The 144,179-nt window shown below is 43.1% G+C and overlaps 6 protein-coding genes across 7 annotated transcripts in view; 4 read left to right on the forward strand and 2 right to left on the reverse strand.

Annotated features, from left to right (window-relative positions):
• Positions 1 to 15,947: 15,947 nt before the first annotated feature.
• Positions 15,948 to 43,618, forward strand: LOC311136238 (E3 ubiquitin-protein ligase RNF34-like). 2 transcript variants are annotated; one of them, XM_084170365.1, is made up of 9 exons: positions 15,948 to 16,050; positions 16,252 to 16,287; positions 32,483 to 32,701; positions 35,276 to 35,776; positions 39,527 to 39,592; positions 39,794 to 39,995; positions 40,211 to 40,246; positions 40,509 to 40,550; positions 41,270 to 43,618. In XM_084170365.1, the coding sequence occupies exons 2-9, from the start codon at positions 16,279 to 16,281 to the stop codon at positions 41,452 to 41,454; spliced, it is 1,260 nt and encodes a 419-aa protein (XP_084026491.1). In that variant the 5' UTR covers positions 15,948 to 16,050; positions 16,252 to 16,278; the 3' UTR covers positions 41,455 to 43,618. The 2 variants fall into 2 exon arrangements, with proteins under 2 accessions (XP_084026491.1, XP_084026492.1); XM_084170366.1 differs by lacking the exon at positions 40,509 to 40,550.
• A 4,030-nt stretch (positions 43,619 to 47,648) lies between these two features.
• On the reverse strand, positions 47,649 to 96,870 carry LOC311136473 (lysine-specific demethylase 2B-like). Its single transcript, XM_084170609.1, has 21 exons — positions 96,739 to 96,870; positions 95,987 to 96,131; positions 94,978 to 95,056; positions 94,780 to 94,826; positions 94,147 to 94,325; positions 93,951 to 94,057; positions 90,179 to 90,272; positions 89,581 to 89,734; positions 89,264 to 89,379; positions 77,975 to 78,101; positions 77,237 to 77,646; positions 77,030 to 77,116; positions 61,154 to 61,390; positions 60,707 to 60,850; positions 54,349 to 54,435; positions 53,853 to 54,176; positions 52,451 to 53,511; positions 51,559 to 51,722; positions 50,666 to 50,827; positions 50,174 to 50,392; positions 47,649 to 48,672 (listed from the first exon to the last, which is right to left on the reverse strand). Exons 1-21 carry the CDS (start codon positions 96,769 to 96,771, stop codon positions 48,491 to 48,493), a joined length of 4,158 nt encoding a protein of 1,385 aa, XP_084026735.1. The 5' UTR covers positions 96,772 to 96,870; the 3' UTR covers positions 47,649 to 48,490.
• Positions 96,871 to 97,562: 692 nt separating this feature from the next.
• Positions 97,563 to 99,481, forward strand: orai1b (ORAI calcium release-activated calcium modulator 1b). The gene is made up of 2 exons (XM_084170610.1): positions 97,563 to 97,974; positions 98,290 to 99,481. The coding sequence occupies exons 1-2, from the start codon at positions 97,861 to 97,863 to the stop codon at positions 98,848 to 98,850; spliced, it is 675 nt and encodes a 224-aa protein (XP_084026736.1). The 5' UTR covers positions 97,563 to 97,860; the 3' UTR covers positions 98,851 to 99,481.
• Positions 99,482 to 119,973: 20,492 nt separating this feature from the next.
• LOC311136475 (transmembrane protein 120B) lies at positions 119,974 to 128,377 on the forward strand. Its single transcript, XM_084170611.1, has 12 exons — positions 119,974 to 120,211; positions 122,204 to 122,322; positions 122,423 to 122,539; positions 122,626 to 122,685; positions 122,784 to 122,879; positions 122,979 to 123,068; positions 123,185 to 123,250; positions 123,413 to 123,474; positions 125,958 to 126,050; positions 126,652 to 126,716; positions 127,196 to 127,264; positions 127,501 to 128,377. Exons 1-12 carry the CDS (start codon positions 120,149 to 120,151, stop codon positions 127,615 to 127,617), a joined length of 1,017 nt encoding a protein of 338 aa, XP_084026737.1. The 5' UTR covers positions 119,974 to 120,148; the 3' UTR covers positions 127,618 to 128,377.
• A 1,911-nt stretch (positions 128,378 to 130,288) lies between these two features.
• LOC311136476 (rho-related GTP-binding protein RhoF-like) lies at positions 130,289 to 135,973 on the reverse strand. The gene is made up of 5 exons (XM_084170612.1): positions 135,455 to 135,973; positions 134,360 to 134,447; positions 132,364 to 132,473; positions 131,381 to 131,515; positions 130,289 to 131,169 (listed from the first exon to the last, which is right to left on the reverse strand). Exons 1-5 carry the CDS (start codon positions 135,587 to 135,589, stop codon positions 131,005 to 131,007), a joined length of 633 nt encoding a protein of 210 aa, XP_084026738.1. The 5' UTR covers positions 135,590 to 135,973; the 3' UTR covers positions 130,289 to 131,004.
• Positions 135,974 to 143,054: 7,081 nt separating this feature from the next.
• The window catches only part of LOC311136477 (histone-lysine N-methyltransferase SETD1B-A-like), a 28,019-nt gene continuing 26,894 nt past the window's right edge, over positions 143,055 to 144,179 (forward strand). The window contains 2 exon segments of the mRNA XM_084170613.1: positions 143,055 to 143,738; positions 143,912 to 144,066. Coding sequence (XP_084026739.1) covers positions 143,678 to 143,738; positions 143,912 to 144,066 — 216 coding nt within the window. The 5' untranslated portion in view covers positions 143,055 to 143,677.

The raw sequence follows: 144,179 nt of genomic DNA on the forward strand, positions 1-144,179 counted from the left end.
TTACTATGGTATACTGAAGTATAATTACAAGCATTCCATAAGTGTCAAAGGCTTTTATTGACAATTACATTAAGTTTATGCAAAGAGTCAATATTTGCAGTGTTGACCCTTCTTTTTCAAGACCTCTGCAATCCGCCCTGGCATGCTGTCAATTAGCTTCTGGGCCACATCCTGACTGATGGCAGCCCATTCTTGCATAATCAATGCTTGGAGTTTGTCAGAATTTGTGGGTTTTTGTTTGTCCACCCGCCTCTTGAGGATCGACCACAAGTTCTCAATGGGATTAAGGTCTGGGGAGTTTCCTGGCCATGGACCCAAAATGTCGATGTTTTGTTCCCCGAGCCACTTAGTTATCACTTTTGCCTTATGGCAAGGTGCTCCATCATGCTGGAAAAGGCATTGGTGATCACCAAACTGTTCTTGGATGGTTGGGAGAAGTTGCTCTCGGAGGATGTGTTGGTGCCATTATATATTCATGGCTGTGTTCTTAGGCAAAATTGTGAGTGAGCCCACTCCCTTGGCTGTGAAGCAACCCCACACATGAATGGTCTCAGGATGCTTTACTGTTGGCATGACACAGGACTGATGGTAGCGCTCAACTTGTCTTCTCCGGACAAGGTGTTTTCCGGATGCCCCAAACAATCGGAAAGGGAATTCATCAGAGAAAATGACTTTACCCCAGTCCTCAGCAGTCCAATCCCTGTACCTTTTGCAGAATATCAGTCTGTCCCTGATGTTTTTCCTGAAGAGAAGTGGCTTCTTTGCTGCCCTTCTTGACACCAGGCCATCCTCCAAAAGTATTCGCCTGACTGTGCGTGCAGATGCACTCACACCTGCCTGCTGCCAATCCTGAGCAAGCTCTGCACTGGTGGTGCCCCGATCCTGCAGCTGAATCAACTTTAGGAGACGGTCCTGGCGCTTGCTGGACTTTCTTGGGCCCTGAAGCCTTCTTCACAACAATTGAACCTCTCTCCTTGAAGTTCTAAATGGTTGATTTAGGTGCAATCTTACTAGCAGCAATATCCTTGCCTGTGAAGCCCTTTTTGTGCAAAGCAATGATGACGGCACATGTTTCCTTGCAGGTAACCATGGTTAACAGAGGAAGAACAATGATTTCAAGCACCACCCTCTTTTTAAAGCTTCCAGTCTGTTATTCTAACTCAATCAGCATGACAGAGTGATCTCCAGCCTTGTCCTCGTCAACACTCTCACCTGTGTTAACGAGAGAATCACTGACATGATGGCACCTGGTCCTTTTGTGGCAGGGCTGAAATGCAGTGGAAATGTTTTTTTGGGGATTAAGTTCATTTTCATGGCAAAGAGGGACTGTAAGTCGCTCTGGATAAGAGCGTCTGCTAAATGACTCAAATGTAAAAATGTAAAATCTGATCACTCTTCATGACATTCTGGAGTATATGCAAATTGCCATCATCAAAACTGAGGCAGAAGACTTTGTTAAAATTAGTATTTGTGTCATTCTTAAAACTTTTGACCACGACTGTATACACACAAATCTAGTAAGGAATGGAATTTAAGAATATATACAGTGGGGAGAACAAGTATTATTATCATAGGTACACTTCAAATGTGAGAGACGGAATCTAAAACAAAAATCCAGAAAATCACATTGTATGATTTTAAAGTAATGAATTTGCATTTTATTGCATGACATAAGTATTTGATCACCTACCAACCAGTAAGTATTCCGGCTCTCACAGACCTGTTAGTTTTTCTTTAAGAAGCCCTCCTGTTCTCCACTCATTACCTGTATTAACTGCACCTGTTTGAACTCGTTACCTGTATAAAAGACACCTGTCCACACACTCAATCAAACAGACTCCAACCTCTCCACAATGGCCAAGACCAGAGAGCTGTGTAAGGACATCAGGGGTAAAATTGTAGACCTGCACAAGGCTGGGATGGGCTACAGGACAATAGGCAAGCAGCTTGGTGAGAAGGCAACAACTGTTGGCGCAATTATTAGAAAATGGAAGAAGTTCAAGATGACGGTCAATCACCCTCGGTCTGGGGCTCCATGCAAGATCTCACCTCGTGGGGCATCAATGATCATGAGGAAGGTGAGGGATCAGCCCAGAACTACACAGCAGGACCTGGTCAATGGCCTGAAGAGAGCTGGGAACACAGTCTCAAAGAAAACCATTAGTAACACACTACGCCGTCATGGATTAAAATCCTGCAACGCACGCAAGGTCCCCCTGCTCAAGCCAGCGCATGTCCAGGCCCGTCTGAAGTTTGCCAGTGACCATCTGGATGATCCAGAGGAGGAGTGGGAGAAGGTCATGTGGTCTGATTAGACAAAAATAGAGCTTTTTGGTCTAAACTCCACTCGCCGTGTTTGGAGGAAGAAGAAGGATGAGTACAACCCCAAGAACACCATCCCAACCGTGAAGCATGGAGGTGGAAACATCATTCTTTGGGGATGATTTTCTGCAAAGGGGACAGGACGACTGCACCGTATTGAGGGGAGGATGGATGGGGCCATGTATCGCGAGATCTTGGCCAACAACCTCCTTCCCTCAGTACGAGCATTGAAGATGGGTCGTGGCTGGGTCTTCCAGCATGACAACGACCCGAAACACACAGCCAGGACAACTAAGGAGTGGCTCCGTAAGAAGCATCTCAAGGTCCTGGAGTGGCCTAGTCTCCAGACCTGAACCCAATAGAACATCTTTGGAGGGAGCTGAAAGTCCGTATTGCCCAGCGACAGCCTCGAAACCTGAAGGATCTCGAGAAGGTCTGTATGGAGGAGTGGGCCAAAATCCCTGCTGCAGTGTGTGCAAACCTGGTCAAGACCTACAGGAAATGTATGATCTCTGTAATTGCAAACAAAGGTTTCTGTACCAAATATTAAGTTCTGCTTTTCTGATGTATCAAATACTTATGTCATGCAATAAAATGCAAATTAATTACTAAAAAATCATACAATGTGATTTTCAGGATTTTTGTTTTAGATTCCATCTCTCACAGTTGAAGTGTACCTATGATAAAAATTACAGACGTCTACATGCTTTGTAAGTAGGAAAACCTGCAAAATCGGCAGTGTATCAAATACTTGTTCTCCCCACTGTACATATATGGACAAGCAATGACAGAGCGGCATGGACTAAGATACAGTAGAATATTATAGAATAGAATACAGTATATACATATGAGATGAGTAGTGCAAGATATGTAAACATTATTAAAGTGACTGGTGTTCCATTTCTTAAAGTGGCCAGTGTGGGAAATTATTCTCTTATATTTCAGATGTGCTGTTAGCTTAGAAAGAATACATTAATGATTAAACATAATAGGTTTGTGCTGTACTGATATAGACTGTTTAATATAACAAGCTGTGATTAATGTGAGGAATGTTAGGGAGTAGGGGGAGATAAGGCTTATGACTCACACTGCCTCTTTGTTGAACCGTCCAAGGACATAGGTACAAAGAGTATAGTTAGGGTGGGAAAGTACAGGGAAACTGTGTCTATGGGTGCTGACTCTCGGGACAAGTTGTGATGATAACAACTTATACCTGGCAACAGTGAAGCGCCAAGGGTCTGGGACCAGCCTGTGCGCCAATGATAGGCTGAGTAAGTCTAAACCACGCTCAGTCTCTACTCTGATAGGCCAGCAGGGAGCGGGAACTATCTCTGTCAGAGTATTTAGGGAAGAACTTATAACAATGGACCAGTTCTCTGACTGCCCTGTGTGGTATTTCAGTGGACCCGTATGTACGAACATCATATTTACCATTGAAGTGTTTTGCATTAATTAAAATACTAGTCTATTTTAGAAGACGTGTATTGACCTCTTTTTGTTCCAATACCAGATTTGAATTGACGCAACTTATCACCAGTGATTTCAATAGGCAGCAGCAGCCTCTAATGTGCTAGTGATGGCTATTTAACAGTCTGATGGCCTTGAGATAGAAGCTGTTTTTCAGTCCCTCGGTTCCAGCTTTGATGAACCTGTACTGACCTCGCCTTCTGGATGATAGCGGGGTGAACAGGCAGTGGCTCGGGTGGCTGATGTCCTTGTTGATCTTTTTGGCCTTCCTGTGACATCGGTTTCTGTAGGTGTCTTGGAGGGCGGGTAGTTTTCCCCCGGTAATGCGTTCTCCAGTCCTGGGATGTGTACAGATGCTGCTTTTCGACTGTGACACCAGTGTTACACTAGTGTATACACCCTTATGTTATACTTGGGAAATTGTGTTTCCATAGTTAGGGCTGGCAGTGAGGACTTGTGAAGAGCAGAATTAACAACCTCATCGTTATCAAAACAGTTGCTTTGTGAGAAGGTGTTAAAGTTCACAGCTAACCATTGTTATGTATTGGCTCATTCATCCCCCCTCCTCTCCCCTGTAACTTTTTTTTTTTTTTTTTCCGCCTTTATTTAACCAGGTAAGCCAGTTGAGAACAAGTTCTCATTTACAACTGCGACCTGGCCAAGATAAAGCAAAGCAGTGCGATAAAAACAACAACACAGAGTAACATATGGGGTAAAACAAAACATAAAGTCAATAATACAACAGAAAATATATATACAGTGTGTGCAAATGTAGCAAGTTATGGAGGTAAGGTAATAAATAGGCTATAGTGCAAAATAATTACAATTAGTATTAACACTGGAATGATAGATGTGCAAGAGATGATGTGCAAATAGAGATACTGGGGTGCAAATGAGCAAAATAAATAACAATATGGGGATGAGGTAGTTGGGTGGGCTAATTTCAGATGGGCAGTGATCGGTAAGGTGCTCTGACAACTGATGCTTAAAGTTAGTGAGGGAGATAAGAGTCTCCAGCTTCAGAGATTTTTGCAATTCGTTCCAGTCATTGGCAGCAGAGAACTGGAAGGAATGGCGGCCAAAGGAGGTGTTGGCTTTGGGGATGACCAGTGAGATATACCTGCTGGAGCGCATACTACGGGTGAGTGTTGCTATGGTGACCAATGAGCTAAGATAAGGCTGGGATTTGCCTAGCAGTGATTTATAGATGGCCTGGAGCCAGTGGGTTTGGCGACGAATATGTAGTGAGGACCAGCCAACAAGAGTGTACAGGTCACAGTGGTGGGTAGTACATGAGGCTTTGGTGACAAAACGGATGGCACTGTGATAGACTACATCCAATTTGCTGAGTAGAGTGTTGGAGGCTATTTTGTAAATGACATCGCCGAAGTCAAGGATCGGTAGGATAGTCAGTTTTACGAGGGCATGTTTGGCAGCATGAGTGAAGGAGGCTTTGTTACGAAATAGGAAGCCGATTCTAGATTTAACTTTGGATTGGAGATTCTTAATGTGAGTCTGGAAGGAGAGTTTACAGTCTAACCAGACACCTAGGTATTTGTAGTTGTCCACATACTCTAGGTCAGACCCATCGAGAGTAGTGATTCTAGTCGGGTGGGCGGGTGCCAGCAGCGTTCGATTGAAGAGCATGCATTTAGTTTTACTAGTGTTTAAGAGCAGTTGGAGGCTACTGAAGGAGTGTTGTATGGCATTGAAGCTCGTTTGGAGGTTTGTTAACACAGTGTCCAATGAAGGGCCAGATGTATACAAAATGGTGTCGTCTGCGTAGAGGTGGATCTGACAGTGGAACTATTCCCCAGGTTGTTGCTGTAAATGAGAATGTGTTCTCAGTCAACTGACCTGGTAAAATAAGGGTAAAAAAATACAATGTAAATTCCAGCTGAAAAGTACAAGTGGCCTGGCTTTGGCCCCAAGTGAGAGCCGGTCCGCCGGAGCCATAGTCCAGTGAGACACAGGTGCCGGCCCACGTAGATGGAAACAGAAAAGTCTGAGCTTTTGGGTAAAACAGCGGGGTAAATCCTATTTAAAAAATGTGCCATTAGAGATCAGAGGTTAGTGAACAGAATAGGCTGTGCAGGACAGAGTGTACCAGCTTTTGACAGGTCAACCTCACACTGATTGTACCCATACTCCCTCAATTACCAGTGGACATAGTATGACAGGGGTATTCTCCCTGTCAAGGAAGACTTACTGGAACTAGCAGTTCATGGAATTCTAGGCCGGCAGTCTAAGAAGCCCTTCAATACAATGCAATTACACTCAGCTTTAACTGTGGATATGCAAAGGGTACTAGCTTGTAATGTCAAGAGGTAATCTCAATGTAATTAGCACTTTATCCATGTCTGGTGGTATAAATAAAACATTGTATTGTCTCACATTATTCCTGTGTGTTTGTGTTATATTTGGTCTGATGTTGCAATGTAATGTCATCATTGTGACTCTTGTTTCGTTTTCTGGGGAATTTCTTTCTTTTTCTTATTCTCATGTATTCAAAAATGATCAAGCGCTATTACTGTAGCTTTTTCACAGAATCTATACTCCACCTAGTGGTGGTATTGGTCCCATGGCAGCTCATATGGACCACGGCCAGAAACCATCGCTACAGTGTGACTCCTCACAGACCTGGTTCACTATTAACAGTACAGGATATGTCTGTTGAGCTCAATCTGTTTTTCGAATCTCACAAACACAAACGGCTCCACAGTATTTAATGAGCCATGACACAGTGACAAGGTAAACATTACCAGTAAAATAAGTTAGAGACAAACACAGTTATTTATGGGATGTACGCATAATATACACATTTGAGTGCCTGCAAGTGTATGTATTTATGTGTATTTATGTCTGTGTATGTGAGAGTGTAATGTTAGTTACACCTCTTTACTCAATCCCAGTTTTCCCATGGCTCCAGTTTAACAATGCTGACAGGAACAAGAGAGAGAGATGATGGGGTTGTTCCCCAGTGTCTCCCTCCACAGCTTCTAAATAGAGCCCTGCACAGGCATGAATTTTAAGCCCGAGCCCACCCATGCCCGCGACGTTCAGGCCCTACCCTATCCAGGCCCGATTTTCTCTACCAAATTTAAGGCCCGGCCCTGCCCGAAACCCGAAATCAGAAATAACTTCCTCCGTTAGTAAATCCATTAGCTGCTCCTCTCTGTCTGTCACTCACTCCCTGTGCGCAGCTCACTCTGCATGCACTCTGATCATGATGCCTCTGAGTCTGTGAGTATCCATAGCAACGGCTCCACTTGGGCGGCTCTGCTCAATGAAGAGACATGAGAGAGCAGTTAGCTGGTTGATACTTTTTGTCACCCTAAACTCCAACAAGGAACATTTTAATTTTTCCTGTCTTATATTTGACGAGGTTGAAGCACTTCTGACACCATGTTATGATCTTAGTCAGATATGACTGTACTGCGCAGCAGAGCACGAGCAAATGGCTCAGCTTCAAAATGTTAGTGATTAATTTAGTGATACCTGAGCCCTGCCTGTACCCTAGTTATTGATGAAAAACAAGCCCTACCCGGCCCTAACCTGATGTATAATGTCGGGGCCGTCGGGCTCAGGTCAGGTAGCAGAGCTTTACTTCAGAATGCTGTTTGATTGAAGCCGATCTGGTTCAAATTGGGGAAGAAGTCCCTAATCTGGAACCCATCAAGGGATAAAACACAGCCAAAAAGGCTTGAACAAGGTGAAATTCCAAGATCCTATAAAATTCATTCATCTCTGTTTTGATTTTGTTTTCCCTTCAAGGATTTCAAAACTTTGGAAAGTTTTAGTGATAACCCCTGTATCATTTCCTGGTAACAGTGTTTTTCCAGTAAACTGTGACATAGTGGTGTCCTGCCCTTGATATGTGTGTGCAGGGTTCTGGTTCAAATGTGAGGTGGTCCTACTCAGCAGACTTCTTTCCCATCTTCAAAATATTCAAATCCAAGAGTTTTCCATATTGGGGAAGGATAATAACACAGAAACATCCCAATGACATCTTAAAGGGACAATCTGCAGTTGCTACATACATTTTTGGGCTTATACATTAATGATATGTACCCATTGATTCAATGTTTGTAAACAAAGTAATGTAGCCTCAAAACATGGTTAAAACTATAATTTTAATATCATGGATGGTCAGTCCTTGCATCCATAGCTCTGTCTATGAATTTGAGAGTGGTTACATTTTCCATCCCATCCCTTAGAACAGAAAAAACACACTCAAATTTGATTTGTGTTTGCTAGCAGACATTTTGGCCTACTACAGTGTCGCTATACTCTGGACTTGGGAGACGGTGGACTTGGGAGGCAGTGAGGGAGAGTAGTAGAGTATTTATTTGCAGGGGGTCTGACCTTTGGCTGAGATTTGAACGTTTTGGTCCAAAACAGCCCCAAAGGAACCCACACTCAACAAACACTCAACAAATTGCTACTAACACACTACTGATACGAGTGCCAAAGGTATTCTCACAACATTATGGCTGTTGGAGTGTATTGTATTGTGAGCATTACTTTACATGGCTCTTTTCCTCAGGATTCCCATTCACTGAGTGTAATATCTGAGTTTAGGATTAGGGTTAGGGTGCAATGTATTACCAATCTATGTTTAAGGTTAGGATTAGGGTTTCTGCTGTAATTGCAATGTATTAAATAAAATAAAATAAATTGTCACATGCGCCGAATACAACCTTACCATGAAATGATTTTATTTTTACTTTTTATTTAACCTTTATTTAACTAGGCAAGTCAGTTAAGAACAAATTCTTATTTACAATGACGGCCTACCAAAAGGCCTCCTGTGGGGACGGGGGCTGGGATTAAAAAATATAGGACCAAACACACATCACAACAAGAGAGACACCACAACACTACATAAAGAGAGACAACACAACACTACATAAAGAGAGACAACACAACACTACATAAAGAGAGACAACACAACACTACATAAAGAGAGACAACACAACACTACAACAAGAGAGACAACACAACACTACATAAAGAGAGACAACACAACACTACATAAAGAGAGACAACACAACACTAAATAAAGAGAGACACCACAACACTACATAAAGAGAGACAACACAACACTACATAAAGAGAGACCTAAGACAACAACATAGCATGGCAGCAACACATGACAACACAGCATGGTAGAAACACCACATGACAACAACATGGTAGCAACACAACATGGCAGCAGCACAACATGGTAGCAGCACAAAACATGGTACAAACATTATTGGGCACAGACAACAGAACAAAGGGCAAGAAGGTAGAACCAATAATACATCACACGAAGCAGCCACAACTGTCAGTAAGAGTGTCCATGATTGAGTCTTTGAATGAAGAGTTGGAGATAAAACTGTCCAGTTTGAGTCTTTTTTGCAGCTCGTTCCAGTCGCTAGCTGCAGCGAACTGGAAAGAGGAGCGACCCAGGGATGTGTGTGCTTTGGGGACCTTTAACAGAGTGTGACTGGCAGAACGGGTATTGTATGTGGAGGATGAGGGCTGCAGTAGGTATCTCAGATAGGAGGGAGTGAGGCCTAAGAGGGTTTTATAAATAAGCATCAACCAGTGGGTCTTGCGATGGGTATACAAAGATGACCAGTTTATAGAGGAGTATTGAGTGCAGTGATGTGTCCTATAAGGAGCATTGGTGGCAAATCTGATGGCCGAATGGTAAATAACATCTAGCCGCTCGAGAGCACCCTTACCTGCCAATCTATAAATGATGTCTCTGTATTCTAGCATGGTTAGGATGGTCATCTGAATCAGGGTTAGTTTGGCAGCTGGGGTGACCTTAGCCTGCAGCTTTGATATGTGCTGAGAGAAGGACAGTGTACTGTCTGGCCATACTCCCAAGTACTTGTATGAGGTGACTACTTCAAGCTCTAAACCCTCAGAGGTAGTAATCACACCGGTGGGGAGAGGGGCATTCTTCTTACCAAACCACATTACCTTTGTTTTGGAGGTTTTCAGTACAAGGTTAAGGGCAGAGAAAGCTTGTTGGACACTAAAAAAGTTTTGTTGTAGAGCGTTTAACACAAAATCCGGGGAGGGGCCAGAGTATAAGACTGTCTCATCTGCATATAAATGGATGAGAGATCTTCCTACTGCCGGAGCTATATTGTTGATGTAAATTGAGAAGAGCGTAGGGCATAGGATCAAGCCTTGGGGTACTCCCTTGGTGACAGGCAGTGGCTGAGATAGCAGATATTCTAACTTTATACACTGCTCTCTTTGAGAGAGGTAGTTAGCAAACCAGGCCAAAGACCCCTCAGAGACACCAGTACTCCTTAGCCGGCCGACAAGGATGGAATGGTCTACCGTATCAAAAGCTTTGGCCAAGTCAATAGAAATAGCAGCACAACATTGCTTAGAATCAAGGGCAATGGTGACATCAAATGCTTACTTACAAGCCCTTAACCAACAATGCAGTTCTAAGAAAATAGAGTTTAGAAAATATTTACTAAATAAACTAACGTTTAAAAATAACAATAAAATAACAAGAACGAGGCTATATACAAGGGGTACCGGTACCGAGTCAATGTGCAGGGGTACAGGTTAGTCGAGGTAATTGAGGTAATATGTACATGTAGGTAGGGGTAAAGTGACTATGCATAGATAATAAACAGCGAGTAGCAGCAGTGTAAAAACAAAGGGGGTGGGGGGGTCAATGCAAATTGTCCGGATGGCCATTTGATTAATTGTTGAGCAGTCTTATGGCTTGGGGGTAGAAGCTGTTAAGGTGCCAATTAAGGGTAAGGGTTGGGATTGGGGTTTCTGATGTAAGTGCAATGTATTACCAATTAAGGGTAAGACTTGGTTTTGGGGTTTCTGCTGTAAATGCAACAATATATTACCAATCTGGGGTTAGGGTTGTGGTTGTGGATAACGGTTAAGGATAGGGATAAACCGGGATGTGGATATGAAGCTAGGGTTAGTGTTCTATGTCCGCACCCGCATGGAAATCTAATTAGAAAATCAGTTAATTTAAGATAGAGATTTCCGGGTTCTTGCAAGAGAGATGGATGATGGGTTTGTTCCCCAGGGTCTCCCTCCACAGCTTCAGAATGCTGTTTGATTAAAGACGATCTGACTCACATTGGGGGAGAAGAAAGTCCCTCATCTGGACCCCATCAAGGGGTCCCATGCTGTTAAACCAACAGGCTATAAAACACAGCTGAAAGGGATTGAACGAGGGGAAATTCCAAGACCTAACAAATCCATCCATCAATTTAATTAGTCTCTGCAATGATTTCATTTTCCCTTCCAGCTTAAAGGATTTCAAAACTTCTGAGATGTTTGAGTGATAAACACTATCATTTCCTGTCAACAGTGTTTTTCCAGTAAACTCTGTGAAACCCTTGATATGTGTGTGGGGGGTTCTGGTTCAGACATGAGGTGGTGATCCTACTCAGCATACTTCTGTCCCATCTTCAAGATGTTCAAATCCAAGAGTTTTCCATATTGGGGAAGGATAATAACACAGAAACATCCCAATTACATCTTAAAGGGACAATCTGTGGTTGCTACATCCATGTTGTTATACTCAGCATGGATAGCAGGATCCGCTTTCCCAGAAACTGTAGTGGGATTTGTTTCTCGCTTCTCGGTAAACCTCAAAGAGGGTCAGGACCTAAAAAAACATACTCAAGTTTGATTTGTGTTTGCTAGCAGACGTTTTGGCCTACTACAGTGTTGCTTTATTCTTTACAGACCCATCAGGAGGTCAGAGCGGTGGACTTGGAAGACAGTGAGGGAGAGTAGTAATTTATTTACCAGGGGTCGGACCTTTGGCCCATAGGACCCACTCAACAAACACTCAACAAACTACTACTCACACGTGTTTTCAGTATACTTTATTAGAGCCAAAGGCATTCTCACAACATTTACCATGCATACAGTGCCACCTTATGGCCATTAGAGTGTATTGTATTGTGAGACATCCTTAATCTTACATGGCTCTTTTCCTCAACATTCCCATTCACTGAGTGTAGGGTTAGGGTTGTGTTTGAGGCTAGGGTTAGGGTTACGGTTAAACCAGGATGTGGATATGAAGCTAGGGTTAGGGTTAGGGTTAGAGTAAGGGGTTAAGGTTGAGGGTTGGGGTTGAACCAGGATGTGGACATGAAGCTACTAAAAACACGGCTGATGGTTCGGGGCTGTGTGTGTGTGTGTGTGTGTGTGTGTGTGTGTGTGTGTGTGTGTGTGTGTGTGTGTGTGTGTGTGTGTGTGTGTGTGTGTGTGTGTGTGTGTGTGTGTGTGTGTGTGTGTGTGTGTGTGTGTGTGTGTGTGTGTGTGTGTGTGTGTGTGTGTGTGTGTGTGGGTGTGTGTGTGTGTGTGTGTGTGTGTGTGAGGGGGAATGTTGGGGCCTTACCTATTCTAGTTATTTGTCCACCTCCAACCATTGGAAACACTGCAGTATTGAATGTCATTTGATCCCACTCACCTCATCATCTACAAGCCTGTAATCAAATGTCTGCCGCTCCGAAGCGGATTCTGCAACATTTACAGGCCACGTTGTTCACCTCGACTGCCATCACTTAATGTGATTAGGTGGGAATAAATGTATCTGGAAGCACTGATAAGCAGGAGGCAATAGACTGCAGGCAATGCTGCGCTGATGGTGTCTGTGTGATGTACAGTAGGCCTATTATTATGTAATACTGTGATGGTAATGTATACAAACTAGAAATAGCTTTTTTTTGTACGGACATTTATGGTACAAATGTCCCTAGCATTTGGAGCAGGCTAGAGATTGATTTGGAAAGACTAACTATTTACCCTTGAGGCTAACTATTTAGCCTCTACTGAAGTATATGAAAAACATAGATTTTTTGCAGGTTGTGGGTTATACTGTACATATGCACTGTTCTGTGTATGTAGTATTATTTGTATGGTTAGTGCTGTCACCATAGTCTGTTATACACTGAGTGTACAAAACATTAGGAACACCTGCTCTTTCCATGACATAGACTGACCAGGTGAATCCAGATGAAAGCTATGATCCCTTATTGATGTCACTTGTTAAATCCACTTCAATCAGTGTAGATGAAGGGGAGGAGACAAGTGTCACACCCTGGCTCTGGGACTCTATTTGTTGAGCCAGGGTGTGTTCATTCTATGTGTTTATTTTCTATGTTGGGGGTTCTAGTTCTTCATTTTCTATGTTTGCCTGAGTGACTCCCAATCAGAGGCAACGAGTTCAGCTGTTGGCTGGTTGTCTCTGATTGGGAGCCATATTTAAACTGTCTGTTTTTCACTTTGTGTTTGTGGGTTTTTGTTCCGTGTTGGTCATTGTTACCAAGGACGTTACGAGTCGTTTGTTGTTTTGTTTTGTTTCGTTTCGTGCTTTAATTAAATAAAGTAACATGTTCGTTCATCACGCTGCGCATTGGTCTACTTCTCTCCCTGACGATCTGACAGAAAAACCCACCAAAACTGGATCAAGCAGCGTGACGAGGAGAGAGGATGGACTTGGGAGGAGATGAGTGCGAGTCTGGCAAGAGGGATGGAGGCCTTGGCCACGGGTAGGAGTGAAGCCCATAAAATTTTTAGGGGGGGGCTAACGCCGTGGACGACGGGGCAGCAGGAGGCCGCCAGGTTACGGGAGTCACTGGTCACCAGGGGGAAGGAGGTTGTAGAGGCACGGCGAGAGGTACTGGCGTGTGTTGCCAGTCCGGTCCGGCCTGTTCCTGATCCCCACGTAGGGCCAGTGGTGTGTGTTCCCAGTACGGTCCGGCCTGTTCCTGCCACTAGCACCAAGCCTACGGTGTGCGTCGCCAGCCCAGCCCGGCCTGTCCCTGCTCCACGCACCAAGCCTACGGTGTGCGTCGCCAGCCCAGTCCGGCCTGTCCCTGCTCCACGCACCAAGCCTACGGTGCGAGTCGTCAGCCTGGTCCAGCCTGTTCCTGCCACTCGCACCAAGTCTACGGTGCGCGTCGCCAGCCCGGCCCGGCCTGTTCCTGCCACTCGCACCAAGTCTACGGTGCGCGTCGCCAGCCCGGCCCGGCCTGTTCCTGCCACTCGCACCAAGCCAGGGGTGCGAGTCGTCAGCCTGGTCCAGCCCGTTCCTGCTACTCGCACCAAGCCAGGGGTGCGAGTCGTCAGTCCGGTGAGGCCCGTTCCGGCTCCACGCACCAAGCCAGGGGTGCGCATCGTCAGCCCGGTCCGGCCCGTTGCTGATCCACGCACCAAGCCAGGGGTGCGCATCGTCAGCCAGGTCCGGTCCTTTCCTGCCTCACGCACCAAGCCAGGGGTGCGCGTCGTCTGTCCGGCACAACCCGTGCCTGGGTCACCGGTGCCTAACCAGGTACCGGTCAACGGCTCCACTAAGGAGTTGAAGCTAACCGTTCCTGCTACGTCCAGTCCAGCTCCAGTCAGCGGGACCAGACCAGGGGCGCTATGGGGGGTTTGTTGGAGGGTGGTGGGCAAGCCCGGAGCCAGAACCGCCGCCGAGGAGGAATGCCCACCCAGCCCTCCCCTGTTTTTGCTCGTATTGAGGCGCGGTCGCAGTCCGCGCCTTTGGGGGGGGGGTACTGTCACACCCTGGCTCTGGGACTCTATTTGTTGAGCCAGGGTGTGTTCATTCTATGTGTTTATTTTCTATGTTGGGGGTTCTAGTTCTTCATTTTCTATGTTTGCCTGAGTGACTCCCAATCAGAGGCAACGAGTTCAGCTGTTGGCTGGTTGTCTCTGATTGGGAGCCATATTTAAACTGTCTGTTTTTCATTTTGTGTTTGTGGGTTTTTGTTCCGTGTTGGTCATTGTTACCAAGGACGTTACGAGTCGTTTGTTGTTTTGTTTCGTTTCGTGCTTTAATTAAATAAAGTAACATGTTCGTTCATCACGCTGCGCATTGGTCTACTTCTCTCCCTGACGATCGTGACAACAAGTTAAAGAAGGATCTTTAAGCCTTGAGACAATTGAGACATGAATTGTGTATGTGTGCCATTCAGAGGGTGAATGGGCAAAACAAAATATTTAAGTGCCTTTGAACGGGGTATGGTAGTAGGTGCCAGGCGTACCGGTTTGAGTATGTCAAGAACTGCAACGCTGCTGGGTTTTTCACACTCAACAGTTTCCCGTGTGTATCAAGAATGATCCACCACCCAAAGGACATCCAGCTAACTTGACACAACTGGGAAGCATTGGAGTCAACATGGGCCAGCATCCCTGTGGAACACTTTTGACACCTTGTAGAGTCCATGCCCCGACGAATTGAGGCTGTTCTGAGGGCAAAAGGGGGTGCATCTCAATATTAGAAAGGTGTTTGTGCACTCAGTGTATCTTCTTGTTCTCTTTTGTGTAGGCCTATCTCAATGTTTTTTGCATTGGTCACTGTGATGCTGAGTGGGACAGTGTGGCAGAGTGGGTCCTGGTGGTGTGAACTCCTGTAATCTCTCCCTAGCTCGCTCTCTCTCTCTCAGCATCTGCAGGCCTAGGGGCCATTTGCAGTTCTGACCACTCTGACACACACACACACACTTGTTTCCCTCACGCTTTGAAGTTTGTAGAGCCAGATGGATAGCCTCTTATTGATCTCAGAGATTAGGTGTTCTGATTCTGTATTTTGTGAAATTATTATTATTCAAGCCATCAGATGAAAATCATGCGAAATATAGTAGATACTGTATTTGTTTCCATAAGAAGTATGTTTTTTGTGCATTACTGATAATCATAGGCTAATCAAATGAACATTCAGAGGTAGCTAGGCTCTATAATTAGTTATAGTGCAGTGAAGTGATGGATGGGCAGATATGAAGCCACAGGTGTGTTCGGTGGCTTGCTCGACTAAGATTACATCATAGTCTACAAGGCTACAACTCACCTGTGCACTATGCAGTGATTTAACTTTCACCCCAAAACATGCGGCAACAAAATCAAGTCAACATCTTAATAAAAAAGTTGCAGCAGCAGTATTTCATAAATATACAATATCTAAATGAAATATCGATAGTGCACGGCGGGTTGCCCGTATCAAGACATGCGCGTGCCTACGCATAGCTCAGAACGCCCACTATGCGGCAATTGAAAAGGCGATTGGCTGCTAAAGATAACGGTACCTCCGGTTATTTCGTGATTGGTCGAGGGTGACTTGAACATTACGTTATGCCTATTCTACGAATACACTGGGAGCTTCTGAAAAGGAAGACGTAATGGTGTGATTCCTTGTGTCCTTGCAATGGTCATCATTCTAATATTACACGACAAATTCCACAACCGGGAGTCAGAATGAAGGTATGGTAGGCCTATTGCAATGTCAATGTATCTATGTTGTGAAATTTTGTACAGCCGGCTTGCATTCGATCTATATTACAACTTTGAAATCCGGTGCGTCGACAAATAGTAACAAAATGTCAATTTGGCATCCAGTCAAACCTATTAATTGTTATGCAATTACAATACATTCATTATGTTGTTTGTCTGTTTGCTTTAAAGGGTTTCAAACTCTGATTTTACGGATACATGTATAAGGTGAGTGACAGTAGTGTTTTTGCCGGTTGGAATATCTTCTCAGGGCTGAAATGTTTATATTGCGTTGTATTTACAATGGCATGGATACAGTAAATGTTGATGGTCACGAGCTCTTTCTGACCCTCAGTCTGACACTAGTTTGCATCTCCCTCGCAGTGAACTGTATACCACAGTGCAATGTCCATTCATTTCCCCATCGTTAATCTGCCGAATGAGAACAGTATACTGCAGTCAATGAGTGATGGAATATTTTGAGATGTCTGGTCTATTGATAATCACCATCCCTAGTATTTGGACTCACTAATCACTGACCAGGAGTGCTAGAACAGGCGAGAACAACAACAATGGTGGAGGTGATGGTGATGATGATGAAGAGGAGGGTGAGGATGGATGATTATGATAAATTACCCCCTTGCATTTTTTTCAGTGTGAGTATCCAAAGTATGGGAAAGTTGTTTACCTAATTTTAATTAACAAAGCCTAACCCTTTAAGTCCTGTTTCTTGCAACACTGTAGTAATGAGTATCAGAGTGTAGAATTGTGTTTATAGTAGGTGATAGATAAGATCTTCTAAATTGAGCAATTATTTCCACTGGCAATGTTTGGCTCCGATCCAGCATATCAGTGTTATGTTGTACAGCAGGCAGTAGTCTTTCAAATTGCTATAGTATCACAAGGTGCCATGCAAAGTCAACATAAGGAGTCTCTCCCCACCCCGTGTAGAGAGCTAAATACTTTGCAGTGAAGACATATCTTCCTTGATTTTGCAATGAAGGAACACATTTATATCAGATAATTGTGGATACATACAGTGCATTCAGAAAGTATTCAGATCCCTTCACTTTTTCCAAATGTTATGTTACAGCCTTATTCTAAAATGGGTTAAATTAATTTGTTCCTCATCAATCTATATACCGCACCCCATAATGACAAAGCAAAAACAGGTTATTTGAATTTTTTGCAAATGTATTACAAAATAAAAAACAGAAATACTGTATTTACATAAGTATTCAAACCCTTTGCGATGAGACTTGAAATTGAGCTCAGGTGCATCCTGTTTCTGTTGATCATCCTTGAGATGTTTCTACAACTTGATTGGAGTCCACCTGTGGTAAATTCAATTGATTGGACATAATTTGGAAAGGCACACACATGTCTATATAAGGTCCCACAGTTGACAGTGCATGTCAGAGCAAAAACCAAGCCATGAGGTTGAAGGAATTGTCCGTAGAGCTCCAAGACAGGATTGTTGTCAAGGCACAGATCTGGTGAAGGGTACCAAAAAATGTCTGCAGCATTGAAAGGCCCCAAGAACACAGTGGCCTCCATCATTCTTAAATGGAAGAAGTTTGGAACCACCAAGACTCTTCCTAGAGCTGGCCGCCCGACCAAACTGAGCAATCGGGGGAGAAGGGCCTTGGTCAGGGAGGTGACCAAGAACCCGATGGTCACGCTGACAGAGCTCCAGAGTTCCTCTGTGGAGACGGGAGAACCTTCCAGAAGGACATCCATCTCTGCAGCACTCCACCAATCAGGCCTTAATGGTAGAGTGGCCAGACGGAAGCCACTCCTCAGTAAAAGGCACATGACAGCCTGCTTGGAGTTTGCCAAAAGGCACCTAAAGGACTCTCAGACCATGTCTCAGACCATGTTTCTGGAGGAAACCTGGCACCATCCCTTCAGTGAAGCATGGTGATGGCAGCATCATGCTGTGGGGATGTTTTTCAGTGGCAGGGACTGGGAGACTAGTCAGGATCGAGGGGAAAGATGAACGGAGCAAAGTACAGAGTGATCCTTGTTGAAAACCTGCTTCAGAGCGCTCAAGACCTCAGACTGGGGCGAAGGTTCACCTTCCAACAGGACAATGGCCCTAAGCACACAGCCAAGACACCGCAGGAGTGGCTTCGGGACAAGTCTCTGAATGTCCTTGAATGGCCCAGCTAGAGCCCGGACTTGAACCCGATCGAACATCTCTGGAGAGACCTGAAAATAGCTGTGCAGCGACGCTCCTCATCCAACCTGACAGAGCTTGAGAAGATCTGTAGAAAATAAATGGGAGAAACTCCCCAAATACAGGTGTGCCAAGCTTTTAGCGTCATACCCGAGAAGACTCTAGGCTGTAATCGCTGCCAAAGGTGCTTCAACAAAGTACTGAGTAAAGGGTCTGAATACTTATGTAAATGTAATATTTCATGGGGGGGTTTGTATACATTTGCAAAAATGTCTTACAACCTGTTATGGGGTATTGTGTGTAGATTGATGAGGGGAAAAAAACTATTTAATCAATTTTAGAATAAGGCTGTAACGTATGTTTGTGTAACATCTATATCTTCAAGTTCTCAATATTGTCCTTTATCTGCTTCCCTAGTCTTTGAATAGTGATGTATTTTAGGGGCCTAAATCAGTTTGTTGTCTCAGTGCAGGTGAAAGGTCATCTGGTCTCTGTCTGATCATGACAAACAATCATCTGCCCCAGAGAGATGGCTGTGATGTTTTATTGACTAATCTAGTTTATATTGAAAAGCAGCTTTTCAGCTCATGAGAAATGGAGGATGATAGCTGTAATACATTTAGAAACACACATTAAACATTTTTGTTGCAGTCAGTGTATCATATGTTTTTAATCTAATTCATTGATACTGCATTGTCATAAGGATTCTGTTATTCGACATGACTTCTCTTGAGTTCCACTGATTTGTCAATCATGGGTAGTTGTTAGAGACAGGTCTGTTGCTCATTGGGGCATATTGTTTTGTTGTGCAAGAGAATTCACTCAGGATAGGTTGACTGGCATGACCCAGTTCTGAATTCTAAAATGGATTTGGAACTCTGAGATTAGGAGCTATGGTCTGTTGTAATTAAATGTGATAGAGACTCAGAAAGGTAGCAGTTTCCCTGGCGGTCATTATTAAATATGCCAGTCATATTTTAATCTCAGGATTATCTCCTGAGCAGACACACCATTTTGGTTTTATTGCCTGCAACCCAAAGTCCAAATCACTCTTTTTTATTAGTAGGAGCTGTCCTCTTCCACCCCGAAGGTAAGGCTTTAAAGGTACAAATTTATGATGCACAGGAAATTCGCGCCATCCGTTATCATTGACATGTTTGAATGCAGTCTTTTGAATAGCACATATTCATACATTGTGATTAGCTGTGCCTTCCCTGACAAAAGCAGCAAGAGATTGATTGAATCAGCTAGATTTTTCCGTCAGTCTTACTTCCTGATCTCAATGGAGATGAAGTCTAGTGCAGGCTGCCAGCTGACTGCACGCTTCACTATGTGAATGGCATCTCCCCCTGATGGGGACGGGGAAAGAGAAGAGAGAGAGGGAAGAGAGGATAATCAAACTAAATTGATCATCAAATCACACGCAGGTGTAAACTTTACTGTGAAATGCGTATTTACGAGCCCTTTCCCAACGCAGAGTAAAAAATAAATAAATAATAGTAACACAATAAAATAACATTAACAAGGCTATATACAAGGAGCATCGGTACCGAGTCAATGTGCAGGGGTACGAGATAGTTGAGGTAATATGTACATGTCATGTAGGTAGGGGTCAAAGTGACTAGACTATCAGGATAGATAATGAACAGAGTAGCAGCAGTGTATATGAAGAGTGTGAAAGTGTGTCTATGTGTGTGTGTGTGTGTGTGTGTATGTGTGGGTAGCCATTTGATTAACTGTTCAGCAGTCTTATGGCTTGGGGGTAGAAGTTGTTCAGGAGCCTTTTGGTCCCAGACCTGGTGCTCCAGTATCGCTTGCCATGCGGTAGCAGAGAGAACAGTCTATGACGGGTGGCTGGAGTCTTTGACAAGTTTTAGGACCTTCCTCTGACACCACCTGGTATAGAGGTCCTGGATGGCAGGGAGCTCGGTCCCAGTGATGTACTGGGCCGTACGCACTATCCTCTGTTGCGCCTTACGGTCGGATGCCAAGCAGTTTCCATACCAAACTGTGATGCAGCCAGTTAAGATGCTCTCAATGGTGCAGCTGTATAACTTTTTGAGGATCTGAGGGCCCATGCCAAATCTTTTCCGTTTCCTGAGGGGGAAGAGGCGTTGTCGTGCCCTCTTCACGACCATGATAGGTCCTTAGTGATGTGGAAACCGAGGAACTTGAAGCTCTAGACCCGGTCCACTACAGCCCCGACGATGTGAATTAGGGCGTGCTCGGCCCTCCGTTTCCTGTAGTCCACAATCAGCTCCTTTGTCTTGCTGACGTTGTAGGAAAGGTTGTTGTCCTAGCACCACACTGCCAGGTCTCTGACCTCCTTCCTATAGGCAGTTTCAATGTTGTCGGTGATCAGCCCTAACACCATTGAGACGTGTGATGGTATTGGAGTCGTGTGTGGATAAGTGGCTGGAAGCGTGAAGGCTAGGGACACTGGGACAGGGTCTATTGTTTTGGTGGGGCGGCAGGTAGGCTAGCGGTTAAATGCATTGAGCCCAAGAGTGTTGGGCCAGTAACCAAAGGTCGCTGGTTTGAGTCCCCTAGGTGAAAAATCTGTTGATGTGCCCTCGAGCAAGGCACTTAACCCTAATTGTGCCTGTAATTCCCTCTGGATAAGAGTGTCTGCTAAATGGCAAAATACATTTAATAAAAAATAAACATGTGGTGTGTCAACAGTAATATCTGTAATTATTGTCACAGTTTGTCTACGTTGTCTGGTCTTTGTTCTTTACAAAATGTCTTAAGCCCTATTTATACCTGGTTCTAACATGCATCAATTGTCCTGATCTTGTCCACATTCTGATTGTGCTCACATTTTCAGACAGGTGTTCCGATTAAAAAACGCAGGAGGTAGTCAGGCACGCATTGTGTATGGATATCTTACAAGTGTAGACGGATCTGGACAGTGAAACCATTTAAATCATAATTATCCCGCCTACTTAAATCATTGACAGGTGGCACCATTGACTTATGGCATCAATGTCTTAAAATAAATACATAAATATGATTTTGAAAGTATAGCTGTTAAATAATTGGCATACAGTGAGGGACCAGGAAATCTGGTCACAATGCGTACAAAGTAGATAGATATGAGACATCTTAATACCATGTGTAGACATATTTCTGAAAATGTGGGCACAATTAGAATGTGGACAAGATCAGGACAAAGAACGCATGTTAGAGCCAGGTATAAACAAGGCTTTGCACTATAGTCTGCCAAAAATAATGATAGAAGTCAAAGTTTAAAAACTTCTAAAAAAGCACAGCGCTCCTCAGCAGGTCCAGCGCATCAGCAGATTGACTGTTTGCTTCACTGTCAAAATGTCTGATATGACAAGTGCAAGTTAGGGGCCCTAATCCCCTTTTCAGATAAAACTGCCTACAACCAGGCGTGTTATAGTAAGACTTAATCTTTAATCTTCATGTAGATGAGATATTAATAAGCGCAAAGAAGTGTATATATTGGTAACAGAGTAGTGCATTTTACTGTAACTCTTGTTTGCAGTTATCGGTTGTATGCTTTGTCGGTCCCTCCCTTCAGAGCTTACTGGGTGCTAATTGAGGTGACAGGGGAAAGCTCTTCCTCTGGCGCAGCGCCAGATACGAGTGATTTCATGACCAGACCACAGTGCCACCTCCTGCTAAATCTAGCAGAAGAGAGTAGGAAGGGTGTAGTAATGGCCCACTGAGTAACTGTCCAAAGGGAGAGGGAGCATCTGAGTCATGGTGGATCTTTTACCACTCTTTCTGTGTGCCTGGTTTATGCCCCATTGCCTGCTTGAAGGTCAGATGTACGAGTAGGACACTCATCTTTTCCCATTGACTGCAGTGTATTGAGAAAAACGTCAACCCTGTGACAATCATCTTTTCGCATTGATTACAATGTATTCAGAAAAACATCAGCTCCTGTGACATTTTACCTTCATTCAAAAACATGCCAGGATGACGTTTTCTTATGATATTATGTTTCACAACCAGCTTATTGCTGTAGTGTATTTCTGGGAAGACCATCTCAGTGCAGTCAGTTCCAGATATAGCATTTAGCTCCTGGATTATGTAACTGCAGGCTGGCTAAGCAGGCAGGCGAAGAGAGGTGAGATGTTGTGGCAGGTCATGGCTGAGCAGAACTTCATTTGTGGACAGCAGCGGCCTCATCTCGTAAAATATAGCCTACACTCACTGTCTCCTGTACTGAACTCAGACAGAGCCACATACTGTATGTTCATGTCAGCTATTGATTCCCCAGACCCTGTAACAGGAGACATATTCTCTCCCTGCCCTCTTCCACTCCTCCCCTCATCAGTATGCTCCAAGGAGCTGCGTCGGGGAACACGCCATTTCGGGTCTCAGGCTCTGGAGTGGACAGTCTTGCAGTCAGTAAACATTGATCAGGCAAACATGTCACATCCATTGTATGGTCCTTTTATGGACCACATGAATATCGCTAAGTGCACCTACTCTACTAGGTCATAAGGCTTCCATATCTGAGAAATTACCCCACTGCTCCCATATTAACCATTCAAGTTAACATAGAGAGGATGTTTTCAATGAGAACCATAGCATACTCTCATCAGGGGATTTGATGACTGTAGCGTTGAGTGGGACCAGGCATTCCTACTTCAGTGTTGTTATTCAATAGGTAATGGACAGAAACTTAAAGTGGCAATCTGCAGTTGTTACATCCATTTTTGGACTTATAAATTAATGATGTGATACTATACGCATTGAGTCTAGAAAAATATAACTTAGAAATGCCCCATGAGCTTAGTTCAACTGTCGAACCCCATCAGAACCGAAAATAAGCTGGTTTTAAACAAAGTAAATGTAAGCAAACACTATATAGTAGGGGTATTAAACTCTTACCCTATGAGGTCCAGAGCCTGCTGGTTCTCTGTTCTACCTGATAATTTATTGCACACACCTGGTGTCCCAGGTCTAAATCAGTCCCTGATTAGAGGGGAACAATGAAAAACTGCAGTGGAACTGGCTTTGAGGTCCAGAGTTGTGTTTGAGGGTTATAAAACCTCAAAACATGGTTAAAACTATAATTTTGATATCATGGATGGGTCAGGCCTTGCATCCATAGCGCAAAACTAAAACGGAAGGTCAGATAAAGGATTGTTTGCCTAGACCACAAATGGGGCGCGTCAACTAAAGGTGTTAACCCTCCACATCTCTCAAGACAACTGGAGCACTGGGCCAGCTACTCTTAAATAGCACCTGGGACAGCACAGGTGAAACACCTTCCCACTAACGAGATGACAAACCAGCACAGGTGTAACACATACTGACTAATGAGGTGACACCAATCGGATCACCCCACATGCTAACGTCTAATCTCAAAATATAAATGGAAAAAACTAAGCCTGTAACAGCAGCAGCAACACAGGTAGTCTACTAGACTCTAACTAACCACCATATACTAAAATATACACACAAGCCACTAGCCAGCCAGTGATATATCATGAGTTAGAAGTTTATGAATATTATATTAAGAAGTTATTATTTAAGAGCATTGAAGATAAATCACAATCATAAAGAATATATATACAGTGAGGGAAAAAAGTATTTGATCCCCTGCTGATTTTGTACGTTTGCCCACTGACAAAGAAATGATCAGTCTATAATTTTAATGGTAGGTTTATTTGAACAGTGAGAGACAGAATAACAACAAAGAAATCCAGAAAAACGCATGTCAAAAATGTTATACATTGATTTACATTTTAATGAGGGAAATAAGTATTTGACCCCTCTGCAAAACATGACTTAGTACTTCAAAACATGACTTAGTACTTGGTGGCAAAACCCTTGTTGGCAATAACAGAGGTCAGACGTTTCTTGTAGTTGTCCACCAGGTTATCACACATCTCAGGAGGGATTTTGTCCCACTCCTCTTTGCAGATCTTCTCCAAGTCATTAAGGTTTCAAGGCTGACGTTTGGCAACTCGAACCTTCAGCTCCCTCCACAGATTTTCTATGGGATTAAGGTCTGGAGACTGGCTAGGCCTCTCCAGGACCTTAATGTGCTTCTTCTTAAGCCACTCCTCTGTTGCCTTGGCCGTGTGTTTTGGGTCATTGTCATGCTGGAATACCCATCCACGACCTATTTTCAATGACCTGGCTGAGGGAAGGAGGTTCTCTCCCAAGATTTGACGGTACACGGCCCCGTCCATCGTCCCTTTGATGCGGTGAAGTTGTCCTGTCCCCTTAGCAGAAAAACACCCCCAAAGCATAATGTTTCCACCTCCATGTTTGACGGTGGGGATGGGGTTCAATCAATCAATCAATCAATTTTATTTTATATAGCCCTTCTTACATCAGCTAATATCTCGAAGTGCTGTACAGAAACCCAGCCTAAAACCCCAAACAGCTAGTAATGCAGGTGTAGAAGCACGGTGGCTAGGAAAAACTCCCTAGAAAGGCAAAACCTAGGAAGAAACCTAGAGAGGAACCAGGCTATGAGGGGTGGCCAGTCCTCTTCTGGCTGTGCCGGGTGGAGATTATAACAGAACCATGCCAAGATGTTCAAAAATGTTCATAAGTGACAAGCATGGTCAAATAATAATCAGGAATAAATCTCAGTTGGCTTTTCATAGCCGATCATTAAGAGTTGAAAACAGCAGGTCTGGGACAGGTAGGGGTTCCATAACCGCAGGCAGAACAGTTGAAACTGGAATAGCAGCAAGGCCAGGCGGACTGGGGACAGCAAGGAGTCACCACGGCCGGTAGTCCCGACGTATGGTCCTAGGGCTCAGGTCTCTCAGTTGGCTTTTCATAGCCGGTCATTAAGAGTTGAAAACAGCAGGTCTGGGACAGGTAGGGGTTTCGTAGCCGCAGGCAGAACAGTTGAAACTGGAATAGCAGCAAGGCCAGGCGGACTGGGGACAGCAAGGTGTCATCATGCCCGGTAGTCCTGACGTATGGTCCTAGGGCTCAGGTTCTCAGAGAGAAAGAGAGAACGAGAGAATTAGAGAGAGCATACTTAAATTCACACAGGACACTGGATAAGACAGGAGAAGTACTCCAGGTATAACCAACTAACCCCAGCCCCCCGACACATAAACTACTGCAGCATAAATACTGGAGGCTGAGACAGGAGCGGTCCGGAGACACTGTGGCCCCATCCGAAGAAACCCCCGGACAGGGCCAAACAGGAAGGATATAACCCCACCCACTCCGCCAAAGCACAGCCCCCGCACCACTAGAGGGATATCCCCAACCACCAACTTACAATCCTGAGACAAGGCCGAGTATAGCCCACAGAGGTCTCCACCACAGCACAAACCAAGGGGGGGGCGCCAACCCAGACAGGAAGATCACGTCAGTAACTCAACCCACTCAAGTGACGCACCCCTCCCAGGGACGGCATGAAAGAGCACCAGCAAGCCAGTGACTCAGCCCCTGCAACAGGGTTAGAGGCAGAGAACCCCAGTGGAGAGGGGAACCGGCCTGGCAGAGACAGCAAGGGCTGTTCGTTGCTCCAGCCTTTCCGTTCACCTTCACACTCCTGGGCCAGACTACACTCAATCATATGACCTACTGAAGAGATAAGTCTTCAGTAAAGACTTAAAGGTTGAGACCGAGTCTGCGTCTCTCACATGGGTAGGCAGACTGTTCCATAAAAATGGAGATCTATAGGAGAAAGCCCTGCCTCCCGCTGTTTGCTTAGAAATTCTAGGGACAATTAGGAGGCCTGCGTCTTGTGACCGTAGCGTACGTATTGGTATGTACGGCAGGACCAACTCGGAAAGATAGGTAGGAGCAAGCCCATGTAACGCTTTATAGGTTAACAGTAAAACCTTGAAATCAGCCCTTGCCTTAACAGGAAGCCAGTGTAGGGAAGCTAGCACTGGAGTAATATGATCAAATTTCTTGGTTCTAGTCAGGATTCTAGCAGCCGTATTTAGCACTAACTGAAGTTTATTTAGTGCTTTATCCGGGTAGCCGGAAAATAGAGCATTGCAGTAGTCTAACCTAGAAGTAACAAATGCATGGATTAATTTTTCTGCATCATTTTTGGACAGAAAATTTCTGATTTTTGCAATGTTACGTAGATGGAAAAAAGCTGTCCTTGAAACAGTCTTGATATTTTCGTCAAAAGAGAGATCAGGGTCAAGAGTAACGCCTAGGTCCTTCACAGTTTTATTTGAGACGACTTTACAACCATCAAGATTCATTGTCAGATTTAACAGAAGATCTCTTTGTTTCTTGGGACCTAGAACAAGCATCTCTGTTTTGTCCGAGTTTAAAAGTAAAACGTTTTCAGCCATCCACTTCCTTATGTCTGAAACACAGGCTTCTAGCGAGGGCAATTTTGGGGCTTCACCATGCTTCATTGAAATGTACAGCTGTGTGTCATCCGCATAGCAGTGAAAGTTAACATTATGTTTTCGAATAATATCCCCAAGAGGTAAAATATATAGTGAAAACAATAGTGGTCCTAAAACGGAACCTTGAGGAACACCGAAATGTACAGTTGATTTGTCGGAGGACAGACCATTCACAGAGACAAACTGATATCTTTCCGACAGGTAGGATCTAAACCAGGCCAGAACTTGTCCGTGTAGACCAATTTGGGTTTCCAGTCTCTCCAAAAGAATGTGGTGATCGATGGTGTCAAAGGCAGCACTAAGGTCTAGTAGCACGAGGACAGATGCAGAGCCTCGGTCTGACGCCATTAAAAGGTCATTTACCACCTTCACAAGTGCAGTCTCAGTGCTATGATGGGGTCTAAAACCAGACTGAAGCATTTCGTATATATTGTTTGTCTTCAGAAAGGCAGTGAGTTGCTGCGCAACAGCTTTTTCTAAAATTTTTGAGAGGAATGGAAGATTCGATATAGGCCGATAGTTTTTTATATTTTCCGGGTCAAGGTTTGGCTTTTTCAAGAGAGGCTTTATCACTGCCACTTTTAGTGAGTTTGGTACACATCCGGTGGATAGAGAGCTGTTTATTATGTTCAACATAGGAGGGCCAAGCACAGGAAGCAGCTCCTTCAGCAGTTTAGTAGGAATAGGATCCAGTATGCAGCTTGAAGGTTTAGAGGCCATGATTATTTTCATCATTGTGTCAAGAGATATAGTACTAAAACACTTAAGTGTCTCTCCCGATCCCAGGCCCTCGCAGAGCTGTGCAGATCCAGGACAGCTAAGCCCTGGAGAAATACGCAGATTCAAAGAGGAGTCCGTAATTTGCTTTCTAATGGTCATGATCTTTTCCTCAAAGAAGTTCATGAATTTATCACTGCTGAAGTGAAAGCCATCCTCTCTTGGGGAATGCTGCTTTTTAGTTAGCTTTGCAACAGTATCAAAAATAAATTTTGGATTGTTCTTATTTTCCTCGATTAAGTTGGAAAAGTAGGATGATCGAGCAGCAGTGAGGGCTCTTCGGTACTGCACGGTACTGTCTTTCCAAGCTAGTCGGAAGACTTCCAGTTTGGTGTGGCGCCATTTCCGTTCCAATTTCCTGGAAGCTTGCTTCAAAGCTCGGGTATTTTCTGTATACCAGGGAGCTAGTTTCTTATGACAAATGTTTTTCGTTTTTAGGGGTGCAACTGCATCTAGGGTATTGCGCAAGGTTAAATTGAGTTCCTCAGTTAAGTGGTTAACTGATTTTTGTCCTCTGACGTCCTTGGGTAGGCAGAAGGAGTCTGGAAGGGCATCAATGAATTTTTGTGTTGTCTGAGAATTTATAGCACGACTTTTGATGCTCCTTGGTTGGGGTCTGAGCAGATTATTTGTTGCGATTGCAAACGTAATAAAATGGTGGTCCGATAGTCCAGGATTTTGTGGAAAAACATTAAGATCTACAACATTTATTCCATGGGACAAAACTAGGTCCAGTGTATGACTGTGGCAGTGAGTAGGTCCAGAGACATGTTGGACAAAACCCACTGAGTCGATAATGGCTCCGAAAGACTTTTGGAGTGGGTCTGTGGACTTCTCCATGTGAATATTAAAATCACCAAAAATTAGAATATGATCTGCTATGACTACAAGGTCTGATAGGAATTCAGGAAACTCAGAGAGGAACGCTGTATATGGCCCAGGAGGCCTGTAAACAGTAGCTATAAAAAGTGATTGAGTAGGCTGCATAGATTTCATGACTAGAAGCTCAAAAGATGAAAACGCCATTTTTTTTTTTGTAAATTGAAATTTGCTATCGTAAATGTTAGCAACACCTCCGCCTTTGCGGGATGCACGGGGAATATGGTCACTAGTGTAACCAGGAGGTGAGGCCTCATTTAACACAGCAAATTCATCAGGCTTAAGCCATGTTTCAGTCAGGCCAATCACATCAAGATTATGATCAGTGATTAGTTCATTGACTATGACTGCCTTTGAAGTGAGGGATCTAACATTAAGTAACCCTATTTTGAGATGTGAGGTATCACGATCTCTTTCAATAATGGCAGGAATGGAGGAGGTCTTTATCCTAATAAGATTGCTAGGGTGAACACCGCCATGTTTAGTTTTGCCCAACCTAGATCGAGGCACAGACACAGTCTCAATGGGTATGGCTGAGCTGACTACACTGACTGTGCTATTGGCAGACTCCACTAAGCTGGCAGGTTGGCTAACAGCCTGCTGCCTGGCCTGCACCCTATTTCACTGTGGGGCTAGAGGAGTTAGAGCCCTATCTATGTTGGTAGATAAGAGGAGAGCACCCCTCCAGCTAGGATGGAGTCCGTCACTCCTCAGCAGGTCAGGCTTGGTCCTGTTTGTGGGTGAGTCCCAGAAAGAGGGCCAATTATCCACAAATGTTATCTTTTGGGAGGGGCAGAAAACAGTTTTCAACCAGCGATTAAGTGCTGAGACTCTGCTGTAGAGCTCGTCACTTCCCCTAACTGGGAGGGGGCCAGAGACAATTACTCGATGCCGACACATCTTTCTAGCTGATTTACACGCTGAAGCTATGTTGCACTTGGTGACCTCTGACTGTTTCATCCTAACATCGTTGGTGCCGACGTGGATAACAATATCTCTATACTCTCTACACTCGCCAGTTTTAGCTTTAGCCAGCACCATCTTTAGATTAGCCTTAACGTCGGTAGCCCTGCCCCCTGGTAAACAATGTATGATCGCTGGGTGATTCGTTTTAAGTCTAATACTGCGGGTAATGGAGTCGCCAATGACTAGGGTTTTCAATTTGTCAGAGCTAATGGTGGGAGCCTTCGGAGTCTCAGACCCCGTAACGGGAGGAGTAGAGACTAGAGAAGACTCAGACTCAGACTCCGACTCGCTACATAATGGGGAAAACCGGTTGAAGGTTTCTGTCGGCTGAATGAGCGACACCGGTTGAGCATTCCAACAGTATTTCCCTCCAGAAGCCATGAGAAAGTTGTCCGGCTGCGGGGACTGTGCGGGGGGATTTATACTAACGTTACTGTCTGTACTTACTGGTGGCACAGACGCTGTTTCTTCCTTTCCTACACTGATATTACCCTTGCCTAACGATTGCGTCTGAAGCTGGGCTTGTAGCACAGCTATTCTCGCCGTAAGGCGAGAATTCTCCTGTATATTATGAGTACAGCGACTGCAATTAGAAGACATCATGTTAATGTTACTACTTAGCTTCGGCTGTTGAAGATGTTGATGAACCATGTCCAGATAAAGCGTCCGGAGTGAAAAAGTTGAATAAGGGAAAAAAGTTGCGATGGAAAAAAGGAAAATAACGTAAAGTTGGCAGCTAAAACGCACAGGAAAATGACTCTTCTGTCTCGGGATAAACGTCCGGGGTGAAAAAGTTTAACGAAAAAAGATGAGTGAGGACAAAACTAAAAAGTTGGTAAATTTGTTGAACACAGAGATTGATTAAACGTTTATTAAAAGTAAAACGTGAATAGTTTGGCAGGTAGCCAAGTAGCAACAAACAGCACAGCAGTACGGAGACAATGCGGAAGCGAGACGGAAGTCACGTGATATCGGGTTCTTCGGGTCATAGGCAGCATTCCTCCTCCTCCAAACATGACGAGTTGAGTTGATGCCAAAGAGCTCCATTTTGGTCTCATCTGCCACAACACTTTCACCCAGTTCTCCTCTGAATCATTTAGATGTTCATTGGCAAACTTCAGACGGGCATGTATATGTGCTTTCTTGAGCAGGGGGACCTTGCTGGCGCTGCAGGATTTCAGTCCTTCACGGCGTAGTGTGTTACCAATTGTTTTCTTGGTGACTATGGTCCCAGCTGCCTTGAGATCATTGACAAGATCCTCCCATGTAGTTCTGGGCTGATTCCTCACCGTTCTCATGATCATTGCAACTCCACGACATGAGATCTTGCATGGAGCCCCAGGCCGAGGAAGATTGACAGTTGTTTTGTGTTTCTTCCATTTGCAAATAATGTCACCAACTGTTGTCAGCCCATTCCAGCCTTGTGTAGGTCTACAATCTTGTCCCTGACATCCTTGGAGAGCTCTTTGGTCTTGGCCATGGTGGAGAGTTTGCAATCTGATTGATTGCTTCTGTGCACAGGTGTCTTTTATACAGGTAACAAGCTGAGATTAGGAGCACTCCCTTTAAGAGTGTGCTCCTAATCTCAGCTCGTTACCTGTATAACAGACACCTGGGAGCCAGAAATCTTTCTGATTGAGAGGGGGTCAAATACTTATTTCCCTCATTAAAATGCAAATCAATTTATACAATTTTTGACATGCGTTTTTCTGGATTTTTTTTTTGTTATTCTGTCTCTCACTGTTCAAATAAACCTACCATTGAAATTATAGACTGATCATTTATTTGTCAGTGGGCAAACGTACAAAATCAGCAGGGGATCAAATACTTTTTTCCCTCACTGTATATAGAGCTAGCTAACTAGCAGATGGGTGCCCTTTTTTAATTTTGAGCACCTGCACCATGAAAGGTCTGTGCACGGCCCTGATTTGCAGTCCACATTCACTGTCTTTTTTGTGTGTCTTTCACTCTGTTACTTTTGGATTTATTAAGTTCCTTCCTCTGAAGCTCTATAGGCTGTATAACATTCACCTCTGCACCGCCACACATTGTTCACAGGCCTCTGTTCTGAATATGCCAGCTGCCGTCAGGCACTGCTACACATTTTCTTTATGTGCTAGCACCACAGAGACTGTATTATAATACTTCAATGCCTTTTGTAGAGGAACTCAGGAGCTACAAAGGCATGTACAGTCGTGGTCAAAAGTTTAGAGAATGACACAAGTATTGGTCTTCACAAAGTTTGCTGCTTCAGTGTTTTTAGATATTTTTGTCAGATCTTACTATGGTATACTGAAGTATAATTACAAGCATTCCATAAGTGTCAAAGGCTTTTATTGATAATTACATTGACATTAAGAGTCAATATTTGCAGTGTTGACCCTTCTTTTTCAAGACCTCTGCATTCCGCCCTGGCATGCTGTCAATTAACTTCTGGGCCACATCCTGACTGATGGCAGCCCATTCTTGCAAAATCAATGCTTGGATTTTGTCCGAATTTGTGGGTTTTTGTTTGTCCACCCACCTCTTGAGGATTGACCAAGTTCTCAATGGGTTTCCTTGCAGGTAACCATGGTTAACAGAGGAAGAACAATGATTTCAAGCACCACCCTCCTTTTAAAGCTTCCAGTCTTTTATTCTAACTCAATCAGCATGACAGAGTGATCTCTAGCCTTGTCCTCGTCAACACTCTCACCTGTGTTAACGAGAGAATCACTGACATGATGTCAGCTGGTGCTTTTGTGGCAGGGCTGAAATGCAGTGGAAATGTTTTTGGGGGATTAAGTTCATTTTCATGGCAAAGAGGGACTTTGCTATTAATTGCAATTCATCTGATCACTCTTCATAACATTCTGGAGTACATGCAAATTGACATCATAAAAACTGAGGCAGCAGACTTTGTGAAAATTAATATTTGTGTAATTCTCAAAACGTTTGACCACGACTGTAGTTCATCAGATGGGGGAGGTGGTTGAGCAGCTGAAGATCTCAATGAGGCATTGTGGGATTCCGGGACAAATTACAAATGACATGAGAAGTCTGAGATACCATTCCCTTAGTGATGCGACCTGCAACAAAAGTTGTACTTTTCTCTAGTATAGTGTTAGAGGTGAAATTGGGGCACTGTATTGATTGCATTGTAGGCTACTATGATTTCAGTACTGCCAAAGGCATATTGTTTATGAAGCTACTGGGATGGATAATAGGACTCTAAACTATGCATTCAAATTTGGAGAAATTAATTTAAAAAGAACAGACGTGCATGCTGTGTGTGTTTGTGTCGTAGGCAGGAGCATCGTCCATGTGGGCTTCATGCTGCGGGCTGCTGAATGAGGTGATGGGCACAGGGACGGTGCGCGGGCAGCAGCCAGGGTTCGGGGCTGGGGCGGGGCCCTTCCGCTTTGCCCCCAGCGCTGGGTACTCCACATACCCCCCCACCAGCTCAGGGAGTGCAGGTCAGCTCTGCAAGGCCTGTGGACTGGCCTTCTCTGTCTTCAGGCGCAAGGTAGGTGGTGATGAGGTTGATGACGATAGCGTGTAAAAAGATGATGGTGATGATGAGGAGTAGGAAGAACACTGTGCCCCTTATAAATAAACTAATAAAACTCTAACTTCCATATGAAATACTCAATCATACTGGCCACACCAGGGCACCATCTTAGACTGCAGACAGGTAAATGGCAGAGTGTATCTAGGCTTTGACTGACAGTGTGGCATGCTGGGACAGCGATGAAAGCCCCTGGAAGGTTCAGCGTTCTCCCAGCTTCCAGACTCAGAATGCTCTATCAGCCCGCTCATACCTGTTGCCATGCCGATGGTAGGTTAAATCCCGGGATATATTGTACCCACACGTGTGTGTGTGTGTGTGTGTGTGTGTGTGTGTGTGTGTGTGTGTGTGTGTGGCTCAGGTCGATATCTGTGTCAAGAAAGGAGAGGTTCTGGGGGACTAGCACAGATGATTGATGAATGGATCTGTCAGAGTGTGAATGTCCTCTTTCTGGTTCGCAGCTCATTTGCAATGCACACCAATGATATGGAAATAATTTCTGGCCATATCCCACCTTTTCTGTCTCCATTCAGACTACCTGTCAGTCAATTCATCTGAATTTCCTCAGTAAACCAAGATAAGCTTGTAAAGGTCAGGAATAGCTGGACAATATTCCATATAGTATTATTTAGCTTGTCTGTGCCAAATGGGATAAGGTCATCGTCTTTCCTAGGACATAGTGACATCATCGGGAATGAGTCCTTGTTTTGGAAAGCTGTTGTCTGGTAGATTTGGCAGAGCCCTCTCATTAGTTGTAATTAAGAGTTCTAAAACCAGGATAGTTAATTGACTCCATGATGCCAATAATTAATTAAATCTAGTAAGGAATTGATCAGGAGGAATGGACATGACAGGCTGATGGGATCGCCTCTCTTCTAAATGTGTGTGGTGAGTGTCTCTCTCTACAGTGCCTTGCAAAAGTATTCATCCCCCTTGGCGTTTTTCCTATTTTGTTGCTTTACAACCTGTATTTAAATGGATTTTTATTTGGATTTCATGTAATGGACATACACAAAATAGTGAAATTAAAAAAAATCTAAAATATTAATCACAGAAAAGTGGTGCGTGCATATGTATTCACCCCCTTTGCTATGAAGCCCCTAAATAATATCTGGTGCAACCAATTACCTTCAGAAGTCACATAATTAGTTAAATAAAGTCCACCTGTGTGCAATCGAAGTGTCACATGATCTGTCACATGATCTCAGTATATATACACCTGTTCTGAAAGGCCCCAGAGTCTGCAACACCACTAAGCAAGGGGCACCACCAAGCAAGCTGCACCATGAAGACCAAGGAGCTCTCCAAACAGGTCAGGGACAAAGTTGTGGAGAAGTATAAATCAGGTTTGGGTTAAAAAAAAAAATATCAGAAACTTTGAACATCCCATGGAGCACCATTAAATCCATTATTAAAACATTTAAAGAATATGGCACCACAACAAACCTGCCAAGAGAGGGCTGCCCACCAAAACTCACGGACCAGGCAAGGAGGGCATTAATCAGAGAGGCAACAAAGAGACCTCTGTAGCTCAATTGGTAGAGCATGGCGCTTGTAACGCCAGGGTAGTGTGTTCGATCCCTGGGACCACCCATACGTAAAAATTTATGCACACATGACTGTAAGTCGCTTTGGATAAAAGCGTCTGCTAAATGGCATATTATATTATTATTATAACCCTGAAGGAGCTGCAAAGCTCCACAGCGGAGATTGGAGTATCTGTCCATAGGACCACTTTAAGCCGTACACTCCACAGAGCTGGGCTTTACAGAAGAGTGGCCAGAAAAAAGTAATTGCTTAAAGAAAAAATAAGCAAACACGTTTGGTGTTCGCCAAAAGACATGTGGGAGACTCCCCAAACATATGGAAGAAGGTACTCTGGTCAGATGAGACTAAAATTGAGCTTTTGGGCCATCAAGGAAAACGTTATGTCTGGCACAAACCCAACACCTCTCATCACCCCGAGAACACCATCCCCAGTGAAGCATGGTGGTGGCAGCATCATGCTGTGGGGATGTTTTTCATCGGCAGGGACTGGGAAACTTGTCAGGAATGATGGCTGGCGCTAAATACAGGGAAATTCTTGAGGGAAACCTGTTTCAGTCTTCCAGAGATTTGAGACTGGGACGGAGGTTCACCTTCCAGCAGGACAATGACCCTAAGCATACTGCTAATGCAACACTCGAGTGGTTTAAGGGGAAACATTTAAATGCCTTGGAATGGCCTAGTCAAAGCCCAGACCTCAATCCAATTGAGAATCTGTGGTATGACTTAAAGATTGCTGTACACCAGCAGAACCCATCCAACTTGAAGAAGCTAGAGCAGTTTTGCCTTGAACAATGGGCAATAATCCCAGTGGCTAACATTTTTTACATCTTCAAAGTGGTTAGGCATGTTGTGTAAATCAAATGATACAAACCCCCCCAAAAAATTGTACGGCAACAAAATAGAAAAAATGCCAAGGGGGGTGAATACTTTCGTAAGCCACTGTATCTCTATATCTCGCTCTGTCTCTCTCTCGCTTTCTCTCAGCACATATGCTCGGACTGTAAGAAAAGTTTCTGCGCCCTGTGCTCGGTGCTGCAAGAGAACCTCCGCTGCTGCACCACCTGCCACCTCCTGCGCAGCACGGCCTTCCAGAGACCACAGCTCATGGCGCTTCGCGTTAAAGACCTGCGCCAGTACCTGCTGCTGCGCAACATCCCTACAGACACCTGCAGGGAGAAGGAGGACCTGGTTGACCTGGTGCTCTGCCACCAGGAAGCTGGGGAAAACACCTTGACGCAAGGAGGTGTAGAGGAAGAGGAGGAAGAGGAGGAGGAGGAGGAGGAAGAAGAGGAGGAGGAGGAGGATGCAGACACGGACAGCCTCCACTCGCTCCCCCACTCCATCCACGCCTCGCCCCCCTCAGCCGCACGACACTCCGTCTCGGAGCAGTCGTCTCTCTCCACCTCGGAACAGTCGGCTCTCTCCGCCTCTCAGGGAGACACTCCTCTCAGCCGGAGTGACAGCTCAGGGACCGCTCAGAGCCTGGTATGACTACACACACACATAACACACACACACGCATGCAAACATTCATGCACACACACACACACACTCACAAACACAACTTGGTCCCATTCCCCATACCGTTACCATCTTCCCTGCTCTTTTGACATCTGTCCTTCTTGTATCAAAGCTAATTAATGTTAAGCTTGATAAGCACATGGCATGGATGTGGGAAACATATTTGTCAGTGTGAAGTAGAGTTGTCACAGCTAAGCATAACAATCAACAACGAGCAATTGCTACTCTAGTGAATGTAAATGGTTTATGATTGTCGACAGCCCTGCTGAAAGTAACCCCTTCGATAACCATTTAGACTAAATATAGGAGCATAAAAAGCTTACAAGCATTCTAGTAATTGCAGTATAGTTTATTGCAGTCAGGCCCTGTTCTTTGGAGCCAGTCTGATACAGTCTGGTGCTTTGTGTGTTTGACATGAATGAAGGGCTTCACTCACACAGATCATCTGCTACATTCATATTTCATACTGCACAATTTCAGTATTTTCTATGATCTGACATCCACGTGACTGACAGCTGTAAACAGCTGCTCTTACAGTGCAGCCCTGGGAGCTGCAGCCAGTCATCAACAGCCAGGGCTTAAGCCCTTCGCTTTTTTTAGGCCTGTCATGCTGTTGGTTATGTAACAACGCTCAGGCTGACTTTCGATTCCACTCAACAGCACAGCTGTAATTGAAAAGAGAGAGAAAGACAACAATACTGCTCACATCTCTGTCCGTGGGATCATTTTGGCCTAAACATCAAAATCCTCCACTCCTATTGTAATGCTTAAAAGCTAAAGGATCAAATGAGTGGCTTAGCTGGTGCCTGGTGGTAGTGCAGTTGTTCGGTTGTGGTGTTGTCAGTTGTTAGAGCTGGGCTGGGGATGCTAGCACGCCACGAACAGGCCTGCTGATGCATTATTAACACAGGTGCATACTGGCAGCCTGCGGCTGATTGGTCCAGTGGAATGAACATCAGCCTCCCCCGACCCCCTATAGACCCAGCCGTCATCGTGATGTCACACCAGAAGAATGGCTTACCCCTGCACCATTAGCTAATTGCTTGTTGTGCGGTGGTCCGGTGGAGGGGAGGAGAGGAGAGAGGAGGGGATGAGTAGGCTACTCTCATGATCATTGCTGTTTTATGTCCTTTCGTCATTGCACATAAAGGGCTGAGTTAATGCAGGGCAATACGCCACAAGGTAAACACATTCTAATCAGACTCACTCTGTGTTTTTGCTGCATCCCTGCCAAGACCATTGGATTCTGGTTGCAGGCAAACTCCTAATATAGTTATCATATTCAAAGGGAATAGTTAACCAATCAGTTAAGATTAGAAGAAGCAAATGGTGCTGAATGCTAAATGTAACATGGTACTTTTAGAGGATACGCCTACAGTGAGGGAAAAAAGTATTTGATCCCCTGCTGATTTTGTACGTTTGCCCACTGACAAATAAATGATCAGTCTATCATTTTAATGGTAGGTTTATTTGAACAGTGAGATACAGAATAACAACAACAAAATCCAGAAAAATGCATGTCAAAAATGTTATAAATTGATTTGCATTTTAATGAGGGAAATAAGCATTTGACCCCCTCTCAATCAGAAAGATTTCTGGCTCCCAGGTGTCTTTTATACAGGTAACGAGCTGAGATTAGGAGCACACTCTTAAAGGGAGTGCTCCTAATCTCAGCTTGTTACCTGTATAAAAGACACCTGTCCACAGAAGCAATCAATCAATCAGATTCCAAACTCTCCACCATGGCCAAGACCAAAGAGCTCTCCAAGGATGTCAGGGACAAGATTGTAGACCTACTGTCACAAGAATTTCTATCTCTAATTAATCAAACTTAATGCTCTGAATAATTCCCAGAGGGTGTAAGGCTCTGGTTTAATCATGAATTAAACAAAGGTCCACAACCAGCAAGAATGATCTGTATGTTTAATCATGGAGAGCTCTGCCGCCAAAAAACACATATACAGCTTTTATACTTCACACAAAGGCACTTTGCTCCGCCCACCTTTAGGAGGCCTTTAACCAGTTTCTCAGTCCCCTTCATCCTGGAATGTTTGTCTCAGCAGTTTCTAACTCACCCCCTCTGTTAGTGGGTTCATAATGATAACCCTAACACAGTTCACACAGTCATCATCAGTATTGGGGTTAACAATTTTTGTCATAATCATAATTTCTCTATCACCTACACAAGGCTGGAATGCGCTACAAGACCATCGCCAAGCAGCTTGGTGAGAAGGTGACAACAGTTGGTGCGATTATTCGCAAATGGAAGAAACACAAAAGAACTGTCAATCTCCCTTGGCCTGGGGCTCCATGCAAGATCTCACCTCGTGGAGTTGCAATGATCATGAGAACGGTGAGGAATCAGCCCAGAACTACACGGGAGGATCTTGTCAATGATCTCAAGGCAGCTGGGACCATAGTCACCAAGAAAACAATTGGTAACACACTACGCCGTGAAGGACTGAAATCCTGCAGCGCCCGCAAGGTCCCCCTGCTCAAGAAAGCACATATACAGGGCCATCTGAAGTTTGCCAATGAACATCTAAATGATTCAGAGGAGAACTGGGTGAAAGTGTTGTGGTCAGATGAGACCAAAATCGAGCTCTTTGGCATCAACTCAACTCGGCGTGTTTGGAGGAGGAGGAATGCTGCCTATGACCCCAAGAACACCATCCCCACCGTCAAACATGGAGGTGGAAACATTATGTTTTGGGGGTGTTTTTCTGCTAAGGGGACAGGACAACTTCACCGCATCAAAGGGACGATGGACGGGGCCATGTACTGTCAAATCTTGGGTGAGAACCTTCCCTCAGCCAGGGCATTGTAAATTGGTCTTGGATGGGTATTCCAGCATGACAATGACCCAAAACACACAGTCAAGGCAACAAAGGAGTGGCTCAAGAAGAAGCACATTAAGGTCCTGGAGTGGCCTAGCCAGTCTCCAGACCTTAATCCCATAGAAAATCTGTGGAAGGAGCTGAAGGTTCGAGTTGCCAAACGTCAGCCTCGAAACCTTAATGACTTGGAGAAGATCTGCAAAGAGGAGTGGAACAAAATCCCTCCTTAGATGTGTGCAAACCTGGTGGCCAACTACAAGAAATGTCTGACCTCTGTGATTGCCAACAAGGGTTTTGCCACCAAGTACTAAGTCATGTTTTGCAGAGGGGTCAAATACTTATTTCCCTCATTAAAATGCAAATCAATTTATAACATTTCTGACATGCGTTTTTGTGGATGTTTTTGTTGTTATTCTGTCTCTCACTGTTCAAATAAACCTACCATTAAAATTATAGACTGATCATACCTTTGTCAGTGGGCAAACGTACAAAATCAGCAGGGGATCAAATACTTTTTTCCCTCACTGTACATACATACATACATACATACAGTGCCTTGCGAAAGTATTCACCCCCCTTGGCGTTTTTCCTTCAGACATTTTAAGAGAGACATCAAATATGAATTAGAGTTTTGAAATTTACAGCAAACTGTACTATTTTTATTTCCCTCTGATGGATGTTTAGTATGACTCAAAAGCACTGCAAGTGCATGTCTAGTGATTACAGCACCTCTGGTGGTGTTTTATAGAAGTTCTGATTTGTGGGAGAAAGGGTGAGGAGCGTCAGACAACACAAGTATTTCAAAACTGTCATATCTGCTCCAGTACTGTTTCTAAAACTGCTGTTGATCCCCTTTTGTGTTGTGTTTTGTTTCCAGGAGCATGGGGAATCTCCGACCATCCCCCTCCTTCACCTGGAACCTGCCAGTGTACCTATCATAGAGGTGAGACGACCAGCCCTTTACCTCAATCTGCCTCTGTCCTTTGTCTCCACCTCATGTATTTAACTGAAGAGAAATCACTGACCCACTCTTGTGAGAGCATTCACTTGGTCAGTTGTATTGCCTCAATGACCATGGTGTGACCAAACCTAGTTATAATTGAACTTTTTGTTTCCTGAAGTGCCTCCTCTTTTATCTCTGTAGGTCAGTCCAGTGACACAGAGGAGGATGCGGGCCTCTCTATCTGACCTGGACAATGAAGGGGACATTGAGAGCCTGTCTGTCCGGCAGCTCAAAGAGATTCTGGCCCGTAACTTTGTCAACTACTCTGGCTGCTGTGAGAAGTGGGAGCTGATAGAGCGGGTCCATCGGCTCTACAGGGAGAACGAGCTGAACAGGAAGTCCAGTAAGCACCACGTTGAATCATTTTAGCCCTCCTATACCAACTAACCTAACCTTAACTAGAACACTACTGATCCTGTTGATAACAACCTTCATAGCTTATCAATCTACAGTTCAAACCTAGTTTGAACAATAGAGAAACTGTCCAAGTTAAAACATTTTTCTTTGATTTGGTCCAGATACACAATATTAAAGATGTATTTCTGTATTTTCTTCCAGTGGAAAATGTCAGCAACATCAACAGCATGACCGCAGGTGAGGGCATTCAATACTGTTTTGTTGGGTTGTATTGTTTATTACATGATGCACATATATTTGAGTTGTGTACAGGAAATGACTGTACAGGAAATGACTGTGTACAGGAATTGTGTACAGGAAATGACTGTGTACAGGAAATGACTGTGTACAGGAATTGTTCTTATACTATGTGAGGAGGAAGAATTGGAGTAAGAGCTTGTATCCTATTAGAATCACTAATGGCTGTTTTGTCACTGCCCCTTTCCTTCTGTAAATAAAGTGGTGTCATATCCTCCGCCTATCTGCAATGGTGCAGTGGAAGGTAAAGCACTGTGCATGTGTAAAGGCATGTCTAACTCCACCATTATCCCACCTGCTAAACCATCACTGTCTTGAAATACAACTCTCCATATTGATGCATGCTGAAGTCTTATTTTTCCTGTTCGATCCCGACCAGAACATTTTTCCCTGCATGGTCACATTGCTTAATTTTTTTATGTGCTTCTCATTTCCATCATATCATTGGTCCTGAAGGCTTGTCGTTCATCCTGTCGTTAATGTGATCCCTATTTACCTCTTTACGACCCATCATTTTATTTCAGGTTGAATTACATGTATCAGTACAGGTCTTTGAGACACCCTTCATAATAATATAAAGGTCTTAAGGATGGTATAATCCCCTCCTGAGTAATACGCTATGTGCTGTTCTGAGAGAGACCACCTCATCCTGCTGTCTAACTGGCTATTTGGGCACTACATCATCATGTACAGCAGGGTTCTTCAATTCCGGTCCTGGAGGGCCGAAACACCTCTGTTTTTCATCCTCTCCTTCTAATCAGGGGCTAATTCAGACCTGGGACACCAGGTGAGTGCAATTAACTACCAGGTAGAAATAAAAAACAGAAGTGTTTCGGCCCTCCAGGACCGGAATTGAAGAACCCTGATGTACAGTATGTGAATGAGCCTAGAGAAGACAGCCATCCTCAGGCTGTGAGCTCCGTAGAGTAATACTGTTTTCTCAGGCGTTGTTTTTCTCCACAGACGGTGTGAAGGCTCAGCTGGCCTCTGATGACCACCTGTGTCGCATCTGCATGGACGCTGTGATCGACTGTGTGCTGCTGGAGTGCGGTCACATGGTCACCTGTACTAAATGTGGGATGAGGATGAGCGAGTGCCCCATCTGCAGGCAGTACGTGGTGCGGGCCGTGCACGTCTTCAAGTCTTAACTCTGCCGTGAGCGTGCATGTCAGCCAAGGATATTGAAGCTGTTGGGGAAAACCTGAGGTGTGCTTGAAAACCTGAGGTGAATGGTTTTGCAAGTTTCCAAGGACTTAATGCTGCAGCAGACGTGCACATCCTCCAGTCCAAATGACATGCAGAGCAGACAGCTTCAAACGGCCTAACTTCTACTACTGCTACTAGAACTACAAGAGCCGCACAGGAAACTGCTCTGTCTGGTCTGAACCTCCACTGGCTCCAGGTCACTGACTGACCTTCTGTCTTTAGTGTGATACACACTGAACTGTTTCAAAAATAACTCTACAATATCTTATTTTACAGTGCTTCATTTTAATTTGTTTTTTACTTTTAATAAACCATGAAGCGGAATTGGTCCCATCAGGGCCGGTATACCGAACGGGGACACAGGGCTTGTGCCCCGGGGCCCCGACCTTCCCCAACCAAATTTGTATTTATTTGGGGGTTGTGGGTCTCCTGGAGGTTGGTGGGCCCCCCAGATAGCAAAATGTGTATAATTGCAGGAAATTCGCTTTAAAACTGCAAAAGTCTCTCTCAACCTCATTGGAAAATGTGTAGAATAGCAGGAAATTTGCTTTAAAACATACTTTTTTTTGTCACAGCCTCAAGGCAAAATGTGAACAATAGCATGAGATGAGATATAAAACAGCAAATCTTTCTCTCTGACCGATAGCAAAAAGTGTAAAATTGCAGGAAATTAGCTTAAAAACTGCAACATTTCCTCTTAGCCTCATGATGAAATGTGTAGAAGACCATTTTAAAACTTGGGGGGGAATGCCTTGAGGTCGGAGCCCCAGGGCTCCAAATGGAGATCATTATGATATCCCAGGGTTAGAGTCAATATGGTTTACACTCATACCACACCAGGTTATATTGTACGTATCTCCTTCAATGTTCTTTAGTATGTGCAATATTAAAAAAGAGACTTCTATGTGTGAGTGAGAAACTGTCTTTCTGTCTATAAACCAGTCTGAGAAACTCAACCAGGCTGCATGTCTCTGTGATGTTCCATTTCTACACACACACACACACACACACACACACACACACACACACACACACACACACACACACACACACACACACACACACACAGGGGAGGGTGTTTTTGGTGCCAAACTTCATACCACAATTTATTACTGATTTCTTATTGCTGTTTCTATGCTAAGTGTCACTCCTCACTTCAGACCATGCATTGTAGATTTGAGCAGCATCCAACCCAAACTCGAAAGCATCAAACAATGTGTAAACCATCAAGCTCAGTGATTGGTTGGTTAGATTGTAGGGAAGCTCTTAAACCACATGCTATGGGTTAGTAGGGGCTTCAGTTCAAGGCTGTCCGACCCATGTTCTCCTTGCATGTGTTTAATCAGTCACAAGTGATATCACATTATGATCAATGTCTACTATGTTGATGATCTTGTTTGGCTTAGATTAGGCTCCTGTCTACTGTGGTAACATACCATACACTGTGGCTGGGTCATCCCATGCTTTACGTTCCTATGCTCTTTGTCTGCGTATCATTTATTAAAGTCTGGCATGACTGTCAATGTGTCTCTGCTACTTAGCTTAATTAAGCAATAGCATTCCATTACTTTTCCTAGGTCTTTTGTCCGCTTGTGTTGTCCATTGGCTTGGTGTTCACCTCTTGAGAAGAAGGTAACAGGTGCTAATTCCTCTGTTCTGAGCTTGTATTTAAACATGTATTTTATCATCTCATTTCAAGAGAAGAAAAGGATGCATAAACTCAAAGTCTTTTAAGTTTGTTTATACAAATACAACTTCTGTTCTCTTTCATAAAATTATATTTATTCAAATGTCTTTAAAAAAAGTATCTACTAATGCCTGTAGATAGTTATAGAGGAAAAGCTTATTGCTGTAAAATTAATTGCATATGATATCTAATATTGTTGTTTACTGATATGTAAGCTATTGATAAATATATTTTTCCATTTGCTTTGGATGTCTTAATATACTTTATTAGCATTTATTTATATTTTAAGAGGTTGAATTGAATTTTTTTCAGAATGTAAATGCCCTTCATTTGATCAGATGAATATGACTCTCCACCAATCATAAACAGAGAGCTCACTGATCATGACATTTCACTATTAAAGTTGTTTAATAATTTTATTTTGGTGCATTTCTTGTCCTTACCTGCTAGGGGATTCAAAACCTTGTGAATATTTGTACATCACACACAGTAGCGAACACTGTCACTATGTTTACATGTATGTTTATTATAATGCTGCCAGATCTCAAAGATGTCACTTGTAGGCAGCTATATGATGTCAGTTATAGCTATGAGCACTCAATGGAATCCTGGATCTTTGTATTTTGGAATGCTGACCTTTTTATTTTGGTAATTACAATAAAATTATTTAGTAGATTTAATAAAATACTGTATCATAAAAGAATAAGCAGAGATCCTGTTATTTTTTTTAACACTGCTGTATCCGACCGGTTCCCTCAATAATAATAATAATAATAATAATATGCCATTTAGCAGACGCTTTTATCCAAAGCGACTTACAGTCATGCGTGCATACATTTTTGTGTATGGGTGGTCCCGGGGATCGAACCCACTACCTTGGCGTTACAAGCGCCGTGCTCTCAATCACTTGTTTATCCCCGGTTAAATGAATGCTATGTTGACAAAATGGCAAACTATTCCAAATGTTGATGTTTAAGGTCTTTATTTCAGAATGTAAAAACCGTTAATAGATATTCCAACGTATGACATACTTTAAACATATTTCACAAATGTTTTGTTTACATATTGCACAGAATGCTTATAAACATGACCAAAAAGATAAATTAAGACGATCGTGGAAACATATGACCAAAAATAGAGAGCTCAGTATTTAGGATGAGTTTTTAGTAACTCAAAAGTCAAACAGTTCTCTATACAGTATATACAGTTGAACCAATGGCATACTAGTACTAAAATATTTCCCAACTGCACAGGGAAGACATGGTTGGTAGTTAGGCCTGTCCTCATACAAAAAAAAGTATATTTATATACGTTAGGACCCCCCAGTAGCCATACTTTTGTCATTTCCTGTAATTAACACGAGTTAAAAACAAACTGGGTAACTGTACAGTCAGTGTCTCTGACGGGTAACTAACTACATTCCTTATATTACACCGGTAGTAAGTAGTGGCTTTATTTGTGTATGCAGGTTATTATTAGACCATATACATACTGTACTGTTTTTGCTGAATATAATGAAGTGTCTGGTTAAAGATATTCTCCAGTACTTTTGTATACTTTTTAGCCAGTAGTTCTGAAAGTAGCGCTCATGAGCCAAAACTGGTCCCCGAAAATTGCGTACTACATCACGTGAAGATATGTGCACCACGTCATTGCTCTCTCGCTCTACTGTGTGTGCATCTTGCTAGCTGTCACTCAAGTATTTCACGGTTAAGTCTACACCCATTGTATTCGGCGCACGTGACAAATACAATTTGATGGCGAGGGGCTGAAGCTCATTGGCTGAAACTCGAATTGCTAGGGGGCAGGCCCACATGGGGGAAAATGGCGGAGCCTACAGGTTCCAGTAAACAGTTATTTTCAAACGAGCGATTTCGTGGCTAACAGGAATTCTGTTAATACAGTGAGGGAAAAAAGTATTTGATCCCCTGCTGATTTTGTACGTTTGCCCACTGATAAAGAAATGATCAGTCTATCATTTTAATGGTAGGTTTATTTGAACAGTGAGAGACAGAATAACAACAACAAAATCCAGAAAAACGCATGTAAAAAATGTTATAAATTGATTTGCATTTTAATGAGGGAAATAAGTATTGACCCCCTCTCAATCAGAAAGATTTCTGGCTCCCAGGTGTCTTTTATACAGGTAACGAGCTGAGATTAGGAGCACACTCTTAAAGGAAGTGCTCCTAATCTCAGTTTGTTACCGGTATAAAAGACACCTGTCCACAGAAGCAATCAATCAATCAGATTCCAAACTCTCCACCATGGCCAAGACCAAAGAGCTCTCCAAGGATGTCAGGGACAAGATTGTAGACCTACACAAGGCTGGAATGGGCTACAAGACCATCGCCAAGCAGCTTGGTGAGAAGGTGACAACAGTTGGTGCGATTATTCGCAAATGGAAGAAACACAAAAGAACTGTCAATCTCCCTTGGCCTGGGGCTCCATGCAAGATCTCACCTCGTGGAGTTGCAATGATCATGAGAACGGTGAGGAGTCAGCCCAGAACTACACAGGAGGATCTTGTCAATGATCTCAAGGCAGCTAGGACCATAGTCACCAAGAAAACAATTGGTAACACACTACGCCGTGAATGACTGAAATCCTGCAGCAAGGTCCCCCTGCTCAAGAAAGCACATATACAGGGCCATCTGAAGTTTGCCAATGAACATCTGAATGATTCAGAGGAGAACTGGGTGAAAGTGTTGTGGTCAGATGAGACCAAAATCGAGCTCTTTGGCATCAACTCAACTCGCCGTGTTTGGAGGAGGAGGAAGGCTGCCTATGACCCCAAGAACACCTTCCCCACCGTCAAACATGGAGGTGGAAACATTATGCTTTGGGGGTGTTTTTCTGCTAAGGGGACAGGACAACTTCACCGCATCAAAGGGACGATGGACGGGGCCATGTACCGTCAAATCTTGGGTGAGAACCTCCTTCCCTCAGCCAGGGCATTGAAAATGGGTCGTGGATGGGTATTCCAGCATGACAATGACCCAAAACACACGGCCAAGGCAACAAAGGAGTGGCTCAAGAAGAAGCACATTAAGGTCCTGGAGTGGCCTAGCCAGTCTCCAGACCTTAATCCCATAGAAAATCTGTGGAGGGAGCTGAAGGTTCGAGTTGCCAAACGTCAGCCTTGAAACTTTAATGACTTGGAGAAGATCTGCAAAGAGGCCTGGAACAAAATCCCTCCTGAGATGTGTGCAAACCTGGTGGCCAACTACAAGAAACGTCTGACCTCTGTGATTGCCAACAAGGGTTTTGTCACCAAGTACTAAGTCATGTTTTACAGAGGGGTCAAATACTTATTTCCCTCATTAAAATGCAAATCAATTTATAACATTTTTGACATGCGTTTTTCTGGATTTCTTTGTTGTTATTCTGTCTCTCACTGTTCAAATAAACCTACCATTAAAATTATAGACTGATCATTTCTTTGTCAGTGGGCAAACGTACAAAATCAGCAGGGGATCAAATACTTTTTTTCCCTCACTGTAGATTATGCATGTATGAACGGCATTGACACATCCAGCTGAAAGTGGGAGGGTTTAAAAAAAGACTTACTAGTCGCCAAAGTTCCGGAGCGTGTCTTTAAAACCAGCATCTAAAGATATGAGAATCCCTTGTAAAAAAAAAAAAAAAAAAAACACCTGGATGGTAATGTCACCAGCCTAGTATATGGAGACCGACAGATTCTTGGTATGCTTGATGCTTCCTCTAGCAAACGGTCACTGGTGCCAACTCACACTGGCTTGATAAACCTTGGAAAGTACAATAATATAAAAAAATTGTAAAACAGTGGAAATCGATTTTTCTAGATATTTAGAAAATTGAAGTGGAGTAAAACAAATATCAAATGGAACAGCAGCACTTAAATAAATACAATATAAAACACATGCAGAGAACAAGCTACTGCTCTATTGGCATACATCTTCAGAGAAGGTTTGAGTCTAAATAATATAAAAAGGAACAGTGAGGCAGATTGAATAGTGTCAATCAAAATGGTACATGTAAATCAGTGCATTCAATACTGCACAAAAGTATGAAACACTTTGATTAAAATGAAAAAAAATGTTCTGTATAATGCATAAACGGTGCATTGCAACAAAAGTACATAATGAACCAAATGAGAAAAACATGACCATTGTGTACATCAGGGGTGGCCAATCATTTTGGCTCGAGGGCCACATCAGCGTTTAAAAATTCAACTTTGGGCCACACAGATTAATTTTTTCGGACCGATTTGTTCGTCAAAAGCAATTTGCAGGCCAGAAAAAAAGGCTGTTATTTTAAAATATATAGGTCCATTATAATTTCTACATACTTTCTATCTAGTTTTAGATTTTCAAGAGTGGCCTGGAGTGTCTTTTTAACCCAAAATAATAATTCACCTGCTCTTTCCATGACAGACTGACCAGGTGAATCCAGGTGAAAGCTATGGTCCCTTATTGATGTCACTTGTTAAATCCACTTCAATCAGTGTTGATGAAAGGGAGGAGCCAGGTTAAAGAAGGATTTCTAAGCCTTGCGACAACTGAGACATGGATTGTGTATGTGTGCCATTCAGAGGGTGAATTGGCAAGAGAAAATATGTAAGTGCCTTTGAACGGGGTATGGTAGTAGGTGCCAGGCGCACCGGTTTGAGTGTGTCAAGAACTGCAACGCTGCTGGGTTTTTCACGCTCAACAGTTTCCCATGTGTATCAAGAATGGTCCACCACCTAAAGGACATCCAGCCAACTTGACAGAACTGTAAGAAGCATTGGAGTCAACATGGGCCAGCATCCCTATGGAACTCTTGACACCTTGCAGAGTCCATGCCCCGATAAATTGAGGCTGTTCTGAGGGCAAAAGGGTTGCAACTCAATATTAGGAAGGTGTTCCTAATGTTTTATTCACTCAGTGTATATATTTGTTTTTACTCAAACCTCTCCGGATCCTTGGCCCACCCCGGTGTACATTCACTGCATGTTCATTTGCAGAAAGAACCAAAAAAATACTTCAATATCTTAGCAAAGACAAACGAAAATAAATGTATTTCCAGTAAAGCCGAGAGTCCTGTTGAAAATCCTGTTTTGGAAAACATTCTTGCTTCGGCAGCACAAGAGCCATTCAATGAGTACCAGGGCAACAGTCACTTTTAAAATGTCTTATGCCATTTCCAATGTGGGTTGTACAACACTTTCTCCATGGCGATAACGCCACCCTTGCCAGTTCCTTATTCTAACGAGTGTCCTAGCTAGCCAGTGCATACAGTGCAGTCTTCGTCCACCTGCTGTTTGTCCACTAGCTGAGTTTCTGCAGTAGTTTCTCCTCTACTAGTCCAAACTGTACACTCACTGACATCTCAGCAATGAACTGCTCGCAGCCCTCTTTGGTCACCTGCTTGCAGTAGCGCAAGTCAATATGACAGATGCTTCCACAGCGCTTGAAGTAGGTCAGCGACTGGTCCGTGACTCTGTTGCACACTGCAGAGATTAGGGAAGGAGGAGGAACATACAGTATGAGGTTGATGTAATATGAGACCATTCATCATCTTCAGTTAATACACAGACAGATAGGCGCCTCCTATATACTTGATCATACCAGTCATTTGTTTTCTAGGATAAAGGCTCCAACCAAAACCTCACCATAGTCATGAGCATATCGAGTACAGTCAATAGGTGACGGCTTCCCCCATTAACAAGCTTTCATTGGGTTCCATCGGTGAGTGACTGACAGTGGATATTAAGACATCAGTGATGCCAGAGAGCTCATTAGTCTGCCTGCCACACGGTTCCCCCTGTCTGTCTGTCCCACATTGACCCAACCTTTAACAGCACTACTCAGGGAGAGGAGAACCATGGGGGTACTTCAGTTATGGTGTTTGGAATGGAGCCTAGTTTTACTCCACACCATGGCTCCAACTGTGCATAGACACAATTAAAGCTATTTATACTTTATACTGGCATCCATGGGGTCTTTATATGACTTTATGAGGCGTACATTCATCTCAGTAGGGAACATTTGTCGTCATTCATTCCTAACATCAAGGCGGTGACCCGATCCTGTAGGTTCATGCTCTACAACATTCGGAGAGTACGACCCTGCCTTACACAGGAAGCGGCACAGGTCCTAATCCAGGCACTTGTCATCTCCCGTCTGGATTACTGCAACTCGCTGTTGGCTGGGCTCCCTGCCTGTGCCATTAAACCCCTACAACTCATCCAGAATGCCGCAGCCCGTCTGGTGTTCAACCTTCCCAAGTTCTCTCACGTCACCCCGCTCCTCCGCACACTCCACTGGCTTCCAGTTGAAGCTCGCATCTGCTACAAGACCATGGTGCTTGCCTACGGAGCTGTGAGGGGAACGGCACCTCCGTACCTTCAGGCTCTGATCAGTCCCTACACCCAAACGAGGGCACTGCGTTCATCCACCTCTGGCCTGCTGGCTCCCCTATCTCTGCGGAAGCATAGTTCCCGCTCAGCCCAGTCAAAACTGTTCGCTGCTCTGGCACCCCAATGGTGGAACAAGCTCCGTCACGACGCCAGGACAGCGGAGTCACTCACCACCTTCCGGAGACATTTGAAACCCCACCTCTTTAAGGAATACCTGGAATAGGATAAAGTAATCCTTCTACCCCCCCCCACCCTTTACTCCAGCCCCCCCACCCTTTACTCCAGCCCCCCCCCCCCCCAAAAAAAAAAAAAAAACATTGTAAAGTGGTTATCCCACTGGCTATAAGGTGAATGCACCTATTTGTAAGTCGCTCTGGATAAGAGCGTCTGCTAAATGACGTAAATGTAAATGTAATTCAATAAGACCTATGAAGCAATGAATTAATGTTACAATGAGCAGACAATAGCCATGTCTGGATTCTCACCAGTATGTTCTAAATAGTGAATAGTACTGTTAGCAGTGAATACATTCTGACATAGCCAATGTCTATAGTGATAGTAGATATTGTGACATGGCCTTGTATGCTCCTACCGGAGAGGTTGACGTCGGTGAGCGAGTCTCTGGTGGAGGTCCCTGCAGCGGTCAGGATGTTGACTGACTGGTCAGTGACGTGGTTGCAGTAGCTCAGGTCCAGTCTGGTCAGCTGGGGCATGTATCGGATGAGGAGGCGCAGGGAGGTGTCCGTGATGTCCAGCCCGGCCAGACGCAGGTCCATCACGTTTCGCAGTTTACTCCTGTTGTCCAGCTGACCTAGGGAGGGAGAGAGAGACAAAGATTGAATGCATGTCAAGTTATTTTTTAAACCTTTCTTACTTCTACTAGGAGCAGAATCGAATGCAAGCGTTTCCAGCTGTGTGGCCTATAAAGACCGACACAAAGGGTCACCAAAGAGCACACTCAAGACCTGACATGGATGGGCTGCAGCAGCCTGACTGGACTGCAAAACAGATTGATATACTGCTCAATACTTCACACCACATGTCCAAATGGTCACTAACACAGTGCAGGATGGCGAGAACCTACCTGGTCTGTTGTCTGTGGGGGGTGAGAGCAGATCCCTCATCTGGGCGTCTTTGAGCCCCTCTACCCACTGGACATCCAGGGTGCGCAGCAGCGGGCAGCTGGCAGTGCAGAGGGCAGACACAGCCACCCAGGAGCAACCTGAGAGCAGCAGCATCCGCAGACCTGCAGGAACAACAAAACTCAACGACATCACTCACACTCTCTCTCAATTCCTACTAAACACACCCTAGCACTGTCAAAATGACAGAAACCAAACGCTATATTCATATTACAGAATTGGTGCTGCCTCCCTCGGACTAAGTCAGTCCTAACTAAGTAACTCGAAAACGTGTAACATTATCTGCTGCCCCTTTCAATCCTTTGAGGGGAAAAACAATCTTAATAGTCTCCAACAGTTCATTAACCTGAGGGTGCAAAAACAAGCAAACAAAAACCATCACTATGTAAATGTATTACAGTCGCTGCATAATTAATCCTGAGAAGAAACCGATAAGAAACAAAACAAATCCTCAGAAACACTCAGGAACCCCTGGGGATACAATTATTATGGAGCAGAGTCACAGACATAATGCAGCATTCTCTGAAACTTCCAGCTCACCCAACCAAGGAAACAAAGAGAGCGTTACATTATCCCCAAACATTACATTGTTACATTATCCCCAAACTAGTCACATTAAATACGTTCTTATCAATGCTCTCAGTACAGAGAAGCCCAGTAACAGGCTGCAGTGGTGACACCAGGTTTGCAGTGTGTACCCAGAGCCATGGACAGAGACACAGTATAATGGCTCGGTGTATACTGTACATACCTATACAGTTCAGACCGTTCTATTATAAAGGCACAGAGGGATATGCACATTGCCTCAGTTACAACACTGCTGGCTGGTGTTTACCTGGCAGCCTGTTGATGAGCCAGCTGAGTTGCTTCTTGGAGATGTTGGTCCAGCTGAGGTCCAGCGCCACAGGCTGTCTGCGGATGATGCCACTCAGCATTAGGGGAGTGATGGATTTACAGCGGTTCAGATCGATCCGCGTCCACAGTCTCTTATCACAGCACCTGCGGAGGCAGGGACGAAGGTAACTACATGATCACACAGCCACCATAGCTACAACTGTGGAAAGACTACACTGAGGTGAGAGCTCTAGGCAAGCTACGAGCCTTACAGCTTAGTGTTCATACTGTCTTTCCAATGAACAAGGACCACTTTGAAAAACACAACCCACTATTCACAAGACTGATTTGTCCAACTTGGTATCAAACCCTTTGGTCTATCAGGCCGTGTCTAGACTTGACAGTTCATGCAGCTTTAGTATTCTGATAATGGAGTTATGATCATGGAATTCCGAACACGTCATTAGTCTACATTTACATTTAAATGTGTCCACCATGTACACATTGTGTCCGTTCCCACACTATAATCAAATGCCAGAATGCATTCTACAAACGGTGGAATATCAAAATATGATAATAACAACAACTAATGGCAGTAGCTAACTACTGTAGCTAACTACTGTAGCTAAGTAGCCAGCTAACCTCTGTAGCTAGCAAGCAATGCTGAAGGGATTGCATAACACTAACCAAACAAAAGCATTTGAGGCCAGCAAACACGATCCCCACATGCAAGGAACGTATTTGAAAAAGTGCCTCTTGGTCCCAAAACACAAGTTGGGTGCCTGATCGCATTCAGACTAGACCCATCTTTTCAATGCAATCTTTGCATTCTGATAGCAGAAGTCGCATGTAAGTGTCAAGTGTAGACATGACCTCCGATAGCTACAGCTCACCATCTGTTCCAGGTCTTGCAGACGCGCATGCAGACACACAGGTCTCTGTGTGCGAGGTGGCTGAACACGACCATCCACAACTCCCTGCGCATCACGTGGGCCTGTCCGTCATCCAGGGGAAGTCTGTCTGGCGGGGGGCTGATGGGAGGCGGCCGGATCACGTGACGCTCCATCTGTACACACTTGGGCGGTGAGCGGCAGGGAGGGGGGCGTGGGCAAATGGGCGTGATCGGAGGGCTGCGGTTCCACCCCAGGGGCGAGAGCTGGCGGGGTGTCCCGTTCACCTCCCGCCCCCTGGGGTGGAGCCAGTCTCCGAGGTCACTGCTGCCGTTGTCGAGTGGCCGCTTGGGCTTAGGCTCCTCCCCATCACTCTCAGGCTCGGTCTTCATTGGCCTGTGGTTCTGATTGGCCAAGCAGTCCTCGGTCTTCAATGGTCGACGGTTGTGATTGGATAGGCCATCCTCAGTCTTAATTGGCCTGCGGTTATGATTGGTGGGGGAGTCCTCTGTTTTTAGTGGTCTGCGGTTCTGATTGGTCGAGGAGTCCTCAGTCTTCAGTGGTCGACGGTTGTTATTGGTTGGGCTGTTCTCCTTCTTCAGTGGTCTGCGGTTCTGATTGGCCAAGCAGTCCTCTGTCTTCTGGATCTCCAGGTTGAGCTCTTTGCTCAGCTCCTTGCTCAGCTCTTTGTTGGGGAGGCGGCGTCGCTGGTGTGCCTTCAGCTGGCCAAGTGTCTTCTCTGGGGCATCACCCCCCTCACTGCTGGGCCCTGCCCGGGGAGAGCTGGAGCAGGACTGGTCACTCTCTCTGGCTGCAGACGTCCGTAGCAGTGGACTCAGCATAGTCTTTACTTTACCGTCTTTCCTGTCCTCTACACCACCATCTTTCTCCTCTTCTTCCTCCTCCTTATCTTCATCCTCTTCTTCTCTTTTCCCTTTAGCTGCAACCCTGTCCCCTGTGTATCTGTCCTCCTCTTCATGGTCTTCGTCCTCATCAACTCTCTCTTGCTTGATGGGCTGTAACAGCTTGGGAGTGAAGGTGTCATCAGGTTTTGGGGGCTTCTTCTGTAAGGGAACATGGGGAGTATATGAATTACTCTGACATTCATTTGTAACAGTTTGAATTTGCATTTTTATAAGATCTTATTTATCATATATCTTTCTCCAAATAGTTTTATAAGATCTTATTTATCAAATATATTTCTCAAAATAGTGTTTGACAAGTAAGTGGACTACGATTCTCAAATCAAAAGGGTTACTGTTTGGTAATAGAATCTTGACAAAATAAACTCTGGGCCTTATCTAATCGGTTTCTTATCAAATCAAGAGGAATGCTCAGTACAGACAGACACTTCAATATAAACTGAATTATCCATGGTCAGCCTAAAGCCTGTTGGATAAATTACCTTTTTCTTGACAACAGGAGGCTCGTCCTCATCTTTAATGTCGAACAGCTTCCTCTTCTTCCTCAGAGGGTTGTCCTCAGGCCTGGGTCGAGGATGGGGTAGCCCGCCCAGAGACAACATGGGAGAACGTTTCTTCAGAGGAGGATATTCCTCTGCTTTCCTCTTGGGGGTGTCATCACGCTCTGCCTTCCTCTTCACTGCAGTGGGTGACGTTGGCACACTGGGCGGGTCGGACTCTTCCTTGATGTCACGGTTCAATCGCGAGTCCTTCAGTAGCGACCCGGGAAGGTTGGACGCGTACTTGAACCCTGGTCCTCTTTTTTGCTTGACAGCCAAAAGGGAAGAAACAAGGGAAGACAACTTTATACCTTTTGCCTATTTGTTTTCCGGACACTTAATTCAAAATAATTTTGACAATAAATGTGATTTATTGAACAGTGCAGAGCCTAGATATTCTGCCAAGAACATTCATTTCCACACCCACGTAGATGCTTACTTTCCCAGTCTTCCCTGCATGGTTGCATTTTGGACACTCCCAGCAGTTTGGCAACTCTTCATTTACAACTCCACCAGAATTTTTAACCTGAACAAGACAGCACAGGTAGTGAGTGGGTGAAGGCGATAGTAAGCACAAGTAAAAGTGATACAGTTTGAAGCAAAGCTATCATTTATCATTTGCAGCATAAATCCTTTATAGCAGGGGTAGGCAACTACATTAATCTGCGGGTCGATTTTTGTCGGAGCGGATGGTCGGGGGGGGGGGTCGGAACATAATTATAATTTGTACACTGCAAATTGACCACAACTTAGCCCCCCAATTTTTTAGCTGCGAGCAGCATTGAATGGGGTTCACAGGATGACAAAAGGAACACCAGATCAGTTGGATAACAAAGCAAGCACTATCATGTAGGAACTACTGTATCTTCCTTCATGTGTACAAAATACTAAATCATTAGCGTTACATATGCAAAGTAGTTAATATTTTTAATGTTTTTTTAGATATCAATACCAAATTCAGTGTGGTACATTTTAGGGACGTTCATGATAATGACAATTTCAAGTCGATAGGCCACTGTGAAATGTGGATTTACAGTGGGTTAATTGAACACTTAAAATATATATATATATATATATATATATATATATATATATATATTATTATTTTTTGTCAATAGCCATCTTTTGACAATCAGGACCAAATTTGAACCATAGGACCAAATTTGGATTAATGAGAATAAATGTTTTAAGAGTATTTTGGCATATTTTAACATACAGTGAGGGAAAAAAGTATTTGATCCCCTGCTGATTTTGTACGTTTGCCCACTGACAAAGAAATTATTAGTCTATAATTTTAATGGTAGGTTTATTTGAACAGTGAGAGACAGAATAACAACAACAAAATCCAGAAAAACAAATGTCAGAAATGTTATAAATTGATTTGCATTTTAATGAGGGAAATAAGTATTTGACCCCCTCTCAATCAGAAAGATTTCTGGCTCCCAGGTGTCTTTTATACAGGTAACGAGCTGAGATTAGGAGCACTCTTAAAGGGAGTGCTCCTAATCTCAGTTTGTTACCTGTATAAAAGACACCTGTCCACAGAAGCAATCAATCAATCAGATTCCAAACTCTCCACCATGGCCAAGACCAAAGAGCTCTCCAAGGATGTCAGGGACAAGATTGTAGACCTACACAAGGCTGGAATGGGCTACAAGACCATCGCCAAGCAGCTTGGTGAGAAGGTGACAACAGTTGGTGCGATTATTCGCAAATGGAAGAAACACAAAAGAACTGTCAATCTCCCTCGGCCTGGGGCTCCATGCAAGATCTCACCACGTGGAGTTGCAATGATCATGAGAACGGTGAGGAATCAGCCCAGAACTACACGGGAGGATCTTGTCAATGATCTCATGGCAGCTGGGACTATAGTCACCAAGAAAACAATTGGTAACACACTACGCCGTGAAGGACTGAAATCATGCAGCGCCCGCAAGTTCCCCCTGCTCAAGAAAGCACATATACAGGCCCGTCTGAAGTTTGCCAATGAACATCTGAATGATTCAGAGGAGAACTGGGTGAAAGTGTTGTGGTCAGATGAGACCAAAATCGAGCTCTTTGGCATCAACTCAACTCGCAGTGTTTGGAGGAGGAGGAATGCTGCTTATGACCCCAAGAACACCATCCCCACCGTCAAACATGGAGGTGGAAACATTATGCTTTGGGGGTGTTTTTCTGCTAAGGGGACAGGACAACTTCACCGCATCAAAGGGACGATGGACGGGGCCATGTACCGTCAAATCTTGGGTGAGAACCTCCTTCCCTCAGCCAGGGCATTGAAAATGGGTCGTGGATGGATATTCCAGCATGACAATGACCCAAAACACAAGGCCAAGGCAACAAAGGAGTGGCTTAAGAACAAGCACATTAAGGTCCTGGAGTGGCCTAGCCAGTCTCCAGACCTTAATCCCATAGAAAATCTGTGGAGGGAGCTGAAGGTTCGAGTTGCCAAACGTCAATCTCGAAACTTTAATGACTTGGAGAAGATCTGCAAAGAGGAGTGGGACAAAATCCCTCCTGAGATGTGTACAAACCTGGTGGCCAACTACAAGAAACGTCTGACCTCTGTGATTGCCAACAAGGGTTTTGCCACCAAGTACTAAGTCATGTTTTGCAGAGGGGTCAAATACTTATTTCTCTCATTAAAATGCAAATCAATTTATAACATTTCTGACATGAGTTTTTCTGGATTTTATTGTTGTTATTCTGTCTCTCACTGTTCAAATAAACATACCATTAAAATTATAGACTGATCATTTCTTTGTCAGTGGGCAAACGTACAAAATCAGCAGGGGATCAAATACTTTTTTCCCTCACTGTATGTGCTAATATGCATCTACTGGCCAACATTGATTGCATAAAGGTTATTTTCTTAAACTCTTTAGGGACCATTGTGATGAGTCCAACAACCAAATTTGGAGTGAATCTAACTTTTAGTCCATGAGAAGATTTTTTATGATTATTTTAAGCAGTAGCGTTACATAGTCAAAAAAGTGAATCGTTAATAGTTTCCTTATTTGTTAAGATATCAATGCCAAACTTAACATGGTTCATCAATGTAATGTCTTTGATGACGTTACATTGGATTTACAAAGTGGATTTACAAAAGGATTTAAATTGACACATAAAATCTGATTTCCTGATTTATCAATAACTCAGCCATCTCTTAACTAATCCCTTAGCTTTTCTCAAACTAAGGTAAGAGATGTACCATGGGCCTACATGCCGACTTATGGTTCATGAGAATAAGTTTTTCCAAAATGTCAAGATGGAGGAAAATCTATCCTGATGGACCTTATCGGTCCTTGAGGCAAATGTATTCAGCGTGAGTAAAGACACATACAGTGCATTCGGAAAGTATTCAAACCCCTTGACTTTTTCCACGTTGTTACATTACAGCCTTATTCTAAAATGGCTTAAATAGTATTTTTTCCTTATCAATCTACACACAATACTCGATAATGTCAAGCCCAAAATAGATTTGTAGAATCTTTGCAAATGTATTAAAAATAAAAACAGAAATACCTTATTTATATAAGTATTCAGACCCTTTGCTATGAGACTCGAAATTGAGCTCAGGTGCATCCTGTTCCCATTGATCATCCTTGAGATGTTTCTACAACTTGATTGGAGTCCATCTGTGGTATATTCAATTGATTGGACATGACATGGAAAGGCACACACCTGTCTATATAAGGTCCCACAGTTGACAGTGCATGTCAGAGCAAAAACCAAGCCATGAGGTTGAAGGAATTGTCCGTAGAGCTCTGAGACAGAATTGTGTCGAGGCACAAATCTGGAGAAGGGTACCAAAACATTTCTGCAGCATTGAAGGTTCAAGAACACAGTGGCCTCCATTCTTAAATGGAAGAAGTTTGGAATCAACAAGACTCTTCCTAGAGCTGTTCGCCTGGCCAAACTGAGCAATTGGGGGAGAAGGGCCTTGGTCAGTGAGGAGACCAAGATGGTCACTCTGACAGAGCTCCAGAGTTCCTCTGTGGAGATGGGAGAACCTTCCAGAAGGACAACCATCTCTGCAGCACTCCATCAATCAGGCCTTTATGGTAAAGTGGCCAGACGGAAGTCACTCCTCAGTAAAAAGGCACATGACAGCCCGCTTGGAGTTTGCCAAAAGGCACCTAAAGGACTCTTAGACCATGAGAAACAAGATCCTCTGGTCTGATGAAACCAAGATTGAACTCTTTGGCCTGAATGCCAAGCGTCACATCTGGAGGAAACCTGGCACCATCCTTACGGTGAAGCATGGTGGTGGCAGCATCATGCTGTGGGGATGTTTTTCAGGACTGGGAGACTAGTCATGATCGAGGGAAAGATGAACAGAGCAAAGTACAGAGAGACATCAGACTGGGGCGCAGGTTCACCTTCCAACAGGACAACGACTCTTCACATACAGCCAAGACAATGCAGGAGTGGCTTCAGGACAAGTCTCAATGTCCTTGAGTGGCCCAGCCAGAGCCCGGACTTGAACCCGATCGAACATCTCTGGAGAGACCTGAAAATAGCTGTGCAGCTACGCTCCCCATCCAACCTGACAGAGCTTGAGAGGATCTGCAGTGAAGAATGGGAGAAACTCCCCAAATACAGGTATGCTAAGCTTGTAGCATCATACCCAAGAAAACTCAAGGCTGTAATCACCGCCAAAGGTGCTTCAACAATTTACTGAGTAAAGGGTCTGAATACTTACACTACCATTCAAACGTTTGGGGTCCTTGTTTTCAAAAGAAAAGCAATTTTTTTGTCCATTAAAATAACATCAAATTGATCAGAAATACAGTGTAGACATTGTTAATGTTGTAAATGGCTATTGTAGCTGGAAATGGCAGATTTTTTATGGAATATCTACATAGGCGTACAGAGGCCCATTATCAGCAACCATCAGTCCTGTGTTCCAATGGCACGTTGTGTTTGCTAATCCAAGTTTATCACTTAAAAAACGCTAATTAATCATTAGAAAACCCTTTTGCAAATATGTTAGCACAGCTGAAAACTGTTGTGCTGATTAAAGAAGCAATAAAACTGGCCTTCTTGAGACTAGTTGAGTATCTGGAGCATCAGCAATTGTGGGTTCGATTACAGAATCAAAATGGCCAGAAACAAATAACTTTCTTCTGAAACCTGTCAGTCTATTCTTGTTCTGAGAAATGAAGGCTATTCCATGCAAGAAATTGCCAAGAAACTGAAGATCTCGTACAACGCTGTGTACTACTCCCTTCACAGAACAGCGCAAACTGGCTCTAACCAGAATAGAAAGAGGAGTGGGAGGCCCCGGTGCACAACTGAGCAAGAGGACAAATACATTAGTATCTAGTTTGAGAAACAGGCGCCTCACATGTCCTCAACTGGCAGCTTAATTAAATAGTACCCGCAAAACACCAGTCTCAACATCAACAGTGAAGAGACGACTCCGGGATGCTGACCTTCTAGGCAAAGCCATATCTCAGACTGGCCAATAAAAATAAAAGATTAAGATGGGCAGTCTGAGATATGGCTTTTTCTTTGCAACTCTGCCTAGAAGGTCAGCATCCCGGAGTCGCCTCTTCACTGTTGACGTTGAGACTGGTGTTTTGCGGGTACTATTTAATGAAGCTGCCAGTTGAGGACCTGTGAGGCGACTGTTTCTCAAACTAGACACTATTGTATTTGTCCTCTTGCTCTGTTCTGCACCGGGGCCTCCCACTCCTCTTTCTATTCTGGTTAGAGCCAGTTTGCGCTGTTCTGTGAAGGGAGTAGTGTTGTACGAGATCTTTAGTTTCTTGGCAATTTCTCGCATGGAATAGCCTTCATTTCTCAGAACAAGAATAGCCATTGGAACACAGGACTGATGGTTGCTGATAATGGGCCTATGTAGATATTCCATTAAAAATCAGCCGTTTCCAGCTACAATAGCCATTTACAACATTAACAATGTCTACACTGTATTTCTGATCAATTTGATGTTATTTTGAATGGACAAAAAATTGGCTTTTCTTTCGAAAACAAGGACATTTCTAAGTGACCCCAAACTTTTGAACGGTAGTGTATGTAAATGTAATATTTCAGTTTTTTATTTGTAATAAATTAGCAAACATTTCTAGAAACCTGTTTTTGCTTTGTCATTATGGGGTATTGTATGTAGATTGAAAAAACCCCCCAAAAAAACAGTTTTAGAATAAGGCTGTAAAGTAACAAAATGTGGAAAAAGTCAAGGGGTCTGAATACTTTCCGAATGCACAGGTTCAAGTCTCTAGGTCAAACGGAGCAGCGGATATCGGGGTGTAAGTGAGACTGCTTATAACTGTGCCACCCAATCGGTGCCATTCTACTCATGGCCTCTTGTTTCTGTGTGCCAAATTAGAAAAAAAAGTTACTAATCTATGCTCAAGTTATTTGACCATGTCATGAAAAATATATATAATCTAAGAATAACAATAGGTTTCACAGCTTTGCTGTGAACCCCTAATAACAATAATTTCATACCATGATTACACGTATGTCAGTTTATTTTTATTTGTGGGAATACTTGGGAACAGATTTCCTAAATTAAACTCATTTTTTGGTGAATTCCTGATGACTTTACATTCTTTTTTGACCAAAAACATAAATCCTAAAAAATTGTAATATTTTTTTTGGGGGGTGGGGACAAAACCAAACCACTCTCGGTCGCCTGTTGCCGACCCCTGTTCTATAGGAGGAAGGGCAACCATAAACAAATACACTGCAGTAATGTAAGTGCTCACATTGAATCAAATCAGACAGATAAGATGCTCAGTAACAGCATAATGTATTGAGCAGTTTACCTTGAGGCAGAGTGGATGGACTATCTCATTGCAGATGGAGCACTCCATGAGCATGAGGTTAAACTTGTCCTCCTCTTCCTCCACCGTGTCCTCCTTCCCTGCCTCCCCACACACCAGACACACTGCGGTGTGGGGCAGGACAGGCTGGAGACAACACAAACACTACATTAGCATATTATAAATCATAATCATATTATATGCCATTTAGCAGACGCTTTTATCCAAAGCGACTTACAGTCATGCGTGCATACATTTTTACGTATGGGTGGTCCCGGGGATCGAACCCACTACCCGGGCGTTACAAGCGCCATGCTCTACCAATTGAGCTACAGAGGACCACAAACTCACTCTCTATACATAGTCACCAGATAAAATGTCCACACACAAACAAAGAATGTCCAAATACTCTGCAGGTTAGTTTTAGTTTAAGATTAATAGGAGACCTACCGCGATACACTGCCTCATGATGCAGGATTGTTTCATACGACCCGGCCCTCCAAACTTCTTCATGTCTTTACAAAAGTGGCATTCTCCACACTCTGTCCTCAGGCACGCCTCACACTTCCGACAGCGCGTCCTCCTCCGCCGGGCGCCAGACGTGCTCCGGCTGGCCGACAGCTTGACCGCCGCCACAGGAGACGAGGCCGCCATTTTGGGTTTGGGCCTGTTGGGAGGTCTCTGCTGCTGAAAGGAGAAGAGGGAGAGGTAGGAGAGTGAGGTGTCGTTATAGTACAACAACACAAAACGTGAAAGCAAGGTCTGATACAGAGACAGATGGATCTGGGCCTATATTCACAACGCGTCTCAGAGTAGGAGTGCTGATCTAGGATCAGGTCCATATACTCTTGTTCATTATGATCTAAAAGGCTGACCTTAGATCAGCACTCCTACGCTGAGAGGCTTTGTGAATACGGGATCAGGTCTGCAGGGTGTTGCAGTATTTGCTATAATATTGACCCCTGAATTCGCAGCTGATTAGGGAAACCAGGTGAATTGACTCATCTAATCAATCCCAGCAGTTGACCAATTCAGTTCTGAGTCACAAGAAGCAGAGCCTTTATTATGACCTGTGATACCCAGTTCGCTGGTCTAACCATCTACTACGGAAAACACAGAACCATGGACCGCACTCAAGTGAGAACATGCAATTTTTCTAACTCAAATCATCAGTACTCGAACATCTTAGAAGCTTGGTTTGAAAGTGTTTCCATGTTTCCCTAGCAACATTGTATGCCAAAACATGAACCACTAACAGTTTTACGTAACAGGGAGAAGGCATAAGTTTAAATGTGCTGTAAAATTAAATTGAAGGCAGTGAGAGATGGGGAGGGGAGGGGGGCTGCTTTGATGTGGAGCATTTTCCATTATTGAGTTATTTCTTCCTGACATAGTTTATTTTTCCCTCTGTTATTTCTGGCCCTGAGTCAACGCTGAGACAACATTGAATGTGCTGCTCATAAAACACACGCACGCAACGCACGTGCACACAGGTTACATTCTTTTTTTCTGGATCAAAAAGGGGCTTAGGTGGTGGGTGTGGCAGGGGGGCATGGCAATAGGCATGGTCGGCCAATCGGCTCAGCTGAATTCGGTCCGGACCAGTCCATGGCCAAGAACATTTTAGAGGCCCCCAATCTTAGCGGTGTAGAAAAATGTTTGCATTTTAAGCCAATTTCCTGCAATTCTACACATTTCTCCATGGAGCTGAGAGAAAATGTTGCAGTTTTAAAAGCTAATTTCCTGCGATTCTATGCATTTTGACATGGCTAATGCTGTGTTAAGCTCAAACATAATAACAAAATAAATACTCCTGAGTTCATAGTTTGTTTTATTTTCAATTCTCCCTGACTGTCTAGCTTTAATTTAGGTGAGTTAGTTCACAAAGATGATATTCTAATATATATATATATATATATATATATATATATATATATATATATATATATATATATATATATATATATATACACACACACAGTGGGGAGAACAAGTATTTGATACACTGCCGATTTTGCAGGTTTTCCTACTTACAAAGCATGTAGAGGTCTGTAATTTTTATCATAGGTACACTTCAACTCTGAGAGACGGAATCTAAAACAAAAATCCAGAAAATCACATTTTATGATTTTTAAGTAATTAATTTGCATTTTATTGGATGACATAAGTATTTGATACATCAGAAAAGCAGAACTTAATATTTGATACAGAAACCTTTGTTTGCAATTACAGAGATCATACGTTTTCTGTAGGTCTTGACCAGGTTTGCAAACACTGCAGCAGGGATTTTGGCCCACTCCTCCATACAGACCATCTCCAGATCCTTCAGGTTTCGGGGATGTCGCTGGGCAATACGGACTTTCAGTTCCCTCCAAAGATTTTCTATTGGGTTCAGGTCTGGAGACTGGCTAGGTCACTCCAGGACCTTGAGATTCTTCTTACGGAGCCACTCCTTAGTTGCCCTGGCTGTGTGTTTCGGGTCGTTGTCATGCTGGAAGACCCAGCCATGACCCATCTTCAATGCTCTTACTGAGGGAAGGAGGTTGTTGGCCAAGATCTTGCGATACATGGCCCCATCCATCCTCCCCTCAATACGGTGCAGTCGTCCTGTCCCCTTTGCAGAAAAGCATCCCCAAAGAATGATGTTTCCACCTCCATGCTTCACGGTTGGATGGTGTTCTTGGAGTTGTACTCATTCTTCTTCTTCCTCCAAACACGGCGAGTGGAGTTTAGACCAAAAAGCTCTATTTATGTCTCATCAGACCACGTGACCTTCTCCCATTCCTCCTCTGGATCATCCAGATGGTCATTGGCAAACTTCAGACGGGCCTGGACATGCGCTGGCTTGAGCAGGGGGACCTTGCGTGCACTGCAGGATTTTAATCCATGACGGCGTAGTGTGTTACTAATGGTTTTCTTTGAGACTGTGGTCCCAGCTCTCTTAAGGTCATTGACCAGGTCCTACCGTGTAGTTCTGGGCTGATCCCTCACCTTCCTCATGATCATTGATGCCCCACGAGGTGAGATCTTGCATGGAGCCCCAGACCGAGGTTGATTGACCGTCATCTTGAACTTCTTCCATTTTCTAATAATTGCGCCAACAGTTGTTGCCTTCTCACCAAGCTGCTTGCCTATTGTCCTGTAGCCCATCCCAGCCTTGTGCAGGTCTACAATTTTATCCCTGATGTCCTTACACAGCTCTCTGGTCTTGGCCATTGTGGAGAGGTTGGAGTCTGTTTGATTGAGTGTGTGGACAGGTGTCTTTTATACAGGTAACGAGTTCAAACAGGTGCAGTTAATACAGGTAATGAGTGGAGAACAGGAGGGCTTCTTAAAGAAAAACTTACAGGACTGTGAGAGCTGGAATTCTTACTGGTTGGTAGGTGATCAAATACTTATGTCATGCAATAAAATGCAAATTAATTTCTTAAAAATCATACAATGTGATTTTCTGGATTTTTGTTTTAGATTCCGTCTCTCACAGTTGAAGTGTACATATGATAAAAATTACAGACCTCTACATGCTTTGTAAGTAGGAAAACCTGCAAAATCGGCAGTGTATCAAATACTTGTTCTCCCCACTGTATATATATATATATATATATATATATATATGCTCAAAAAAATTAAGGGAACACTTAAACAACACAATGTAACTCCAAGTCAATCACACTTCTGTGAAATCAAACTGTCCACTTAGGAAGCAACACTGATTGACAATACATTTCACATGCTGTTGTGCAAATGGAATAGACAACAGGTGGAAATTATAGGCAATTAGCAAGACACCCCCAATAAAGAAGTGGTTCTGCAGGTGGTGACCACAGACCACTTCTCAATTCCTATGCTTCCTGGCTGATGTTTTGGTCACTTTTGAATGCTGGCGGTGCTTTCACTCTAGTGGTAGCATGAGACAGAGTCTACAACCCACACAAGTGGCTCAGGTAGTGCAGCTCATCCAGGATGGCACATCAATGCGAGCTGTGGCAAGAAGGTTTGCTGTGTCTGTCAGCGTAGTGTCCAGAGCATGGAAGCGCTACCAGGAGACAGGCCAGTACATCAGGAGACGTGGAGGAGGCCGTAGGAGGGCAACAACCCAGCAGCAGGACCGCTACCTCCGAGGAGCAGGAGGAGCACTGCCAGAGCCCTGCAAAATGACCTCCAGCAGGCCACAAATGTGCATGTGTCTGCTCAAACGGTCAGAAAAAGACTCCATGAGGGTGGTATGAGGGCCCGACGTCCACAGGTGGGGGTTGTGCTTACAGCCCAACACCGTGCAGGACGTTTGGCATTTGCCAGAGAACACCAAGATTGGCAAATTCGCCACTGGCGCCCTGTGCTCTTCACAGATGAAAGCAGGTTCACACTGAGCACATGTGACAGACGTGACAGAGTCTGGAGACGCCGTGGAGAACTTTCTGCTGCCTGCAACATCCTCCAGCATGACCGGTTTGGCAGTGAGTCAGTCATGGTGTGGGGTGGCATTTCTTTGGGGGGCCGCACAGCCCTCCATGTGCTCGCCAGGGGTAGCCTGACTGCCATTAGGTACCAAGATGAGATCCTCAGACCCCTTGTGAGACCATATGCTGGTGCAGTTGGCCCTGGGTTCCTCCTAATGCAAGACAATGCTAGACCTCATGTGGCTGGAGTGTGTCAGCAGTTCCTGCAAGAGGAAGGCATTTATGCTATGGACTGGCCCGCCCGTTCCCCAGACCTGAATCCAATTGAGCACATCTGGGACATCATGTCTCGCTCCATCCACCAACGCCACGTTGCACCACAGACTGTCCAGGAGTTGGCGGATGCTTTAGTCCAGGTCTGGGAGGAGATCCCTCAGGAGACCATCCGCCACCTCATCAGGAGCATGCCCAGGCATTGTAGGGAGGTCATACAGGCACGTGGAGGCCACACACACTACTGAGCCTCATTTTGACTTGTTTTAAGGGCATTACATCAAAGTTGGATCAGCCTGTAGTGTGGTTTTCCACTTTAATTTTGAGGGTGACTCCAAATTCAGACCTCCATGGGTTGATAAATTTGATTTCCATTGATAATTTTTGTGTGATTTTGTTGTCAGCACATTCAACTATGTAAAGAAAAAAGTATTTAATAAGATTATTTCATTCATTCAGATCTAGGATGTGTTGTTTAAGTGTTCCCTTTATTTTTTTGAGCAGTGTATATATATATATATATATATATATATATATATATATATATATATATATATATATATATATAGATAGATGTTGCTTCAATATATCCACATCATTTTCCTTCCTCATTTGTGAAGTGCACCAGTCCCTCCTGCAGCAAAGCACCCCCACAGCATGATGCGGCCACCCCTGTGCTTCACGGTTGGGATGGTGTTCTTCGGCTTGCAAGACCCCCCTTTTTCTTCCAAACATAACGATGGTCATTATGGGCAAACAGTTCTATTTTTGTTTCATCAGACCAGAGGACATTTCTCCAAAAAGTATGATCTTTGTCCCCATGTGCAGTTGCAAACCGTAGTCTGGCTTTTTTATGGTGGTTTTGGAGCAATGGCTTCTTCCTTGCTGAGTGGCCTTTCAGGTTATTTAGATAAAGGACTTGTTTTACTGTGGATATAGATACTTTTGTACCTGTTTCTTCCAGCATCTTCACAAGGTCCTTTGCTGTTGTTCTGGGATTGATTTGCACTTTTGGAACCAAAGTACGTTCATCTCTAGGAGACAGAACACGTCTCCTTCCTGAGCGGTATGACGGCTGCGTGGTCCCATGGTGTTTATACTTGCGTACTATTGTTTGTACAGATGAACGTGGTACCTTCATGCGTTTGGAAATTGCTCCCAAGGATGAACTAGACTTGTCGAGGTCTACAATTTATATTCTGAGGTCTTGGCTGATTTCTTTTGATTTTCCTATGATGTCAAGCAAAGAGGTACTGAGTTTGAAGGTAAGCCTTGAAATACATCCACAGGTACACCTCCAATTTACTCAAATGATGTCAATTAGCCTATCAGAAGCTTCTAAAGCCATGACATCATTTTCTGGAATTTTCCAAGCTGTTTAAAGGCACCGTCAACTTAGTGTATGTAAACTTCTGACCCACTGGAATTGTGATACAGTGAATTATAAGTGAAATAATCTGTCTGTAAACAATTGTTGGAAAAATTACTTGTGTCATGCACAAAGTAGATGTCCTAACAGACTTGCCAAAACTATAGTTTGTTAACGAGAAATTTGTGGAGTGGTTGGAAAATGAGTTTTAATGACTCCAACCTAAGTGTATGTAAACTTCCGACTTCAACTGTATATATATATATATATATATATATATATATATATATATATATATATATATATATATATATATATATATATATATATATATATATATATATATATATATACGCACACACACACACACACACACACAGTACCAGTCAAAGGTTTGGACACACCTACTCATTCAAGGGTTTTTCTTTATTTTTACTATTTTCTACATTGTAGAATAATAGTGAAGACATCAAAACTATGAAATAACACATATGGAATCATGTAGTAACCAAAAAAAGTGTTAAACAAATCAAAATCTATTTTATATTTGAGATTCTTTAATTAGACACCCTTTGCCTTGATGACAGCTTTGCACACTCTTGGCATTCTCTCAACCAGCTTCACCTGGAATGCTTTCCAAAAGTCTTGAAGGAGTTCCCACGTATGCTTAGCACTTGTTGGCTGCTTTTCCTTCACCTCTGCCTTCCGACTCATCCCAAACCATTTCCATTTCCATTGGGTTGAGGTCGGGGGATCGTGGAGGCCAGGTCATCTGATGCAGCACTCCATCACTCTCTCCTTCTTGGTAAAATAGCCCTTACACAGCCTGGAGGTGTGTTGGGTCATTGTCCTGTTGAAAAACAAATGATAGTCCCACCAAACCAGATGGGATGGCGTATCGCTGCCGAATGCTGTGGTAGCCATGCTGGTTAAGTGTGCCTTGAATTCTAAATAAATCACAGACAGTGTCACCAGCAAAGCACCCCCACACCATAACACCTCCTCCTTCATGCTTTACGGTGGGAACTACACATGCAGAGATCATCCGTTCACCTACACCGTGTCTCACAAAGACACGGCGGTTTGAACCAAAAATCTCAAATTTGGACTCCGGACAAAAGGGCAAATTTCCACCAGTCTAATGTCCATTGCTCGTATTTCTTGGCCCAAGCAGGTATCTTCTTATTATTGGTGTCCTTTAGTAGTGGTTTCTTTGCAGCAATTCGACCATGAAGGCCTGATTCACACAGTCCCCTCTGAACAGTTGATGTTGAGATGTGCCTGTTACTTGAACTCTGTGAAGCATTTATTTGGGCTGCAATTTCTGAAGCTGGTAACTCTAATGAACTTATCCTCTGCAGCAGAGGTAACTCTGGGTATTCCTTTCCTGTGGCGGTCCTCATGAGAGCCAGTTTCATCATAGCACTTGATGGTTTTTGCGACTGCACTTGAAGAAAGTTCTTGAAATGTTCCGTGTTGACTGACCTTCATGTCTTAAAGTAATGATGGACTCTCGTTTCTCTCGTTGCTTTCTCTCGTTGCTTCTCTCGTTGCTTATTTGAGCTGTTCTTGCCATAATATGGACTTGGTCTTTTACCAAATAGGGCTATCTTCTGTATACCCCCCCCCCTACCTTGTCACAATACAACTGATTAGCTCAAACGCATTAAGGAAAGAAATTCCACAAATTAACTTTTAGGAATGCAATTGAAATGCATTCCAGGTGACTACCTCATGAAGCTGGTTGAGAGAATGCCAAGACTGTGCAAAGCTGTCATTAAGGCAAAGGGTGGCTACTTTGAAGAATCTCAAATATAACATATTTTGATTTGTTTAACACTTTTTTGGTTACTACATGATTCCATATGTGTTATTTCATAGTTTATGTCTTCACTATTATTCTACAATGTAAAAAATAGTAGAAATATAGAAAAACCCTTGGATGAGTAGGTGTGTCCAATACATTATATTTCAACTTAGGCGGGCCGAAAAACACTTAGGTGTACGCAAACAACAAGAACAGACAGGCTATGCCTGGTCACTAAAAGAGAGGACCCACGTGATATTAGCTACTGTAAACAAACACTCATATTTTCATCATATTCAAATCACACTAATATTCATGTTAATATTTATTTTATTTGTTATACTATTTTGATATTGAATACTGCACTGTAGAGTAGGGCTTGCAAGTTAAGCATTTCACTGTACTTGTGCAAGTGACAAATAAAACTTGACACATCCCCTGAGGGTACTGTGATCTCATCTATATTAGGCAGACTACTGGAGGTTTGTTTCTCTACTGAACACAAATACAAACGCAACATGTAAAGTGTTGGTCCCATGTTTCATGAGCTGAAATAAAAAATCCAGAAAGGTTCCATACGCACAAAAAGCTTATTTCTCTCAAATTTTGTGCACAAATTTGTTTACATGCCTGTTAGTGAGCATTCCTCCTTAGCTAAGATAATCCACCCACCTGACAGGTGTGGCATATCAAGAAGCTGATTAAATAGTATGATCATTACACAGGTGCACCTTGAGCTGGGGACAATAAAAGGCCACTCTAAAATGTACAGTTTTGTCACACAACACAATGCCACAGCTATCTCAAGTTTTGCGAGAGCGTGCAATTGGCATGCTGACTGCAGGAATGTCCACCAGAACTGTTGCCAGATAATGTAATGTTAATTTCTCTACCATAAGCCAACTCCAACGTCGTTTTAGAGAATTTGGCAGTACATCCAACCTGCCTCACAACCGCAGACCATGTGTAACCACGCCAGCCAAGGACCTACACATCTGGCTTCTTTAGCTGCGGGATTGTCTGAGACCAGCAACCAGGACAGCTGACAAAACTGAGGAGTATTTGTCTGTAATAAAGCCCTTTTGTGGGGAAAAACTCAGTCTGAGTGGCTGGGCCTGGCTCCCCACTGGGTGGGCATATGCCCTCCCAGACCCACCCATGGCTGCGCCCCTGCCCAGTCATGTGAAATCCATAGATTAGGGCTTAATGAATTAAGATCACCATGCGCAATGCAATGCGTCGGCTGGAGTGGTGTAAAGCTCGCCGCCATTGGACTCTGGAGCAGTGGAAACGCGTTCTCTGGAGTGATGAATCACGCTTCACCATCTGGCAGTCTGACGGACGAATCTGGGTTTGGCGGATGCAAGGAGAACGCTACCTGCCCAAATGGATAGTGCCAACTGTAAAGTTTGGTGGAGGAGGAATAATGGTCTGGGGACGTTTTTCATGGTTCGGGCTAGGCCCCTTAGTTCCAGTGAAGGGAAATCTTAACGCTACAGCATACAATGACATTCTAGACGATTCTGTCCTTCCAACTTTGTGGCAAGAGTTTGGGGAAGACCAATTCCTGTTTCAGCATGACAATGCCCCAGTGCACAAAGCGAGGTACATACAGAAATGGTTTGTCGAGATCGGTGTGGAGGAACTTGACTAGCCTGCACAGAGCCCTGACCTCAACCCCATCGAACACCTTTGGGATGAATTGGAACGCCGACTGCGAGCCAGGCCTAATCGCCCAACATCAATTTCCAACCTCACTAATGCTCTTGTGGCTGAATGGAAGTATGTCCCAGCAGCAATGTTCCAACATCTAGTGGAAAGCCTTCCCAGAAGAGTGGAGGCGGTTATAGCAGCAAAGGGGGGACCAACTCCATATCAATGCCCATGATTTTGGAATGAGATGTTTGACGAGCAGGTGTCGACATACTTTTGGTCATGTAGTGTATATACACTGAACAAAAATATAAAAACGCAACATGCAACAATTTCAAAGGTTTTACTGAGTTACAGTTCCTGTAAGGAAATCAGTCACTTGAAATAAATTCATTAGGCCCTAATCTATGGATTTCAAATGACTGGGAATACAGATATGTATCTGTTGGTCACAGATACATTTAAAAAAAAGGTAGGGGTGTGGATCAGAAAACCAGTCAGTATCTGGTGTGACCACCATTTTCCTCATGCAGCGCAACACATCTCCTTCACATAGAGTTGATCCGACTGTTGATTGTGGAATGTTGTCCCACTCCTCTTCAATGGCTGTGCAAAGTTGCTGGATATTGGCGGGAACTGGAACACGTTGTCGTACACGTTGATCCAGAGCATTCCAAACATGCTCAATGGGTGACATGTCTGGTGAGTATGCAGGCCATGGAAGAACTGGGACATTTTCAGCTTCCAGGAATTGTGTACAGATCCTTGCGACATGGGGCCGTGCATTATCATGATGAAACATAAGGTGATGACGGCGGATGAATGGCACAACAATGGGCCTCAGGATCTCATCACGGTATCTCAGTGCACTCAAATTGCCATCGATAAAATGCAATTGTGTTCATTGTCCGTAGCTTATGCCTGCCTATACCATAACCCCACCGCCACCATGGGGCACTCTGTTCACAATGTTGACATCAGCAAACCGCTCGCCCACACAACACCATACACGTTGTCTGCGGTTGTGAGGCCAGTTGGACGTACTGCCAAATTCTCTAAAACAAAGTTGGAGGTGGCTTATGGTAGGAAATTAACATTACATTCTCTGGCAACAGCTCTGGTGGACATTCCTGCAGTCAGCATGCCAATTGCACACTCCCTTAAAACTTGAGACATCTGTGGCATTGTGTTGTTTGACAAAACTGCACATGAGTGGCCTTTTATTGTCCCCAGCACAAGGTGCACCTGTATAATGATCATGCTGTTTAATCAGCTTCTTGATATGCTACACCTGTCAGGTGGATGGATTGTCTTGGCAAAGGGGAAACGCTCACTAATAGGGATGTAAACAAATGTGTGCAGTATATTTGAGAGAAATAAGCTATTTGTGCGTATGGGATGAAGGCATAAGGCCGAAACGTATGCTCAGTTCATTTAATTTGTTTATTAGCACCTTGCACTTGCACTTTTTGTATTCTTTTGAGCATGGATTACATTGGGTTAATCCTCTTTATGGTTTTGAGTGCGAGTAGATATTTTCTCTCCCACGCACCAGCAGCCTTTCATTCTAGCCTGAGCGCTAACCCTCATACTGGCTTTCCATCTTTTATTTCAGCTCATGAAACATGGGACCAAAACTTTACATGTTGCATTTATATTTTTGTTCAGTGTATAACCTGGCTATGTACAGTATATGGTGATGGGCATGAGCTGTACCAGAGGAAATGCGGTTACTGTGTATTCAAATGGAAGGTATCCAACAGGCACTTGTTTCCACAGCAACCCACGGTACAGTACATGTGTTACTTCCCCCCCACCCATCTTGTGATTATTCAGTTGGATAGGCCATGTACTGAGGAAATGCAGGTGAATGCTGACTGGCTGCTCAGAGCTGCACCAGCAACACTAGGTGTGTCTACTGCTTTATATTTCTTCTGAAGAGCATTAGGCTAAACACAATGCGTTAGTAAGAATAATAACAATATTGAAATTGCTAATTCACTAATCCCTTGATCCTCATACTAATTCACTAAGCCGTGCACACTCCACCTCCTCCCTATCCTCACTAAATGCCCAACCAGCGGGACTAGCAGGTTTTGCAAGAATAAATCCACAAACCGCTTTGGAAAGAATTTGCATGATGTAATGAGGTGTTTGAATTCAATGGAATGGTTATGTCATCATAACATTCTCCACCTAGCCTAGTGAGAGGAGCAAGAAGAGATGCGAAAAATCAGTGATCACAATTACAGCACGGAATGTAACAAAAACAGCCACAGGCAAATCAGGTGTATCAGATTTCTATAGCAACATCAGCAATGCACATTTTTCTAGGATCAGCATAGCAACAACAAACGTCCTACTATTCCTGTGACGGGTAACCAACCGAGTGCTGCTACCACTGGACAGAGAAAACACAAATAACCAAATCAGCTAAGAACATCAGGGTCAGAGGTAAAAACCTTGCCTTGTTCTAGACTTATCCTAAAACAAGTGGACACCAAGCAGAATGGCCAGGCTGGGGTGATCAGAGATCTAGGCAAAAGACAGGATTATTTTGGATATTGGGGCATCTGTAATCTGTGGTGGAATCCAAGGTTCTCTGTTAGGATTACAGACTCTAGGCCTGACTGAGCCAGAGAGGAAGTGCAGATAACTAAAGAAGACTTGTTTTCTCATGCCCTCTCTTGTCTCTCTGCAGCAGACATACAGTACAGTGAGCAATATGTTTGTAACTTCAAATCGCAGTATCAAATCACAATAAATATAGAATCGTGAGAATCATAATACATATCGTATTGGCACCTAAGTATCGTGATAATATTGTATCGTGAGGTCCCTGGCAATTCCCTGGCCTAGCATACACAGTGTTTTATGATCTATCTATGATCTGTCCTGTCACCTCCTTGACATATCTATGTTACAAGCAACCATAGACAAGGACGGAGGATCCATTTGCCCATATCAGATGTCCTTACCCAACAGGTTACCTGACAGCATTTAGTGATCTTCAAGTTAACCTGCCTCAAAAGGAGTAGATCTATCACTGTCAGATCGGACTTGAGCACAAAGGACCACGGACCTTACATGAGAAAATATGTTCCAGACAGCCCTCCACATTGTCCTGAAAGTCACCTAGTCTCACAGCAACACTCCTTGAACCAGGCGGTGTCAGAGGAAGGCCCTAAAAATTGTCAAAGACTCCAGCCACCCTAGTCATAGACTGTTCTCTCTGCTACCGCACGGCAAGCGGTACCAGAGCGCCAAGTCTAGGTCCAAAAAGCTTCTTAACAGCGTCAACCCCCAAGCCATAAGACTCCTGGCTACCCAGACTATTTGCACTGCTACCCACATGTACATATTACCTCGACTAACTGGTGCCCCCGCACATTGACTCTGTACCGGTACCCCCTGTATAGCCACCCTACTGTTATTTTATTTTACTGCTGTTCTTTAATTATTTGCTATTTTTATTTTTTACTTATCTATTTTTTACTTAACACTTTATTTTTATTTTCTTAAAACTGCATTGTTGGTTAAGGGCTTTTAAGTAAGCATTTCACTGTAAGGTGTTGTATTTGGCGCATGTGGCATATAAAATTTGATTTGATTTAATTTAATTTGAAGGGACAAATACACAATAGGATTGGGAATCCTGTAGAGCAGTGACATAAGGGGGTAAATTTCCCTCTACATTGAGGAAGTGAGACTAACTTTACAGAACCTGAACTGACCCATCAGTCACTCTCAGGAAGCTGGGGCACTGAGTGACATATGATGTTCCTCATCATATCCCAAATGGAGACTGTACGGGGAGCATGATATCTCCTTGCAAGGACGTGCAATGACATCAGAAATCTCATCAGCGTCAAAGTCTTCCATGCCTAGTAGTTGGATAGCAGGTTTGTTATCTGTAAAATATGTAACGCATTCCCAGACCACACACACGTAGGTATGTTATGTAGCTAGGTAGTAGGGCCCTGTGTTTTGCTTAATCATGTCACATGACATGGATTTTAACCTTTATTTAAAGCTTTTTTATCAAAGCTGTCTCATTTCCTTTTTATGTCTGATGGTCCAGAACCATCCTGAGACAATTGCTTTAACTTCTGGTCAAATTCTCATTTCTGGAAAAGGCCTAAAATAATGGTGAAAATCCAGGTCATGTGACATGATTAACCAAAACACAGAACCCTAGCTATAAGGTATGATGATGAACGTTGCTCTAAATCAGCATGCTATTCCAGAGGAGTAGGAGCAGGTGCCAGAGTGTAATAACCTACTGCGCCACAGTGGAACACAGGAAGACCTGCTCAATTTGAATAGCCCATATCCACAGGCACACACCCAATCACAGTCATACAGTACAAACACACACGATGTGTGATCTTAGATAAAACAACACCGCTGGTAAACCTCAAGAGGAAAAGCGAGTGAGGAATAATAGATGCAAGTCTCTCTCAGACTGAGGCACTGTGAGCGCCCAGAGGTCCTGTGGGATTTACAAGCCTATGGAACTTGATCTTGATATAACAAAAACTCAGACATTTATCTCAATCAATCTCTATCATTATCTCATAGACACTGTAAACAAATAAACTGCATCCAGACCGTTGAGATGGAAGTGACATGTTTTCATCTTATATTGAACACTGAAAACATGTACATCCCTATCGAACAGGAACACTACGTACAAAGGCTGTGCTGATATCAACAGCAAAAACAGGGAAGAAAAAAGATATTCCGCCATCTCATCTGTGCCGGGACCGAAAAGAATTCAACTGTATCCAATGATATCAACACACTCACAGTGAGTGTATAATTGGAAGGGGCTGTGGAATGCAGTGCTATGACTATGTAGCAGAGGAATCTATACACTAACACAATCTTCCTCACCGTTTACATGCACAATCTCGATGCTCATTTATGTGCCATAACCAATTCATACGGTACACATCAACTATATTTTATCTCATTATCATACACAATACAGGCACAATAAACCTATTAAATGCATCAGATTTCTTCTTCCCTGTTCATACATGCTTACACAAGCTCATACGAACCTATTAAATATTCATCTCTAATCTGAATCTTTCTGCCTGATCACACACACACACACAATCTTCATGTTGTTTATCTCGTTTCTCTTCCCTGTTCTGGATCAACCAGTAGCTGCCCTGAGGACTGACGCTGCTGTCTGAACGGTCTGTGCCTTCTCACCTCCTTACTGCATTTACCAGGTACACACACACAACATGTAAATCAACCTACAACCACAGGGAAGAAAATAAAGAACAAGAGAAAGGAGGCTAACACAGAAACAGAAGCAGCATTTCTCTTCAGGTGGCTCCCTTTCCATACAACAATCAACCACTGCTCAGCTCAATTAACTGTGCCTCACACACAGACACATTCCTCTCCTCTGCTATGTCCCAAGGGGTTCAGTGCGCTAACCAACCTGCTCAGCCTCTGAGTCGTAATCCTCATCGTCAGTGCTCAGCGACATGGCCATGGCTGCTTTTCATACCCTGACCAACTCACAGCAAACTGACATGGCTGCAGCCCGCCCCAGCCTGAGCCGCCTTCTCATCCAGCTGCTGTTGCCGTCTACCGCACAACCCTCCCTCCTGCTCCACAATCACCAGCAAAGGCAAGACACACAGCAGAGCAGAGCAGGCTAGCTCATTAATAGGGAATGGCTAGGTCTCTGGGAGGGAGGAGTACAGGGAGACAGTGCAGCCAATGGGGAGTCCATATGCAGATAAAGTATTTGAATATGTGCAGTGGAGCCCCCCTTCTTCCAGTCAGGAAGAAGAACGCAGAACCAGTTTGGGGATATTCCTACATGAGCAGGATCACTGGGAAGGAAGACCAGACCAGTCCAGCCAATAGAGAGAGACAGATGGTGTTTTATTCCAAAAGGAGCACACAAAGAGCCCACAGAATCAGCAGCTGGCCTTTAAATTGACCGACGACAGGTAGGGGGAGCAGCAGACCACAGATTTATATTCTCAAAATCCAGCACAATGCAGCTATGTGCTACTGTGTCCACATTAGACTGCTTTGTGAGGGTTTGATCTAGTCTGTTGCTTTCCTGCCTGCCCACTGCATCAGTGAATCTGGCTTTGATTGCTCTGCTCTGGCTTCTACTTTATGTCCAGCTGTACTGTAGTTGCTTGGAGCTTTAGATGCAGTACAGGAAGTTAGAAAATATCTAAAGGGCCTTCGCACAGACCATGTTCTATTATGCTACCACTCCTCCCCTCATTCCCCATTCTGTTTAATCAACACAACAGTAGAAGTGATGTCTAATGAGATGCAGTGACACAACAATTAAGCATTTTTGGACATTGATACAAAATAATAAATCAGACTTATTTGCAAATGATTTGTCAAGCTGATCAGTAGGCCTAGATCACCCATAAGGAGCATAGTTTTAGTTAACCTTTTATCAGTAAACACAAAGCCCTCACTTGGTAAACAAGATCACTCATAACAGTGTTAATTATCCAACAATGACAGACACTGGATGAGACCCAGCTGTGACATGGAAGAGAAGAGGAGCAAAAAATACAGAATCTCATTATCTCCCTCGTTAGGCAATTCTGCAGCCCACTAAATCAAAATTATGCAAATAAGTACAATCTCTGCACTAGGGAAGAAGATCATCTAGTTTGAGAGACAGGAGAGTGAGAGACACACAAGTACCAAAACCACGACATGCGCCCTGCTCTACTGGGCCAAGACAGAGAATGAATATGGGCAGGCTTTCAGATGACAGATGAATGACAATACTGAGGCTACAAACACCGCATTCTCACCTTGGCAGACTTCTTGGGCCAGCACACCACAGGTACTCCAGTGGCAGCCATTTTGGGATCATCGTCTTCATGTTCCTTCAAGACAACCTGGGGAACGGGAAAAATAGTAAAGTAAATTCCTTTGTTTTGTAATGGTACGTCCAGATATTTACACAGAGACAGAAAATACATTAGACCGGAGCTGTATGAGCTGGACGAGGCACATACCTTCATGTCATCCAGCAGGGCCTGGGGGTCCTCGATGCCATCTGGGACACATTTCTTATTTTCGGGGAGTGCTTCCAGCTTCTCCACCAGGGCCTTAAGGCCCTTCAGTTCAAACTCAGTCAGATGAGTCCATTTACTCTGAGACTCTGAGCCTGGTGAGCCAGAGGGGGTTTTGGGGAACTCTGGAGGCTGGGTGGAGGTGTGGATGCAGCTATCCTCCAAGGCAGCTTTGAGGGGCTGAGGGCCACTGGGTTTACCCTTCCTGTTATCAGGAGAGCACGGGTCATCAAATGCTGACCTGTCACCCAGTTCATCTCGTCCCTGCTGCGTCTCGCAGGAGTCCTCTTCGTCCATGTCCTGGCTCCGCGAGTCAGAGGAGGGGCTCTCTGTGCTCAGCTTCGTCTCCAAGTCTGAAGAAGAGCAGGAGGAGGATGAGAGAAGACTAAAGGACCAGTCAGCTGTGCTCCATGTGTAACCATTCCGGTCAAATTATAATTTCAGTCACTTTCATCATGCTAGCTATCGTTTCTGTGATAACGCAGTCTCACTGATTAAATAGAGGTCAGAGGGTGTCATAACATTGTCTCTTAGCAAAGGATTAGAGTGTTACCCGCTTGTGAGTGGTAATTACAACAAGAGTGCAAGGCAAGAGCTCTCGGGATAGAAGAAGGTTTGAGGCAGCATTCATGGACACCCCCGGGCATTGGTTAAACAGCTCCATTAGCTGGGCTCACTCACCGATTAGCAGAGGCTCTCTGTGGAACTCCGGAGCGAGATGGGAGCGCTTGGTCAGACAGTGCACGTATCTCTCAAGGACATACCAGCACATTTCATTGTAGAACGGGTAGCGGAACTTGGAATGAACCTGAAACGAGTTTGGAGAGAAAGTGTCACTATCTAAGAGAACAAAAGGCTCCAAAAAGACAATGAGGGTAGTCATTCCTATGTTTAGTCTGCTACCATTTTGTAATGATTAACAAGAGTTAATGCCTAATCTTCACTGTGGGTCCGGTGGTTTATTTACTTCCTTCTGTGTTAATACTCAAGCAGTAGGCATAATGTCTGTGACTAGACAGTTATCATAGCACTTAAAAGTGAAATTTTCTCTAGGCTAAAACAAAACTCTTCGCTGTGATTGCATTGAAATATACACACACACACACACACACACACACACACACACACACACAGTTGAAGTCGGAAGTTTACATACACCTTAGCCAAATACATTTAAACTCAGTTTTTCAAAATTCCTGACATTTAATCCTAGTAAAAATTCCCTGTTTTAGGTCAGTTAAGATCACCACTTTATTTTAAGATTGTGATATGTCAGGATAATAGTAGAGAGAATGATTTATTTCAGCTTTTAGTTATTTCATCAAATTCCCAGTGGGTCAGAAGTTCACATACACTCAATTAGTATTTGGTAGCATTGCCTTTAAATTGTTTAACTTGGGTCAAACGTTTCAGGTAGTCTTCCACAAGCTTCCCACAATAAGTTGGGTGAATTTTGGCCCATTCCTCCTGACAGAGCTGGTGTAACTGAGCCAGGTTTGTAGGCCTCCTTGCTCGCACACGCTTTTTCAGTTCTGCCAACACATTTTCTATAGGATTGAGGTCAGGGCTTTTGTGATGGCCACTCCAATACCTTAAATTTGTTGTCCTTAAGCCATTTTGCCACAACTTTGGAAGTATGCTTGGGGTCGTTGTCCATTTGGAAGACCCATTTGCGACCAAGCTTTAAATTCCTGACTGATGTCTTGAGATGTTGCTTCAATATATCCACATAATTTTCCTTCCTCATGATGCCATCTATTTTGTGAAGTGCACCAGTCCCTAATGCAGCAAATCACCCCCACAGCATGATGCTGCCACCCCCGTGCTTCACGGTTGGGATGGTGTTCTTCAGCTTGCAAGCAACCCCCTTTTTCCTCCAAACATAACGATGGTCATTATGGCCATTATGTTTCATCAGACCAGAGGACATTTCTCCAAAAAGTACGATCTTTGTCCCCATGTGCAGTTGCAAACCGTAGTCTGGCTTTTCTATGACGGTTATGAAGCAGTGGCTTCTTCCTTGCTGAGCGGCCTTTCAGGTTATGTCAATATAGGACTCGTTTTACTGTGGATATAGATACTTTTGTACCTGTTTCTTCCAGCATCTTCACAAGGTCCTTTGCTATTGTTCTGGGATTGATTTGCACTTTCCGCACCAAAGTACGTTCATCTCTAGGAGAAAGAACGCGTCTCCTTCCTGAGCGGTATGACGGCTGCGTGGTCCCATGGTGTTTATACTTGCGTACTATTGTTTGTACAGATGAACGTGGTACCTTCAGGTGTTTGGAAATTGCTCCCAAGGATGAACCAGACTTGTGGAGGTGTACAATTATTTTTCTGAGGTCTTGGCTGATTTCTTTTGATTTTCCCATGATGTCAAGCAAAGAGACACTGAGTTTGAAGGTAGGCCTTGAAATACATCCACAGGTACACCTCCAATTGACTCAAAAGATGTCAATTGGCCTATCAGAAGCTTCTAAAGCCATGACATCATTTTCTGGAATTTTCCAGAAAAAAGCACAGTCAACTTAGTGTATGTAAACTTCTGACCCACTGGAATTGTGATACAGTGAATTATAAGTGAAATAATCTGTCTGTAAACAATTGTTGGAAAAATTACTTGTGTCATGCACAAAGTAGATGTCCTAACCGACTTGCCAAAACTATAGTTTGTTAACAAGAAACTTGTGGAGTGGTTGAAAAATGAGTTTTAATGACTCCAACCTAAGTGTATGTAAACTTCCGACTTCAACTGTATATATATATATATATATATATACATACACACACACACACATACATACACACACACACAGTGGGGGAAAAAAAGTATTTAGTCAGCCACCAATTATGCAAGTTCTCCCACTTAAAAAGATGAGAGAGGCCTGTAATTTTCATCATAGGTACACGTCAACTATGACAGACAAATTGAGAAAAAGAAATCCAGAAAATCACATTGTAGGATTTTTAATGAATTTATTTGCAAATTATGGTGGAAAATAAGTATTTGGTCACCTACAAACAAGCAAGATTTCTGTCTTTCACAGACCTGTAACTTCTTCTTTAAGAGGCTCCTCTGTCCTCCACTCGTTACCTGTATTAATGGCACCTGTTTAAACTTGTTATCAGTATAAAAGACACCTGTCCACAACCTCAAACAGTCACACTCCAAACTCCACTATGGCCAAGACCAAAGAGCTGTCAAAGGACACCAGAAACAACATTGTAGACCTGCACCAGGCTGGGAAGACTGAATCTGCAATAGGTAAGCAGCTTGGTTTGAAGAAATCAACTGTGGGAGCAATTATTAGGAAATGGAAGACATACAAGACCACTGATAATCTCCCTCGATCTGGGGCTCCACGCAAGATCTCACCCCGTGGGGTCAAAATGATCACAAGAACGGTGAGCAAAAATCCCAGAACCACACGGGGGGACCTAGTGAATGACCTGCAGAGAGCTGGGACCAAAGTAACAAAGCCTACCATCAGTAACACACTACGCCGCCAGGGACTCAAATCCTGCAGTGTCAGACGTGTCCCCCTGCTTAAGCCAGTATATGTCCAGGCCCGTCTGAAGTTTGCTAGAGTGCATTTGGATGATCCAGAAGAGGATTGGGAGAATGTCATATGGTCAGATGAAACCAAAATATAACTTTTTGGTAAAAACTCAACTCGTCGTGTTTGGAGGACAAAGAATGCTGAGTTGCATCCAAAGAACACCATACCTACTGTGAAGCATGGGGGTGGAAACATCATGCTTTGGGGCTGTTTTTCTGCAAAGGGACCAGGACGACTGATCCGTGTAAAGGAAAGAATGAATGGGGCCATGTATCGTGAGATTTTGAGTGAAAACCTCCTTCCATCAGCAAGGGCATTGAAGATGAAACGTGGCTGGGTCTTTCAGCATGACAATGATCCCAAACAACGAAGGAGTGGCTTCGTAAGAAGCATTTCAAGGTCCTGGAGTGGCCTAGCCAGTCTCCAGATCTCAACCCCATAGAAAATCTTTGGAGGGAGTTGAAAGTCCGTGTTGCCCAGCGACAGCCCCAAAACATCACTGCTCTAGAGGAGATCTGCATGGAGGAATGGGCCAAAATACCAGCAACAGTGTGTGAAAACCTTGTGAAGACTTACAGAAAACGTTTGACCTGTGTCATTGCCAACAAAGGGTATATAACAAAGTATTGAGAAACTTTTGTTATTGACCAAATACTTATTTTCCACCATAATTTGCAAATCAATTCATTAAAAATCCTACAATGTGATTTTCTGGAAAAAAAATTCTAATTTTGTCTGTCATAGTTGACGTGTACCTATGATGAAAATTACAGGCCTCTCTCATCTTTTTAAGTGGGAGAACTTGCACAATTGGTGGCTGACTAAATACTTTTTTCCCCACTGTATATATACATACATACACACACACACACACATATACACAAAAGGTATGTGGACACCCATTCAAATTTGTAGATTCGTCTATTTCAGCCACACCCGTAGCTGACGGGTGTATAAAAAAAAAAAAAAAATCGAGCACACAGCCTTGCAATCTCCATAGACAAACATTGGCAGTAGAATGGCCTTACTGAAGAGCTCAGTGACTTTCAACGTGGCACCATCATAGGATGCCACCTTTCCAAAAAGTCAGTTCATAAAATGTCTGCCCTGGTAGAGCTGCCCCGGTAGAGCTGCCCCGGTCAACTGTAAGTGCTGTTATTGTGAATTGGAAACGTCTAGGAGCAACAACGGCTCAGCCACAAAGTGGTAGGCCACACAAGCTCACAACTGGACCACTGAGTGCTGAAGCGCGTAGCGCATAATAATCGTCTGTCCTAGGTTGCAACACTCACTACCGAGTTCCAAACTGCCTCTGGAAGCAACGTCAGCACAATAACTGTTCGTCGGGAGCTTCATGAAATGGGTTACCATGGCCAAGCAGCCGCACACAAGCCTAAAATCACCATGCACAATGTCAAGCGTCAGCTGGAGTGGTGTCAAGCTCGCCGCCATTGGACTCTGGAGCAGTGGAAACGCGTACTCTGGAGTGATGAAGCCTACAAGACGAGCTAAACAACTTCTATGCTCGCTTCGAGGCAAGCAACACTGAAGCATGCATGAGAGCACCAGCTGTTCCGGACGACTGTGTGATCACGCTCGCCGTAGCCGATGTGAGTAAGACCTTTAAACAGGTCAACCTTCACAGGGCCAGACGGATTACAAGGACGTGTACTCCGAGCATGCGCTGACCAACTGGCAAGTGTCTTCAATGACATTTTCAACCTCTCCCTGGCCGAGTCTGTATTACCTACATGTTTCAAGCAGACCACCATAGTCCCTGTGCCCAAGAACACCAAGGTAACCTGCCTAAATGACTGCCGACCTGTAGCACTCACGTCTATAGCCATGAAGTGCTTTGAAAGGCTGGTCATGGCTCACATCAACACCATCATCCCAGAAACTCTAGACCCACTACAATTTGCATACAATCTCTATTGCACTCAACACTGCGCTTTCCCACCTGGACAAAAGGAACACCTACGTGAGAATGCTGTTCATTGACTACAGCTCAGTGTTCAACACCATAGTGCCTTTCAAGCTCATCACTAAGCTAAGGACCCTGGGACTAAACACCTCCCTCTGCAACTGGATCATGGACTTCCTGACGGACCGCCCCCAGGTGGTAAGGGTAAGCAACAACACATCTGCCATGCTGATCCTCAACACGGGGGCCCCTCAGGGGTGTGTGTTTAGTACCCTCCTGTACTCCCTGTTCACCCATGACTGCATGGCCAGGCACGACTCCAACACGATCATTAAGTTTGCCGACAACACAACAGTGGTAGGCCTGATCACCGACAACGATGAGACAGCCTACCGGGAGCAGGTCAGAGACCTGGCAGTGTGGTGCCAGGACAACAACCTCTCCCTCAACGTGATCAAGACAAAGGAGATGATCGTGGACTACAGGAAAAGGAGGGCCGAGCACGCCCCCATTCTCATCGACTGGGCTGTAGTGGAGGGGGTTGAGAGCTTCAAGTTCCTTGGTGTCCACATCACCAACAAACTATCATGGTCCAAACACACCAAGACAGTAGTGAAGAGGGCACGACAATGCCTATTTCCCCTCAGGTGACTGAAAAGATTTGGCATGGGTCCTCAGATCCTCAAAAGGTTCTACAGCTGCACCAGAGAGAATCCCGACTGGTTGCATCACCGCCTCGAATGGCAACTGCTCAGCCTCCGACCACAAGGGCCAAGCTTCCTGCCATCCAGGACACCAGGTGGTGTCAGAGGAAGGCCCTAAAAATTGCCAAAGACTCCAGCCACCCTAGTCATTGACTGTTCTCTCTGCTACCACACGGCAAGTGGTACCGGAGCGCCAAGTCTAGGTCCAAAACGCTTCTTAACAGCTTCTATCCCCAAGTCATAAGACTGCTGAACAGCTAATCAAACTTATTTTTTTGCTGCTGCTACTCGCTGTTTATTATCTATGCATAGTCACTTTACCCCTACCTACACGTACATATTACCTCAATTACCTCGACTAACCTGTACCCCTGCACATTGACTCGGTACCGGTACCCCCTTCATATAGCCTCGTTATTGTTATTTTATTGTTGCTCTTTTATTTTTTACTTTGGTTTATTTAGTAAACATTTTTCTTAAACTGCATTGTTGGTTAAGGGCTTGTAAGTAAGCATTTCACGGTAAGGTTTTATTCGGCGCATGTGACAAATCAAATTTGATTTGATTTGATGATTCACGCTTCACCATCTGGCAATCCGACGGACGAATCTGGGTTTGGCGGATGCCAGCAGAGCGCTACCTGCCCCAATGCATAGTGCCAACTGTAAAGTTTGGTGGAGGAGGAAAAATGGTCTGGGGCTGTTTTTCATGGTTCGGGCTAGACCCCTTAGTTCCAGTGAAGGGAAATCTACAGCATACAATGACATTCTAAACAATTCTGTGCTTCCAACTTTGTGGCAACAGTTTGGGGAAGGCCCTTTCCTGTTCCAGCATGACAATGCCCTCGTGCACAAAGCGAGGTCCATACAGAAATAGTTTGTTGAGATCGGTGTGGAAGAACTTGACTGGCCTGCACAGAGCCCTTACCTCAACCCCATAGAACACCTTTGGGATGAATTGGAAAGCTGACTGCGAGCCAGACCTAATCGCCCAACATCAGTGCCCGACCTCACTAATGCTCTTGTGGCTGAATGGAAGCAGGTCCCCACAGCAATGTTCCAACATCTAGTGGAAAGCATTCCCAGAAGAGTGGAGGCTGTTATAGCAGCAAAGGGGGAACCAACTCCAAAAATACACATGATTTTGGAATGAGATGTTCGACGAGCAGGTGTCCACATACTTTTGGTCATGTAGTGTAAGAAACTAGTTGAACAATTCAACTAAGAAACATCATGATCGAGAAAACGGTTAAGTTAAATGACACAAATGCAAAACACACACTGGCAAACCAGAGGCCCTATTCAAGGCCAAGCTCTTCCATTCATTCCCATCCCTCCAGGGAGAGCTTGCCCTCTCATAGACACAGCAGCATGATCTGATTCCCACTCTCCTCTTAGAAACACAGCTATATTTATCTCGCTGTGATGATTTCACACAGATCAACACTTTTCAGTGATAATCCTTTCTTTCTCTAGCTCCATTTCTGTCTCGAGGTGTAAAAATAGAATGAACACAACGTGCCAAGCCCTGGGGAGCATATGAAACTGTCTCTATTTCTCTCATGCCTCTTTCCCAGCAGAAACAAAAATAGTCGTGTACTTTCTGCAAAGCTGACTCTTCCCACCAGCTATCCATCATATATGAGAAAGCTACATTTAGCCAAGTATCCATATAAATCTCAAAGCCTGCAGGACTTGCATCCATATCATTACAGTAACTACTCTGATCTTATAATTGGAAAGAATACCGGAATAAAAAGGGTGAAATCCTTCTAGACATTCCTTTATTTAGGTCATTTACAGTACAAACATGCATACACACAAAAGCAATAGCCTCATATACACTATATTTCATCAACATAAGAAGCCCCTGGGAGTTTGTGTGAAAAGAAGAGAAACAGTCTTTCTGTCTCAGGCTGCCAGTATGTAATCTCATTTAACCCAGAACTCAAATCTTGCGTAATTTGGTCAGCTGCGTGGGTCCATGTGTTAGAAATTGGGAGCTCCGATTTGCGAAGCCTCAACCCTTGCAACAAAAAAAAAACTCAGCCAAAAAACCCTCCCCTCCTCTAATTTAACCTGTGTTTATTATCCCCTGGGTTTAAAATTGGTTAAGCACCGCCTTCGCCCAATCCTGATCCTTCCAAATAATCAATGTCAGATTCTTCGGTTTACGCGCAGAATCTGTCCATGAGAGATTTGCCAATATGAAACAACAAGCTCCATGATTAATTTCAGCCCTTGTAGCGCTGTATTCTGATTAAACATGAACCGCTGTCACAGACTATTTCCACATGAATATGGATGGCATTTTTTATAAAAGCACACCCGCAGGGGAGGGCACAGAGCTCATCCTCATCTGCACTATCATTAGCACATCAGCCCGTTTCTCATTTGGATGGTAATGAAAATGACTGCACTTTCAGCACTTGTGCCTATCCTGTGTCACATTCCTGCCTCGTTCCATTTCAATCCCTAGCTTCCCAACTGCTTCTTTCATATAGATTTCGGATTTCACCTATCCAGTTCAGATCTGTAAAAAAAACAGAGGTAGGGGCTGAGGAAAGGACTATCCAGTTCTCATACTCATTGACACAGCAAACTACAGTGGGGAAAAAAAGTATTTAGTCAGCCACCAATTGTGCAAGTTCTCCCACTTAAAAAGATGAGAGAGGCCTGTAATTTTCATCATAGGTACACGTCAACTATGACAGACAAAATGAGAAAAAAAATCCAGAAAATCACATTGTAGGATTTTTTATGAATTTATTTGCAAATTATGGTGGAAAGTAAGTATTTGGTCAATAACAAAAGTATCTCAATACTTTGTTATATACCCTTTGTTGGCAATGACACAGGTCAAACGTTTTCTGTAAGTCTTCACAAGGTTTTCACACACTGTTGCTGGTATTTTGGCCCATTCCTCCATGCAGATCTCCTCTAGAGCAGTGATGTTTTGGGGCTGTCGCTGGGCAACACAGACTTTCAACTCCCTCCAAAGATTTTCTATGGGCTTGAGATCTGGAGACTGGCTAGGCCACTCCAGGACCTTGAAATGCTTCTTACGAAGCCACTCCTTCGTTGCCCGGGCGGTGTGTTTGGGATCATTGTCATGCTGAAAGACCCAGCCACGTTTCATCTTCAATGCCCTTGCTGATGGAAGGAGGTTTTCACTCAAAATCTCACGATACATGGCCCCATTCATTCTTTCCTTTAAACAGATCAGTCGTCTTGGTCCCTTTGCAGAAAAACAGCCCCAAAGAATGATGTTTCCACCCCCATGCTTCACAGTAGGTATGGTGTTCTTTGGATGCAACTCAGCATTCTTTGTCCTCCAAACACGACGAGTTGAGTTTTTACCAAAAAGTTCTATTTTTGTTTCCACTGACCATATGACATTCTCCCAATCCTCTTCTGGATCATCCAAATGCACTCTAGCAAACTTCAGACGGGCCTGGACATGTACTGGCTTAAGCAGGGGGACACGTCTGGCACTGCAGGATTTGAGTCCCTGGCGGCGTAGTGTGTTACTGATGGTAGGCTTTGTTACTTTGGTCCCAGCTCTCTGCAGGTCATTCACTAGGTCCCCCCGTGTGGTTCTGGGATTTGTGCTCACCGTTCTTGTGATCATTTTGACCCCACAGGGTGAGATCTTGCATGGAGCCCCAGATCGAGGGAGATTATCAGTGGTCTTGTATGTCTTCCATTTCCTAATAATTGCTCCCACAGTTGATTTCTTCAAACCAAGCTGCTTACCTATTGCAGATTCAGTCTTCCCAGCCTGGTGCAGGTCTACAATTTTGTTTCTGGTGTCCTTTGACAGCTCTTTGGTCTTGGCCATAGTGGAGTTTGGAGTGTGACTGTTTGAGGTTGTGGACAGGTGTCTTTTATACTGATAACAAGTTTAAACAGGTGCCATTAATACAGGTAACGAGTGGAGGACAGAGGTGCCGCTTAAAGAAGAAGTTACAGGTCTGTGAGAGCCAGAAATCTTGCTTGTTTGTAGGTGACCAAATACTTATTTTCCACCATAATTTGCAAATAAATTCATTTTTCTCAATTTGTCTGTCATAGTTGACGTGTACCTATGAAGACAATTACAGGCCTCTCATCTTTTTAAGTGGGAGAACTTGCACAATTGGTGGCTGACTAAATAATTTTTTCCCCCACTGTAAGTGATCTAGACTTGTTTGTAAACTCAGCAAAATAGAAACGTCCCCTTTTCAGGACCCTGTCTTTCAAAGATAATTCTTAAAAATCCAAATAACTTCACAGATCTTCATTGTAAAGGGTTTAAAACACAGTTTCCCATGCTTGTTCAATGAACCATAAACAATTAATGAACATGCACCTGTGGAACGGTCGTTAAGACACTAACAGCTTACAGACGGTAGGCAATTAAGGTCACAGTTTTGAAAACTTAGGACACTAAAGAGGCCTTTCTACTGACTCTGAAAAACACCAAAAGAAAGATGCCCATGCTCATCTGTGTGAACGTGCCTTAGGCATGCTGCAAGGAGGCATGAGGACTGCAGATGTGGCCAGAGCAATAAATTGCAATCTCCATACTGTGAGACCCCTAAGACAGCACTACAGGGAGACAGGACGGACAGCTGATCGTCCTCGCAGTGGCAGACCCCGTGTAACAACACCTGCACAGGATCAGTACATCCGAACATCACACCTGCGGGACAGGTACAGGATGGCAACAACAACTACCCGAGTTACACCAGGAACGCACATTCCCTCCATCAGTGCTCAGACTGTCCGCAATAGGCTGAGAGAGGCTGGACTGAGGGCTTGTTTGCCTTTTGTAAGGCAGGTCCTCACCAGACATCACCGGCAACGTCATCGCTTATGGGCACAAACCCAGCGTCGCTGGACCAGACAGGACTGGCAAAACGTTCACTTCACTGACGAGTCGCGGTTTTGTCTCACCAGGGGTGATGGTCGGATTCACATTTATCGTCGAAGGAATGAGCGTTACACCGAGGCCTGTACTCTGGAGCGGGATCGATTTGGAGGTGGAGGGTCCGTCATGGTCTGGGGTGGTGTGTCACAGCATCATCGGACTGAGCTTGTTGTCATTGCAGGCAATCTCAACGCTGTGCATTACAGGGAAGACATCCTCCTCCCTCATGTGGTACCCTTCCTACAGGATCATCCTGACATGACCCTCCAGCATGACAATGCCATCAGCCATACTGCTCGTTCTGTGCATGATTTCCTGCAAGAGGAATGTCAGTGTTATGTGCCATGGCCAGCGAAGAGCCCGGATCTCAATCCCATTGAGCACGTCTGGGACCTGTTGGAACGGAGGGTGAGGGCTAGGGCCATTCCCCCCAGAAATGTCCGGGAACTTGCAGGTGCCTTGGTGGAAGAGTGGGGTAACATCTCACAGCAAGAACTGGCAAATCTGGTGCAGTCCATGAGGAGGAGATGCACTGCAGTACTTAATGCAGCTGGTGGCCACACCCCCCCTTTGTTCAGGGACACATTATTCAATTTATGTTAGTCACATGTCTGTGGAACTTGTTCAGTTGATGTCTAAGTTGTTGAATCTTGTTATGTTCATACAAATATTTACACATGTTAAGTTTGCTGAAAATAAACGCAGTTGACAGTGAGGACGTTTCTTTTGTTGCTGAGTTTATAAGGTGAGGCTGTTTCCCCATCCATCTTCATTGTAGAGACAGTTTAGTTTCACTAATGGTTTCACTAATGGAGAAGGTCAAAGGTGGAGTGAAGCGTCAGTACTGGGATACCTGTATGCGACAGCCTACCTTAGTCCTGTTCTCTATCTCATAGATGGAGAGTTGCATGGGAATGTTAAAGCTGTGCAGAATGTTGCCTCCGAACACCAGTGTGTCCTCGGGGGTGTAGACTGCATGAATCCAGCCTGAAACGGGACAGCCAGCCAAACATCATGAGAACCAGCTGACCCACTCAAAACATGCTCAGACATGCTCAGGCAGATAGACATGGTATGCCCAAACATGTTCTCAAACACATGCCCGAATAAAGCAGTGCATGTACTGTATGGTTTGTTACAATGATATTATGATAGGAATAGATCAAAACAAAATGCTAGGCAGCTCACCGGAGGGGATGAAGAAGGTGTAGCCCTGTTTTAGCTCAACTCTCTGGCAGCCATCTGCACGGTCTCCCAGGAAGACGTCACTCTGCTTGCCTGACAGAACCCAGTCCTCATACAGGGCAAGGTTATGAGGTGTCGGAGGCACCAGCCAGAACACCTGGGGACAGGACAGGGAGATAAAAGTTGGGGATGTGGCTTTGGTTGTCATCTAAAAACATGGGCGATATATTTCTATATGTTAACAACACTCAAGGTTACAGCTTATAATAGAGAAGTCAGCACATTTCGTAGATTTGCTCATCCTTTCACATAATGTTCTTCCCCATCGCTTCCTCTTCTTGCTCTAGCACGACCTTTTGCTAGTTTGTATAATGTGATCCCTCAAAGGTGTGCATACGGACACCCTAGCAACAATCCTCTGATTTCTGCTGACTCTGCAGCCGTCGCTGAGACAAACAGGGAACAGGTTCATTTGTAGCGCCTCTACAGAAATCGGATACATGTACAGTACCAGGATTGGGGGAGGGTATACCAGAGAGCCTCAGGATGCACTGTTGTTTGCCACATACTGTCTGGAAAACAAACAAACATGACAACTTACCTTTCCTCCCTTGAAAACGTGATACCACACAGACGTGCCCCCGAAATCAATGTGGAAGTCAGTATAGCAGCCCTTCACGCTCATCAAACAGTACCTACAGAGGGAGATGAGAGGGGTGGAGGATGACCCACTGCATCTGAATAGTTTTGATGAACTTGAGGGACCATATTTTCTTTGTTTGGTAGCCTAGCCGTTAAGAGCGTTGGGCCAGTAGCCAAAACGTCGCTGGTTCGAATCCCTGAGCCGACTAGGTGAAAAATATGTCGATGTGCCCTTGAGCAAGGCACTTAACCCTAATTGCTCCAGCAATTCGCTCTGGATAAGAGCGTCTGCTAAATGACTAAAATGTAACTGTAAAAAGACTATGGGCTAGGGGCTGAGCTGAATGAACATCATTTACATTTAAGTCATTTAGCAGACGCTCTTATCCAGAGCGACTTACAGTTAGTGAGTGCATACATTTTTCATCATAAACCGAAAATAAAAGATGTGCAGTATGGCCACCAATTATATAAAAACAGTGTGTTAGAAATGTTCAGTGAGCTCGTTTTGTGTTAAATGTTCTTACCCCAGAAACGATACAGTAATTGTACCATTTCAACATTCCAGTTGTGCATTGTACAACTGAATAAGGAAGCTATTTGGGCAAAAATGTCTTTGTGATTTATTCCTAAGAAACAAGCACTCAAACCACAATATCTGTTTGAAATCCACTACTCTCTACTACAACTGCCAGTACCCTATTCCAACACACACACAAAAATCAGTAACCACAAATAAGCTAACAGAATCGCTCACAACGGCCTCTCTTCTGGAAATTAATTGTGGAATGATTAGGGCTCCGTGGGACATAAATCATTCAGTGAGATAAGACTGAGGAGGAGAACAGGTCTATTAATAGAACGGGACCCGACCACTGACTCCAATAGCCTCATATAAACCAGACTGATTACCGCTGCGCTATAGTAAAACAATGTAAGCTCGCGAAATCAGGCGGCTTGCGAGGTTATGACTGAGGCTATGACTCCAGGGCTTCAGTGGAGAAAATGGAACACACTATCATTTAGGACTGGGACGATACCAGTATCGCAATATTTTTTCCATGACAAAAATGAAATTACAAGGCAGACCTAAACTCTAAAATATTGTGTGGTATAGTTTGGAAAATAAAAGAATGTGACTCTGGATGACAACATAATGATGTTTGTTTCCAACATTAAGGCTGTTTTCCTAAAGAAGTTAAATCCGCTTAGTGTTTTGTTTCCTTGCCACGATACTAACGAGTATCACAATACTTGTATTGTCCCGGCCATACTATCATTACAAGGCACATTATTGTTAGAGCCGCAGTCATGATTTTTGTTAGGTGGTTTGATTTGTATGTAGGCTACTGTAAAATGGTGCATCTGTTCTCCTGGTATCATTTTGCAGCCAGCACAGTCAGTCTACTCTCAAGGTTTCTCAGATTGAAATCAGCTAATATTATTGCTAGCTACAAGTGCATACCACACACTGAGTGTTTGATAGATAAAAACTGCCAAATAAAAAGTATGGCCGGGACGATACCAGTATCACGATACTCGTTAGTACCGGGGCAAGGAAACAAAACACTAAGCGGATTTAACTTCTTTAGGAAAACAGCCCTAATGTTGGAAACAACATCATTATGTTGTCATCCAGAGTCCCTTTTTTTCTCCAAGCTATAGAACACAATATTTTAGAGTTTGTCTGCTTCGTGTTTTCATTTTTGTCATGGAAAAAATGGTGATACTGGTATCGTCACAGCCCTAGTAAAAAGGCTGTGATACTTCTAATCCAAAGCCTTCTACTGTGGATATGACAGGGTAGAAATTCCACTCTTCAAGTCATTGGTCAGCCAACACATGAGTAATGAATAAACCATATACTAATTCTATACCCGACACTGATCAACACAAACCCTGGTCCTGTTGTATGGGAAATAACCTCTCTTGGCAACATGAGTCTGCCAGGAAGTCTCAATAACATCAGGCAGCTGATCAATACAAGCTTGTTTGCCTCCTCTGATCCAGTCAGTCGCAGGAGCTCATTTACATTTACATTTTAGTCATTTAGCAGACGCTCTTATCCAGAGCGACTTACAGGAGCAATTAGGGTTAAGTGCCTTGCTTAAGGGCACATCGACAGATTTTTCACCTAGTCGGCTCGGGGATTAGAACCAGCGACCTTTCGGTTACTGGCACAACGCTCTTAACCACTACGCTACCTGCCGCCCCATAAAATACAGACCACTTCCCATCCTGTCAACGCGGCTAATTTTGTCCATACATATAATTCGATTTGGTCTAGTTACATTTTAGTCATTTAGCAGATGCTCTTATCCAGAGCGACTTACAGTTAGTGAGTGCATACATTTTTCATACTGGCCCCCCGTGGGAAACGAACCCATAACCCTGGCGTTGCAAGCGCCATGCTCTACCAACTGAGCTACAGGAGGCCACTACATAAGTCTATGGCTAAGTTATAGTTATCTAGCCCCGGTTGGCTCCTACAGTATGAGGCCAGTCAGACAGATACAGGCTTGTCATCCATCCCACAGCAGTGTATCTGCACCTTCCCACAGAGACACCGGAGGAGAGGGTTCACATGGGCTGGAGACCGGAGTATGACCTTGACTGAGGTAATGGTGGAAACTGCCAGTATAAGCACATTATAAATGCTCCCACTCAGAGGGAGAAGGTCACCTCATCCATATAGACACACATATCACCTACACTCAACAGAACATGTCAAGACACATAATACTGTATGGTTTACAGACTTCACTGAGGGCCCATCTGCTGAACCTGTGAGACACTCACAGAATCACACACACAGATCCCCAGCCTATTGCACTGCAGTTTCCTCTATGCAGCTCTCCTCTGGATAGAGAGTGAGCAGACCCTGGGCTATAGAAACCCAACATCCCCCTACAACACACCACTTACGATCAATCACACCAGCCCTTGAGCGTCTCCATTAAAGAGGGTGTAAATAAATCAAAGTAAAATGACATGGTAGAGTACTCCCGACATCTCTCAATCTGAACAGCTTTTCCCAATAAAAGACAGAGACGTACCCGATAGCTATTCCTCTCTCTCTGAGCCGGTTCACTCAGGACCCCCCCCCCCCGCCCCCCACCCCCCATGCGCTGGTCACCGACCGGACAGGAGAGAACTGCTCCGGCTTTTATTTCTGCCCTGCACCATTTAGTAAAAAAGAGAGAGGAGTGGGAGACTGGGAGAAGGAGAGAGAGAATATTAGAGTGAAAGAGAGAGCTAGAAAGAGAGAGCAAGATAGAGAGAGGGGAAGAGTGAGGGTGAAAGGGAGGGCACAATTGGCTCTGGAGTGCCCCCTATGTCATAATGCTGGCAGCTGATTGGCTGAGGAGGAGCCATGCAGTCACTTCTGCATCCTGTGAAGAACCATGAAAGAGCCCTGCTGCCTAGCAACCATCTAGAACCATCAGAGGAAGTGAACGACAGCAGCGGAGTAAAAGAGGGAGGGCTAAGGGACTGGAAACAGGAGGGGTAGGCTAATATTTCCTCCCTGCAAAGCAGCAATTTTCCGACAGCTTTTTAAAAAAAATGTGGCCTGTGCTTCAGTGTTTTCCTGTTATGTACAATCAACTACATTTTCGTAACAGGTCAACACATCAAAAGAAACACTAGATAAAAAATCTAAAGAAACTTTGACATTGCATGGGAAATACCATGCAATAACTAACGGAATTTCTAAAAGACAAATTACTTACTTCTGTACTTTGGGGTACTTCATCTCTGAGATGACATTAGTGGCTTCAGTTTGTCTTTGTTTCAGTTTAAGGGGCCACATGTTGTCCACCCAGTCCACTAGATCCACCTATAAGAGAGTTGACAGTTGGCATTCACTATCAAATTTGCCCTCATCATAATGGATAAATGAATTAAAAACTGGCGCCGCCATCTCACCACAGTGGGCCTCTTGACGAGGTTCTCCAGTTTGGTGTGGCTGAACTCCAGGCTGATAACATTGAAGAGTTTGTCCCGCTCCTCCTCAGGCGTCTCGTAGTAGCGGACAAACTGAGCCATGCTCATCTCAGAGCCTTTCTGAGTGCTCACGTCCATCACGTCAACGGCACGACGGCTACCTGCAAACACAAACACAGCAGTCTTACTGTAAACCTGAACACTACCATGTGACATGAGAGATCTTATTAGAGGTCATTTTGCCTAAGTAAAAAGTTGCATTTAACTGTAACTGGTGTCAGTCTGACTTTCTATAATCTAGATGAATAGGCCTATATGTATTGTGTCTGCACTACAAATGTCTGGAATTTATCTTGGTAAAGTGAGTCATCTAATGTTTGTTCCATAAGTGAAAGAACCCTGCATTCCAGGCTTATAAAAATGTTTCCATCAACACCCACACACTTTTTGACTTGACACCTTTTCCGGTAGCATGCTTTTAATTCATCAACTAATGCAGGGTATTGTTGAGTACAGTGTGGGCACTGCTGTCCAAACTAAATTATGAGTCTAAGATAAGTATTTATGCAGTGAAAGGAATATGTATCATGCCTAATATTTCAAAGATAAACTTACCAACCAAACCTTTAATCTCACTGACGGTGAACTCCGGGTCTGGCATTCTGTATTTTTTTAAAGAATAAAGTCAAGATAAGCATATTAACTTCAAACCATTCCACAAAGACTAATATTTAACCAAGGCAAACAAGAACATTTAATAGGCTAAATAGGATTGGATTGTTCACACGTCTTCATATTGTACTCATCTCTCACCTGAGCCCCAGTCCATCTTTGGCTTTGAAAATAAGAGGGGTCTGAAGTGCCTCTCTCTGAACATACTCATAAGTGAAATCTGAGAAGAAAAAAATGTAGGTGTTCAATGGGCCATTATAACTTCAATATTGCACGTGGTGCAGCAGAGTGCAATTTGTGTGCGTCTCAATGGCTGCGTTTAGACAGGCAGCCCAATTCTGGTCTTTTTTCCCCACTAATTGGTCTTTTGACCAATTAGATCAGCTCTGAAAAAGATCTGCAGTGAAAAGATCTGTTGTGATTGGTCAAAAGACCAATGACTGGAAAAAATATCAGAATTGGGCTGCCTGTCTAAACACAGCCATAGATTTGTGAGGACATCCTGCACAAAAACAAATTAACCAATGGGAACTTCTCCTCTAATGTGTGTGAATGCAATGGATGAAAAGGAAGAACATTTTAAAGGCCCAATGCAAACGTTTTTATCTCAATATCAAATCATTTCTGGGTAACAATTAAGTACCTTGCTGTGATTGTTTTCAATTAAAATGCTAAAAAAGAAACAAAAATACAGTAGCTTCTTAGCAAAGACCAATTTCTCAAGCAATCATTTTGCTAGGACTGTCTGGGAGTGGTCTGAGTGGGGAGGGGAAAACAGGAAAACTAGCTGTTATTGGCAGAGAGGTTTGGAATGCTCTTTCTTATTGGTCTATGAACTAATTTACCACCTGGTGATGTCACTAGGCAGGCCAAAACGCCATCCCACCAAAACAGGCTGAAATTTCAGGTGGTGTTTTCAAACAGCTCTTACACTAAATTGGCATTATCATCATTTTCACAGTATTATTCCAACCTCAGTGTGGAAATATATATAAAAAAAACACAGGAATATCACGTTTTTGACTGCGCTGGGCCTTTAAGCATGTCCAGTATGCACCTGCACACCAGTGATGAGTCTGCATGATGGGGGGGCAGTGAGTGTGGTAGGCTAACATTATGAATTAAACATTTTTTATTTTATTTTTTTTACCTTTGCCGTCCATCAACTGAACGAAATGTGTGTTGTACGAATTGCTAACAAGTTTCTCCTCCAGATTAAAACCCCTGACATTTGCAATTTCTTCAACGTCAGAGAAGTCCTCATTTTCGTCGTACATTGTCCGGCAGATGGAGCGCTAGTAGAGGAATGAAAATACATGTTATAAAAGTATCAGTCAATATTATTTATCATATCTTACCAATAATGTTCTCAAAATACTAGAGTATGTAAAGAACATGTAAGTATAGCTTTGAATAAGGGCGGTCGTTTCAAATTAGAAATAGCCTAGGCCAGGCAGTACATTATCTTATGTAGGCTAGAGAGAGATCACAATAAAACAGTGGTGCACGTGGCCATGCTGTATTTTTGGTTGTAGATTGGCCTTCAGCTGCAAACACCTTTACAGATGATTAAACAATGCTAGTTAATAACGTCAATTAATCGCTATGTCCAGGATAAACATTAACATAACGTACTAAGATGCACAACAATAACAACAACGTTGCGCAGTGAGTGGGCTTGTGAATAATGACGTCTATCATTTACCAAGTAAAATATAGCCTAAGTGACTACATAAAGCTGACGTTTGTCAATATTTTAACTTAACATAGGACGTCTTCTGATCTGAGGGTCACTGAAATGCTAACAAGCTATGCTACCACTGATATCTCAGCTAACCTAGCTAGCTAGTCCAGTTAAAAGCTAGGCTAGCTATGCTAGAATAGGGTAATAATGCTACACACCAGCTTGCGTCCAGAATCTGCACCCGCTTCCATGATCTGAGCCCTTGCCTAGTGTATCTGTTTAGCCCTTCATTTAAAAATGATAATAATCACATTCAAACTAATTATCACTGCGTTTCGACTCAAGTAAGTGGTAACCATATTTGTTTTGTGCTGGATAACGTCACCGATAGAATCAAAACATTGTTGGACAACGTCATGCGTCATCTCCCACAATACTTATTCTTCACGTCAACTATGAAAATAGTTCTGAATGTATAACAAACAAATACTATTACATTTCTTTCTCTGACTATTTCACGGTCTGTCATAGACCTGCAATTTCATGCACAACAAAAGCTGCTTGGAGTCCGCATACATGCTAGCTCTAGTTTAGATCCCTCAATATGGATATATTGCATGCATGTACGCTATTGGGCACAATGGGCAGTGGGAACATTGTCTAAAATAATTCAATTGATTATTGCAATTTGTTAGTTAGTAGCGAGACATTTGTATCAACGTGTCATGCGAGTGGCTTCGTTATAATCATCCACTGTCGTTCAAATTATTATAAATAATTTGCAAGGATAACTGGCACTGTTTCTTCGCATTCTTCACTGGCATACGTTTCAGATAGCCAGGTTCGATTTTCCACGAGTGGCCCTGCATGACTGACTAATGACAGTAATCAAATTATTGTATGCACTAGAAATATAGTTTCTGGGTAACTAATTACCATGTGAAACTTAAGTGATTTTTTTTGTATGATCCAACTCACTTATTATTATGGATAGGCAGACTTGTTCGTAGTTTATTAAGCTTTGCCGCAATGGCTTATGGGTGCAGCCAGCTCGAGCGAAACGGCAGGGTGTAGGTGTTCGGTTCAGAGACGGTGCGTAAGACGTAGACGGTATAAAGTTTAAACAGCATTATGCTTACAGTAGTTTATTGTCATTATTTAATGTCAACATCGCGCTAGCGACAATCGATGGAAAGTATCGTAACTGCTGCCAATTTCTACATCAATTTCTTTGGACACCGAGGATGTTATCGCTGGCTAGCTAACGCCTATCGTTATTATTAAACAGCCACATACGAATCAAACAACGCCTGTTCAGTCTATTCAATTTCAGCGGCACAATGAGTCTGAACGAACATTCATTGCAAGCACTGTCTTGGAGGAAGCTTTACTTGAGTCGAGCAAAACTGAAGGCTTCCAGTCGAACGTCTGCTCTACTGTCTGGGTTCGCTATGGTAAGGAATAAACTCGCCCAAAGATGCATTGCAGCAGAGGCAAGTCTTTGCTTTCCATAGCAGGATGACGGCTAGGCATCATCCAAAAGCAGAATCCTTGTATATTCATCTCATGTTGTATAGATTATTTGCACCCCCAAGTTTTGCATTGCAGTTTTGCGTCGCAGTTTTGCATCATTTGGAAAGATCATGTATGGATGGAATTTTGACAGCACGTTTTTTCCCCCTTTATAGATCTCTAGTTCCAGTCTGTCTTGTATGCTAATTTTCTCTTTGATACATTTCATAATGATATTACCCCTTTCTCCTCTCTAGGTAGCAATGGTGGAGGTTCAGTTGGACACAACCTATCCTTACCCACCTGGTCTCCTCATTGCCTTCAGTGCCTGCACAACTGTGTTGGTGGCCGTTCACCTTTTTGCCCTGATGGTTAGTACCTGCATCCTGCCTAACATCGAGGCAGTCAGCAACGTTCACAACCTCAACTCGGTGAAGGAGTCTCCACATGAGAGAATGCACCACCACATAGAGCTGGCCTGGGCCTTCTCTACAGTCATTGGCACCCTGCTCTTCCTGGCTGAGGTTGTACTCCTCTGCTGGGTCAAATTTCTACCCATTAGGCCTAAGAACCACAACCCCAACAATGGGACCATATCTGCAGGTGTGGCTGCTGCCATCACATCCACCTCCATCATGGTGCCTTTTGGCCTGATATTTATAGTCTTTGCTGTACATTTCTACCGTTCCCTTGTCAGCCACAAGACAGACCGGCAGTTCCAGGAGCTGGAGGAGCTATCCAACCTGACCAGGCTGCAGAATGAGCTGGATGGCAGAGGGGAGTCCCTCATGCAATCCCCCAGCTCTCAATTCCCCTGAAGACTGACCACTGACAAGATAGATATCTCTACCATGCCAATACCTTTGTCATTAGTTTGACATTTTCTATTAAAACACTGTACATAATCTGCTCATAATTTGTATGAAAGTGTTGTGCTACTCACTGTTTCAAATGGTCACATTTCAACATGATTTTTAAAAGAAGGAATCAAGTCAGTGTTACTTACATATAACTGTAAAACTATGCCACTTAACGCATGTACACATGTAACAGAAAAAAACAACACCGTCTTAACTGGCACTTGGAGTATTGTATTGCAGACAGTTTTTTAAATTCCATTTACCTTGCAGGTAATAGTGCATGAGGCTAAAGAGGGCTCATTAACATAATATCTGTATTGGGGCAAGGGGTCTTGCCTTATTGTTATGAGCACCACTGAATGTCTTATGGAGCTTTCAAGACAGCTCGGAAACTCTGAACCTCCGAGTTAAAATTTTCGAAGTGGGAAACCCGGGCCTCATTTTTCTACAAGTTTCCAAGCCGGAAAAGTCTGAGTTCCGAGTTGTCTTGAACGCAGCATTACTTCTGTAAGAGGTGAATATGTTCCGTATTCAACCTAATGTTCAGATTTTTTCTTTTTACAGTTAATATTTGTGATATTAAATGTAATTAGCCTGCTTAAGTTATTTTTAGTCCAAATGTTACTGCATAAACTCTACAAGTAGCTTACATAGTAGTAAACTGTGGTATTGAAATAAACATTTTGTACAATGATTATTGTCTGAACAATGTTTTTGTGACATAGAAAAGCTTAAACATGCTGAAGTTATTTTCACTGCTGCTTAAACAGTGAATATAGAGATGAACTGCACATTCTTTCTCAACACAATTCAATTACATTTACATTGTTTAGCAGACGCTCTTATCCAGAGTGACTTACAAATTGGTGCATTCAACTTATGATAGCCAGTGGGACAACTGCTTTCTTTTTTTATGGGGGGTGGGGGAAGGAGGATTACTTTATACTATTCCAGGTATTCCATAAAGGTGTTATCTTCGTGAAGGTGTTATCTGTTGCTTTCATTTCCTGTCAAAAGTGCACCCTCTGTGACTTATTTGTACACTGAGTTGGTGGGTCTTGGTAAATATAGAAAAGTTTGGTCATAGGCACAGCCTTAAAAACCATGTAACCATTTGCTTTTTGTTTTGCTTCTAGGATACATTTTTGTAATACCTCAAGTTGCCACTGGGGCATGATAGACAGATGGCGCTGTGACCTCATTTCAAGTCTGATCATGTTCAGTGGTCCTGTTTCAGAGAAGTAAAGGTACTAAGATCTTACTCATGATGTTGTGCTCTCTTTATTTGTTAAATGATGGCATTTCACTGCATGGTGTCCAGAGATGGAGCACTTTAGGGTGGTCCTGCTTTGGTATGTCCTATTCACTGTGGTATGTTGACTGTTTCCATTAAAACTGATCTCACATCCAACAGATGTACCTTAAGCAGAGAAAAGTGGGCCACCTCACCATACAGTGAATTGATAATCACCAGACCTGGGTTCAAATACATGTGTATTCTATTATTTGTTATTTAAATACTTATTTTCTGTGTATTTCTGTATTTTCAAATAATGTGGCCCGAAGCAACTACTTATTTTGGAAGTAATTGTAAAGTATTTTCAAATAATTTCCTATAAATAGCCTACTATTTGAAAGTATTTTCAAATACTATATTCAAATACCTGGATTAAATGCATGGAAGTGTATTTGAGTATTTTCAAATACCTGCCAATACTTTCCAAATACATTCCAATATTCAACTACTTGTCTTTTCAAAGAAATATCGGAATACTTTGAAATGTATGTGAAAGTAATTGAGATATTTGAAATAGTATTTGAACCATGGTCTGCTATTCACACAAGCATTTAAAGCAGGCTCAGCACCACACCTGCAACACCCAGTAAAGACAAACTTCTTTAAATGCTTCAAAAGACAACGTATGTACCTTAGGAGTTGTGTATATTGTCGTTGCCTCTTCTCTTCCAAAGTCTGACACGGTTCCACATTTGGCCACTCCGTCCACCCAGAAGCCCTCATAAAGCTGACCTTTGTCCAGGTAAAATAACTTCCCATGGCCATTCTTCTTCCCATACTTCCAGTTGCCTTCACATCGTTATTTTCCTTTATTCCCTAATTTGTGTTGAAGCCAATCTCAAAACCCGACATACTGTTATAGTTTACGCCCAAATCCAAACCGAATTCATTTACTTTGTTTCACCAAATACATGTTTTATTAACTAATCGCTGTTGCCACATTAGTAACATTATGCAGTGTGCAGTATTTCTTTCTTTCAGTGTTTCATTGAATTACAGCCATATTGTCAAATGTAGGCTACAATTACTTCGTCTACCTCACCCATCCACTTACACACTGGAAATCAACTTTCTTGTCTTGAACGCACCCGTTGTGACAGTCATGAGACAGTCTTCCATGTAAAGTAAATTGCCGCTACCTAGACGAAACATGCCCTGTCAGTGATGTTTGTCCTTCAGCCATTCTCCCTCATATACAGTATAGTGGGAAAGGAAAAAAGTGTAGGCCCTATAGCTACATTCTTAGTACCTGTTGAAAGATTAACAAAAAAAAAGGAGAGAACCAGTCACGGCCCAATGGGTCTAAATGGTGACGCAGTAAAAGCCAATTTATGCTTGATCCGAAAATGTGGTCGGAGGCGCGGTATGGATGGTGTGACTCAATTGCCGAGGCATGCAGTGGCCAAATTGAGCTCTGTACCGCATCGCCATGCGCCGCGCAAATTTTGTAGCAATGCAGAGGGCTCCGTATAGCTCCGCATTGACATGATTGTTTGATGGTAGGTGGGGGCGGGAGGTCTAGTATTTATACAAACTCACTTCCTTGACAACTTCCTTCACAACAGCTCTGCACTGAAGCGCAAGAAGTATGAATGCCCTGACTTCTGCAGAGGCCATATCACCCTAAATGCTGCACGGCCAATGCAGATAACGGGTTGACCATGTAGCGCCTTTAAGCCTAGGCCTAATACCTCAAGATAAATGATGTGTGCAAAATCTAGGCTATGTCATGCAACAGTAGTACCATGCTTCTTGCTGTCTAGCTAATCCCTTGTGTATTCATCTCCATTGACTGAATAAACAGTGTCGCAGTCCACACTTCTGTGGCTTTCTGTCCCCTAATTTTGCCAGGGGCTCCACTTTTCGAGTTTTCTTCAGATGAGGCATGGCTGAAAGCAAAATGTACATTGTTTGAAAAAGTTCACATCCTTAAAATTACAATCCTGAGTTAGTTTTACAGCCCAAATGCAGCCCCACCTCTTGGTTTGGGGGATGCTGTGGAAATGTAGTAACCACTCTAGAGCTAACTGTTAGCTATGGATCAAATCAATCAAATCAAATTTTATTTGTCACATGCTTCGTAAACAACAGGTGTAGACTAACAGTGAAATGCTTACTTACTGGTCCTTTTCCAACAATGCAGAGTTAAAGATAAAAAATATCAAATAGAAATAGTGGCATGAGGAATAAATGCATAATAAGATGATAGTTGGCTCTGTATTGTTAGATTTCAGTGCAGCCTTTAATGTTATTGATCTTAAATTGTAATTGTAGAAACTCATTTGCTATGGCTTTACATCACCTGCCATCACATGGTTGGAGAGTTATTTATCCAATAGAACCCAGTGTTCTTCAATGGAAGCTTCTCTAACATCCGACATACAGTGCTATGTCCCTCAGGGCAATTGCCTTGGGCCAGTACTCTTCTCTATTTCTAAATTATTTGCCACTGGTCTTACACAAAGCTAGAATGACTATGTATACTGATGATTCCACAGTGTACATGTCAGCAACCAAAGCCAGTGAGCTCACTGAAATTCTAAACAAGAAGTTAGTCAGTATCAGAATGGGTGATTAATAATAAACTGGTCTTAAATACATCTAAAACTAAAACCATTGTATTTGGTTCAAAACATTCTCTAAGACCTAAACCTCAACTAGAGTTGTGCATAAAGGGTGTGACCATTGAGCAAGTTGAGGAAGCTAAACTCCTAGGTATAACATTGGATGGTCAATTATCATGGTCAAGTCATATTTACAAAGTTGTTGTGAAGATGGGGAGGGGTATGTCTGTTATAAAAAGATGTTCTGCGTTTTTGACACAAAAATCAACTGTTCGACTTGTTCAGGCTATGGTCTTGTCCCATCTTGATTACTGTCCGGTAATATGGTCAAGTGCAGCAAAAAAAGAACTAGCAAAGCTGCAGCTGGCTCAAAACAGAACAGCAGGCCTTGCCCTTAACTGCACATACAGAGCTAACATCAACAACATGCATGCCAGTCTATCCTGGTTGAGGGTTGACGATAGAGTAACTGCTTCTCTTCTAGTTATGAGAAGTATTACTGTAATGAAAATTCCAGATTGTCTGCGTAATCAAATAACATTCAGCTCAGACACGCATACATACCCCACAAGACATGCCATCATGGGTCTCTTCACAGTCCTCAAGTCAAAAACAAATTCACGGCCACACAGACACACTAACAAACTTTTTTATATATTTTTATTGTTTGTATATCATTGTATTTTACATTTGTGTGACTGTCGTTGTCGATCAGTGTTATGTTACTTGTCATGTTTTGTGTTTTTTTGTGGACCCAGAAAGAATTGCTGCTGCTTTGGCAAATGCAAATTGGGATCTGAATAAACCAATAACAATAAACAATGAATAACGACAAAAAAAAATAACATGACTATATACATATAATTGAAGTAGCTATGCACATATAGGTAGGGGTAAAGTGACTAGGCAATAGGATAGATAATAGACTGAGCTGTAGCAGCAGTGTTTGTGGTGAGTGTGAAAGTGTGAGTTGCGTCAGTATGCATGTGTACGCATGTTATATGTGTGTGGGTGTATGTAGTGTGTTCATTGTACAAGTAGTTGAAAATAGTTTATATTTTGAAGCTGTATCTACATTGTTTGTTTACAATGACTGCTCAAATGACAAGCAAAACATAAACAAAATAAGAAAGAAATAGCTGATTCATGTGCCAACTTGCTAGTTAATGTTACCTGGCTAGCTAGCTAATGACCTGTTTATATTATACATCACTTTTACAGCTAAAAAAACATTAATACAAATTGTACCTCATATGTGTCCAAGCGAACAACTCCTTTTAGTTGTCTTAACTTTAAAAGCGAAGTAAAATTTGACATTAGGTCAAGATATCTAGCTAGGTGGTAAAAATAGACATGAATCATGATGAGTGGCAACCACTGAGGTATAGATGGATTAGCTGACATCACGAAAACAACATGCACGCTTAAATGGGGCAGAAGTCCATGAGTTGTTGTGATTCTGGATGGCCAGATAGCTACCAACAATGACAAGAAACTGCCATGTGGGGAATTGTAAGCAAGTGACTCGTTTCAGCTAGTTGAATCTTATTCTTGATACCATGACTTGTTTTGAGGCGTTTTGACTGATTTCATGTTAATGGTATTATGGCAAACATTTGCTAGCTATTTAACCAACAACTGTAATGATGTATTTGAGAGAAGTGCTCATTGTGTAAATGTATTTATGCTTTCAATAAACATTGGAGACAAAATATAGTTTACATGTTGTCAACAACCTAAGCCAGTGGTAGGTAACACTGTTCCTGGAGTGCTGCTGCTGCTGCTTCTATGATATAATGGCGGTCCGCAAACCAACGTTAAATGTGCATGCCGCCACCTACTGTGCTGGAGTGTGTGGTCAATCACGGTTTACAACATTTACATTGACATTTTAATCATTTAGCAGACGCTCTTATCCAGAGCGACTTACAGTTAGTGAATGCATACATGTTTTTTTGTTTTTCATTCTGGCCCCCCGTGGGAAACGAACCCACGGGGGGTTCGTTTCTAAATCCTCCTACCTAACTCAGTACTTCTGAGAAAATAAAAAAAGACCCCTACTAACTTCTAATAGACCACCCTACACTTCAATCTTTCCCTCTCTTCAACATACTTACAACAATTTAACAACACATGCTCCACCGTTTCATCAACCATACACTCCAGACACAAACCATTCACATGCTTGCCAACCAGATGTAATGATGAGTTCAATGTACAATGTCCTAAGTGCAATCGAGCAAACACCACCTCTTCCTTCCTAATCTGACCTTTGAATCTTGGTCCACCTACCTTTGTTTGGAGGGCATATAAATGCCGGCCCTTGTGCTCAGAGTCCCATCTCTTCAGCCACACATCTATCAAAATGGCTCTGATCTTACATTTGGCGTCACCTCTACCCAGTGGAACATTAGTATAAATGATATCTAGTTTCAAAGCTCTTTTGGCTAACTGGTCTACAATTTAATTCCCTTCCACACCCGAATGTGCTGGGACCCAGCAGAATCTCACTACTACACCCATTCTCTCAATTCTCCATAATAACATTAATACTTCCAATAGCAGGTCACTACTATTAGATTTACCAGATGATAAACTATTCAATACAGACAGACTGAGCATACTATAATTCTAACAGGTTGTACGTCCTCCACCCACTGGAGGGCAACTATTATCGCCAAAAGTTCAACTGAGTATACTGACAGTTCATCTGTTAGTCTTCTACATATCTGCACATCAAATTCAGGAACGTAAACGTCTGCTCCTGTGCGCCCACTATCTGGGTCCTTGGATCCATCTGTGAAAAGCGGTAAAAAAGCATAACTTCTACCAATGTAATTGTCAACCAGTTTCCCTATATCACCGACTTCTAACCAATCTTTCCTTTTCTCTACCAAGGTTAGATCAACAACAGGATCTGGGAGTAACCATGGAGGAACATCCTCTATCACCACAGAAGGGCCAACCTCTAACTCCCTCAAACCACTCTCATCAGCAAGCTTTCCAACTGTCCAACCAAAACCACTGCCTTGTCTACTAGTATATTCAACTCAACCTCACAGCTTTTCAACCTAACCCAATAAGCAAATGACCATTTTTTACGCCGTATATCCAAAGGTATCTCACTTGCCTCCACTAGTAAGGCACATACAGATGTTGATTTAAATGCACCAATGTATATCCTTAAAGCTATATACTGGATTCTGTCCAGCTTCTGAAGCCAAGTCTTCACTGCTGTTCCATAAACTATACACCCGTAATCAATTGTCGTCCTGATCAGAGCTCTATAAATATCCATCATCGATTGTCTGTCAGCACCCCATTCATAACTAGAGACCGAGCGCATAAGATTCACCACCTTCTTACACTTTGTTTCAACATTTGACAATCTTTCCATGTATATCGCTCATTGAACCATAGACCCAAATATTTGTACTTAGAAACCCTCCCCATAGGCTGTCCAAACAGAAACTGTATATTATCAGCAACTTTCTCCCTTGAAAAGAACATACAATACTTTGCCACTGACAATTTAAAACCCCAGTCAATCGACCATCTTTCAACATCCACTATAGCTTGTTGAATAGATTTGATCACGAGAGACATTCATTCCCCTCTTCCAAATAGCTCCATCATCAGCATATATGGAAACCCCAATACCCCTACCTACACTACCGTTCATAAGTTTGGGGTCACTTAGAAATGTCCTTGTTTTCAAAAGAAAAGCAAATTTTTTGTTTTTTGACCTGTGATGTGTCTGTTTCTCAAACTAGACACTAATGTATTTGTCTTGCTCAGTTGTGCACCGAGGCCTCCCACTCCTCTTTCTATTCTGGTTAGAGCCAGTTTGCGCTGTTCTGTGAAGGGAGTAGTACACAGCGTTGTACGAGATCTTCAGTTTCTTGGCAATTTCTCACATTTCTCAGAACAAGAATAGACTGACAAGTTTCAGAAGAAAGTTATTTGTTTCTGTCCATTTTGAGCCTGTAATCGAGCCCACAATTGCTGATGCTTCAGATACTCAACTAGTCTCAAGAAGGCCAGTTTTATTGTATTTTATTGCTTCTTTAAATCAGCACAACAGTTTTCAGCTGTGCTAACATAATTGCAAAAGGGTTTTCTAATGATCAATTAGCCTTTTAAAATGATAAACTTGGATTAGCAAACACAACGTGCCATTGGAACACAGGACTGATGGTTGCTGATAATGGGCCTCTGTACGCCTATGTAGATATTCCATTAAAAGATCAGCCGTTTCCAGCTACAATAGCCATTTACAACATTAACAATGTCTACACTGTATTTCTGATCAATTTGATGTTATTTTAATGGACAAAAAATTGCTTTTCTTTTGAAAACAAGGACATTTTTAAGTGACCCCAAACTTTTGAACGGTAGTGTACATTCGAAAACACACCGTTAATCATATTGTTGAACAAAATAGGACTAATAGCACTGCCTTGAGGAATACCATTGTCAACTCCATAGGCATCAGATAAAATGGATCCTATTTTAACTTGAAAAGGGTGATTAAATAAGGCCAAAACATTTACATTTACATCATTTAGCAGACGATCTTATCCAGAGCGACTTACAAATTGCATTCAACTTATGATAGCAAGTGGGACAACCACTTTTTTTCTTCTTTTTTTTATGGGGGGGGGGGGGTAGAAGGATTACTTTATACTATTCCAGGTATTCCTTAAAGAGGTAGGGTTTCAAGTGTTCCAAGATGGCGTAGTAGTGCAGTCCTGTTTTTGTCGTGTGTCTGTAAATAGCCTGTAAATACCCTGTTTTTTTTGTATTTTTCGTACATATTTTCCTATCAGACTTTTCATCCTTCTACAAAATATACTTTCCTGCAACCCGCCTCACTCAATGTGGAACGGATTCTATTATTGACTTACCTTTTATCTAGAATCTCCAGTTGAAACTAGCTAGCCAGCTAACTAGCTACTTGCTATTAGCCACAGTTGCTATTTCACCCAGAACATTGGATTTTCTGCCGGAATAATTTAATCACTGGACATTAATCACCGGATCGCAACTAGCTAGCCGCAACCGAATGGATGTTGCTGTTTGGCTAATCACCACTGCCCCCGATGCAAGCACCAGTTAGCCTCGAGCTAGCCTAGAGTCAGGCTCATATCCCGGCTATCTACCTCTAGGTCTACCGGACGGGAGTAGCCAGCTATCTACCTCTAGGTCTACCGGACGGGAGTAGCCAGCTAACTAGCTACTTGCTATCAGCTACCGTTAGCGGTTTTTCACCATTGTCCGTGGCCTGCACCACCTACCAGCCAGCTCTAGTCTGGACTATTATTCGGCCAGTCTGCACTGTCTGCACAGCGCGTTATCGACCCAGAACATATCAGTTTTTCTGCCGGAATCACTGAATCACTGGACCTTTAACTCCGGATTCATCGCTACCAGCTAGCTGCTACAAAATGGACGTTGAGGTCTGGCTAATCATCCTGAGCTAGGCCCATCTCCCATCTCCCGGCTATCTACCTCTCTGTCAACCGGACGGGACCACCTAGTGTTGACACGGAGCCCCGCCGATCCAACACGACTGGTCTGCCGACGAAATAGTCTGATGTGGTTTCAACAGGCTTCCCGTTGCGACGACCACGAAGATCCATCTGCCAGCCCCGGCCCGCTAGCACACGCAAACTACAACTGTGCTCCCTGCTAGCTGTGCTGAAGCACCAATTTGAACTGCTCTCGGACTCACATATTGCTGTTCACTGGACCTTATGATCACTCAGCTGCACAGCTGATGCCTGCTGGACTGTTCCTTTACACGGTACCCTGTCCTGTTTATTCTGTTTAGTCTTAGCCCAAACGTTATCGCTATTTCCAGTTGTGTCTTAGCTCTCTCTAATAACACCTGTGACTGCTTTATGCCTCTCTCCCATGTCAATTATGCCTTGCCTATTGCTGTCTGGGTTAGTTCTTATTATACAATTTCACTGTAGAACCCCAAGTCCCTCTCAAACTGCCTCATATAGTTCCTTTGTTCCACCCCCCATACACGCCGAGACCGGCTCAATCGATGCCTCCAATGACGCTATCTCTTTCATTGTTACCCAACGCTTAGGGTTACCTGAACTGTACTCATATCCTTCCATATCCTTTTCTGTACATAATGCCCTGAATCTTTTCTACAACGCCCGGAGAACTGCCCCCTTTATTCTATGTACCCAACGCACTAGAAGACCAGTTCTTAAAGCCTTTAGTCGTATCCTTATTCTAGTCCTCCTCTGTTCCTCTGGTGATGTAGAGGCTAACCCAGGCCCTGCAGCCCCCAGTATCACTCCTACTCCCCAGGAGCTATCATTTGTTGACTTCTGTAACCGTAAAAGTCTTGGTTTTCTGCACATAAATATCAGAAGCCTCCTTCCTAAGTTTGAGTTATTCACTGCGTTAGCACACTCCGCCAACCCTGATGTTCTAGCAGTGTCTGAATCCTGGCTTAGGAAGGCCACCAAAAATTCTGAAATTTCCATCCCCAACTATAACATTTTCCGTCTAGATAGAACTGCCAAAGGGGGTGGAGTTGCAATCTACTGTAGAGATAGCCTGCAGAGCTCCATCATACTATCCAGGTCTGTGCCCAAACAGTTTGAGCTTCTACTTCTAAAAATCCACCTTTCCAGAAATAAATCTCTCACTGTTGCCGCTTGCTACAGACCCCCCTCAGCCCCCAGCTGTGCCCTGGACACCATATGTGAATTGATTGCCCCCCATCTATCCTCAGAGTTCATACTGCTTGGTGACCTAAATTGGGATATGCTTAACACCCCGGCCATCCTACAATCTAAACTAGATGCCCTCAATCTCACACAAATTATCAACGAACCTACCAGGTACAACACTAAATCCGTAAACATGGGTACCCTCATAGATATCATCCTGACTAACTTACCCTCTAAATACACCTCCGCTGTCTTCAACCAGGATCTCAGCGATCACTGCCTTATTGCCTGCGTCCGTAACGGGTCCGCGGTCAAACGACCACCCCTCATCACTGTCAAACGCTCCCAAAAACACTTCAGCGAGCAGGCCTTCCTAATTGACCTGGCCCAGGTATCCTGGATGGATATAGATCTCATTCCGTCAGTAGAGGATGCCTGGTTGTTCTTTAAAAGTAATTTCCTCTCAATCTTAAATAGACATGCCCCATTCAAAAAATACAGAACTAAGAACAGATATAGCCCCTGGTTCTCCTCAGACTTGACTGCCCTTGACCAGCACAAAAACATCCTGTGGCGTACTGCATTAGCATCAAATAGCCCCCGCGATATGCAACTTTTCAGGGAAGTTAGGAACCAATATACACAAGCAGTTAGGAAAGCAAAGGCTAACTTTTTCAAACAGAAATTTGCATCCTGTAGCACTAACTCCAAAAAGTTTTGGGACACTGTAAAGTCCATGGAAAATAAGAGCACTTCCTCCCAGCTGCCCACTGCACTGAGGCTAGGAAACACTATCACCACCGATAAATCTAGAATAATCGAGAATTTCAACAAGCATTTTGCTACGGCTGGCCATGCTTTCCACCTGGCTACCACTACCCCGGCCACCAGCTCTGCACACTCCGCTGCAACTTGCCCATGCCCCCCCCGCTTCTCCTTCACACAAATCCAGACAGCTGATGTTCTAAAAGAGCTGCAAAATCTGGACCCCTACAAATCATCTGGGCTAGACAATCTGGACCCTTTCTTTCTAAAACTAGCCGCCGAAATTGTCGCAATCCCTATTACTAGCCTGTTCAACCTCTCTTTCGTAACGTCTGAGATCCCCAGAGATTGGAAAGCTGCCACTCTAGATCCAAACTGTTACAGACCCATATCCATCCTGCCCTGCCTTTCAAAAGTTTTTGAAAGCCAAGTCAACAAACAGATCACCGACCATTTCGAATCCCACCGTACCTTCTCCGCTATGCAATCCGGTTTCCGAGCTGGTCATGGGTGCACTTCAGCCACGCTCAAGGTCCTAAACGATATTATAACCGCGATCGATAATAGACAGTACTGTGCAGCCGTTTTCATTGACCTGGCCAAGGCTTTCGACTCTGTCAACCACCGCATTCTTATTGGCAGACTAAATAGCCTTGGTTTCTCAAATGACTGCCTCGCCTGGTTCACCAACTACTTCTCAGATAGAGTTCAATGTGTCAAATCGGAGGGCCTGTTGTCTGGACCTATGGCAGTCTCTATGGGGGTGCCACAGGGTTCAATTCTTGGGCCGACTCTTTTCTCTGTGTATATCAATGACGTCGCTCTTGCTGCTGGTGACTCTCAGATCCACCTCTACGCAGACGACACCATTTTGTATACATCTGGCCCTTCATTGGACACTGTGTTAACAAACCTCCAAACGAGCTTCAATTCCATACAACACTCCTTCAGTAGCCTCCAACTGCTCTTAAACACTAGTAAAACTAAATGCATGCTCTTCAACCGAACGCTGCTTGCACCCGCCCACCCGACTAGAATCACTACTCTCGACGGGTCTGACCTAGAGTATGTGGACAACTACAAATATCTAGGTGTCTGGTTAGACTGTAAACTCTCCTTCCAGACTCACATTAAGAATCTCCAATCCAAAGTTAAATCTAGAATCGGTTTCCTATTTCGCAACAAAGCCTCCTTCACTCATGCTGCCAAACATGCCCTCGTAAAACTGACTATCCTACCGATCCTTGACTTCGGCGATGTCATTTACAAAATAGCCTCCAACACTCTACTCAGCAAATTGGATGTAGTCTATCACAGTGCCATCCGTTTTGTCTCCAAAGCCCCATATAATATCCACCACTGTGACCTGTACGCTCTTGTTGGCTGGTCCTCACTACATATTCGTCGCCAAACCCACTGGCTCCAGGCCATCTATAAATCACTGCTAGGCAAATCCCCGCCTTATCTTAGCTCATTGGTCACCATAGCAACACCCACCCGTAGTCTGCGCTCCAGCGGGTATATCTCACTGGTCATCCCCAAAGCCAACACCTCCTTTGGCCGCAATTCCTTCCAGTTCTCTGCTGCCAATGACTGGAACAAATTGCAAAAATCTCTGAAGCTGGAGACACTTATCTCCCTCACTAACTTTAAGCATCAGTTGTCAGAGCACCTTACCGATCACTGCACCTGTACACAGCCCATCTGAAATTAGCCCATCCAACTACCTCATCCCTATATTGTTATCTATTTTGCTCTTTTGCACCCCAGTATCTCTATTTGCACATCATCTCTTGCACATCTATCATTCCAGTGTTAATACTAATTGTAATTATTTTGCACTATAGCCTATTTTATTGCCTTACCTCCATAACTTGCTAAATTTGCACACTGTATATTATATGTATTTCTGTTGTATTTTTGACTTTGTTTTGTTTTACCCCATATGTAACTCTGTGTTTGTTTTTATCGCACTGCTATGCTTTATCTTGGCCAGGTCGCAGTTGTAAATGAGAACTTGTTCTCAACTGGTTTACCTGGTTAAATAAAGGTGAAATAAAATTAAAAAAATAAAAGGTGGTCAGTGACTCCGCTGTCCTGGCGTCGTGGGGGAGCTTGTTCCACCATTGGGGTGCCAGAGCAGCAAATAGGTTTGACTGGGCTGAGCGGGAACTGTGCTTCTGTAGAGGTAGGGGAGCTAGCAGGCCAGAGGTGGATGAACGTAGTGCCCTCGTTTGGGTGTAGGGTCTGATCAGAGCCTGAAGGTAAGGAGGTGCCGTTCCCTTCACAGCTCCGTAGGCAAGCACCATGGTCTTGTAGTAGATGCGAGCCTCAACTGGAAGCCAGTGGAGTGTGCGGAGGAGCGGGGTGACATGAGAGAACTTGGGAAGGTCGAACACCAGACGGGCTGCGGCGTTCTGGATAAATTGTAGGGGTTTAATGGCACAGGCAGGGAGCCCAGCCAACAGCGAGTTGCAGTAATCCAGACGGGAGATGACAAGTGCCTGGATTAGGACCTGTGCCACTTTCTGTGTAAGGTAGGGTCGTACTCTGCAAATGTTGTAGAGCATGAACCTGCAGGATCGGGTCACCGCTTTGATGTTAGCAGAGAACGACAGGGTGTTGTCCAGGGTCATGCCAAGGCTCATTGCACTCTGGGAGGAGGACACAACGGAGTTGTCAACCGTGATGGCGAGATCATGGAGCGGGCAGTCCTTCCCAGGGAGGAAGAGCAGCTCCGTCTTGCCGAGGTTCAGCTTGAGGTGGTGATCCGACATCCACACTGATATGTCTGCCAGACATGCAGAGATGCGATTCGCCACCTGGTTATCAGAAGGGGGAAAGGAGAAAATTAATTGTGTGTTGTCTGCGTAGCAATGATAGGAGAGACCATGTGAGGATATGACACAGCCAAGTGACTTGGTGTATAGAGAGAATAGGAGAGGGCCTAGAACTGAGCCCTGGGGACACCAGTGGTGAGAGCACGTGGTGCGGAGACAGATTCTCGCCATGCCACCTGGTAGGAGCGACCTGTCAGGTAGGACGCAATCCAAGAGTGAGCAGCGCCGGAGATGCCCAACTCGGAGAGGGTGGAGAGGAGGATCTGATGGTTCACAGTATCAAAGGCAGCGGATAGGTCTAGAAGGATAAGAGCAGAGGAGAGAGAGTTCGTTTTAGCAGTGCGGAGAGCCTCCGTGACACAGAGAAGAGCAGTCTCAGTTGAATGACCAGTCTTGAAACCTGACTGGTTTGGATCAAGAAGGTCATTCTGAGAGAGATAGCAGGAGAGTTGGCTAGAGACTGCACGCTCAAGAGTTTTGGAGAGAAAAGAAAGAAGGGATACTGGTCTGTAGTTGTTGACATCGGAGGGATCGAGTGTAGGTTTTTTGAGGAGGGGTGCAACTCTCGCTCTCTTGAAGACAGAAGGGACATGGCCAGCGGTCAAGGATGAGTTGATGAGCGAGGTGAGGTAAGGGAGAAGGTCTCCGGAAATGGTCTGGAGAAGAGAGGAGGGGATAGGGTCAAGCGGGCAGGTTGTTGGGCGTCCGGCCATCACAAGTCGCAAGATTTCATCTGGAGAGAGAGGGGAGAAAGAAGTCAAAGAATAGGGTAGGGCAGTGTGAGCAGGACCAGCGGTGTCATTTGACTTAATAAATGAGGATCGGATGTCGTCAACCTTCTTTTCAAAATGGTTGACGAAGTCATCCACAGAGAGGGAGGAGGGAGGGGGAGGAGGAGGAGGATTCAGCAGGGAGGAGAAGGTGGCAAAGAGCTTCCTAGGGTTAGAGGCAGAGGCTTGAAATTTAGAGTGGTAGAAAGTGGCTTTAGCAGCGGAAACAGAGGAAGAGAATGTAGAGAGGAGGGAGTGAAAAGATGACAGGTCCGCAGGGAGTCTAGTTTTCCTCCATTTCCGCTCGGCTGCCCGGAGCCCTCTTCTGTGAGCTCGCAATGAGTCGTCAAGCCACGGAGCAGGAGAGGAGGACCGAGCCGGCCGGGAGGATAGGGGACATAGAGAGTCAAAAGATGCAGAAAGGGAGGAGAGGAGGGCTGAGGAGGCAGAATCAGGAGATCGGAGGGAGAAGGATTTAGCAGAGGGAAGAGATGATAGGATGGAAGAGGAGAGAGTAGCGGGAGAGAGAGAGCGAAGGTTGCGACGGCACATTACCATCTGAGTAGGGGGCAGAGTGAGTAGTGTTGGAGGAGAGCGAGAGAGAAAAGGATACAATGTAGTGGTCGGAGACTTGGAGGGGAGTTGCAGTGAGATTAGTAGAAGAACAGCATGTAGTAAAGATGAGATCAAGCGTATTGCCTGCCTTGTGAGTAGGGGGGGACTGTGAGAGGGTGAGGTCAAAAGAGGAAAGGAGTGGAAAGAAGGAGGCAGAGAGAAATGAGTCAAAGGCAGACGTAGGGAGGTTAAAGTCACCCAGAACTGTGAGGGGTGAGCCATCCTCAGGAAAGGAACTTATCAAGGCGTCAAGCTCATTGATGAACTCTCCAAGGGAACCTGGAGGGCGATAAATGACAAGGATGTTAAGTTTGAATGGGCTAGTGACTGTGACAGCATGGAATTCAAATGAGGAGATATACAGATGGGTCAGGGGAAAAAGAGAGAATGTCCACTTTGGAGAGATGAGGATTCCTGTGCCACCGCCGCGCCGACCAAATGCTCTCGGGGTATGCGAGAACACATGGTTAGACGAGGAAAGAGCAGTAGGAGTAGCAGTGTTTTCTGTGGTAATCTATGTTTCCGTCAGCGCCAAGAAGTCGAGGGACTGGAGGGTAGCATAGGCTGAGATGAACTCTGCCTTGTTGGCCACAGAACGGCAGTTCCAGAGGCTGCCAGAGACCTGGAACTCCACGTGGGTCGTGCGCACAGGGACAACCAGATTAGAGTGGCAACAGCCATGTGGTGTGAAGTGTTTGTATGGCCTGTGCAGAGAGGAGAGAACAGGGATAGACAGACACATAGTTGACAGGCTACAGAGAAAGGCTACAATAATGCAAAGGAGATCGGAATGAAATGAACTAAACATCTGGGAAAGCGAGAGAGTGGGGCCTCCCTCACTTACATTTCAAAACCCAGTTATATAATCTCCCAACAATACCAAGTCTTTCCATCTTAATCAGTAGGCCTTCTCTCCACATAGTCATAAGCCTTTTCAATGTCAAAAAAAGACAGTAGCCATTACTTCTTTCATGACCAGAGTTTTTTCAACTTCATTGCTCACCCAAGTAATCTACCTTTACAGAATCCACTTTGACTCAATAAACCTCTATGTTCCAGGAAATATGACAATCTTTTGACATTTTTTGACCTACAACCAAAACTAGAATTTGAGTGGACTTGCTTCTTCCAGTCATCTTCTTCAACATAGACCATACATCCCCCAGCTCAGTACCTCTGCCTATTGTAGAGCAGAACTGTCTCCATGCATTTATCTTGAAAGACTTAATGACCCTATGTACTAAAGCTCTCTTCCTTTGGAAATCAACAAGATTCTCAGGAGTCATATTCCTACGCAACACTCTGTAAGCCCTATTTATTTATTGAATAGCCGCAGTGCACTCTTCAGTCCACCAAGGAACCATCTTCCTTTCTCACCCACTTCTCTCATTGGTACATATAAATTCGCAGCACTCAAAATCAGAGGTCACAGAGGCAGCACATAAATTCAGCAAAAAAAGAAACGTCCCTTTTTCAGGACCCTGTCTTTCAAAGGTAATTCGGGAAAAATCCAAATAACTTCACAGATCTTCATTGTAAAGGGTTTAAACACTGTTTCCCATGCTTGTTCAATGAACCATAAACAATTAATGAACATGCACCTGTGGAACGGTCGTTAAGACACTAACAGCTTACAGACGGTAGGCAATTAAGGTCACAGTTATGAAAACTTAGGACACTAAAGAGGCCTTTCTACTGACTCTGAAAAACACCAAAAAAAAGATGCCCAGGGTCCCTGCTCATCTGCGTGAACATGCCTTAGGCATGCTGCAAGGAGGCATGAGGACTGCAGATGTGGCCAGGGCAATAAATTGCAATGTCCGTACTGTGAGATGCCGAAGACAGCGCTACAGGGAGACAGGACGGACAGCTGATCGTCCTTGCAGTGGCAGAACACCTGCACAGGATCGGTACGTCCAAAAATCACACATGCGGGACAGGTACAGTTACAGTTACAGTTACACCAGGAACACACAATCCCTCCATCAGTGCTCAGACTGTCCGCAATAGGCTGAGAGAGGCTGGACTGAGGGCTTGTAGGCCTGTTTTAAGGCAGGTCCTCACCAGACATCACCGGCAACAACGTCGCCTATGGGCACAAACCCACAGTCGCTGGACCAGACAGGACTGGCAAAAAGTGCTCTTCACTGACGAGTCGCGGTTTTGTCTCACCAGGGGTGATGGTCGGATTCGCGTTTATCGTCGAAGGAATGAGCGTTACACCGAGGCCTGTACTCTGGAGCGGGATCGATTATTTGGAGGTGGAGGGTCCGTCATGGTCTGGGGCGGTGTGTCACAGCATCATCGGACTGAGCTTGTTGTCATTGCAGGCAATCTCAACGCTGTGCGTTACAGGGAAGACATCCTCCTCCCTCATGTGGTACCCTTCCTGCAGTCTCATCCTGACATGACCCTCCAGCATGACAATGCCACCAGCCATACTGCTCGTTCTGTGCGGGATTTCCTGCAAGACAGGAATGTCAGTGTTCTGCCATGGCCAGCGAAGAGCCCGGATCTCAATCCCATTGAGCACGTCTGGGACCTGTTGGATCGGAGGGTGAGGGCTAGGGCCATTCCCCCCAGAAATGTCCGGGAACTTGCAGGTGCCTTGGTGGAAGAGTGGGGTAACATCTCACAGCAAGAACTGGCAAATCTGGTGCAGTCCATGAGGAGGAGATGCACTGCAGTCCTTAATGCAGCTGGTGGCCACACCAGATATTGACTGTTACTTTTGATTTTGACCCCCCCTTTGTTCAGGGACACATTATTTAATTTCTGTTAGTCACATGTCTGTGGAACTTGTTCAGTTTATGTCTCAGTTGTTGAATCTTGTTATGTTCATACAAATATTTACACATGTTAAGTTTGCAGTTGACAGTGAGAGGACATTTCTTTTTTTGCTGAGTTTACATCAACCATCCTCTCTAAAGACAACTGTCCAACAGACTTTAAGCAATGATCACCAAACTTTTCCCAGTCTGCTTTATGAAAGCACCATCTTCTGAATGGTACCCTATCTGGAATAGTAACATCAAAGTTCATGGTACACGAAATCGGGAAATGATCACTTCCAACAGTAGAATCATTCATTACATTACATTCATACATAGATGCAATAGAGTTAGAAGCCATTGTGAGGTCCAGGCAGGATGTAACCCCTCTAAAAACATCAACTCTTGTACCACATCCATTGTTAAGACATACTAATGCTCTTGTTTCCATCATATCTTCCACAATAGTACCATTAGCATCTGTATGTGTGCTTCCCCATAAACTATTACGTTCATTAAAGTTGCCGCACCATATCTCTCTAGAGCCCAAGTCTCCTGATATTTCATCAAACATCGCTACAGACAGTTGACGACAAGGGTTGCAAAAATTGTGTAACTTAATATTGCTACCTGCACTGTAGATTTTCACCATCACACATTCATATTCAGATGGGACAGTTATATTACGATATACAATACCTCTTATGAACGTAGCACAACCACCAATTGATCTATCAGATCTGATTGAACAATAACCAGGAATAATAAAATCAAGATGTGGTCTAAGCCATGTTTCTTGAACACATATCACATCAGGTTTGATCTCTAAATCTATTACATATTTCTTAAACTCCTGACCGTTAGCAATAAAGCTTCTGGCATTCCACTGAACGATAACAAAAACCATAACTCTAATTATCATCATACTGAGACATTCCATCATTAGTATTATTAGGAGTCAACATATCAACAATCAGGGCGACAGTAACATCTGTTACTCCTAAAAACTCTGGTGCTGCTTCCACAATGATCTTCAACTTGGCAGTTCTTCTTTCCACAAACGCAGTCAGGTTTATAACCTTTCCAATGAAGGCTATAATGTCAATCTGATTAACTATTAAGGTGTCCTTTGAAACTATACATCTGTGAGAGCAAGATGTCTGAGTAGGTCTCGTATCTGTGTCTGGACCAACAAAAGCAACATTTCCTACAGTAGGTCCACTTATTCCAGGAGTAACCCTATTATCTCCATCATTCTGCCTAATAGTTCCACCAATCTGCCTTGCAGCCTCTGCATAAGAGACATTATGAGTTATTTTATATATTTGGGCCTCTCTAGCCTGTTTCTGCACCTGGCATCCACCAAATGCTGCACTGTGTTCCCCCCACAATTACAACATTTAACCTTGACATTGTTCCCACATTCACCATAATCATGTTCCCCTCCACACTTGGCACATATTTTCTTTCCTATGCACAAAGCCGCTACATGTCCCATTCTTTGGCATTTAAAACACCTTAATGGAGGTGGGACAAACTCTCTAACAGTGAAAGCCAGGAAGCCCATCTGTACTTTCTTAGGTACAACCTTCTCAAACATGAATAATACTGACAGGCTTTCACTTCTCTGCCCCTCTTTCTTACTGAACAGCCTTTTGGCTTCAACCACTATGCCCCCCTCTACATTTTATTTTATATCATCTATGGACATAGATCGTGGAACCCCAGAAATGACCCCTCAGCTTAGCCGAACCTCCAGGGACATGACTTGTGATTTTCTTCCCCATGAGAGTTTTCATTTTCAGAATATTCCCTTGCTGAACATGGTCAGCACAGAATGTTAACAGTCTACCAATGAACCGGGCTAATATTACTTCCTCTATCTCTTTCTTAACGGCATTGGTTAATCGAATAGGGTGTAGATGAGACCCCGTGGTCACATCAAACACGATTACAACTTTCCATTCCAAGATTACTTTTGTTTTTCACTACCTTCACCCTCTTCACGGTCTCTTCAATTTTTTCCTTTTCACCACAGACCATCCAGGTCCATGACTTTCATCATCCCCGCCCATACCATCAGAACTATCATCCATGTCGAGCACAGCTGTTGCTAAAACCGCCTACCACAATATAGAACGATGGATTCTATTTCGCTTCCTTGTTTGAAGTCGAACCTTGCGCGTCCAGGTTTACGCCTCCGCAGAAAGTTCCACTCTCCTTCTTCTGTGTCTGCTTCTTTCTGGAGTGCTGCAGGGACTGCAGGATTTTGTTCCAACTAGGCACCACACCTGACCAACTGAGCCAATTGATCAGTTCAATGATTGCCTAAATTCAACACATCTGGTCTTCCAGTTCGGTCTTCCAGTTCAGTTACTCCAGGACCAGGGTGGCATACCCCTGATTTGCACTAACCCTGTCTGTTTTGCCCCATAGTTGTGCACGAGTCGATTTTGTTGCTAAACAACCAACCTGTCTACAATGAATGGTGGCAACAGTCAGTGACCAAGTGTTCTATCCCCATAGCAACCAACTTGCATAGATGTACACATTTTTCACGCTGAGTGAGAAACTTTCTCAGTTCTTGTAAATGTGTCATTATATTGCTCTTCAAATCATTATCCAAAACATTTTTCTCAAACAGTAATGTGAAACTGTTATTGTAGTAGGGGTGCCTGTCTAGTATGAATATTTCTGCACTTTTAGAACTGTGACGTCACAAAGGTACATTTGACAGTAGTGGGCGGTCGGACGCATGCGCACAACGTGGAATTGGAAAATAATCTTGAACAGCTGTAGCTACCATTCTTATTATACCTCAGTGGTATCTACCAAAAATACTAGTAACTGTCTGCTGCTGTATTGTAGCCATCTGTAGGTTCTGTACAGGGAGTCGGAGGAAGAGAAATAGTTAGCTCGTGCCGCTAACTGGCACAATGTCACTGCAAAGGTGTCAAACTGATTGGGAAGAAATTGACCAAGAATATCAACAATTACAGGTAGGCCTATGTGAAGCCGGTTTGACAGCTAGCTAACTTTAGTGCGTGGCGTGGACTACCGCCAGTTCGCAAGAGAGGAGAATGATATAGCTACGATTGTCAACTCAGTTTGGTAGCTTGCTAGCTAGTTAGCTTGCTAGCTAGCCTGTTAGGTAGTTAGCTTTCTATCTAGCCTGCTAGTTAGCTTGCTAGCTAGCCTGCTAGATAGCTACCTTAGTTAACCCAGCATACTAACTTGACAAAAGGTTATCAGTTAACGTTATTATTAGACACAATATTTATTTTGTATTCAGGAACTTTCCAATATAATTATGCTGAACAAAAATATAAAAGTAACATGTAGTGTTGGTCCCATATAATGAGCTGAGCTGAAATAAAAGGTCCCAGAAATTTTCCATATGCACAGAAATATTTTTCTCAAATGTTGTGCACATTTGTTTACATCCCTGTTAGTGAGCATTTCTCCTTTGCCAAGACAATCCATCCACCTGACAGGTGTGGCATATCAAGAAGCTGATTTAACAGCATGATCATTATACAGGTGCACCTTGTGCTGGGGACAATAAAAGGCCACTCTAAAATGTGCAGTTTTGTCACACAACGCCACAGATGTTTCAAGTTTTGAGGGAGCGTACAATTGGTATGCTGACTGCAGGAATGGCCACCAGAGCTGTTGCCAGAGAATTTAATGTTCATGTCTCTACCAGAAGCCGCCTCCGTCATTTGGCAGTACGTCCAACCGGCCTCTCAACCTCAGACCACATGTATGGCGTTGTGTGGGCGAGCGGTTTGTTGAAGTTAACGTTGTGAACGGAGTTCCTCATGGGGCGATGGGGTTATGGTATGGGCAGGCATAAGCTACGGACATCGAACACAATTGCATTTTATCGATGGCAATTTGAATGCACAGAGATACCGTGACGAGATCCTGAGGCCCATTGTTGTGCCATTCATCCTCCGCCATCACCTCATGTTTCATCATGATAATGCACAGCCCCATGTCGCAAGGATCTGTACACAATTCCTGACAGCAGAAAATGTCCCAGTTCTTCCATGGCCTGCATACTCACCAGACATGTCACCCATTGAGTACGTTTTGGATGCTCTGGATCGACGTGTTCCAGTTCCTGCCAATATCCATCAACTTCGTACAGCCATAGAAGAGTGGGACAACATTCCACAGGCCACAAACAACAGCCAGATCAACTCTATGCGAAGGAGATGTCTCGCTGCATGAAGCAAAATGGTGGTCACACCAGATACTAACTGGTTTTCTGATCCACGCCCATACCTTTTTTTTTTAAAGGTATCTGTGACCAACAGATGCATATCTGTATTCCCAATCCATAGATTAGGGCCTAATGAATTTATTTCAAATGACTGATTTTCTTATGAACTGTAACTCAGTAAAATCTTTGAAATTGTTGCGTTTTTATATTTTTGTTCAGTATAGTATCCTGGGGTATGCAAGTCAGGTTTAATTGAATTGGTGCAGATTTAATATCTGGAAATTTGGCCAATGAATGGCAAATGTTAACTAGCAAGAATAGCCTGTTGAAGTAATAATAACCAGCAAGCAAACTTAAGTTGTTTTTTATAGTGAAATCCCCCAAATTGTAACCTTGGCGCAGTTAAATCAGTCAAACCAATGCAGGTATGTAGCAAATAAGGGTCACTTTACCCAGGGCGCAGTGGCTTCCTTCCCTCTCATTTCCTTATTGACACCACTTGAAAGGACAGGATAAGTTCAATGATATTGCAAATGCAATGCTGCCTTCCATCCACCTGTTATATTCTGCATGATCAAGGATTAGCCTTAAACTCTCCTTAGAAATGAAAGGGGGATCTGTCCTAGACCTGAACCTATCCATCACTGCATGCCTAAACTCTATCTTTGGTGAAAATAATTGCCGATTTCACAGACTATCTGCTATCAACATATTTGAGTACTGGTGAACAATCTTCGCTTATTTATTTACATTTTATTTCTAGGAAACTCACAAAGTGTACAGACAGAAGCTCGATGAGCTCACCAACCTCCAGGCAACATGCAGCAGTGCCATTAGTAAACAGAGGAAGAGTCTAAAAGACCTCAGGCACAGTCTGTGCAAGTAAGTAGCCCACTCTTAGTGCTGGCAGTTGACACAGAATGGTTGTCTTATTTTCCATAACTAGGACCTGAGCATTTAATAGTTTAATTTTATTCTACAGGTGCACAAAAACAAGTGATGAGAAAGAAACGGAACTGATCAAAGACATCCAAATGCAAATTAAAGACAAAGAGAATTTCTTCTTTGATATGGAAGCCTATTTGCCAAAGAAGAATGGGTCAGTGTATTTGAGGACATGATTATTTAATTTTTACCATATGAGGGTGTCAAAGCATATTGTAAAATGTTTCAGTCTCTTTTCAGATTGTACTTAAATTTGGTCCTTGGCAATGTGAATGTAACACTTCTCAGCAACCAGGCAAAGTAAGTGTGTTGCTTCCGCTTTAACAAAATATCTGTATTCAGTCACATCCGCATGGTTTCTGCATATGACCCACTGTTTGTTCTATTCTCTGGAGCAGATTTGCCTATAAAGATGAATATGAGAAGTTCAAGCTTTTTATGACAATAATCTTGATGTTTGGGGCCATAACCTGTCTCTTTTTGCTCAATTACCGGTGAGTTGGTTACACTATGCCTTTGATGTTTCCTCGTAGCATCTTTTAATGTTTAATCAAAGCAAAGTAGTTGTAAATGTCTGTGTTTTGTTGTTGCAGTGTCACAGATGAAATCTTCAACTTCTTGCTGGTTTGGTACTACTGCACTTTGACCATAAGGGAAAGCATCCTCATGAGCAATGGGTCCCGGTGAGCTACTAAGCTTTTTATGTGACTATTTATTAAGTCAGTGAGATCAAAATACTATACTTGTGCCGACCTAGTTCTGCTTCTTAATTCTAATTCCACTCCATGTGTCCTTTCAGGATCAAAGGGTGGTGGGTCTCCCATCATTACGTCTCTACCTTCCTATCAGGTGTAATGCTTACCTGGTAAGTGCTTTTATTTATTTTCAACTTAAATTAATTGCTGTTGGTCAAAAGCAAAACATCTGTTGGCAGTTGCCCTCAAAGTTTTTCTGACAAGCAGTTTGATTGATAAATGTTATGCGATCACATGTATTGATTGGTTGCTCTGTCTGTTTCTTCTCAAAGGCCAGAGGGGTCCATGTATCAGATGTTCAGAAGTCAATTCCTTGCCTTCTCCATTTACCAGAGTAAGCATCTACTTTCTCTATTTATACTGAACAAAAATATAAACGCAACATGTAAAGTGTTGGTCCCATGTTTCATGAGCTGAAATAAAAGATTCCAGAAATCTTCCATACACACAAAGCTTATTTCTCTGTTCAATGTTGTGCACAAATGTGTTTACATCCCTATTAGTGTGCATTTTTCCTTTGCCAAGATAATCCATCCAGCTGACAGGTGTGGCATATCAAGAAGCTGATTAAACAGAATGATCATTACACAGGTGCACCTCATGCTGGGGACAATAAAGGCCAATCTAAAATGTGCAGTTTTTTCACACAACACAATGCCACATACAGTGGGGAGAACAAGTATTTGATACACTGCCGATTTTGCAGGTTTTCCTACTTACAAAGCATGTAGAGGTCTGTAATTTTTATCATAGGTACACTTCAACTGTGAGAGACGGAATCTAAAACAAAAATCCAGAAAATCACATTGTATGATTTTTAAGTAATTCATTTGCATTTTATTGCATGACATAAGTATTTGATACATCAGAAAAGCAGAACTTAATATTTGGTACAGAAACCTTTGTTTGCAATTACAGAGATCATATGTTTCCTGTAGGTCTTGACCAGGTTTGCACACACTGCAGCAGGGATTTTGGCCCACTCCTCCATACAGACCTTCTCCAGATCCTTCAGGTTTCGGGGCTGTCGCTGGGCAATACAGACTTTCAGCTCCCTCCAAAGATTTTCTATTGGGTTCAGGTCTGGAGACTGGCTAGGCCACTCCAGGACCTTGAGATGCTTCTTACGGAGCCACTCCTTAGTTGCCCTGGCTGTGTGTTTTGGGTCGTTGTCATGCTGGAAGACCCAGCCACGACCCATCTTCAATGCTCTTACTGAGGGAAGGAGGTTGTTGGCCAAGATCTCGCGATACATGGCCCCATCCATCCTCCCCTCAATACGGTGCAGTCGTCCTGTCCCCTTTGCAGAAAAGCATCCCCAAAGAATGATGTTTCCACCTCCATGCTTCACGGTTGGGATGGTGTTCTTGGGGTTGTACTCATCCTTCTTCTTTCTCCAAACACGGCGAGTGGAGTTTAGACCAAAAAGCTCTATTTTTGTCTCATCAGACCACATGACCTTCTCCCATTCCTCCTCTGGATCATCCAGATGGTCATTGGAAAACTTCAGATGGGCCTGGACATGCGCTGGCTTGAGCAGGGGGACCGTGCGTGCGCTGCAGGATTTTAATCCATGATGGCGTAGTGTGTTACTAATGGTTTTCTTTGACACTGTGGTCCCAGCTCTCTTCAGGTCATTGACCAGGTCCTGCCGTGTAGTTCTGGGCTGATCCCTCACCTTCCTCATGATCATTGATGCCCCACGAGGTGAGATCTTGCATGGAGCCCCAGACCGAGGGTGATTGACCGTCATCTTGAACTTCTTCCATTTTCTAATAATTGTGCCAACAGTTGTTGCCTTCTCACCAAGCTGCTTGCCTATTTTCCTGTAGCCCATCCCAGCCTTGTGCAGGTCTACAATTTTATCCCTGATGTCCTTACACAGCTCTCTGGTCTTGGCCATTGTGGAGAGGTTGGAGTCTGTTTGATTGAGTGTGTGGACAGGTGTCTTTCATACAGGTAACGAGTTCAAACAGGTGCAGTTAATACAGGTAATGAGTAGAGAACAGGAGGGCTTCTTAAAGAAAAACTAACAGGTCTGTGAGAGCTGGAATTCTTACTGGTTGGTAGGTGATCAAATACTTATGTCATGCAATAAAATGCAAATTAATTACTTAAATCATATAATGTGATTTTCGGTAGTGTATCAAATACTTGTTCTCCCCACTGTATGTCTCAAGTGTACAATTGGCATGCTGACTGCAGGAATGTCCACCAGAGCTGTTGCCAGAGAATTGAATGTTCCTTTCTCTACCATAAGCCGCCTCCAACGTCATTTTAGAGAATTTGGCAGTACGTCCAACTGGCCTCACAACCGCAGACCACGTGTAATCACGTCAGCCCGGGACCCCCACATCCGGCTTCTTCACCTGCGGGATCGTCTGAGACCAGCCACCCGAACAGCTGATAAAACTGAGGAGTATTTCTGTCTGTAATAAAGCCCTTTTGTGGGGAAAACTCATTCTGATTGGCTAGGCCTGGCTCCCCAGTGGGTGGGCCTGGTACCCAAGTGGATGGGCCTATGCCCACCCATGGCTTCTCCCCTGCCCAGTCATGTGAAATCCATAGATTGGGGCCTACTGAATTTATTTCAATTGACTGATTTCCTTACATGAACTGTAACTCAGTAAAATCATATACATTTTTGCATGTTGCGTTCATAGTTTTGTTCAGTGTGTGTATATATAGTAAAACATTCTAATAATAACCTGCACAATATAGCCTAAATTACTGTAATGTAAGTGCATGTCATTACTCATACATTATTGATTGTAAAAGTGTTTGATTTATTTATTTATTCATCGTTATGTTTTTCAGGCTTTGTGCATTTTCTTCAATATTACTACCAAAGTGGCTGCTTATACCGGTTACGTGCTTTGGGGGAGAGCACTCAGTTGGACCTCACAGTGGGTAAGATGAGCTCCTTTGCAGTGAGGACTGTTTCTAAGGCTTTCTTATTGGTTATGACTTGGGAAACCCCCTGTGAGCTTTTGAACCATTTACAAGACATTTGTGTGTGTGTTAATAGTTGTTACAATGAAGTGGGCCACAAGCAACCCCATGACTGCAAAAATGGGACAAAGGTGGGGTTTTACCCTTGAGCAAGTTGGTTCTCTTCCATGTTGAGTGAAATCCCAGTTGTCGGAATACCTTGCTTAACGTCATACACTCTTTGAATCTCAAGTTTTCCCTTCTACTGCACAACATTTTAATTATGATAGAAATACACTAGAAAAATGTATTTCTTGCTGACCAGAGTGAGCTGATGGGGAACATCTCGCAATCAGTTTGCAGCTGCCCGTTGAACAGAGTATTGGTTCTGACATACAGAATGTTTAGCTCTGTTTTTGGTATAGCTTACTGTACTCTCCTTACCATGATGTGTCTAATGATTAACCTGTACCCCTGACAAAGCTAGTTGAACTGGATGTTAACATGCTGTCTTTCTGTAGTTTGTGCCTTACTGAATGTTAATTTCCCACCATAAGTAATGTATGTGTCTGTTTTGCAGAGGGGTTTCAGTCATGGATGTGGAGAGGACTCACCTTCCTCTTGCCATTTCTGTTTTTCGGCCATGTAAGTCAAACACAGGACTACCACACAGCTCCTAAGTATGGGCTTAGTTTAGTTTAGAGGTTGTTTTACATTTATTCCACCTTTCTACTACTTTCAACTCAAGACATTGGAGTATCAGGCTTAATCTTTTCTCAACAGTGAGGAACTTAAACACAATTGTATGAAATGGTCATAAATGGTCATCCAGGGAGGAGGTCAGGTTAGTCTGGGTGTATGCCAGCGTGTTTCACACAGACTGGGATGAGAGTGGGGTGGGGAGACGGTCAACTGGAAGTAAAGATGGTATTGCAAAATCTGTCACTATTGTAAATGATAGTCTTGTCCAACATGATTGCAAAGCTTTAATTTTGTTCCTTATTCCAGTAAATAAGATGGTGATTTTGGCGGTTTATACATTTACATGTACACACTCCAGGGCAAGCTACCATGCTTGTGTGCTTGAATAAGGAGCTTTTCTCTCTCTCCAATCCCCTTCACAGTTCTGGCAGCTGTACAATGCTATGACTCTGTTTCGGTTGGCAGGACATGAAGACTGTAAAGAGTGGCAGGTAAGGACAGAAATACTACCCTACAATCTCCATAAAATCCCTTGTTTTTAAATACAATACAGTACAACATGTCTCTACTTCCAGCCCCTGTCTTGTGCAAGCTCGTCTAGAATTTTCTTGTAACCTATGCTCATTACAAGACTACTCTCTGACGCTGGAAGTTAAACTTTGTAGTCATGACATCTAGTATAATGACATCACATGTCATTCCTAATGCTTTTGTTTGTATCTTTCAGGTATTTATGTTGGCACTGACATTTCTTGTCCTATTCCTGGGGAATTTTCTCACCACATTGAAAGTTGTTCACCAAAAGATCCAGGAAAACCCAGAAAAGGTGCAAAAGCAGGAGTGAATGAGTCTGACTACAGCTCATACCTCCAAGTGGCCAGTAACCATGAAGCAAAATGGCACTTTGACACGCACAACCGATGGAAAGATTGACTGCAGAGGCTTTGTGCCAGGAAAAGACAGAGCAGAGAGACCAATGTGTCTCGGACGTTGATGACAGCTGCAACATTAACCAATAATCTTGGCTGAATGTGCTTTTGTTTCCGATAACTTGTCATTGTCCTTGCTACACGTGCAATCACAACACAGAGCAGCTTTCGTCTGGCAGATGAACCACTGCGATCCTGGACCGTTTGAGGCTTGATCCTTTTAGATTTAGAGTGAGTGGACAGACTGATTAATTATGTTCTTCAAACTATATGCAACTCAACAAAGACAGGTAACATTAGGTCAGGGTTTCCCAAACTTGGTTCTGGGCCCCCACGGGTGCACATTTTAGTTTTTGCCATAGCACTACAAAGCTGAATCAAATAATCAAAGCTTGATGATGAATTGGTTATTTGAGTCAGCTGTGTAGTGCTAGGACAAAAAACTAAATGTGCACCCAGGGGGGTGGCCCAGGACTGAGTTTGGGAAACCCTGCATTAGGTCATGAGAAAGGTGAGTTTACCTACAAAGTATATGTACTGTGTGGTCATGTCACTACTTCACACAGCTGTTATCGGTATGGCATTCAAATATGTCCAGGGCACAGCCATTTCTTCACTGTTATTTGTAAGTGTCTGTTGTTTTGATATGTTTTTCAGTAAAGATGCATTCAACTATTTATTTCTCCCCGCAGTGCTGTTAAAAAGTAAACCTGTTTGCTTATCTCTGGATATTGACATGTCTACGTGTCCATATTATATCAAGTAAAGCCTGCTTCTTATTTCAGCAAGGTACCAGCCAGGACTTAACTGATCATAGACATTTACACATTTTAACAGCAGCGGTTTACTACCATTGTTTGGGTTGATTTGGTAACCATAAATTACACAGGCGTTCTATTTTAAAATAATGAATATATTAATGATACTGACCAAGTTTGAGTATAAAAGGATTTCTCTTCCTTCTGTAATGGTCTGCACCTTGTTAATCTGAGTGCCTGGTGGTGCAACTTTTCAGACAGTGGATTCGGCATAGAGACAAAAGTCCATATTTTTTTAAATCCTGTAATCTGGTTCAAAATGATAACCCTTTTATTTAATTATTATTTGAGAGACTTGTCCAATTCAGGTTGTGCAAGAAGATGCTGGTTGTTTGAGTTTTGCTGCTATGAGCACTGGTACTGTGAACAAATGATTGGCAATAATGTCTCAAGCACGGATGTGCTGGAGTGATCAAGTGTATATAACTCTGCTGAGATACAATGTATGTATAGTAACGCGTCAACTGATCTATGTACAAATCTCAAGAGCTTTTGTAACCATTTTAAGCATTATTTAATTTTGAACTGTATTATTAGATGTGCATTTGAAAAAATGGATTGGTCTGAACAACGTTAGTACTTAGTGACAGGGCTTTCTAAATGCCTTATCTCTCCTTGTAGCCTGTCACAATTGCGTGATGTATGTTTTTGTTCCATTTGGAATCAAGTGTTATGTTATTGACAAAATATAAGGTCTTGGACATTAGTCTTGTTTTCATTTTAAAAATCCATTATGCTCTTGAAGGGAACCACTATTTTCTTTACAAAAGCTATAGCATGTTATTAGACCAAAATGTTAAATTCAGTCTAACGTCAAAGCTGCCACAATAGATCCTATTTCCTCAAGTATTGTGAGTTTGGTTTAATGTTGATGTCATGGATTGTCCCATCATAAGACTAACTTGTGCCTGAACGTACACCTGTAACAAGAGACACTGGATAAAATAATGTAATTTATGCTGTTTCTTACTGGCTGGAAAACAAATAAAACACATCTGACTCAAAGATTGTGTCTTTTCATTACGTTTAGTTGTGGCAGTTGATTGAGTAATTGATTGGGCTGTTGATTGTTATTTTCAACATATGACTTATGTTAATGTTGAATCAGCTTTGCATGATGGTAAGAGGGAACAAACTGTTGTCAGAGCTCCCGAGTGGCGCAGCGGTCTAAGGCACTGCATTTCAGTGCTAGAGGCGTCACTACAGACCCTGGTTAGATTCCAGGCTGTATCACAATCTGGCCGTGATTGGGAGTCCCATAGGGTGGCGCAAAATTGGCCCAGTGTCATCCGGGTTTGGTCGTCATTGTAAATAATAATTTGTTCTTAACTGACTTGCCTAGTTAAATAAAGGTTAAAAATGGTTTACATACATGGATATATGGCCCTGTGTAATGTAATTTTACAACTAGCAAATCATGTAATGTGTTTCTTTGCTAAACATATATTTATCAATCAGCATTCCCATTTTATTCAGTTGTCTGTCTAACTAGGAAACACTGCCTTATCTGTTTTTTCATAGCAACCACCACTAGTGGGCACTGTCATTTAACTTAGTGAACTGCAATAAATATTTGTCCAGACTCCAGCTTTGAAAGGAGCTAATTTCTATCAGCTTTCAACCACAGTAGTACATTGAAAATTGTCCTGACAATGTAAAAGGTGCAGCATCACATTGTATTCAGAAGATGGTGCACTGTTTACCAACATGCTTAGTAAGCACGGTCACTGATTAGTACTTATTATCCTCTGCAGAAAGGGTAAGCCGCTTACATGAACATGTGTAATAGGGATATTTTCCATGAGTAGGTATCAACTAACAGAAGACTTCCTGAAACAAATCGTGCCAGGTGATAGTGATCAGTGGGCCAGAGCCGTGATTGTATCAAGGAAGAGTTATTGAAGGTAACAGTACAGTAAGTAGGTCAGTGCATTGTCCTAGAAATGGAACTGCTACAAACATTTCTTTACAATCAACCACTCAATGATAGTGAGAGATGTTAAAAAAATAAACTAATAAATCACAGAAGGCCAGCAATAGGCATAACAAATCCTTTATAAAAGTAAAAATAGCAATTCAGTAATTGATAAAAAGATATTTGAAAAAAGTATATGAAGCACAATCTCACTTTGCTTTTATATGCCAATTTACACCCTGGTCTAATGTGGAAATATCCATTAACAAAACCACTCTAGAATCCCTGCATAGACCTTGCGCCCACAGAACTAGCAGGAATTCCATCTCTGCCCTAGAAGATCTTACCAGACATTAGTTCAGTGTTCAATATCATTGTCCAGATCCCAAAGGCATGAGTTGGCTGGGGATGGAACAGGCTCTTGTTGAAATTGAATTAGGATGACCCAGGATGTGGCAAGCAGTTGTTTATAAAAGCCAAGCAGCAGATTGTGTAGCTTTGGCATGTAAGACCAGAGGACAGGGTGTCCCGTTGTGTCAATGGACTTCAAGCCTTTCACTAGAATGAGGTCACAGGACGACACAATGCCTCTTCTTCGTACGGTGTCTTGCTCTGCGGCTGGATGCCAGTGCTTTTTTGGTGGCATCTCTGAAAACATCCTCTACGTTCTCCCGGTATTTGGCTGAACATTCCAGATAAAGCTCAGCACTCATATGCCGCCTTGTCTCCTCACCCTGTGGAACCAAACAAAGAGCATTCACTGGATGACAGGGAGTACTAGATCAGAATTGGAGACTGGTACACAGGGCAAATCAGAGAAGGTTTTCTAGGATCAAGCATTTGAAGGCCATGATCCATAATTCAAATGAAATGGTTAAAGTCAAAGCACCACAACTCAAGTTATGTGTATAAACCCTGTCATCAGGAGGACAAGTTGATCCTCACCTGTGTGTAAGTGATAGGAGCCTGGTCCATGGCTTTGAGTCTCCTGGTACGCTCCTTATCCTTCCTCAGGTCAGTCTTACAGCCAATCAGAATGACAGGAACATCGCGACAGAAGTGGTTAACTTCCGGGTACCACTGCGTGAGACAGCAGAACACAATAGTGAATGTAGAGGTCGGAGGTCAAGGAAGGAAGGAGCTCAAACTGTCACATTGGGATTACACTCGGGATCATGGTGTTTGCACTGTTTTCATGTTTTCATTGACTGGACCCATGAACAACTAGCAATAAGGTTTATCAATGACCCAACGGAGGAAACAGATACTTATAAAATAGCAGACAAAAATACTACATTGACAGGTTGTTTGGTTTGGCTCTACGTCCACCCAGGTATCGGTTCTACAAGTAGGCGTGTTTTATTTTGTATTTACCACCCCCCCCTCCCTTGCTGTAATGTTTTGTGCTTACAAAGTCTCACTCTGACTGCATTCCCCTTGATTTATTCACATGGTTTGCATTCATGGCTCTGTATTGACATTTCCCTGCTCATTGAGGGAGGCTTCCAGCACAGTCCTGTTTGTTTTTCAGGCCAAGCCACTGGGGTTAAAGTTCATGTGCTCTGGTTGAGTCACAAGTAGCGAGCAAAGTCAGAAGAATGTACATGTTCATATCAAAGTCAATCTCCAACAATCATTCATCAAACTAAATTCCTGCCTAGACGTGACATCTAACAACTGATAAGCGGTGAACTCGCAATCCCTTTCCCACCTCTGTGGTGACTAATGTTGTGCTTGTTTGTACAGACAATACTCACTAGATCTATTATGCACTGTACTGGGATCGTAGCAAAACATGCAGGCCCTTAAATTCACTGTGGTTAGCTGCTTACTTAGCATTCATTGGCTGTTGTTGGGCAGAATATTAATGTCATTGGCTGTCACTGGATAATGTCACATCGTAGATGAATCATGATCAATGAGCTTACCTTGATTAAGACATTTTCAAAACTGGTGGGGTTGGTCACGTCATAACAAACTAACACCAGGTTGGCATCCTGGTAGGAGAGTGGCCTCAAACGATCGTAATCATCTTGGCCTGAAGAAATTGACATACAAATACACACTCAATGTGAAGTGTTTGGTGAACTTATAGAAAGAAAATAGAGACCATTTTTTCTTCTTCTAACAACCTGTAGTATGGAATGAGTTGATACTGAACCATGCTGGGGGTGAGTTATAAAACCACATCCTGGCTTCAACTTCCTTTTCCTGTCAAATAAAGTGGCTGTTCCGGCAGTTAGGCTAAGATAAGCCGATGACGCACAGTGGAGACACTGTACTATGACATGTGATAGGTTGTCCTTGGAAACACCAAAATCCACCCCCAACATAGTAAGTAGATCATTCTGCCACTGTTATTAGTCAATACGTGAAATTTACATTTCTAGAGGGGAGTGGTTTGCATTATCCAGTATTGATAGAGAACAAGTATAAAGTAATTTCTGAAACTAACTTCTCAGGAAGCCAAGTATTCCACTAGTCTGGATAAAACCATAAAATGCACAGTGTACAAAACATTAGGAACACCTTCCTAATATTGAGTTGCACCCCCTTTTGCCCTCAGAACAGCCTCAATTTGTTGGGGGCATAGACTCTACAAGGTGTCGAATGCCTTCCACAGGGATGCTGGCCCATGTTGACTCCAATGCTTCCCACAGTTGTGTCAAGTTGGCTGGATGTCCTTTGGGTGGTGGACCATTCTTGATACACACGGGAAACTGTTGAGTGTGAAAAACCCAGCAGTGTTGCAGTTCTTGACACACTCAAACCGGTGTGCCTGGCACCTACTACCATACCCCGTTAAAAGAGATTTAAATATTTTGTCTTGCCCATTCACCCTCTGAATGGTACACATACACAATCCATGTCTCAAGACTTTAAAATCCTTCTTTAACCTGTCTCCTCCCCTTCATCTACACTGATTGAAGTGGATTTAACATGTGACATCAGTAAGGGATCATAGTTTTTGGAACCATTTCCTTGTTTGACCACTAGGTTTTATGGGTAATATGACTCATACTGTGGTACTCTATTTATGATTTACAATATCCATAACAAGGAGCTGAAAAACTAGAAAATCGAGTAAACAATTCAACAGAATAAAGTTATTATTTAGAAGCTAGTGCCACGTAAATGACAAAATTAAGATTTTCAATTCAATATCTAGCCGTTTGAGCTGATAGTCTGAGCTTTCGTTGACAATGTCTTGTTGAAAGTATCGAAGAACCACTCAGATGCAAATACAGCTACAAACATAATTTCTATAGATGAGCCTCCACCACATCCTCTGTCACAGCAGCTTTCTGCAACACTGCTGCTTGTCATTGCATCAGTGCTCTGAGAGGGCAAGGTGTAATATTTAGTGAGATGTGTCATACTCATAGTTTACAAAAACAATGTAATTGGGGGGTGGTGGGTGGGTTAGTATAAAAATGTGTACAATTGTTATTAACTACAAAGTCAGACAGTAAATCTGCAATACTCCATTATGACATTTCAACGCAACACATTGCTTGGAGAAAAAGTTTCCAGTCATAGAGATGGTCATAAGACACTAGTCCCATGTCTGTTTTGACGGTTTATTCTCCAGAAAACAAGAGGATAAATAAGTCACAATATTTTTTTTCACAGATGGCTATATTAGTTTCTAATTGAAAGCATTTTAGAATCTCTGTTCTGAACCCAATGTTTGGATTGCATTGACCTCTGACACAATTATATCCTTCTATCTAGCTTTATGTTCCACCTAGCTGATCAAAGATATGCTACCAGAATACCTCTGCTCAAGCATGACAGGCAAGGTGACTCCACACCCACAGAACAATGATCCACACCCTACATACCTGCCCATTGTGCAGGAACAGAACCCTCTTCTTGATCTATAGATACTTAATAATGATTATGTTGGATAGGGGACCTTACCAGCTGTGTCATAGAGGTTGAGCCGAATCTCTTTCCCTCCATACGTGACTGTGGTGACATATTTCTCAAACACAGACGGAGCATACTTCTGTTTAACAGAAATGACAAAGGGAGAAAGAAATTCAGTATTTCAATCATTTTGAATTTCATCAACGGGATACTGTAAATGCACACAATTGAGGCAATTTAATTAAACCAAAACTGGATAAAGTGCCATAGATCTTATATACATGTAATGTTCTGTCTAGGAGAATAACTTCATTATGTCTCCCGAGTGGCACAGTGGTCTAAGCTGTGCCACTAGAGATCCTGGTTCGAATCCAGACCCATGGGGCAGCGCACAATTGGCCCAGCGTTGTCCAGGGTAGGGGAGGGAATGGCTGGCAGGGATGTAGCTCAGTTGGTAGAGCATGGTGTTTGCAACGCCAGGGTTGTGGGTTTGATTCCCACAGGGGGCCAGTATGAAAAATTAAATAAATGTATGCAAGTTGCTCTGGATAAGAGCATCTGCTAAATGACTAAAATGTAATTATGTTACAAATCATTATCTTTGGAGAAGGAAGCCTATATTTAGAATAGTGTTACTTATTTGTGCTAACTTACCATTACTTTGTTTGGGAGAGTTAATGCAGTGAAAAATGAATATATTTGCATCTAAATTGTTTAATTCAAAAGGTTGTTTATACTGGAACGGACAGTGTTGGTATTACAGTCTGAACTTGAATAATGAACTAAGCATAAATCTGCTGACCAAAACTTAAAATAATGGAGATGGCGATAAAATAACTTGTTTTATTTGTATTAAGAAATAAGTTAGTAAGATGAATGATATAAACAATATACTTTTACATTCATTTCATGATAGAGTGGAGATAATCATTAGGCTACTTTCATGACAGGAACAAAACCCTGAGTATGGCTTGGTGATGTCACCCTCAAAAGGGCACAAATTAATAATGACTGAATATTATTTTTATTTTATTTTTAAGGGTGATTATCTTAATCTAAAACAAGTATGTTCATGAACACACTTACTTCCTTATTCTAATAAGCAAACATTTCAAGAGATGCCACTAGATGCCATGCTGTCCTTACCTCTGGAAAGTCTCCTTTGGCATACACCATTAGAAGGGATGTTTTCCCACATCCCCCATCACCCACAATAACAATTTTTAGTTCTTCTCCCTTCTTAGCGTTGCCATTGCTAGTCACAGTACCGTTCTGTGTCATATCTCCTTTGTAGAGTCCAACAGGTCGCAGTCAGACAGAAGTCAGGATAAAGTCAGTCCCTCCCAACTGAGTCTGAACACATGTCAGTTCTACCCAATGTAATTCATAAAGAGAACCTGAGCCTGGCTAAGTGAGAAGAATGAGTGTCAACAAGAGGAACACACCAAGCTCAGGCTCATCTTAAACAGGTGTCTCACTCTGTTCACCACTTAATGGTCCTTTCCAACTTCAGTTATTTCCTAGTGACCCTGAACACTCTTCTCTTCCTCATCAATTTGTTCACTGGAAGCGTCTCTGTGGTAAAAGCTCAGTCACGCAATAGAGTCAGTCTACAGCTGCTCGCTCTCTCTCCCTCCTGCTCTGTAGTCATCTGGCCTGTCCCATCACATCGATGGGCGGGGGCTGAGGCTCACACTGAGGCACTGCCTCTATTTAGAAAGGTGTGTTGAATGTGCTACAGCAGAGTTCTGTGCCGTCCCCCTCTGTGCCCTCCCCCTCACTCTCATAGTAGAAACCAATAATGATCAGTGGTATCTGAAGTATTTGTGCTCTGGGATATAGAGAGCTATAATTGAGTGGCCTCGGATGAAGAGAGTGGGGTTAGCTGGGGTCAGGATCACACACAGGCCTAGTAACATTTGACTTGACCTAGTAACCTGTGCCTATACCTTGAGAACACTCTTATTTTATACTGAACAAAAATATAAATGCAACATGCAACAATTTCAAAGGTTTTACTGAGTTACAGTTCATATGGAAATCAGTCAATTGAAATAAATAAATTAGGCCCTAATCTATTGATTTCACATGACTGGGAATACAGATATGCATCTGTTGGTCACAGATCCTTGTGACATTGGGCCATGCATTATCATGCTGAAACATGAGGTGATGGTGGCGGATGAATGGCACGACAATGGGCCTCAGGATCTCGTCACGGTATCTCTGTGCATTCAAATTGCCATCGATAAAATGCAATTGTGTTCATCGTCCATAGCTTATGCCTGCCCATACCATAACCCCACTGCCACCATGGGGCACTCTGTTAACAACGTTGACATCAGCAAACCGCTCGCCCACATGACACCATACACGCTGTCTGCCATCTGCCCGGTACAGTTGAAACCGGGATTCATCTGTGAAGAGCACACTTCTCCAGCGTGCCAGTGGCCATCGAATGTGAGTATTTGCCCACTGAAGTTGGTTATGACGCCAAACTGCAGTCCGGTCAAGACCCTGGTGAGTACAACGAGCACGCAGATGAGCTTCCCTGAGACGGTTTCTGACAGTTTGGGTAGAAGTTCTTCGGTTGTGCAAACCCACAGTTTCATCAGCTGTCTGGGTGGCTGGTCTCAGACGATCCCACAGGAAGCCGGATGGGGAGGACCTGGGCTGGCGTAGTTACGCGTGGTCTGTGGTTGTGAGGCCAGTTGGACATACTCCAACAACTCTAAAACGACGGAGGCGGCTTATGGAAAAAAAGTAAACATTAAATTCTCTGGCAACAGCTCTGGTGGACATTCCTGCAGTCAGCATGCCAATTGCACGCTCCTTCAAAACCCCAGCACAAGGTGCACCTGTGTAATGATCATGCTGTTTAATAAGCTTCTTGATATGCCACACCTGTCAGGTGGATGGATTATCTTGGCAAAGGAGAAATGCTCACTAATAGCGATGTAAACTAATTTGTGCATTACATTTGAGAGAAATAAGCTTTTTGTGCGTATGGAAAATGTTGGGGATATATTAGTTCAGCTCATGAAACATTGGACCAACACTTTACATGTTGCATTTATATATTTTTTCAGTGTAGTTAGAGATATGTAATTTACCACCATGGAAGAAAAAGCTCTTCTTTGTGTTGATTCATACAGTATATCACCCTGTGTGGTTCTAGCCTGGGTGCCAGTCAGTTTTGCTAACATTCCATGAATTGTATTCCATGTTATATGCCAAAGTTTAGCATGACAGGAGTGGCAAGGAGTGAATGATAGCTAAACAGACTGGTTCCGCTGAGCCCCATTGAAATTATACTGAAAATGTGACCACTAAACCACTAGTAAGTTGAGCACTAAATCATATTTTTTCTTAGAGTAAAGCTACAATGTATTTTAAAATCATAATCTCTGAGTCTTCTTAATTGTGTCAGTTATCACAACCATCAATGTCAAAAACTCAAAGAAAGCATAACAGACAACTGATTAATTTATATTTATTTGCAGTTTAAATGTATATTTCAATGAACATTTCAAAAGAGCAAGTACATTTGAAACACAATCTCTTTAAAAAAGGTAGCAGGATAACAATGATATTTCAATTCACATTTAATAAGAAGAAAAAGAAAAAAAATATATATATTTAACCTTTATTTAACCAGGTAAGCCAGTTGAGAACATGTTCTCATTTACAACTGCGACCTGGCCAAGATAAAGCAAAGCAGTGCGATAAAAACAACAACACAGAGTTACATATGGGGTAAAACAAAAAAGTCAAAAATACAACAGAAAATATATATACAGTGTGTTCAAATGTAGCAAGTTATGGAGGTAAGGCAATAAATAGGCCATAGTGCAAAATAATTACAATTAGTATTAACACTGGAATGATAGATGTGCAAGAGATGATGTGCAAATAGAGATACTGGGGTGCAAATGAGCAAAATAAATAACAATATGGGGATGAGGTAGTTGGGTGGGCTAATTTCAGATGGGCAGATAGCCTACCATTGGGTTGTTTTTTATGTAAACGTTTAAAAATGTATAATTGTATGTAACACTCAACCTATTGCTTCATTGCCACCTACAGGAATGTCACCAAAGGGAATATTTCAAGTAGGTTTGTCATGTAGACTTCCCGACATACAAATGTGTGTGAAAAGCAATATGGAGAGAAAAACCGAATAAAACATATATTTAGTTTGGATAGCATATACAGTTTGTGGCAAAATAAATACAGACCCAGAGAAAATAAAAGCAAAATACACACAATAGGTCTATGTACATTTCTATCAGCATATTTTTCTAACCTAAATAACAGATCAACGAATCATGGAACAACGAATGGGATTTATGTGAAGTGGAATGTTAGCCTATATGAATAATAGCGTTGGCTTTTCTGTTATTGCGTCAATATCAATAAACTTTCAATATTCACAATAGATTGGAGTAAAATAATGTTTAAAATCCTAGTAGGCCACTATTGCCTCTCTCCTGTCCATTTCGGACTGTGTGCGATTGGTCACGCTGTAACAGTGGAGGCCAAGCTCGAAGACATGTTGACAGCCTCCACAGAACGATTACAACATTAATTACATGGACCATTGTGATTTGGATAGTGTTGGATGGAAATCAATTGTTTATGCAACAAAATGTAAATCTTAAAATGTGATCTTTATTTTCCTGTAACATACTTAAATCACAATTCATGAGCTAAAATGCCGTCTTGCATCCAACAGAAATCAACGGAACTCCTACTATTTTGATAATTGAAAAACCCTGCCTATAATATTTTCTATTTCTGTGGGACTGAAAACCAGATTAGAAAGGCCAAAATGCATGCGATTATAAAAAGACGTGTTGAAATTGCCGATTTCAATGTTAGTGGGCCAATAGATTTTGTAACATTTAACAGTGGGTTTTTTTTTTAATGGGAGATTATCTAAATTACCCCTGGTCGATTTATTTTTAGGTCAATTGTATTTTGTCTATAAGTTACAGGCTTTAATTGTTGGTTGAATAATGTTTAAATTAATTATTCTAAATTAATTACTCAAAAGGGTTTCGGAGTTGGCTATCAAATGTGCAGAAGCTCAAATTTTTATATTTATACAAATACATCCTGACAAAAACCCTATCAAAAACAGCTGCATAAATTAACTTAAAACCAAATAAATATACAACGAATTTAGATATGCTGTGTTTGAAAACACTAATCACTGACTGTTTTTTAAAGGCCTAAATAGCATGCCTGCATAGAACAGCTTGACATACAAGGGTCCGAGTATAGGCAAATAAATATACCCTACTGTGCTGCGAGCAGTCGTTGGTCTTCTGCCCATTCCCTTTTTTCTGGGTGTGCTTTAATGTGTTCCTTCTCTGCTTGCGTAATAACAGCTGGTCGGTTTTGCCATACAAAAAGCCTATATACCATGATTCAGTCGGATTTAACAGTGCTCTGCCGGTCATATAATATGAGACATTTGGGTAACACTTTTTATTTTTAACATTACTTCCACTCTAGCTGCTTCAATAATAGCAAAAACAAGGTCTTCGATCATTTGAGCACTGAAAGGGAGCGGATGGAATGGCCTGCATGTTCTATTCCATAATGCATGGTTCTACTCTCTACAAGAAAGGCCCATCGACTGCTGGTATCTGGCATGCCCAACGCGTCTATTTTGTTTTCAGAGGGTGTAAACAGCAGTTTGTTGTATGCCTGGTTTACAGCGTTGCATGGAGCCTCGTGACCTTATGGTTCGACACTTTTTACCCTTGGCCATTTACGCAGCAATTGTGCAATAGGAATTGAACCCTGCCTCGAAAAACAAGCTCCTCTACAGTTGACTAAAACATTTCCGACATGTAGACTATTTCTCTGTTTCTGAAACATAACAATGAGGTTGTTTAGCCGCTGTGTTGATCATGCGATTAAGATAGATCAACATAATCCATGGCATATGCATAGCAACTGTAACCATTAGAGTTCAACTGGAGACACTTTAATACTCAGGAAAACACACATACAGTGCACATACACAGGTTTGTTCCTATTTTTCTCCTTTACCTATAGGATGGATTACATCTTGCTTGTATGACATCTCCTAAAATCTTCTTGAGTAGCTGATCAACACCTCGAAATACAACATCGAATCATTATCTTGAAGGGGAGACAGAGTACGAAGAAGTCTGAAATCCCCTTTGAGTATCCTGAAAGAAATACAGCACTATGTTCGAAATGGTTTCTTCTGACCTTATATGGCTGTGTGGGTGCAGTTCTATCATACGCTTGGCAAGCGGCCAGATCCTCAGATTACTTATGTTTGCCAAACTCGTTTTAGGTCTGTCAACTACAGCCCTGCAACGAGACGACTGGACTGAATGTGCCATGTTTCTCTGCTCTGTCGTTTCAATTCTGCTGTAGACTACACTTTTACACACATACACCAGTTGAAGTCATATTTCTTGCGCACCATTGATACATTTCCAGTATGCAAACAGGGACCTGTGTGTGGGACTGCAGTTCTTTTTTGCGAATGACTACCTCGCCCAGCAATGGCGCAGCAACTTAACCAGCACACAGTTATCTCCTTTGTCTGTGAAGAAGCCATTTTGAAATTGAGAACAGAACAGCAGAGACAGAAGCCATTAAAACGAAAGTACATATGAAAGGTCGTTTTTGGACAAGGGGGAGCATTGAGAGGTCTACCAGATTCATTTTACCCCTAAAATCATTTGTGTTCCCAATAAGATATCTTTCTCTTGGATTACATGTTTTAATTAACTGTAAGTTTATTATTAGCATCTAATTCCAACAACATTTCACAATTTGTACAGTTTAATTTTACAATATAATAGTTGTTAATGAGATCAATTTAGGTAAATCCCTCCTTGGTGAACCTGTCCTAAAACAATCAAATGTAACATTACTGTTGTTTAGAACTAATGCATTGAGACAGCTCAAAAGCCATTACCTTTAAAATGACAAGATTTCCATGGCAGTAGGTTATGTCGTTTAGGTTTATTTGTGATATCTTCAAATTCGAGAGTGAGGGATTTGACTGCAATCCTGTCTTCAGGAAGAGAGAGGGGAGCTGGTTTGCATACTGCTCTAACTGATGCTGCTTGAAGATTTTCAGCATTTGCTATTCGTTGGTCAAATAGCAGTCAAGACTAAGTCAAAATCCTTCAAGATAAATAGCTTTGGGCTAATTGTTTTCTTCCTTTTTAGGAGTTGCATCCCCACCCATCCTTTAAACCACTATAAGAGGATCCGAAGATGGGAATGAAAACGTTCAATTTCCCCCTGCATTTAGGCCTGATAAATGTATTTCCTCACAATGTTAAGGTAAATATTTTCATTAGAGTTTCATTTTTCATCTGCTTCCAGTTTGAGTCAATATCTATGTGGTGAGCCTTTGAGGATACCAATAAGTGTAGGATTGTGTCTGGAATTCTACAGAAATGTAAATATTCCCATGAAGCAACATCAGGTACATTTTACCCTCACATTCGTTCTGTCTAATGTCAAAATGTATAGCCTACTGCTTACTATGAGCTATTACAAAACATGCATAATTTGACAAATGTAGTGCATGAGCCATCATTTGAAAGAAGAATACTTACTAACCTTCATGGTATTAAACGTCTCTGTTGTGTAACTAGATGGTGTACCATGTGAAAGATGAGAAGCAACCATTCTTGAATGTAGAACAAGTAAAGGGGGTTAGTTGAGTACCAACAGCCAATTTCCAGTTATAAATGATTCAGCATTTTTGCTAAAGGCCATTTGCTCTCTGGCCTGCTTTATGTGCTGACATTAGAGGAGCAAATATAATTAGCCTCTGATGGATATAGTTAAAACAGTATGAAAATGAATGTATTGAAGAGAGTTGGCAATTCTACTGACACCATTACTCCCAAATGATCAATGTATGATAGAAGTCAATAAAAATAACAGAATAGTGATACTTTAATAACAGTAACTGCCCATTTCCTACATATACAAAAGGTAATAAAATTTTACTTACACATGCTATAATCATACATGGCCATTTACAGTGCAATGTCAACAAAATGCCATTATACAATTGTATTATACATTTACTGTGCTTCTCTTCATAACAACTTCAAACTACAAGCTGTTTATTCACAATACTTTTTTCTTTTTACTTTAGAATCCAAAATAATTTTATATGGGTGTGCCATGACCTAGTTAGGACAAAGATGGATTCCAGGCAGAGGAGAAAAAGGTTAAAAATGTCAAAGGGATAACATCCAGTATTTTATCTTCCTTCTTCTCCATCCTGTCAATGGGGAATCATTGTTATTTATCATAGTCCAGAAAGAGATGAGGAAATAAAGTATAAGATCCCTTTTGAAACAAAGGAAACCCATATTGGCCATTGAGTCCCATTTCAGGAAAATGGCTGCTGAGAGCGCGCCCAGCCCCCTCTCTCTGCTCTCTGTTGAAAGATTCCTCAGCCGTGCCTCTAATAGCAGAAGCTAAAATGGTGCTTCGCTCTGATTGGCCGGTGGAACTGCTACTGTTAACCAGCCAATTGCCCAAGCACTGTAAAATACCAAGCAGTGGATGGCACATCTCCTCACCCAAACGTAACACAAAATATCAAAAAGTCCCTTAAACAGATTAATAATGCAAAACGTGTGTCGATTAAAATAAACAGTTACTTTAAAATCGACCCATATTTGGCCTTTTAATATTATAAGGGTATTACAGACAATATGCGCGTATAGGTTATAATGTAGGCCTAGTCTATAGTCTCAAAATATATTTGAGTTATGTTTTATTTATGTAAAATAGTGTAAACACACCCAACATTTTTCCTGCGAAGTTGCCCATAAGCACAGCTCTAGGGTCAGGTTTAATATCCTAAGGCTAACATTTTCAATCAGGAATTAAAACGTAATACTGACCCTAGATCTGTGCTTAGACAGAACTTGCATCGACCAATGTCCATCTTGTGTTTGCTGTTTGAGTAAAAGTAGGCGGTAGATTCAACACTTATTTCATGCCCAATGTGCGAGCTAAAGAGCCACTATACAACAACTTCTAATATCTACATTTAAATGCAATACGTATCTTGATTTATTAATGTTTTTTGTGTTTAAAGGTGTCCAATAATATTACAAAATGTACGCATATGTAAAGAACCTCAAATCGAAAGTGCGAATGGTATGAGGGGTAGCGAAGCTCAATACTATTGTGGGAGAGATAGAAACCCCAGACTGGAGGCACAATATGTGTTGGCTCGCAAAAAGGGAGGCAGTATCCTTTGAATCATGTAATGTAATCAGTAAGATCAATTATCTCGCCGTTTGATTATTAAAATAACGTTCGATCGGACAAAACATGTCCAAGCCAGGGGAAAGAAACAGACTAAACGAAGACCATGGCAGAAAGCAGAGTTCAAGTAAGCTTGCTCTTTTTTTCCTTCCTCTGTAATGTCTGTTTCTGTAACTGGGATACGCTTATAATCCCCATTTTCTTCCTCATAGTATTTGCAAAGCTATCGCTACAATGTAACCTAACGAGTGTTTGTGCGCGAGTCTGTGTTGCTCTCATCTTCTTGACATTTCTACACAGGTTTGGCAAACGGCATGGACAACCACCATCCCGTTTGCAGTTCGGGGGAGAAACGAAGTCACCATTGTAGAAGTTACAAGTTGATTATTGACCCAGCGTTGAAAAAGGGATCGCACAAATTGTATCGCTATGATGGAACGACTTTTAACATGCCCGTAAGTGTTACATCCGTATTCGAAAAGAGAAACACTTAGCTACATTGTTGCAGTGTTTGTCTCAACGATTGATACATTGTTAGTGGGCTTGACACGTTACTTTCTGCACCTGA

Source organism: Coregonus lavaretus (genome assembly GCF_964263955.1).
Source record: "Coregonus lavaretus genome assembly, chromosome: 10".
Taxonomy (NCBI): domain Eukaryota; kingdom Metazoa; phylum Chordata; class Actinopteri; order Salmoniformes; family Salmonidae; genus Coregonus; species Coregonus lavaretus.

Excerpts from the sequence above, each read along its gene's own strand:
- LOC311136238 (XM_084170365.1), top strand. Across the intron at positions 39,593-39,793 it reads CCAGTGTACCTATCATAGAG|GTCAGTCCAGTGACACAGAG; the intron begins GTGAGACGACCA and ends TTATCTCTGTAG. Across the intron at positions 40,551-41,269 it reads CTGCAATGGTGCAGTGGAAG|ACGGTGTGAAGGCTCAGCTG; the intron begins GTAAAGCACTGT and ends TTTTCTCCACAG.
- LOC311136473 (XM_084170609.1), bottom strand. The coding sequence starts at position 96,771 with ATGGAAGCGGGTGCAGATTCTGGACGCAAGCTG. Across the intron at positions 53,512-53,852 it reads CTCCTGTTGTCAAGAAAAAG|AAGAAGCCCCCAAAACCTGA; the intron begins GTAATTTATCCA and ends GTTCCCTTACAG. Across the intron at positions 50,828-51,558 it reads GCTCATCAACAGGCTGCCAG|GTCTGCGGATGCTGCTGCTC; the intron begins GTAAACACCAGC and ends TTGTTCCTGCAG.
- orai1b (XM_084170610.1), top strand. The coding sequence starts at position 97,861 with ATGAGTCTGAACGAACATTCATTGCAAGCACTGTCTTGGAGGAAGCTT. Across the intron at positions 97,975-98,289 it reads TACTGTCTGGGTTCGCTATG|GTAGCAATGGTGGAGGTTCA; the intron begins GTAAGGAATAAA and ends TCTCCTCTCTAG.
- LOC311136475 (XM_084170611.1), top strand. The coding sequence starts at position 120,149 with ATGTCACTGCAAAGGTGTCAAACTGATTGGGAAGAAATTGACCAAGAA. Across the intron at positions 122,880-122,978 it reads CTCTTTTTGCTCAATTACCG|TGTCACAGATGAAATCTTCA; the intron begins GTGAGTTGGTTA and ends TTGTTGTTGCAG. Across the intron at positions 127,265-127,500 it reads AAGACTGTAAAGAGTGGCAG|GTATTTATGTTGGCACTGAC; the intron begins GTAAGGACAGAA and ends TGTATCTTTCAG.
- LOC311136476 (XM_084170612.1), bottom strand. The coding sequence starts at position 135,589 with ATGACACAGAACGGTACTGTGACTAGCAATGGCAACGCTAAGAAGGGA. Across the intron at positions 134,448-135,454 it reads CCAAAGGAGACTTTCCAGAG|AAGTATGCTCCGTCTGTGTT; the intron begins GTAAGGACAGCA and ends TCTGTTAAACAG. Across the intron at positions 132,474-134,359 it reads CAACCTCTATGACACAGCTG|GCCAAGATGATTACGATCGT; the intron begins GTAAGGTCCCCT and ends CAATTTCTTCAG.